At 41.4% G+C, this 144,179-nt stretch overlaps 2 protein-coding genes and 1 non-coding gene across 11 annotated transcripts; 2 read left to right on the plus strand and 1 right to left on the minus strand.

Moving 5' to 3' along the window:
• Positions 1-38,648: 38,648 nt before the first annotated feature.
• DBI (diazepam binding inhibitor, acyl-CoA binding protein) lies at positions 38,649-43,833 on the minus strand. Its single transcript, XM_019714913.2, has 4 exons — positions 43,682-43,833; positions 42,495-42,612; positions 40,401-40,463; positions 38,649-38,942 (listed from the first exon to the last, which is right to left on the minus strand). Exons 1-4 carry the CDS (start codon positions 43,688-43,690, stop codon positions 38,869-38,871), a joined length of 264 nt encoding a protein of 87 aa, XP_019570472.1. The 5' UTR covers positions 43,691-43,833; the 3' UTR covers positions 38,649-38,868.
• A 48-nt stretch (positions 43,834-43,881) lies between these two features.
• C17H2orf76 (chromosome 17 C2orf76 homolog) lies at positions 43,882-111,812 on the plus strand. 9 transcript variants are annotated; one of them, XM_074335321.2, is made up of 9 exons: positions 43,964-44,242; positions 44,798-44,920; positions 57,981-58,132; positions 69,822-69,890; positions 71,155-71,299; positions 94,197-94,247; positions 97,677-97,714; positions 103,341-103,422; positions 111,644-111,812. In XM_074335321.2, the coding sequence occupies exons 5-9, from the start codon at positions 71,167-71,169 to the stop codon at positions 111,718-111,720; spliced, it is 381 nt and encodes a 126-aa protein (XP_074191422.2). In that variant the 5' UTR covers positions 43,964-44,242; positions 44,798-44,920; positions 57,981-58,132; positions 69,822-69,890; positions 71,155-71,166; the 3' UTR covers positions 111,721-111,812. The 9 variants fall into 9 exon arrangements, with proteins under 9 accessions (XP_074191417.2, XP_019570467.3, XP_019570469.3 ...); XM_074335316.2 differs by lacking the exons at positions 43,964-44,242; positions 44,798-44,920 and adding an exon at positions 43,882-43,957; XM_088794604.1 differs by lacking the exon at positions 44,798-44,920 and having other exon boundaries at positions 69,822-70,004.
• LOC141568017 (U6 spliceosomal RNA) lies at positions 47,930-48,037 on the plus strand. The gene has a single exon (XR_012491033.1). It is a non-coding gene; the product is annotated as a U6 spliceosomal RNA (small nuclear RNA).
• Positions 111,813-144,179: the final 32,367 nt, after the last annotated feature.

A 144,179-nucleotide genomic window follows, 5' to 3' on the forward strand; every position in this document is an offset into this window, starting at 1 on the left:
CAATTGATGCAGAAAAAGCATTTGACAAGATACAACATCCATTTATGATTAAAACACTTAATAAAATGGGTATAGAAGGAAAATACCTTAACATAATAAAGGCCATATATGACAAGCCCTCTGCTAACTCATAATTAATGGAGAAAAACTGAAGCCCTTTGCTCTACGTTCAGGAACACGACAGGGATGTCCCCTATCACCTCTGCTTTTCAACATAGTGTTGGAAGTCCTTGCCAGAGCAATCAGGCAAGAGAAAGAAATAAAAGGCATCCAAATTGGGAATGAAGAAGTTAAATTATCACTCTTTGCAGATGACATGATGCTATATATAGAAAACCCTAAAGACTCCACCAAAAAGCTATTAGAAACAATCAACAAATACAGTAAAGTTGCTGGCTACAAAATCAACGCACAAAAGTCCATTGCCTTCCTATATACTAACAATGAAATCTCAGAAAAAGAAATACAAAAAACAATTCCTTTTGCAATTGCAGCAAAAAGAATAAAATACCTAGGAATAAACTTAACCAAGGACGTGAAAGACTTATATGCTGAAAACTATAAGACATTTTTGAAAGAAATTGAAGAAGACACAAAGAAATGGAAAAACATTCCGTGCTCATGGATTGGAAGAATCAACATAGTTAAAATGGCCATATTACCCAAAGCAATATACAGATTCAATGCAATCCCCATCAAAATCCCAATGGCATATTTTAAAGAAATAGAACAAAAAATCATCAGATTTGTTTGGAACCACAAAAAACCCCGAATAGCAAAAGCAATCTTAAGAAAAAAGAACAATAATGGAGGTATCACACTTCCTGACTTTGGCTTGTACTACAGGGCTGCAATAATCAAAACAGCATGGTATTGGCAGAAAAAGAGACACATAGACCAATGGACTAGAATTGAGAACCCAGAAATAAAACCACATAGATATGGACAGATAATTTTTGACAAAGAAGCTAAAAACATACAATGGAGCAAAGACAGCCTCTTCAATAAATGGTGCTGGGAGAATTGGATAGCCATGTGTAAAAGAATGAAACTGGACTGCTGTCTGTCACCATGTACCAAAGTTAATTCAAAATGGATCACAGACTTAAGCATAAGACCTGACACAATAAACTGCATAGAAGAAAACATAGGTACTAAACTTATGGACCTTGGGTTCAAAGAGCATTTTATGAATTTGACTCCAAAGGCAATGGAAGCAAAAGCTAAAATAAACGAATGGGACTATATGAAACTTAAAAGCTTTTGCACAGCAAAAGAAACCATAGACAAAATAAAGAGGCCACCAACTGAATGGGAGAAGATTTTTGCAAACAGTGCATCCAATAAGGGGCTAATATCCAGAATATACAAGGAACTCATGCAACTCAACAACAAAAAAACAAACAACCCAATTGAAAAATGGGCAGAGGACCTGAAGAGACATTTCTCCAAAGGGGACATACAAATGGCAAATAGACATATGAAAAAATGCTCAACATCACTAATCATCAGAGAAATGCAAATCAAAACCACAATGAGATATCACCTCACCCCAGTCAAAATGGCTATCATCAACAAGACAAATAGTAACAAATGTTGGAGAGGCTGTAGAGAAAAAGGAACCCTTGTACACTGTTGGTGGGAATGCAGACTGGTGCAGCCGTTATGGAAGGCAGTGTGGAGGTTCCTCAAAAAATTACGAATAGAATTGCCATATGACCCAGCAATCCCTCTCCTGGGTATCTACCCAAAAAATCTGAAAACATTTAGAGATAAAGACACGTGTGCTCCAATGTTCATTGCAGCTTTGTTTACTGTGGCCAAGACATGGAAACAACCAAAATGTCCTTCGATAGATGAATGGATAAAGAAGTTGTGGTATATATACACAATGGAATACTATTCGGCAGTAAGAAAAGATGATATAGGAACATTTGTGACAACATGGATGGATCTTGAGAGTGTAATGCTGAGCGAAATAAGTCAGACAGAAAAAGCAGAGAACCATGTGATTTCACTGATATGTGGTATATAAAACAAAAAGAACTAAAGAACAAGACAAACAAATGAGAAACAGAAACTCATAGACACAGACAATAGTTTAGTGGTTACCAGAGGGTAAGGGGGGAGGGAGGTAGGAGATGAGGGTAAGGGGGATCAAATATATGGTGATGAAAGGAGAACTGACTCTGGGTGATGAACACACAGTGGGATTTATAGATGATGTGATACAGAATTGTGCACCTGAAATCTATGTAATTTTACTAACAATTGTCACCCCAATAAATTTAATAAAATAACATAAAACAAAAAAAAAGTAACAGCAGACCCTAAACCAGGATTTTGAATCCTAGGTAGAATCACGGGGGAAGCTTTTAAGACCACATCCAAGGCCAGCCCCCACCCCAGACCAACTAACTGGGTGTCTCTCTGTGGGGCAGGGCATGGGCATTTGTGGGTTTTATGGGTTTTTTTTCCCCCTTTCTTCCGCCTCACCCCCTTCTCCCACTCAGGTTCAAGCCGTTGTTTCTCAGTCTAGTTGCATAGGACACAGCTCGCTGGCCCATGCTGGTATTATGAGCCTGGTGCTTCTCCCGGCTGAGGCAGTCAGTCGTCAGTCGTCAGTTGGCTCTTCATGCTGGCCACCGGACACTCACTCTGGCCACCGGCTGCTCATGGTGGTACACAGTAGCCTGCCAGCACTAGTCAGGGCCACAGCAGCCCAACTCCAGGGAGAGCTGTTCACAATCTTAGCTGTAGAGGGCGCAGCTCACTGGCCCATGTGGGAATTGAACCAGAGACCTTGGTGTTAGGAGTACGGAGCTCCAATCACCTGAGCCACTGGGCCTGCCTGGTATGCGTTTTAAAAGCTCCCTAGGAGATTTTAATGTACAGTTGAGGTTGAAAACCTCTGTCCTAAAGGCTTTCTGCTTCCCTTAGTTTCTTGCCCTACCCTCTTCTCCTCTTCCAGGCTCACAGATGCTTTTACCTTGGAGTTTGTTTGTTTGCTTACAATTGCTCGCAGAGAGAGCAATGTGGGTTCAGAAGTGGAGGGTGGGTGTTGCTCCTGTGGGTGAAAAAGGGGTTCTATAGATTGTAACCTCACAGGGTGATCTGATCATAAATCCTTACTGGGCAGGTCATGGTAGGAAGTCCCGCCCCAGGCATATAACTTCTTTAGTAAAAGGCTTATCTTTGCCTTAAGCGAGCACTGTCCTTTGTTTCTGTGCATCTAGGTTGACACACCTTTGAAATACCTCTTTTCAGACCCCTCCGTCTAAAGATTACCAGTCTCCAGAGAGCACACAAGCTCATTAACTCTTCTGTAATCGGATCCCTTGCTTTCTCCCAAATTCACGTAATCTTTCTTAGGTTCCCTCCTTAATTCCAAAGGCATAAAAGAAGCTGTCATTTCTTGGAATCATTTTTCTCAGTCTGTTGATCTTGCTTCCAGGCGTATCCTGTTTGACTCAAGTAAACTGTTCTAAAATTCTCTACAGGTTTGAACGTTTCTTACATTGACACTTGCTTATGCACATGTCATTTACTTGACAATTTCACGAGTCTCAAACACAAATGAGAACCAAAAAATAAGCCTTCCAGAAGTTCAACAGCCAGAGTCCCTAAAGTCATTGAATTAATTTGTTACACTGATGAATGTCCCTTGACCTCATGTCAATAGGAAAAGTTTACTCACACTTGTTTAAGAAAACAGAGAGCCCAAAGGCACTTAAAAAGGTTTCTAACCGTTGCTGATGGAGTGTTCGTGCTTGAAGGGGCCAACAGCAAATATTTATCCAGTCAGATAAACAGGGTATTAATGTGTGGGTTTGTGTTGGGGTGTTAAAGAACAAAATTCAACTGAGTAAATTTGAAGATCTAATTGGCTTTGTTTAGTGATTCTTGAATGGGCAGCATCCTATTTGGCAACTAGAAAGGCACTCGAGGGGTTGTGCAAAATGAAAGGGTTTTATAGCCAGAAAAAGGGTGAGTAAAGAAAGTTAAAAGAATGGATTATTTCAGGCAGGGTCCCCTTCCTTTACGGGAAGTTAGGGATCTTATTAGGCATTTTGCCTCACTAGTGCTGACCAGGGAATTCCAGACTGGTTTAAAATTAAAAACCTGAGAATGGCTGAAACTGCACTTAGGTTCATTATTAGGTTTTGGTTTGGTGACATGGCTCAGCAAAAGTGACTCCATTTTGGCTGCTCTTTCTTTTTTTAATGGGGGGGCATAATAATATAATAATATTTGTTGAGCACGTATTATGTACTAGATACCATGGCAAGCATGCTACATGTGTTTTTTCAATTAGTCCTCATAAGACAGGTTAGCTAGCACGTTGTTAGGTAGACAGGAGGGTCTCTGGTGGAATAAACAAAAGGCAGCCATAGCCTGAAACTCCAGGTTCTGGAATGGCTCCTTCACTCCAGGATAAAGACACAAGAATGTGCCTTGAGGTTAATAAATTATCTCATAAGTCCCTTTGGCCAGATGAAAGAACAGATCTGATAGATAGGAATGGGTTTGTTGATTCCTTTAGGGTGGGCAAACAGGACAAACCTGACAGAGGGATTCCATTAGAAGGTGCCAGCCCCCTTTTCCAAACTGGCAAAGGAAGGTATAAATAAGAGCTTTTGCCTCAGTCACTGGGCAACCTGGTCGGGACCCCGTCTTGTTCTGAGAGCTGCGACTCTTTACTTTTAGTAAACTATCCTCTTTTACAACTCCTCACCTCTCCTTGATCCATGCTTTCATTCTTCGGTTTCATGAGACACAATTCCAGCACAAAGGAAATATTCTACATCATTTGGGGGCTCGCCCAGGATTGAAGGAGAGATAAATACTGTCTGTGCCTTTCTACTTGCCCACTTATGGGCCTTCATCATTTTTTGTCTCTTTCTCCTGTTACACAAATAGTGGGCCTCCATCAGCCACTTAAATGCAAATAGCACGGTTGCCACTCTTTCCCCCCCTTCTCCTGCCTCCCCCCACACTCCGGTTCAAGCCGTTGTTTCTCAGTCTAGTTGTGTAGGACACAGCTCCCTGGCCCATGCTGGTGTTATGAGCCTTGAACCCTCCCCCCCGCCCCCCCATGAGGCAGCCAGTCGCCGGTCATCAGTCGGCTGCTCACAGCAGCTCACGGCAGCTCCAGGCTGCCGGCCACTCACACTGGTCACCAGCTGTTCATGGCAGCACACGGTAGCCCACAGCAGCACACAACAGCCCATGGCAGCTCATGATGGTTGCCGGCCACTCACGCTGGCCACTGGTGGCCACTGGCGGCCACCGTCCACTCATGGCAGCACAAGTAGCTTGTGGCAGCACATAGCAGCCCACGGCAGCACTCAGCATCCCACGACAGCTCACGCCAACCTCCGGCTGCTCACGGCAACCCAGCTCCAGGGAGAACTGTTGTTCACAATCTTAGCTATACAGGGCGCAGCTCACTGGCTTATGTGGGAATCGAACCAGAGACCTCGGCATTAGGAGCACAGCGCTCCAACCACCTGAGCCACCGGGCCGGCCCCGGGGAAATTCTTTGGAAAGACAAATTTATAACCCAGGCTGCCCCAGATATCCGCAGGAAATTACAAAATAGCCAATTACAAAAATTGGCTATTGATCCTGAGATCACCTTGGACAAGTTACTCAAGGTGGCCAACACCATCTTTTACAATCAGGACCAGGAGGAAGCCCAGGATAAAGAAAGGAAAATAAGAAAAAAGGTAGAAGTACTGGTGGCTGCCTTACAGGGTGCTTGGAGAAAGTCTAACTGCCACCGAAGCGGACAGTCTGGTCCCTGGTGAAGGGAATGCCCACGGCAACCGGAGCCAAGTCGGATACCTCCGTGGCCCTGTCCCATCTATGAAGGGGATCCCTGGGAGTCAGACTGTCCCCGGAGGCCTCCACCCTCGAGGCCAGCCTCGTCCACTCAGACTTCCACTCAGGACTGATGGGGCCCAGGCTTCTACCAGTGGCTCCCTTGTCCCATCTAACCATCGGGACCCCCGAGCCCCAGGTAATCCTAGAAGTGGAAGGAAAATCTATTGATTTCCTTCTAGACACAGTAGCCACATTTTCTGTCCTCCTCTCCAATCACCCTCTCCAACCGACATGTTACTGTCCGTGGAGTAACAGGCAAGCCAATTACTAAATATTTCTCCCAGCCCTTAGGCTGCATATGGGGTGACCTAATGTTCTCCCATTCATTCTTAATTATGCCAGAAAGTCCTACTCCACTATTAGGAAGAGACATTATGAAGGCGATGGGAACTGTTGTTCTCCTAGCCCCTGGAAGTCCTCCGAGCTGCCTCCCAGTAGTAGAAACCAACATTAACCATGATGTTTGGGAATCACAAGGGACAACTGGCCGCACCATAATGGGGGCTGCTCCAGTCCACATTCATCTGAAGGACCCCACTCTATTTCCTTTCCGGAAACAATACCCTCTAAAACCTGAGGCACAGAAAGGACTAATCCCTATCATTAAGTCTCAAATGACAAGGGCTCCTTAGAGAATGCGACAGCCCTTGCGATACCACCTTCTTAGGGGTTCCCAAACCAAATGGAGAATGGAGATTGGTTCAAGACCTCCGGGCCATTAATGTGGCAATCATTCCTATACACCCTATAGTTCCAAATCCTTACACGCTCTCAGCCCAAATACCCCAAATAGCCAAATGTTTCACAATGTTAGATCTAAAGGATGTCTTTTTCTGTATACCCGTGCACCCTGACTCACAATATCTCTTTGCCTTTGAGGATGCTGAAGGCCAGATTTCACAGCTCACCTGGACCGTCCTCCCTCAGGGGTTTAGAGATAGCCCATACCTCTTTGGACAGGCCCTCTCTAAGGGCCTGTCAGAGTTTTCCTATAGCAGCTGTACTCTTTTACAATATGTTGGTGATCTTTTATTGTGTGCTCCATCTGAAGACCTCATCAGCCAAGGCACTACTGCCCTTTTAAAATTTCTAGCCTCTAAGGGTTATAAGGTTTCCAAGGCCAAGGCCTAACTCTGTCAGACTTCTGTCAAACACCTTGGGCTAATTATCTCTGAAGGAACTAGGGCCCTAGGGGAGGACAGAATTCGTCCCATCTTCATGTATCCCCTACCTAAGACCCTGAAAAAATTAGGGGCTTCCTAGGTATCACTGGCTACTGCCACCCATGGATCCCAGGATATAGAGAAATGGCCCGTCCCCTCTACCAGTTAATTAAAGATACTCAAAACTGCAAATACTCATCCGTTACTTTGGAGCTCAGAGGCAGAACAAGATTTTAGCCTTTAGAACAAGCACTGTTAAGTGCCCCAGTCTTAAGCCTTCCTACAGGAAAATCCTTTCATTTATATAAAACAGAGAGCAAGGGAATGGCTTTGGTAGCCCTAATGCAACCCAGGGGACCCTCACAACAACCAGCAGGCTATTTAAGTAAAGAACTAGACCTTGTAGCAAGCGGCTGGCCAGCTTGCCTCTGGGCCACAGCTGCGGCTGCCCCCCTGGTTCCTGAAGACACCAAGCTCTCGATGGGACAAGACTTAACCATCTTTGACCTTCATCACATTCAAGGACATTTAAATACTGACAATAGTCACTGGCTCACAGATAGCCACCTCTTGCGGTATCAAGCTCTTTTACTAGAAGGTCCTGGGGCTGTTCCTCTCTCAATCCAGCCACATTCCTCCCCGAGGCGAGAGACGAGCTAATACATGACTGCCAACAAGTTTTATTACAAACTTATGCTGCTGGAGCAAACTTACAAGACACACCTCTAGATAATCCAGATTGGATGCTTTTCACTGATGCTCTTTTGTAGGAAATGGCATACGAAAGACTGGATATGCTGTTGTTATTTTACATAATATCTCAGAGCATGCAAGCATTCCCTCTGGAACCAGCGCACAACTCGCTGAGCTAATAGCTCTCACTGGAGCACTAGTGCTGAGTAAAGGAAAAAGAGCCGTAACTCTGCTAATCAATGTGTTAATTTCACCAGCTGCTCAAACCAGTGCTTTAATCTTTCAGGCGGTTAACAGTTTAAACTACCTCTACCACCTCTATGAGTTATGCTAATACACATGTCAAATTGCCAGCTGGATGGTTTCTCATTTGTGGAAAGATTGCCTATTCTTTTTTTGTTTGTTTGTTTTTTTGTTTGCATTTTATTTTATTTTTTTGACATTCAATATTATTTTACATTAATTACAGGTGTACAGCATGGTGGTTAGAAAATTATATACATTTATAAAGTGATCCCCTCACCCACTTGGCACTATACATAGTTATTACCATATTATTGATTATATTCCCTATAGTTTATATCCCCATGACTATTTTGTAACTACCAGTTTGTATTTCTTAATCCCTTTAACTTTTTCACCATGCCCCCAAGCCCCTCCCATCTATCACCCCGGTAGATCTAGTACCCATCTGACACCATACATAGTTACTACAATATTATTGACTATATTCCTTATGCTGTACCCTACATCCCTGTAACTACTTTGTTTGTTTTTTGTTTTTTGTTTTTTTTTAATTAAATTTATTGGGGTGACAATTGTTAGTAAAATTACATAGATTTCAGGTGTACAATTCTGTATTACATCATCTATAAATCCCATTGTGTGTTCATCACCCAGAGTTAGTTCTTCCATCACCATATATGCGATCCCCCTTACCCTCATCTCCCACCCCCCACCCCCCAGATTGCCTATTCTTATGTCCCAATTTATAACACCGGGGGATCCTGCTCTCTCGGGAGATTAACTGTCTTCTTACCTCCAAAGCCTCATCAGGTTAAACATCACAATAAAGTTACTCTGGACTCCATCTGTAGCAGTGATATACATTTATTCAGCCCGGCTGAATATGTTTCCGTCTCCTTTTGTGGTACCTGCCATGACCATAGCCTTAAATATAGAGATTAGCTACATAACTTGTTCAATGGCAAAGGCCCTGAATGCTACGTCACAGGCTATACATGCTATGGGACAAGAATTAGACAAGTCAGAGAAGCAGTTCTCGAAAACCAAGCTGCGTAAACTACCTACTCCTGAAACACAATCAAAGATGTGAAAAGTTTAAAGAATTATGCTGCTTGAATCTTTCTGATAACTCTCAGTTAATTGAAGATAAAGTCAAATAAATTCATAACATAGTTTCCAATATTAAAAACGGACAGGATTCTTTGGTTTAGATGTATCCTTCCTTACTTACTGGCTGCCCAGTTTAGTGGGACTTAAAGAAACTTTTCTCATTTTTCTTTTATCCATAATTATAGATATTACCTCATGCTATTGCCTACCATACATCTCAGCTTACAGACTACCCACTGGTTGGCTACGATGGCCTACAGGACAACAACATCCTCATCTGAACTTGTTCATCTACTGGGGACCCTTAGACCTCTGGACCAGCCTTAGTTGCCGGTCTCTCTCTACTACGCCCCTCCTCAGCCTGAAGTAGCCAAAGCAGTCATCACCCCTATTCCCTAATGACAGTTAGGGTTACCTCTTCAGAGGGGGGATGAGACAGGTTAGCTAGCATGTTGTTAGGTAGACGGGGGAACCCTGGTGGAATAAACAAAAGGCAGTCATATCCTGAAACTCCAGTTCTGGAATGTCTCCTTCACTCCAGGACAGAGATATGAGAATGCGCCTTGAGGTTAATAAATTATCTCATAAATCCCTTTTGTCCGGACAAAGGGGCAGATCTGATAGATAGGAATGGGTTCGTTAATCCCTTCAGGATGAGCAAACAAGACAGACCTGATAGACGAATTCCATTAGAAGGTGCCAGCCCCCTTCCCCAAGCAGGCAAGGGAAGGCGTAAAAGCAAGAAATTTTGCCTCAGTCACTGGGCAACCCTGTCGGGACCCCCTCTCGTTCCGAAATCTGTGACTCTTTACTTTTAATAAACTATCCTCTTTTACAACTCCTTGCCTCTCGTTGGTCCGTGCTTCCATTCTTCTGTTTCATAAGACACGATTCCAGCACAAAGAAAATATTCTACATCACTCACATCAACCTTTTTAGGCAGGTACTATTATCTCCACTTTAGAGAGAAGAAATCGAAGCACAGAGAGGTCAGGCAATCAACCCAGTCACACACAGTCAATAATGGCAGTTTAGAGGTTCAGATCCAGGCCGCTGTGCAGGGCCGGCACTGTGAACTTCAGCATGGCACCCACACCAAGAACTCAATGCTCTCATCCTGGGTGCTCTGTAAAGGCCTGTGTTTTTGAAGGTGTCTCACAGATCTCCCGTAGTAGATATTTTCTAGAGACTATCCAGAATGCCCAGCTGTTAAGATGGTGAGCAGAGAACCAGGAAATGCCTCTTTCTGGGGAAAAACGTAAGCAGAGATTGGACTGTGCCGGAGGACTGTGGACCTACAGCTCTCAGCCTTCCCTGCCCCACACCCCTGGGCAGGCTGGCCGGGCTGCGTCATGCTTTAGGCAAGGCAGGAAGCGTTCTGTCTCTCTTTACTCCCTTGCCACTCACCCCAGTTCACCACCAACAGAAGTGTCCCAGCTGGAAATGAATTTGGCTTTGCAAGTATTGTCTATGGTCAGGGGAACCCACAAATCCCAGGATATTGTAACGTCTCCCTCTGCTGGCATTTGTCTGGAAGTACAATCACAGTATGATTTACTTCCCCCACCAACGCCCGGCACCCCCACAGCCTCCCCTAAACACACACCCCTGGTAATACTGCTCAGTTCTCTGGGGGGGTGGGGCTGGGGTGCTATAGGCTCTCTCCCACTGCCCATGTCACTCCATCCCAATGGAGCCACAATCTCAGAATCCCATGGCCCCTGGCCATGGCACTGGTCACATGGTCCAGGGTGGCAACACTGATGAGACTGAGGGGAGAGGGCACAACCCAAACAGGGCAGTCCAGGGCATTATATATGTCTCCTTCCTCTGGGGTCTCCCTGGGTGGGGCTGTCAGCTTGGGCTGTCTGTGGCCTGGGCCCTGCTCCCAGCACGAGGAAGCCCACCCACTGCAGGAGGGAAGAGGCCAATGGACAGAGAAACCTGCAGGTGAGAGCAGGGGAACCTCGTGCATTTCTAGATCCAGTCTGAGCCGGCTCACCAGTTTCCTTCTTGAGAGTCGGGTTTGCTGTGGGTGTTGAAATTTAAGTGGAGGAGGAGGCATGGAAGGAGGAAGCAGGGGGCTCCCCAGGGAGTTTACCTTCCGCCTTCCATGTGGATGTGACTGGACAAATGACTGTATGGAACTGGGAGTACCCTCAGTTTGCAGTTCACTTCATTCACTGAGTCTGTGTTTCAGCCATTTCTTAGGTGCTTCTGTCCACTCCGCCTCCACCCGCCACAAACACATACGAAACTCTCTCAACCCTCCTGATGCTTTCATTGTATCCTGGTCCAGCGTTTTCAAGCTAAGCCTCAGTTTACCCAGTCATGTGGTGTCTGGGGGCCCATGGCAGGAACACAGCTCTCCTCTCCCCATGTTCATACAGCTGCTGCCTGGGGTGATGCTGGAACCTACAGAGGCAGATGTCCCACATGTCCCTTAGTGGAGGAACAAAGGGCAATGGTTTGGCTCTCCTTTCCCCTAGATCTGGGAGTCCCAGATGCAGCAAGACCAAGTAAGAATGCAGATTTTCAGGCTTGTGCCATTTCTGCATTCTAGGGATGGTGGCAAAATTCCCTTTGGTGGAAGAATACTTTTCTCTCTCTCTCCTTCTCTCCTCTCTCTTTCCTCCCTCCCTCCTTCCCTTCCTTTCTTCCTTCCTCCCTCCCTCCTTCCCTCCCCTCCCCTCCTCTCTCTCTCTCTCTCTCTGTCTCTCTCTCCTTCCTCCCCACTTCCTCCCCTCTTTCTTTCTTTCTTTCTTTCTTTCTTTCTTTCTTTCTTTCTTTCTTTCTTTCTTTCTTTCTTTCTTTGTTGACATATAATATTATATTAATTTCAGGTGTCTAGATATTTATATTCCTTAGGATGTGATCACAGCAGTAAGTCTACAAGCCATCAGTCACCATACAAAGTTATGATAATATTGACTATTTTTCCTGTGCTGTACATTATATCCCAGTGACTTATTTATTTTATAAGTGGATGTTTGTACCTCTTATTCCCCATCATCTTTTTGACCCATCGCCCCATCCCTTTACCCTCTGGTAATCATCAGTTTGTTCTCTGTTTCTATGAGTCTGTTTCTGTTTTGTTTTATTTGTTTGTTGCAAGGCTCTTCATTCCCACACAAAACTCCTCATGCTGAAGCAGCTCTTAGGAATATCATGGAGGCAAAGGTCCAGCATCCGCTCCTTACAGAGGCAGGCCAGAGTGAAGGGGTAGCCAGTGGTGATATCAGACAGACTGGAATACGATTCCTAGCTGTGGGATCTTGGGCAAGACCCTCAGCCGATCTTGGGCAAGACCCTGTGTCCTCATGGGAACAACGGGGATGACACAGCTGATGTGAGGAGCCGTGGGGCCTGGAAGGGACCGGTCACTCCCGTAAGCCATTCTGTAAGTGCAAGTCCATCTCGCTTGATCTTCCCCTGGGGACAAGCTGCAGCATATAGGTGGATGGCCGCTGGACCCAGAGCATTCACTCGGTGGGTGTCTTGGACTCTCGGGGTTTGGGCTGGGCCGCCTCCACTTGGGCTAGCCATGTCCCTGCACTGTAAGGCCTATTTGCTGGGTCATCTTTCCCATCAACACCTCACATCCCAACTGCACTCAGCAGGCTTCATGGTGTATTTCCTGTAAGCTGATAGATCTGGAGCCTTGATCAGATCGGGGTGAGATTATTTGCAAGGAGACCCAGAAGTGGAACAATCGCTCTATTTGCATCTTTCTCAGGTGACTGAGAAGTCTTGAGAGCAGGGACAAGGCTTATGGATCTATGTATGGCCTCTATAAACCCTTGTGTGCAAAGGTCTGGAATCTCAGCAGCTGCCTTCAGAAGGTGAGAACCTGGCATCCATTTGCATTAGGCTCCTGTATTCCATCTCCTGATGAAAGGGACTCAAATCCTTTCTCCCTGTCAATGTGGGGCTCCGTCTGCGTGCAATGTCTCTTCCGAGCCTGGACCCATCACCACCCCTGGCAAGCTGGTTGAGTCAGCTCCAGGGCAGCTCTTTCCCAGACTCTCTCTGTCACCATTTCTTTCTCTTGATAAAAAGCCCAAGGAGACAATGTAGAGAGGTAGGGTGAAGGCTCACAGGTAGCTCTGCCCCTCACTGGGTATCTCGTGCAACTTACTTAACCTTTCTATGTCTCAGTTTCATAATCTTTCAAGTGGGAATAATAACAGTATCTACTTCCTGGTACATAGCCCCCAAATGCCTCCCAGTATACGGGGTCCTTCTCAGCATCAGCTATTCTACCCAGGTGAATGCTGAGGCCCTCTGGCAGTACAGGTGGGGAAGACTGAGACCCTGGGAAGGTGGCACCGCCCCAGCACAGCTTCCCTGGCTCTCTGACGCCTGAGGATGCACTAGGAGTCTGTCGTCTCTCAGGGGTAAGCATTGCCGGTTCTCCTTTTCTCCTTTTGAAAAGCAAATATTCCTAGGCAGCCTTAAAACTTAAGTATTTCTTGGGAGGGGCTGAAAGGAAAAGAAAAAAAATCCAGAAAATGGAGACCTGCGAAGGGGTGTCTGTAAAGGCCAGTCCTGCTTACATCCTGAGAAGAGCAGCTCACAGGTGAGAGGCTCTGAGCGGATTTAGCTCCTGAAATGAAAGGGGGCTGTTCCAGGGAGTCCCAGAGAATGACCATGTGGGAGGACAGGCCTTCAGAGTCATTTTCAAAGATGTGTGTGTGTGTGTGTGTGTGTGTGTGTGTGTGCGCGCGTGGGCATGCTGTGTGGGGACATGAATATCTGCAGGATAGGATGGTGCCTACATGTTTAGAAAACACATTCAAATATAAGAACTTATGTTTGGAAGAGGGGAAAAAATCCTACTATGTTGCAACACAGTATCCTACAAACGTAAAGCCAGACACAAAACATTGGTGAAGCTGTGATAAGCTTTCAAGGATGGGGAACACACTTCTGAGGCCGTGAAGGGGATCCTTGGTTTCAATGAAGCTAGAAAAATGCGAGGAGGGTTTGGTGCGTCGAGGCCTTGGTGTGTCCTCTGGAGCCCAGGAGCCCAAAGCACAGCCTGAATCACCTTGGAGGCTCCCTGCCTTGCTCCCCTCCCCTCTCTGCCTGGTCACTCCTGGAGCTCGCAACCAACTAGAGGAAGATGTCCAAAATTTATTACGGATATACATGTGGAGGTACCATAAGAATAGGAGACCCAAGGACAGATCAGGCAGTTGAGGCTTATGTGTCATTCTGGTGCTAAGGAGAAGGGAGGAGGGTTGTGTGTTGGGACTTCAAAGGGCAGGAAGGAAATTCACAAGGAGATGGAGAAGCAAATGTTTGGTAATAAGTTTGCTGGGCCATCTTTGAAATGGGACACAGAGAGGACTTTGATCAAAAGGCCCTTGCCAGGCTCCTCCCTGTCTGTCACACACTAGTTTATGTTAAACTCTGGTTATCTGTGATGAAAGCTCCCTTCCTGGAGCAGGTATTCTTTGGGCAGTTAGGGGACAGGTTAAAGGTTTTTCCTGAGTCTTTTGCTTCTTAAAAATAACCAGCTTGGGGCAGCCAGTTGGCTCAGTTGGTTTGAGTGCGGTGCTCATAACACCAAGGTTGCCGGTTCGATCCCTGCAGGGGCCACTGTGAGCTGCACCCTCCACAACTAGATTGAAACAACTACTTGACTTAGAGCTGATGGGTCCTGGAAAAACACACTTAAACAAATAAATAAATAAGCAGCTTAAAATCAGTATCCCAAAAGGCATATTTTTGGGTGGCAAGCTCTGCTTCCCTTTATCTCCAAAAGAAAACTAACTGCCTAGACTTCATTCCTTGAGTTCTGGGAGATGGAATCTCTACTTGTTCTAGTGAATTAAAATGAGTCCTCATAAAGCAGGCATGTTTCCTCCTCTCCCTTCTCGCCTCCCTCCTCTTCCTTCTCCTTTCCTCCCCTCTTCCTTTTTCAGGGTCTTTTTTTACTGTATTTCTAGCAGGTAACAAAAGAAGTCCCATCATAATCCTACAAAGGTAAAAAAGAACAAGTATAAGGGTGGTGATCGTAAGATGAATCCCACGGTGTTGATATTTTTCTGTTGTTGGAATATCTCTTCATTTTATTTTATTATTTAGAAATTTTGGTGCCTATTTTGTGTGTTACATAATATGTTGATAGAACATTTTAGGTATATAATTTACAGAGGTAAATGGAGAGAAAGAATATGTACTCACTGTTTCTTTTTTTTCTTCTCTCGTCATTTCTTCCTTTATTTTTCTTTCTGATCCACATTAGGCCCCTGTATCTTGAAAAGTCCTCCCATGGTGTTGATATTTTAAATCGGGTTTCAATGTAAATATAAAAGTTAGTTTTGTAGTCATTGTATTTGTGGCTATTTTATTTCAGTCCAGGTCTTTTTCTTAAAGGGCCAAATAATAAACACTTTAGGCTCTGCAGGTTATATGGTCTCTGTTGTGACTATTCAGCTCTGCTGTTAGAGCAAAAGCAGCCACAGATAGCCTCTAAATGAAGGGCAGGGCTGTGTGCTAATGAAACCTTATAAAAGCAGATAGTGAGCCATAATTTGCCAATTCCTGGACTAGGGTATCTGAAGTTTCAAATAATCAGTCATGATAAGACTATAATTTTAGTCTAAATTGTTTAGGAAATTTATTGAATTAAGTCTGTACTAGACATAATAAATGTGTATGTAAAATTGTTTTCTAAGTGTGGTTTATTAAAATTGTGTTGTGTTTTCATAAAGGCAGCATTCATTCCCATACAAGTGATGAGAAGTGTTTCTCTCTACTCACAAAAGCCCTTCTGCTATTGAAATCATCTACCGATATAAACCACAAAGCTGAATCTAAATTCCCACATCTTTCAATTGGTAAAAGAATTCCCATTAGGGTGGTGTGGCAGAGACTACACACACAGCTAAACTACATTTCCCAGGCTCCTTTACAGTTAAGTGCCACATGACTGAATTCTGGCCAGTAGAATTATCAGCACAAGTGATGTATGTTGGTTCCAGACCTGGCCCATAAAATCCTCCCCTGTCTTTCCCAGGGCACAGGCTGACTACGGAGGATTCTACAGCTGTAGGGGAGGGCAGAGCCGGCACCTAGAAGGAACCATCCACTAAGTGGGACATCTGTTTTGGACTTTTCATGAGTGAGTGATAAAATTCTATTGAGTTAAGCCACCGAGATGTTTGACTTAACTGTCATAGCAAATAGCACTACCTTAATTATGGTAATGGTAGGTAGCAATGAAAATTTATTAATACAATTTATTTTAAAATATCTTTGAAAGGGTACGGTGAAGAAAGGCAAGAAGAAGATGGAATTTTGAAATCCACCTGTCCATCCATTTAACAAATATTTACTGAGGATTTATGTGGCTAAGCTCTGAGGATACAGAGATAGAGAAGGCACAGTCGCTGTCTTCAGGGTCCTTACCCAGGAGGTACCAGGCAGTTGTGCTAAGAAATAATTCTACTACAGCACTTGGAGTCCTGTGATAGAATTGTATCCATGTGGGTGGGTGGGGTACAGGAGGGAGTTACCAGTTGGGGGGAGAAAGGAACAACTTTTTCAAGGGCATACAAAGATGTCACAGCGTGGGGCCAGCTCAATCTACAGTTGGACAGGGGAAGGTTAGGGTGGGAAGAAGAACCAGGAAGTGGGCCAGAAAAACAGACACACCTCATGCCCCACCGGGCAGATGGCAAGAGGCAGGTGGTGGGGTACAGGATTGAGCTTTACATAAAAAGTGGAGGATTCAGCTGAAATCTATCCTCACAGTGCCTTTTCCAGCCACCACTGTAATGGTGACCCTATATCTTCTGTTTGTGAAATTTAAACCTTTGACGTAATTCCATTTGACGGTGGTTTGGTTTGGGACTTTTTGAAAGTTTTTTTTTCTTTCCTTTCTTTGCTTCCCTCTCCTCCCCCCAAATGTTGACGACTGCTTACTGTGCATTTACTATGCATACCAGTTCCAATGGTTCTGTTTACTTCCGACCAGTGTGCTTACCGGGCCACACCTGGCCCAGTCATTTGGGAGGATTTTTTGCATCTCTATGTGATTCACTCCTGACCCTGGGGCAGAATAGCCTCTAGGAAGCGACTTTGCCTGAAGTTGCCTGGCCAACGTCTTCCTTTGTTCTGTCCCTGCTTGTGTGTCTATAAAACATTTTGGTGGTATTAAGAGAGGGAAGGCAGTCTTTGTGACAGGGAGTCCACTGTCTTTCCTTAATGCAGGCATTTTGGAATAAAACCTGCTTTTGTTTCCACCAACCTTGCCTCTCGAGTTTTGGCTTTTCGTGCGGTGAGCAGCTGGACGTTTTGCAAGGTAACACCACAAGAAGAGGCTGCGTAGTGAGCTGGGCGACGGGCCTGGAGTTAGCTTGTGGGGACCTCTACAGTGATGGTTGACGTCGTCATAGTTCTTCCCTTGGCCTCCAGAGGGAGCCCCAACGTTTCCCATGAAGGTTCATTCTTTCACTACACACTGAACGTCTACCGTGTGCTCGGTACATCTCCAACCCCACTGTCTAGTAGGCAGTGCCGCTGCTGGACACAGAAACAGATCATTTCAATTCCATGCATGTGATTAGTCCACCGCGAGACGTGTATAGGATTGCATAAGAACTCAGAGGAGGTGTGTCTATATTAGGTAGAGAATTCTTGTCCTCCCCTTCTGGAAAATTGCCCCATTTATTGAGCAGATGCTGGGTGCTAAGCACTTAATACTTCTGAATGTAGTTTATTTCATTCAATCCTCCTCACAACTCTTTCCAGATGAGTAAATGGAGTCTCAGAGAGCTTAAGTAGTAAGCGGCAGAGCCAGGATTGAATCCAGGGCTGCTGGCAGAGAAGTGACGCCCATGCCTTAAGCACTTTATCCTATAGGGCTCCCTTGGGTGACTGCACTTTGTTCATCAGGCTCCCAGGCCTTCTTTCCTCCAGACCTGGTCTCTCTCTACCGCAGGAGCAACGACGTCATCTCTCTGCATGTCTCTCTGAGAAGCGGAGCTGGCTCTCTCTGGACTGTCTCCCGTGCTAATCTGCCTTCCTACGCAATAGCAGGTAGATCTGCCTGTCCTCTTCCTGGGGTGCTGGGTGGCCAGGTCTCCTTGTGACAACTCAGCCTTCTACTGCAGAGTTTGCATGGCCACTGTCACCTGCACAGCTTTAGGTTTGGGTTCTCTCCCACCTCCAATGCCTTCTTCTGACTCTCACACAAATTGTACTCAATCTAAGTCTTCCTCAATTCTGCCTTTTCTGGGGTAATAACTTCCTGGCCCACAAAGATCTTTGCCTTTGGATCACTGATTCTCTCCTATACTGGAACAGTAACTAATTGAATTATCATATGTTGTCCCAAGACACCTCTCTTTTATAGTAATTTCTTCTAGTGTAGTTATCACATATCCATATGCCTTTCTTACTTTAGCAAGACTTGGAACTGTATCCAAATTTTAATAGACTTAAAATGTAAGATGCAATGACAGTACAACTTTGTTTTTGTTTCTAATAGTGCTTTTTTGTTACTTTAAAAATATCAACTATTGAAGTATAATTTAATAACAATAAACTATACGCATTTTAAATGTGCATTTGATGAGTTTTGACAAATTTGTATAACCGTGTTAGAATATCACAATGGAGACAGAGGACATTTATATCACTCAAAAGAATTCCCTTGTGTCTCTTCCCAACCAATTCCCCGCCTTCATCCTAGGCAATCACTGATCCTGTTTCTGACACTATAGATTAGATTCCGTTTCCCCGAAAATAAGACCTAGCTGGACAATCAGCTCTAATGCATCTTTTGGAGCAAAAATTAATATAAGACCCGATCTTATTTTACTATAATGTAAGACTGGGTCTTATATAATATAATATAATGTAAGACCGGGGCGTATATTAATTTTTGCTCCAAAAGACGCATTAGAGCTGATTGTCCAGCTAGGTCTTATTTTCGGGGAAACAAAGTTTGTCTTTGTTTCATACAAGGGAAGTATAAGGTGTATACTCTTGTGTCTGACTTCTTTTATTCAGCATAACGTTTTGGATATTCATTTGTGTATCAGTAGTTCCATCTTATTGCTGAATAGTAGTTTTATTGTATTAATATACCACAATTTTCCTTTTCATTCTCCTGTTATGGACATTGGAGTTGTTTTTCTGGCTATTGAGAATAAAGCTGCTATGAACCTTTGTGTCTGAAGTAATCTGTGGACATGTTTTTATTTGTCTTTAGTCAATATTTAAAGAGAGAAATTGCTTGGTCATCTGGTAAATGTTTGTTTAGCTTTATAAGAAACTACCAAATCATTAAGTGGTTGCACCGTTTTACATTTCCATCAGCAATGTATGCAAGTTCCAGTTGCTGCACATCTTTTCAAACATTTAGGAGTGTTAGTCTTTGTAATCTAAGCCATTTTAGTAGATACATAATGATGTCTCATTGTGGTTTTTACTTGCATCTCCCTGATGACTAATGATATTAAGTATCTGTTTTGTTTTTCTTGGCCTTTGTATATCTTCTTTTGTGAAGTGACTTCAAATTTTTTGCCCGTTTTTAGAAATTGGGTTGCTTATTTTCTTTTTATTGAGTTGTAAAAACTCTTTATATATTCTAGATACAAGTTCTTTTTCAGATAAGTGTTTAGCTAATATCTTTTTCCCAATCTAAGTTTGCCCTTTCATTTTCTTAACCATGTCGTTAAAATTAAAGGTTTAATTCTGACGAAGTGAAATTTATCAACTTTTTTCTTTTATGGTCTGTGCTTTTTATATCCTAAGAAATCTTTGCTTACCCCAAAGATTCAAATATTTTCTTTTGTTTTCCTCTAGTAGTTTTATGGTTTTACCTTTTATATTTAAGCCAATGACCTATTTTGAGTTAATTTTTTGCATATGGTGTGAAATAAGGGACATATTTTTTTTTTTTTTCCTGTATGGATTGCAGTTGTTTCAGCTCCATTTGTTAAAGTCTATCCTTTTTCCTGTTGAATTATTTTGGAACCATTGTCAAAAATCAATTGATCAATAAAGCTACAGTAACCAAGACAGTATGGTATTAGGGAAAGCATAGGCAAGTAGAACAATGGAATAGAACAGCGCCCAGAATGCTATAGCAAACTAAAAAGCTTCTATATAGCAAAATAAATTGTCAACAAAACAAAGAGGCAACCAACCAAATGGGAGAAGATATTTGCAAACAACACCTCTGATAAGGGGCTAATATCCAAAGTATGTAAAGAACTCATACAACTCAATGATGAAAAAACAAACAATCCAATTGAAAAAATGGGCAGAGGATCTGAACAGACACTTCTCCCAAGAAGACAAAAACAGCCAACAGATACACGGAAAATGCTCAACTTCACTAGCTATTAGGGAAATGCAAATCAAAACCGCAATGAGATACCACCTCACACTTGTTAGAATTATCAACAAGACAAATAATAATAAGTGTTGGAGAGGCTGTGGAGAAAAAGGAACACTTATACACTGTTGGTGAGAATGTAAATTGGTACAGCTGCTATGGAAAACCGTATGGAGGTTCCCCAAAAAATTAAGAATAGAATTACCATACTACCCAGCAATCCCTCTTCTGGTTATCTACCCAAAACATCTGGAAACATTTATCTGTAAAGACATATGTACCCCAATGTTCATTGCAGCATTATTCATGGTGGTCAAGACATGGAAACAATCAAAGTTGTTTCCTTCGAAAGATGATTGGATTAAGAAGATGTGGTACATATATACAATGGAATATTACTCGGCCATAAGAAAAGGTGAAATACTGCCATTTATGACAACATGGATGGATCTTGAAATTATAATGGTAAGCTAAATAAGTCAGACAGAAAAAGTTGAGAACCATATCATTTCACTCAAATGTGGGATACAAAACTGAAAGCAACCAATTAATAAGACAAACAAAAACTCATAGACATAGTTTAGTGGTTATTAGACGGTTGGTAGAAGAGGGTAAAGGGGGTCAAATATATGGTGATGGAAGGAGAACTGACTGGGTGGTGAACACAATGTGATATACAGATGATGTATTACAGAATTATACACCTGAAACCTATGTAATTTCCCTAACCAATGTCACCCCAATAAATTTAATAAAAATTTTAAAAAAAGAATAGGGCCCACAAATAGAGTCACATAAATACAATTAATTGATCTTTGTCTAATTTGATCTTGAGCAAAGTCAATTCAATGGAGAAAGGGTGATCTTTTTAACCAATGGTGCTGGAACTACTGCACATACACATGCCCCCCCAAATTATTCTAGACACTGACCTTACACCTTTCACAAAAATTCACTCAAAATTCACTCACATTTTACTTAAATGTAAAATGCAAAACTACAAAACTTTTAGAAAATAACATAGGACAAAATCTAGGATATCTTGAATTTGCTAATGACTTCTTAGATACAATACCAAAAGCTAATGACTTCTTAGATACAATACCAAAAGCATGAAAGAAAATTTAAAACTTCTTGTGGAAGACCCTGTAAAGAAAATAAAAAGAGAAGCCACAAATTGGCAGAAAATACTTGCAAAACACATATCTGGTAGAGGGCTTGTATCCAAACTATACAACAATGAGAAAACAAACACGCTGAAGCCAATACCACACACATGATTTTGTTCAGTTAGAAAGTGGACAAGAGATCTGAACAGACACCTCACCAAAGGAGATAAGCAGATGACAAATAAATATATGAAAAGATGCTCAACATCATATGTCACTAGAGAATGCAAGTTAAAACAACAAGATACCTCTATACACCTATTTGAATTGCTAAAATACAAAACACCAACGCCAAATGTTGACAAGAGAGGACAATTGGGCAGTTTCTTACAAAAGCTAAAGATACTCTTATCACATGATCCACAAATTGCTCTCCTTAGTATTTACCCAAATGAGGTGAAAACTTAGGCCCACACAAAAAATCTGCACACGGATGCCAGTCTGGAAAGTCTACATACTGAATGATTCCAACTATATAACGTTCTGGAAAAGAAAACCATAGGGACAGAAAAAGATCAGTGGTTGTCAGGGAGTGGGGCTGGGGAGAGGGATGAATAGCCAGGACACAGGGCATTTTTAGGGCTGTGAAACCATACTGTATGACACAGTGGTTACATGACATTATGCATTTGGCAAGATCCATAGAACCACAGAACCATACAACACCAAGAGTGAAATCTAACACAAACTATGGACTTTAGTAAATAACAATGTATCAATAGTGGGGAAATTGGGGCCAGGTAGGCAGAGGGAAGGGAATATAAGGGAGCTCTGTACTTTCTATGTGATTTTTCTATAAACTGAAAAATGCTCATAGTCTATTAAAAATTGATTGATTGTGTAAGTGTGGGCCAATTTCTATTCTACCCCATTGGTCTATGTGTCTATCCTGATGCTAATGCCACACACACTACCTTGATTTTAGTAGCTTTACAATAAGTCTTGAAGTAAGGTAACACAAGTCCTCTAACTTTTTCCCCTCATGATTTAGATTTCAGTGTGCATTTTAGAATCAGCTGTCAGAGCCTGATGGGATTTTGATTGGGATTATGTTGAGTTTATTGATCAATTTTGGGAGAATTGACAGCTTCACAATATTGAATTTTCTGATTCATTAATATTATATACTTCTTTATGTAGATTTTCTTTAATTTTTCTCAGCAATGTTGTGATGTTTTCATTATTATATGATGTTTCATTGCAAATATTTTGTTAAATTCATCTCTAAATAGTTCATGTTTTTGGATGCTACTGTAAATGTTTTTTAATTTCAATTTTCAGTTGTTCATTGCTACCATGTTTCCCTGAAAGTAAGACTTAGCCAGACCATCAGCTCTAATGCGTCTTTTGGAGGAAAAATTGATATAAGACCCGGTCTTATATTACTATAATATAAGACTGGGTCTAATATAATATAATATAATATAATATAATATAATGTAATGTAATGTAATGTAATATAATATCGGGTCTTATATTAATTTTTGCTCCAAAAGATGCATTAAAGCTGATGGTCCGGTTATGTCTTCTTTTCGGGGAAACACGCACATGGATACCAGTCTAATATATAGAAATATAATCGATTTTTTAATATTGACCTTTAATCCTATGATATTGCTAAATTCAATTATTACTTCTTGTGGCTTTTTTGTGGATTTCTTAGGTTTTTCTTTGATAATCTTATCATCTGTGAATAAATACAGATTTTCTTCTTTCTTTACAATCTAGATGCCTTTATTTGTTTTACTTGTCACATTGCCTTGCTAGAACCTCCAGTACATTGTTGAATAAAAGGGGTAAGAGTGGCCCTCTGTACCTTGTTCCTAATCTTAGAGGGAAAGAATTCAGTCTTTCATCAAGTATGATATTAGCTACAGTTTTGTTGTTCATGCCCTTCATCAAGTTGAAGATGGTTCCTTATAGTCTTAGTTTGTTGAGTTTTTATTATGACTGGGATGACATTTGTTAAATGCCTTTTCTGCATCTATTTAGGTGATCACATTTTGTTTTTTTCATTTGCCAATATGATGGATTACAGCAATAAGTTTCAAAACTTTAGGCTAACCTTGTATTCCTGAAATAAATCTCACTTTATCCTTTTATATATTTCTGGATTTGACTTACTAATATTTTGTTAAGAATTTTTGCAGCTCTGCTATCTTTTGTGTTTTTTTCCTCACTCTAATATTTGTGAGATCCATCCATATTTTTGCATAAGGTTGTAGTTTGTCCATTCATTACTGTATATTATATCACTATGTGAATATTCCGTATTATTTATCTGTTCTCCTGTTCATGGACATTTGGGCTGTTTCTAGTTTTTGGCTATTATGAACATTTATGTACAAGTCTTTTCATAAACATACGTATGCATTTCATTAGGTATATAACAAGGAATTGAATTGCTGGGCCATAGGGTATGCATATGTTTAGCTTTATTAGATAGTACCAAACAGTTGTACAAAATATCTGAGGTGATGAAACATAAGCAGTGTATGAGAGTTTGGGTTGCTCTACATCCTTGCAACTCTTGACATTTTTTTTTAAGTATGCATTTTGGTTTCTGTGCTCTTTTCTTTTTCTTTAAAAAATATTTTTTATTGGGGAATATTGGGGAACAATGTGTTTCTCCAGGCCCCATCAGCTCCAAGTTGTTGTCCCCCAATCTAGCTGCGGAGGGCGCAGCTCAGCTCCAAGTCCAGTTGCCATTTTCAATCTTTAGTTGCAGGGGCGCAGCCCACCATCCCATGCAAGAATTGAACCAGCAACCCAATTGTTGAGAGCTCGCGCTCTAACCAACTCAACTATCCGACCACCCCTCACCCGCCCCCTGAAGCTCAGTGGCAGCTCGTTGTCTTCAATTCAGTCGTGGAGGGCGCAGCTCACCGGCCCATGCCGGAATCGAACTGGCAATCCTGTTTGGAGCTCCAGCTCTAACCAACTGAGCCATCTGGCCACCCTTGACATTTTTTTTTCCTCATTTTTTTCTATTCTGGTGGCTGTGTACTTGTATCATATTTTAGTTTTAAGTTTCAATGATGACTAGTGAGGTTGAGCACCTTTTCATGTGTTTATTGTCCATTGGATAGCCTCTTTTGAGAGATTCAAGTCTTTTGTTCATTTTCCCACTGGGCTATCTGTCTTTTTGTTATTGATTTGTAGGAATACTTTATGTATTCTGGATATGAGAATTTTATAGGATAGATGTAGTATAAGCATATTTTCCCACTCTGTGGCTTGCTGTTGTACTCTCTTAATGGTGTTTCCTACTGTCATTTTAAAATTTTGTTTAATGCAAAAAGTTGTTCTCTTGTGCCTGAATGAAAACTCGTTTCCAGTAGGCCCTATAGTTTGCCAGTTTCCTCCTACATAATAAAATGTCCTTAGATTGAGTGTAAGAAACCTCACACAGAGAATACAAATGTCGGATTTCATCTATATGCAGTTGTAGAACAGGCAAAACCAATCAATGGTGGAAGAAAATGAGAGCAGTATTGGCATCTGGAAATATAATGAGAGATACTGATTTGGAAGGGGCATGAAGGAACATTCTGGATTGATGGTAGTATTCTATATTTTGATAGGGACATGTGTGGGGACAGAGCCCCAGAAAGCAGTTGGAAAGGTGCTGGCTCAGGTAGTAAATGGCCATCAACTGTGATTGGATGGCCATCAGCTGTGGCTAGTTGGCCGTCAGCTGTAACCAGTGAGCCACTGGCCACTAATATAACTGCTGTGGCTACGCTAGCAGAAAATGGGAGCTAGCAAGAAGATGGTGGCTGGGCTGGCAAGCGCGGATTGCAGTTAGGATGGCGGTTTGCGGACAGTGTAGATCCAGCCTCCAGTGAGACTATAGTGCTGCCAGCGAGAATATACTAGTATGACTCCCTTACCTATGACTCCATGGGTGTTCCTTTTTGGCCTCACCATATCCTGCGTTCTTGTGCGGGGAGCTGGAGCAGAGACCCCGCATGACTCCCTGCACGACAATGTGGGTTGCCTGGGTACATGCGTTTGTTAAAACATCAATTGGTACATTTAAGATAGTTGAATTTTATTGGATATAAATTTTACCCCAAAGAAATAATGAAACTAAACAAATTTTGAACTATACTTAATATACGCGCTTAAGTATTTAGGGGGAAGGACACTGATGTCTGGCTTTTACTTTGAAATGCATGAAAAAAAATCATTCAGGTTGCTGGATAGAGGGGTGAATGGATGGATTGGTATATGATAAAGCAACTAGAGTAAAAGGCTGTAGCAAAATCTATGAAGCGGATACATGCGTGTTCACTGTAAAAGTCTTCCCACTTTTCTGTACGTTTGAAAAGTTTCATAACAAAATGGACAGAAATAAATAAATCAGTTGAAAGTCCTTAAAGTCACTAAAGTTCAGTGTGGCTAAAAGCATAGTCTGTTCTGGTCCCGGCCAGCTGCACTCACCCTGCAGTCTCTTGCTTTTCTGCAGGTCCTTGCTCCCCAAGCTGTTCTGTCCTGTCTTTGCTGGAAGGCAGCTTCCTTCATCAGGGCCCAGGACACCATTCCCTCTGCCCACGCAAGAGCTCAGGTTCCTGTGTAGGCATATGAGTCTTGACCATGTGTGTGGTTCTGGAGGGTTGCTTCCTCATACACTGTCTGCACTGAGACCAGAAAAGGCTGGGCACTGGGCTTGCCCTTGTGTGGGTGGCAGCCCCACGCAGCACCTCTGCTGCCGCCAGGGCTTCCTGGTTAACCATTTAACACACACGACCTTGGTTAGTTTAAACATCTGGCCCGCTGCTTCCTGGTAGAGTTAGACTTTGGAGAGCAAAGCTGGAACTGAGAAAGAGAAAAATCTGCAAGAGTTCCAAAGTCTAACAGGAAGGTAAACAAATGATCAGAAATTATGCAAGATTGTGCAAAATGGGAGAGAGAGAGAGAGAGAGAGAGAGAGACTCTGAAGGAGCAGAGAACACTACAGAAGAGCCTGGAGAAGGCAACTCTCAAATTTTCTTCACTTTAAGGGAGCCTGAAAGTTCAGGTACTATTTTTCACATGCCAAATTACATATAAAAACAAAGCAATTTCAATGCTGGCAAGGATGTGATGATGAAAGGGTACTTTTATACACTACCTGTGGGGACAGAGCCAGGAGTGCAGTTTCCAGGCTCTCGGCCTCACGTGGAAAAGTGCTGGCTCAGGTAGTAAATGGCCATCAACTGTGATTGAATGGCCATCAGCTGTGGTTAGTTGGCTGTCAGCTGTAACCAGTGAGCCATTGGCCACTAATAATATAACTGCTGTGGCTACGCTAACGGAAAATGTGGGCTAGCAAGAAGATAGTGGCTGAGCTAGCAAGCACGGATTGCAGAGAGGCGGATGCCGCCAGCGAGAATATAGTGGTATGACTCCCCTACCTATGGCTCCGTGGGTGTTCCTTTTTGGCCTCACCATAGCTGCATTCTTATGTGGGGAGCGGGACTAGAGACCCCGTGTGACTCCCCAGCACGACACTACCAGTAAGAGTTTTTTATGGAAATAATTTAACAATAATGTATAAAAGATCATACATTTTGAATCAATAAGTTATATTCAAGAGTATAGCTATTCTAAGGATGAGAATCAAAATATTTTCAAAGATGTACATATAAAAATGTTCAACAAGTTAAAATAACAGAAAAATATTGGATATTGCCTGCAGGTAACTACTTAAATTAAATTATAGTTCAACAATGTGATGCAAATATTATGTATACATTTTTTATGATATATTTTTAGGGGAGAAAACCAGGTTATAGAATTTTATACACAATGTTGATGTATGAGATTTTTCTGTAAGCGAGTGCTGGGATCGAGTCTCCTGAAACCGAAGAATGGAAACACGGACCAAGGAGAGGCAAGGAGTTGTAAAAGAGGATAGTTTATTGAAAGCAAAGGGTCAGAGCTCCCAAGGGGGAGGGGGTCCCGAATGGGGTGCCCAGCGTGGGGCAAAGGCTGTTGTTCTTACATCTTCTCTTGCCCTTTTGAAGAAGGGAACTGGTGCCTTCTGATGAAATTCATCTACCAGGTTTGTTCTGTTTGCCCATCCTGAAGGAATTAGCAAAGTAACCCATTCTTTAGCTATCAGATCTGCTCCATTTGTCCGGCCAAAAGGAATTTTATGAGATAATCTATTAACCTTAAGGCGATGTTGCATTTTGTCCTGCAGTGAAGGAGTTATTTCAAAATCTGAAGTTTCAGGATATGGCTGTCTTCTGTTTATTTTACTAGGGACCTCCCTGTCCACCTAACAACATGCTAACTACCCTGTCTCAATGTGACTCCTATTATAAATGCTAAAAGATTACAAGAGACTATTTGTTTTCTTTTTCATACTTTCTGGTATTTCCCTTTTTCTGCAAATTATTCACATTGTTTTTCAAATTAGAAAAAATTTTTTAAATGCAGCAATCTGGAACTGGTATGTGGAGATATCTGCCTGGGAATTTGGGATATGATGTATTTAAATAAACTGTACCTTAAAACGGTTGTGCGAGGGTTCAGAACGAGTCACCGTAGGATGTGCCTCTGTGGTATACAGATTTTTTTGAGAGCTAGAGGCAACTAAGACCCTATGGTTTCAAGAGAAACTCTGCTCCCACTTAACTACCTGGAAGAATTTACGTGCCCATAATAAGATATTATCAGAGATAACCTTTTTAAAGCCTATCTATCGGGTGGAACAAACTTCTATTTACTAAACATCTGCTCTTTTTATCATCCTGCAACGACCATTTGAAGCCCCCAAGACACCTTAACTCATCCTTAGCTCAGAATGTCACATGTACCACACTTTCCCTTTTGGTCTTTGAACCTTTTATATATGTGGGGTCTCTGACTATCTCATGTATGTGGGTTCCCATGCGTATGTATGTATTAAATTTGGTTATTTTCTCTTAATCTGTCTCATGTCTGTTTGATTATTAGACCAGCCAGAAGAAGCTTGAGGGTAGAGGAAATTTCTTCCTCCCCCACACTGGTTTAAAAACTCTTAAAAATCAGTTTGAAAAATATTTTCCTTAGAGTATGAAAACAGTGCAACTCCCTGTTTAGGATCTTATTGATAGAAATGTGAAGTCAGTGGGTAAAATGAACAAAGACTAGTGATAAAGAGCAGAGTTCTGTTTGTATTGGACTGGAGCAAATGTGTTACAAAATTCCTGAGAGTATAATTGCAAGCAAGGGGTATGCAATAGCCATAGTGGGAAAGGTTGCTGCTACTGCCATCTTACAACATTGATGGCATTAGCTGCAAATTCCTACCATCCACTAAGAAAGTGAAGGGTCACTGGAAGGGAGGAAACAGGGGAAGGGAACTTTCACTCATGGGGCTCCTACAGTTTGCGTTGTGATGGGAATTTTGCAAGCACTATCAGTCATCTAATCCTTGCAGCAGCCCAGTGAGATGTGCATTATAATGTAGCCAGGGCGTGACAGAAATCCACGTCAAACTAGCTTAAGCAAAAAGGGAAATAATGGTTCGGTTATCCAGAAGGATAGCTTGATGGAGCCTCATGTGATAAGATACGAATATCTGGCAAGTTACATTTCCCCCAAATGGCTACAACAGCGTCTCCTATACCACAGGTCTTTCCTACAATGTGACTTTGATTCCTCCCATCAAGACGGGTCTTTGTTCTCTCTCTTTGAATTTTGTTGGGCTTATGACTAGGGCATAAGTGATACTATGTGACCTGCGTGGCTAGATTACAAAAGGGGATGCAGATTCTGCCTGGGTCTCTTCAGACACTTTGGGAACTCAGCCACCATGCTGTGAGGGGTGCCAAAGTCACATGGAGAGCCATGTGTAGGTGTTCTGGCCGGCAGCCAGCACGAACGACCACACCCCTGAGTAAGGGAGCCTTGAGATGACTCCATCCCCACCGTCACCTGGCTGCAACCCTGTGAGCCATCCTGAACAGAGCCACCAGCTAAGTCTACCTAATCAAGCCCAGAACCAGGAGAATGATAATGAAATTAGTGTTATTTAAAGCTATTAATTTTGGGGGTGACTTGTTACATAGCAAACAGATAACATTTTTCTGCCGGTGTCCAAATAAAATTGCATGTCAGAGCAAGTCTGTTGAGTCACATGCCCACCCTTGGGTAATCACTGTGGCTCAAGGAATGGAGTTCTGTGACTTAGGTTGTCACCTGCCTAATATATTAATACACTCCCATATACTCTCTCCCCTTCTCCTGTTAATGACATCCCAACTTCATTTGAGTTGACAGTGTACCCAGTCTTGTAGCGAGGCATGGATAGGTGATTAAATTCTGGCCAATGAGATGTAAGCAGAGATGTATGTGGTTGTTTAGGGACAGATCCTGTATTTGTTTCCTATAACCCTGCCTCATCTGCTGCTGTTACAAATCACCACAAATTTAGTAGCTTAAAATAACACAAATTTATTGTCTTACCGTTCTAGAGGTCAGAAATCGGACAGAGATCTCATTAGGCTAAAGTCAAGGTGTCAGCAGGGCTGCATTCCTTCTGGAGGTTCCAGGGAAGAATCTGTTTCCCTGCCTTTTCCAGTTTCTAGAGGCTGCCACATGCTTTGGTTCATGGCTCCTTTCATCTTCAAAGCCAGCCACGACCGGTTGAGTCTTTCTTAGATTACGTCACTGTGACATTGACGGTTCTCCTTTCTTCTTCCACATTTAAGGACCTTTGTGATTACATTGGGTCCATCTGGATAATCCAGGATCATCTCCCTATTTTAAGGTCAGATGGCTAACAACCTTAATTACCCATTGCCATGTAACCTAACATATTCACATGCTCTGGGGATCACATTTAAGGACCTTTGTGATTACATTGGGTCCATCTGGATAATCCAGGATCATCTCCCTATTTAAGGTGGACATCTTTGGGATGCCATTAGTTTGTCTACCACAGATCCTTAGAAGGGAAGGAGTGCTCTTTTTCCTTTCCTCCTTCTTCCTACTGCCTCAAATGGACACATGATATGCACACTTCTGGGATGAGGTACTGTGTCGGCAGCCTACCAGAACTACCTTTTGGCAGTTCCTCAAATGAAAAAGAAATTGTTATCAGTAGAACGGGAGAAGGAATGCTGGGCAGGCAAAAACATCAAATATCCACTTATAAATGTCTGTTACAAAAATGTTGTATGACCCAGACTCAGAAGCTTACGTTTATTCATCTATGTCTAGCTCACAAGTCTTCAGTTGACAGTGGTTCTGCTAGGCTTGTCTGGGATTGACTGGTCTTGACTTTAGGCTGTGGATTAGGTTCAGGTGTATTCTACCTGTCTCTCATCCACCTGGGACAGCTGCTTCTCAGGAATGTTTTCCTCATGGCATGTGGCAGAAGTACAAGAGGGCAAACCAAGCCAAGTCAGCAAATCTACAACCTTTGTTTACATCATGTCTCATCACATTTCATTGGTCAAACAAAGTTACATGACCAAACCCAGTGTTAATGGGGTGGAGGTGAACACTCCACCCATTCTACTGGGAGGGTCTTCAAAGGGACACAGCAAAGGGCACGGATATAAAATTCCATTACAGGGAGAGTGTAAAGGCTTGGGAACAACCATCCAATTGCCTGCAGTGGTGTAAATCAAACTACTCCCCTCACCAGTTGGGGAGTTTTGCAGGATTCTTCTCTATGTCCACCTGATCTGGAGGAGTACTAAAGTGATTTTCTTTTCCTCCCACTCTTAAAAAAAATACTTAAACATATAGACAAGTTCAGAGACTAATGTAACACAAACTGAAATATGTATTCACAACCCAAATTTAAGAAAATTTTCTTACTCCAAAGAATTCCCAAATTTGTATTCTATTTTTATATTCCTGGAACATCAAATTTTTGAGGCCCTCAGATAACTATAAATGCAATAGTTTCTGTTCCAGAATCCCGGTTCCTGTATATTAGGATTTTACCATACTTACCTTATATGGACACAGTACTGACTAATCACAGTTCTTGTATCACCTAGGAATTGCATTCGGCTGCAAGTAACAGTGCCCTGAACAAAGGTGCTTTAAACACACAAGGGACTATTCTTTTACAGAAAGTCTTCCGCTAAGCAGCCCATGGATAATTCAATCCTTCGTCAGATTTGCCAGGAATCGGGATCTTTCTATCTTTATGTTTCCATCCTCAGGTTCTCCTCATGTTTCAATATGGCTGCTGGAGTTCCCTCTATCATGTCTGCTTGGGTGTCCTTTACCTCCCTCATCCCTCCATGTATATTCTTCTGAAATTAGAGAATTAGTTGGAGAGGATGACCTTCGTGGACGAAGGAGAATGTCCTTTGGTCAACGGAATGAGTAGTGGAGGTATTTTGTGACCTAGGTCTTCCTAGCTCCCAAGCCTATTCTCTTCTATAGATTATTGTTCTCAATTTCTCTCTTCCTCCCTATAACAGAATTATTTATCCATGTCATTTACCATGAGACTCTGTAGTGCCTCCCACTGGAGTAAGTGGAGTGACATCCTTGTCCTGTTGAACTTGGCCTTGGCCTTGAGGCTTGTTTTGATAAAGAAACATGTGAGCAGACATAACCCAAGCAGAATCTTTGAATGTGTGTGGCATCTTAGTTCGGCCTCTTGAACTTTCTGTAAACTTCCAGGAGAAGGACATGCTCAAGATAGCTGCTAGTTCAGGAATGGAGAGATATGGGGAACAGACCTGAACCCTAACCTCCATTTAGAGTCAAGCTCAGCTAATCTCGTGGAAGTGCATCAGGATCACACCTGAACTGCTGCAGACCCACGAGTGAGAAATAAATGCTTATTTTTATAAGGCAGAGCTTTGGGAATTATTTGTTACAGAACATTATAATAGCAAAAAAACTGACTAATACACCCACCAGGCTGGCCAACTCAGGAGAAAGAGTTAAGGATACTGTTTTATATTCTTTGCATTGAAAATGACAAGAAGTCAACTCATATCAGTATGAAAAAAAATGCAGTGGCTCACATTTATGAAAAGCCCAGGAGTAGATCTGGCATCCTGCGCAGTCGAATCCAGAACCCAGATAATATTGCAGAGCTTTGTGTTTCTTTCTATGTCTTGTCCCTGTTTCTCTTTGAATGTTGACACCACTCTTTGCTACAGCAAGTAGCTCCTCCCATGCTGCTGGGGAAAATGGCAGCAAGTAGTTCTAGCTGATAATGTCCCTACAACTAAAGTCTCTGGAGGATGGGTGAACTTTCCACCGAGGCCTGACAATCAAGGTTCTCCATGCCCTTGGCCATGGGATTGGTTCAAATATGGTCAGGTAACCCAAGCAATCATACTTCCCTAGGATTTTCGTGCTGGAACCCTCAGGAACAATGACTCCTCCTATACGCTGGAGTTCTGATGGGCTAATTCCCCTTAACACAGGCTATTCCTGGGAGGAATTGTTTCTCAAAAGAAGGGAGGCTGGTCTAAGTACACATAAGCACAAAAGATACACAATTTAAGATTGGGGAAAAGTCTGGGCTACCTCAACAGAACCTTTTAAATCTTAAAAAGATTGATTCGTTCTTTATTCAAAATCTTTTGTTGATTAATAATAGCTATCATGTGTTCATTTTTCTTTTGTGTATTAGACATTTATTAAATCCTCACCTAATTGTGCAACCTAGAGATTATCCTTATTTTATAGATAAAATATCTGAGGCTCAGGGAAAATAAGAAACTTGCTCAAAGTCACAAAGACCAAAAGTGGCCATGATGTGATTCAAATTCGAATCTGTCTGCAAAGCCCATGCTCTTTCCAGCCCAACATATGGCTTGATGAATTGGCATCGTCCCGCAGGGCCACACTTGGGCAAAACTGTGTTAAGGGCCCGGGTCATCTGCTCCATCACCCCGTCCCACTTTCCAGTCCCCACTTTCTTTCTTTTGGCACATCTACTGAATGCTAATACCTGGTGTTGGTGGGTGATTGCTCAGTGTGGACACGTTGGTGTCAACCCAAGCTTTATCTTGTTCGTGATTTCCATCAAAATTGTGCTCCAGTTCCTTTAAGACCCCCGATCTCTCACAGAGAGGAACCCAATCACATATTCACAAGAGAGCCCCCAGGTAATTGTGTCACATTTGTACTTGACAAAGGTCTCAGGGTCTTACTTCTAAAGAAGGGCTGCTAGTGGAAGGGACCAGCCCACAGGCAGTTATACAGGGATCAGCAGGAATATTCATTTCCTAGGGCTGCCATAGCAAATCACACAAACTGGGTAACTTAAAACAACAGAGTTTTATTCTCCCTCAATTCTGGGTGCCAGAAGTCCAGATTCAAATTATTGGCAGGGTTGTTTCCTTCTGGGAACTGAGGAGAATCTATTCCATGCCTCCCTCTGCTGTTGCTGGTAGCTCTTAGCCCTCCTTGGCTTATAGCTGCGTAAGTCCAATCTCTGCTTCCATCTTGACTTGGCCTTTTCCTCTGTGTGTCTCTGTGCCTCAAATCTCCCTCTCTTCTCTCTTATAAGGACACCAGTCATTGGATTAGGGTCCACCCTAAATTCAGAATGACCTTATTTTGAGATACTTATATTAATTACATCTGCAAAGATCCTATTTACAAATAAGGTCGCATCCACAGGTATGGTGTGTGGGGTGTTAGGACTTGGATATATCTTTTAGGGGGACACAATTCAACCCACTACAGCAGGGCATTTTGGGGCCCCACAAGTCACACCCTTAGTCTACCTGAGATTACCCTCTTCCCCTAAGTGCAGAGTCCTGAGCTATGCTTGGTATTTCACCAATTTCCCTGCAAAGGCTTTATGGGGCTATCTTTACAACTACAGAAAAAGGAAGATATTTGCAATCTCGACTTATGTTCATTCATTACCTAGCAAGGATACTTAGCAAAAATAATAAAACATAAGGAAAAGCTGTAGGTTGACCGATTCCTGGTCTTTTAAGGGTTGAGTTGTATCCAAGACAGGAGGGTGTTGCAAAGCAGGGAGTAGTGCAGAGAGGGTACCCCAGGACACTTCTGCTGCACTGTGGTTTGTGGTCTGCAGCTCCATCAGGCAAGGACGGCATCTGAGCCATCTATCCTGAAGGGGCTCTGCTTATTCTTTGGTCTGTTCTTAGCTCTCCCAAGTCTGTTCAAAAGAGAGATCATGGGGGTGGCCAGTTAACTCAGTTGGTTGGAGCGTGGTGCCGGTAGCACCAAGGTTGCTGGTTCGATCTCCACATGGGCCACCCCCATGATCTCCGTGGGAGTAGCCAAGGGCAGAGGTGTTATCTTGCCCTGACCCAGGCCCCAAAGGCATAACTCCGCTACTGCTCGCCTCCTCTGGATATTTCTCTTGGCTCACCCTGAACTCCAAATACCTGTAATTTAAATTTAAGGACTTTAAATCACCTGGCTGCTTAAACCACCCCCTCTCAACATCCCAGCCTGACTTCTGTCAAGCCAGCCACCCCCAGGGCCTTCTCTTCCCCCTCCTGTGACTTTCCTTCCTATCTACACTGGACTCATGACCTTCTACTCGGTCCCATCTTATTGATGAAGAAACTGAGGCTTACAGAGGTGACATAACTTGCCCCATGTCTATGTACATTGGGCTTGTAATTAGTGGCCTTTCCATGCCCCATGAGATGTTTGCTCCCTGATTTACAGCATTAGTTCCCAGGCTTTAGGATCTTGGAACTACTTTGCTGTGGGGAGAACATTCTAGGACAACCCACACTTACTTGCATGGTGGACCCCAAAATTATTGGAGCACTGCCAAAGTGGGGAGCAGACCACTCTGTGGCTCCAGGCCAAGACGTGTCCAGATAGTGGGGAGGGAAATACTGAGTGTAAATTACGCACACTAGGAAAGATCTCCAGGTTGCTAGCAAGTTGCTGTTTGCTAACTATTGTGCTTAACACTTTACTCACTTTATCAGCACATTTTTTGGATGAAGGAAATGTGGCTCCAAGAAGATACGTGATTTAGCACTTGAGAGACCAAAGTGGGATTCACAGGTAAGTCTGTCATCAAAGCAGATTGGTGTAAGAAGTACCACGGGGGTACTGTGGGCGCCCCACAGAGGGGAGGGTGAGACTGTGTCCTACCCTGTTCCTCATTGCCTCATGTGTTCCCGAGTAACACCCTGTGAAACATCCCTGGGCTGTCCATGGACGTCTGCAGAGCCATGCGAGCAGGCACAGACCCTGAGGCAACTGGGGACATGTTCTCACAACATCACACCACCATTAGTTTCTGAGAAACCGGTACCACTACTTTCCAGTGACTGACAAGGTCCCCTCCCAAACCTGGCAGAGCCTCAGCATGACCTGAGGTGCTCAAAAAAGTACAGCTCATCAGGGCCCCACTTCAGCCTTGGAGACGTGACCTGTGTTTCCAAGCCCCTCTTCAGGAAGGAGTTGCACAGCAGGCAAGGGATTTCAGAGACTCTTACGCTAGCTTAGTGAGCTGGGGGTCAATCTCATCAGCTGATGGACCGTGGAGATACAGAGCTGAGTGGCAGCCAGCAGTCATGAGAGGGAATGTGACAGAAGGGGATGAGCAGGGCTGTTCTGACCAGAGAGCCCCGGGTTTGGATCCACTTCCTATCACCCGAACCTTAATTTCCTCATTTGAATAATGAGCACAGCAGTGAGTGGTAACGCCCAGCTCAAGGCACCACAGGAATAACTTCGAGAACCACACAAAGAACCTGAGTGGGAGAGGGGCCCTTCAAGTTCTCAGCAAATGACAACCATTAATCAGAGGCCACACCAGTGGTGGGCGGATGGGCCTTGGATCTAAGCTTTTCACTCCCACAGTGGTTCTCTCCCATCCGCCTCTGTGGGAGAACTATCCCGTATCATAAGTCTTAGCAGTGAAACTGTCAAGCCCCCGACGGCACTGCCTTTATCAGGGCTTCCCTAGGCAGAGGCCCATTTTTCTCTGACTCGGGCCAGCAGTGAGGCAGCGATGGTTCCTGAGCACACGCCTACAGGCCCTGGCTGCCTTTCACAAGCTAGAAATAGGGCAGAAGCTTCTCTTATCCACACCCTCTCGGTGTTACCAAAGGAGTGATAATTTGCTCCTGTACTCGGTCCTTGACTCCCATAGATATTGCAAGGGATGTGCCGGGGACAAGCGTTGGTTTGAAAGCTGGTGTGAGAAAAACTGATGAAGTGCCACACACTGGGCACCCACTCTATGCCAGGAGCTTCTCACATAACCTCATTTAATGCTCACTGCCACCCTCTGGGCAAATGTGCTCGGCCTGACCCTGGAGCCAGGTCTGTCTGGACAAAAACCACTCCTTGGACTTCATTTAAGGTTGTTTTTCCTTTGATTTACTCCTGAAACAGCCAGTGTCTAAACGAAGGAGATGATCTAGATATGGGGACACGGGAGTGGCTGTGGCTCCCTTCTGCCTCCTTGGCGCTCACAGATGCCTGAGGTTGGTGACCTTGGCAGTCTGGGTGCAGTGGAGCTAGCTGGGGGGAGAGCAGGACTAGGCTTCCTGCCCCCTGTGTCCTCAGTCACATCAGCACCCGGGAAAGACTAACTCTCACATAAATGACACTGCTGCTCAGGAAGTCACCTCACCTGTGCCGCATGTCTGGGCCTTGACCCCCTTGCTTTGTTGGGACAAACTCCCTGTTTACACCTGAGCTGCTGGGCGAGTTTTCCACGGGCAGGCTGGGCTGGACAGCAGGAATCCCTGTTCTCAGAAGCTGATGACCCTCATCACCTATGGTCACATTCTGTACTTCGCAACTTGGTTACTAAGACTTTCCACGACCCAGGCCCGTTTTACATTGAGGGGATGCCATACTCCAGCCATAGCACAGTTGCCCTCCTTACTGTTCCCGTTTCTCCCACTACAGTGTTGGTCATGCGTGAGAAGCCACCCTGGGGAGTCCAGGCTTCTGAACCAGGGTTAAATGCTCGTTCTGAGTTTATTCACCAGCTGAGTGAGCTTGGGCAAGTCGCTGTAATGCTCAGGCCCCAGTGTTCTTCTGGTGTGAGGCTGAACTATGTTTAAGACCAGGGCACGGGCTTTGGAGGAAAGAACTGGGAACTGACTGGTCTCAGAGAGCTTCTCCTGAATTCCTTTCAGCATTCAGCACCCTCACCTGAAAAATGCGAGAAGTATTATCTCTCTTGCAGGGCTATGGAAATGACTGAAGGGAAACGTCTGACAGCTATCTCATTTTCTTCTTTCTTACTTTTTTTTTTTTTTTAAAGATTTTATTGGGGAAGGGGAACAGGACTTTATTGGGGAACAGTGTGTACTTCCAGGACTTTTTTCCAAGTCAAGTTGTTGTCCTTTCAGTCTTAGTTGTGGAGGGCACAGCTCAGTTCCAGGTCCAGTTGTCGTTGCTAGTTGCAAGGGGGCACAGCCCACCATCCCTTATGGGAATCGAGGAATTGAACTGGCAACCTTGTGGTTGAGAGCCCACTGGCCCATGTGGGAATCGAACCTGCAGCCTTTGGAGTTAGGAGCACGGACCTCTAACCACCTGAGCCACCAGGCCGGCCCTTCTTACTTTTAAGCAACTACATCCTCCAGGGTCAAGCTCCAGGGTCTTCTCTGCAGCCTAACCCCTGGCCTACCCTGGGTCCTGATCTCCCTCCCTCTTGTTTTTGGCGGCCCAGCTGCCTGTGGGCCCTACTGCAGATGCACATTTTGTTCCTGACTGGGGCTTCTGCCCTTGCTCATTTTCTCTGTAACCATGGACTGGTTAGACCTGAGACAAACCTCAAACACTCATCAACCTTGCCTTCCTCAGTGTAGGAGGCCTGCAATGTTTCTGACAGAGGGCTGGAAGTACCTGCAGACTGAAGCCTCAGCCAGCCTGCCTGATGGGTGCAGCTGGAATTGGGAGGGAGAAAGAAATGGGAGGTGAGTGCACTCCAGGCCCGGAACACGTGGGACCACCTGCCTTACACCCCTGCAGAATACAGTGGAGGGTGAGCTCAAACATGTCCAGAGGAAAATCTTTAGAAAAAGGAAGTAAGGAAGTGAGATTGGAACAGAGTAAATTATTTCAAGAAACCAGATTGCCAAAGACTTAAAGTAACAAATGCACTTTTAATTGATCTACAGATAAAAACTAGTCAGCAAGGTCAGTAACCGTTTCAGCCCCTCATCTGTTAGAGCCATACCCTGGACAGAGTTGAGGAAGTGGGTTAACAGGTTATTTGTGTTATTTCACTTCATCCACAGTATTAGAAAAACAAGGCATGGTATCAGTTTAGATGAAATGCGTGGCTGGCAGCCAAATCCAGTCCCTATATTCCGTATTTTTTCTTTAGTTCTTCTACTTTGTCGATGTAAGCTTTCATGGCATCTTCCTTGGAAGTCCCTGTAAAGAATCAACCAGATTGTCGGTCAGAGAAGCAGCATGATAGAAAAGCAGCATCTTTAGATACCCAGACATCCCTGGTTTAACACGCTGAGGCTCAGTTTCTCACCTGTGAAGTGGGGGGTCCTACTTACTGCATCTCAGAGACCTGGCCAGGATTTGACTTGAGGTATTTGAAGAGTCTGGCCAACAGTGAATGCTCCATAGAGCACTGAACCAATGTGTGTAGGGCTGTCCTGAGGCCTGCCACTGGCCTACTGGCCATGTGAGGCCCCCACTGTCATGAGTGAGTGGTTTAACCTGAGCCTCGGGAGAAAGGTTGGGCCCTCTCGACAGGCAGGAAACTCTAACATGGGAGCCAGGTGACTTTACCGGTCCTGCTGCCTCTCAGGGTTGGCTTTGGCCTATCAAGCATTTCTCTGTTGAGCTTTGTCTCCCAGAGTTGATAAGCTGGCAGTGAAAAAGCAAAGCCTGGCACCCTCTTCTCCCCAGAGAGAAGTTATAAGAAAAAATTTGAGAACTCTGAGCAAAAGTAGCTGGCTTTTGGAGGGTAATAAGGCAAATCTTTGCTTTCTTGCTGCTGTACAAGGGACACTGACTATATCCCTGAGAGAGAGCAACATCTATCTTCCTGGATGCCATAGCGACGGAGAGATACCTGCTGGGCATTGGAGCACGTTCTAAAGCACTGGGGAGCATGGGGCCCGAGGATGGTATGGAAATGCTCAATGAAAATGGACAGGCTTTCCCGTTCTAGTTACTTAGTAAATCCTAGGAGTGTTTTTATTGTATTCTGGCCCTTTTTGAATTGAAGGGTTTCTCATTTGCAGGAAGACAGAGGGCTTATTCAGAAACTAGCTAGCAAGAACACAAAAGCTGGCAGGCACTTTGGTGCCAACTTTTGGGTCTTGCTGTCGCAGGTGGCACGTGATATAGTAGGAGCTGAAACACTTCTTGGCTGCTGTAGCTTAGCATATAATAGCTCCATTCACTGAGCCTATGAGGTGCCAGAACCTTGCCATGCATTAGCTCATTCCCTTCTTTTTTTGTGCCTTTCTGGCTGGAAGGGAAGTGGGAGGGCTGCTTGGCTTATGGGGTTACTGCCTGGCATTGTGGGGGAGAGGAAGGTATGGGAAGGAAACCACCCCTTATTCCGAATACATATAGAAAGCCCTTGCCAACTATATCACCTTCTAATCTGTTTTTCAGTGGCCTAGTCCCAGCTCATCCTCTCCAGATGATACCACTGCTCAGACATGGTGCTTTCGGAAAAGGCAGAAATGGCATTAGGAAAAAAAGTAGGTGGCCCAGTTTTTTTCCATTCTGACACCGGTCAACCTGGTTTCCAACATGTGCCTCATCCACTTTGTTTTCTTTCCTCACCCCTTTAATCACCCATAATAAAGAGTATTTCATTACTGGGCTTCACAAACTAAGGAAACTGATTAGAACAATTACCTTTCAGCTCATTCCAGGCATCCCACTTGGCCTTGCCTTTGAGGTCCAACATCCCAGGCCGTTCTTAAATAAGAAAAGGAAAGACATTAGATCTGCTTCGAGTTCTAATGGAGAACGTTATCAACTTTCTTGCCATGAAAGCCATCTTTTATTACATCTACTCCTTCTACATTCTGTCATGGAGGTAAATGGGCCTAGAACAGTATATAGAAATCCAAACTTAAAACCTAGAGGAAATAGGAGGAAAACTATTCTCATTACTAGGGAATCCTGTCTTATAAGTTAAATAACCCCCACATTTCTCCTTTTAAAAAGTGTAATTAGAAAACAAGTACTATATCCATGCATATGGCTTGAAATTCAGATGCTACAAAGGGGACGACTATGAAGTTTCCCTCCCACCCCATTTCTCTCCTTCATGCACTATTGTTATCTGTTACCTGGGTGTTCTTTTCTGTGAATTGTCTGCTCATATCCTTGCCCCATTGTTTTACCAAATTGTTAGTCTATTTCTTGTTGATGTGTGGGAGGTTTTCCCTGACAGCAAGGTTTCTTTAAGTTATACCATGGTTTAATTCTTACAGACCTGTTATCGGCGGCACTTGGGAAACACACTACCTCCCTGCTGACGATTTTACTGCAACACTGAGAACAAAGGCAAGGGGAGCAATCGCGGTGCCCACAGCCTGGACCACCATGTCTGAGGAACACTGAGTCTTCCCAAGTGCTTTCAGGAAAGCATTCTGGGATACCTGGGAGGTGTACCTGCAGCATCATCATCCAAATCCTACAGCAGCACCCCCCAACAGCCCTTTCTGCGATCATGGAAATGTAAGTCGTGCTGTCCAACTCAGGAGCCACCTGTCACTTGTGGCAACTGAGCACCTAGAATGGTGGTTTGTGTAACTGAAGATTGAATTTTTGATTTTTTAAAATTTGAACTATTTTCAGTTTAAATTCAGATAACCACACGTGGCTAGTGGCTACTGTATTGCACCATGCAGTCCGAGGGGGTGCTGATAACGCCCTGATCAGGAAGCGATCTATTCCCGAGCCAGCGTGCTTATCCTCTGTGAAAGCAGGGCAGAGGCCAGACTCTGTGAAAATATTGCTTAGCAGAAGAGCGTCTTGGCTGATCTGATCTCCCCCACCCCAATTCATTTCTCCTTCCCCTCCCTGGGAGGATACAGAGTTTATAAATCCAGTGTAAAACTCACCTTTGCCACAAGACTTTTTTCACCCCAGCCCTTGATATGAACCCAAGTTTGATTTGGCACCTTCTCCTGCTTCCAGCTGGCTGGCAGCCAACACACCTGCTCCACCCTCCACCCCAACTACAGAGGAATTGGGGGCCATGCTCACCCTCTTGAACAAGGGTAGGGGTGACTTCCTTCTGTCCTGCCATGGACTGCACCCTGCTGTTGCCTCAGTACATACACAAGTTTCAGGGACTTTGGAGCAGAATGAAAACCAGCCAGGGCAAGAAAGGCAGTATTGTAGAATACGGTAGTCCAAAACTATGGCCTCAAAATCTGTATCAAGATTTTTTGGCAGAGAATAAATGGTCATCGGGAACTGTTTCAGCACAAACGTTCTAACCTGCCCCAAGAAGCCAGCTGCTTCTCGGCTCCTGATACTGGGCTTGGCCTGGCTGCCAAGTGCTTCAAGACTTTGATCTTGCCCATCTGGGGTGGAAGCAGTATGTTTCAACAAAGATACCTAGTACTGAGCTGAGAGTTTGGAGCAAGTCTCTTCCAAGCTGGGGCCTATGCGTCTTCCCAAGTAGATGGGAAATGCTCTTGATAATCAGTAAAGTCCTTCCAAAACTAGGATTTAAAAAACTAGTTCTGCTAGCTGAGCTACCAAGATACCAAGAAAAGTACAGGGTCTATGAACCCCATCCAGGAACATGATCTTTGGGGAACCTCTCCTAGCATAAACCCCAGGAGCATCATGAAACATCACCATGCCCCACCCAAGAGTAGGACCTTGGGTGGTTTTGAGTGAGATTCCCACTGACTAAGAGTTCCAGCACCAATCAAGGCTGCTGAGCCTGCTGTGAACAGGGGCCCTCCCACACTTATCTCAGCATACCTGTATTTATATCACCCACAGTGGCTTGTTTGTAGCGGCTGTAGATGTACAGCATCTCATCATCTGCTGGCTTGGTCTTGAGGTGCTTAACAGCCTCAGCGGCTTTGTCAAACTCGGCCTAAATGTGAGGGGGAGGAAAGGCCTGATTAGAGCTCAGTAATGGGGAGGTGGGGTTGGAGCGGCAGCACTCCTCCTGCAATGTAGGTGAGGAAAAGCAGCACTCCCCCCACCCCCAAGGGCCCCCCTCTCCTCTCTCAACAGGGCAGCTAGGAAGATTCAGCAAAACAAAGAGGGGAAGCACATTGGTTCACTTATTGATCAACATCTACGTATAGGGAGCTCTCAACTCTCCCAGGTATCAGGCACTGGAAATACAGTGGTGACCGAGGCAGGCAAAGACTGCCTGCAGTGGAAGTACACTCAGCAGGAAAAGCAGCATGGCAAACTGCCCGGCCACACCCGGGTCAGACTGGGGAATGGCTGATGTCCCAGTGAAGCCCTGACCTGTGTAGGGGCGCAAAGGGTGCTTGAAACAGCTGAGAAGGGGACAGGGAATGAGTACATCGGGGTCAGTGGCCCGAATTCGTTAGCGCCCTTTCCTTGGGGCTGGGGCGTCCAGCGCCAACCTCTGTCCCAGTGCCGCACTGGTGAGAGGTGAGAGAAGCCAGAGGTCCGCCTACACAGCGTCTACATTCGAGCGAGGGAAAGGCCTCTGAGTCACTCCTCCCCGGGCGCACTCTCTCCTTCCCGTACGCCGGACACTCGGCCCCAACTTTCACTGACCTCCAAGCTCTCAGCCACTGCTTCCCTGCTCCGCATGGTGCCCCTATTCCTGTCTAGTCCTTCCGGACAGGGGACTCATTCCCGTTGCTCCTTCAATCCACGCAACTCTCTAGCTCCCATCTTTCTACCTGGGACCCTCGCCTCCGACCCCTATCCCTGCTTCTACGCGAAGTCCACCGGATGGGCAACTTCCCAGCAGTTGCGGAGTAGGTGCAGTGTTGGGAGTCCCAAACCGCAAAGTTGCCCTCACAAGGCTCTCTCCAGAGTCAGGGCTGGGCATGGATCCAGGAGAAAAAGCGGAGCCAAGCAGGAAAAGACCTTGCGGAGCCCTGCCTGCAGAATGGTCCCCGCACCGGCCCCCCGCCCCGCTGCACTCCGGCAGCCAGGCTGGGCACGCGTTATACCTGAGACATGCCGGCAGGGTTGGTTGCAAGAATTCCAGTGGGCCAGCGGAAGCGGCGACGAGGAAGAAGCAGTAGCACAAGACTCCACTGGCAGCGCCGTTAGAGGCACAGTCACAAGCCTCCCAAATTTCGCTCGGGCGAGCGAGGGGCAGCCAATCAGAAACCTGCTCTACTCTGGGGGCGTGGCCAGTCGCTGAGCGCTGCCCTGTTAGCCGGATCCCACGTGGGGCCGCTCGCGCTCGCGCAGAGAGGAGCCGAAGGGGACGCCGGGAGCAGGTGGGGACCGCGGAAGTAGGGAGCGCTTAGGGGGAAAGTGCTTTGGGACCAGCGGGCTTCAGTCCCAGGCCGCTGTGGGGAGCGGGCCTTGGAGCAAAGGAGAGGGGGCGGAGGCTGAAGAGTAGAGACTTAAATTTGTGTCGTTAAATCCTGTGCCCGGCGTGAAGAGGCCGGAAGTAGCCCCTCTGGACGAGTAACCTCTCCGTCCCCGTTACCGAGAGGATATCCCTGGAGAACTGCGCGATGGTGGGGAGCTGGGCCGGTCCCCAGAAAGGCGAAGCCGAGGTCTCTCTCTCAATCTGAGCATTTAGCATGTCTGCACGTGGCCTCAGTTTCCAGCCTTGTATTGCACATTTTTGTTTGTGGTTCAGTTCTCCATCTGGGGCGTTCAAGTCAGGGATAGTGGCTCACTTGTCTTGACTTGAACAGTCTTGGCCCGAGCCAGGTGCCCAGCAAACAGTCCTTAAGTGAATGAATCTTAACTTCATTCACAAATATTTACTGAACTTTTGTCAGGTGACTTGCACCGTTCTGGGCCTTGGGGATAACAGCAGTGAAAAAAACAAATCCTTGCGTTCCTTGAACTTACATTGGGGGGGATAGTTAATAAAATAAGTTAAATAGGAAGTTTGTTAGGGTGCTAAGAAGTTGGAAGTTTATAGTTTTACATGGGGAGGTGGGGGTGGAGGGGGAGGTAACATTGGAGAAAGCCTCCAAAGGAGAGGAAGGAACATTTCAGGTAGACAATTAGTGTAAGGATGTGAGCAAGGAGTGAGGGGAAGAGTAGGAGGAGATGAGACTGGCAGGCTGGCCAGATCATGCAGAGCTTGGTCTTTATAGGGACTTTGACATGAATTCTGAGTGAGACTGGAAGTCACAGGCTTTAGAGCAGAGGATGATGTCTGAGGGGTCGGGTCATCGCAAGGCTGATGTTCTCCATTGGAACTGAAAGGAGCGGCACAGGTAGATGGGGGAGTTTGAGAATGGTGCCCAAGAAACTAAGGGGAGAATTTCCTGGTGGTTACGGAGGAGCTGGGTGAAGTGGGGTGCTTGACGGAAAATTCTCTGGAGATCATTAAAAAAGAGATCATTCCTCTCCGATTCATAATTTGTAACAAGAGGACTGAACTACAAATCTCAAACCCCATTCCCTCCCCTCTCCCCCCAATTACAGCTGCAGTGTTTAGAAAGAAAGGCCAGGTGGAAGCTTTCCGACTACAAACTTAATGTAGATCTGGCTTTTATGGGAAGAAGTGGAGATACAGTAGCAAGGAACAAATCTAGAATCTTTAGTCTATGAATAATTTTGTTTGACAAAGCAAACCAAGCAAAATAACAAGTCTTGGAGTTAAACTGGGGGAAATTATATTTGAACTGTAAGAAGTGTAGATTTCTTCCAAAATGACAATTCAGAGCTGCTTTTTTCCTTCTGAGGCCCAGATGAAGCCTGGATTCACTTTTGGTCCATTATTTGGTGCTTATGGGCTTACAGCTTTCTTGACGGAAATTCAGATTGCCTCTGTGGGTCAGATTTGCAGTCAGCGGTATCTCTTAGTCAGTAGGTTTTGACATTAGGTTATTGTGTTTGGCATCTTTGAAAAGATTAGGTACCTCTGATAATATAATTTAAAAAATATTCCTCAAAGATTGGTTGGTGTGATTGAGTTTAGACTGGAATTAAATATTGTAGAAAGCGAGATTAGTGTTTTAAATTAACTTGGCAGTCTCCAGTTTAAGTGGGGTTGATTTGTTGGTTCCTTGTTTGGAATATACTCCACTTTGCTAAAAAACCCATTTTCCACAATATGGTTTTGTGCCACCTGGTCTACAAAAGTTGCCCAAAGCAACTAAGCATGCAACTAGTAAGGATTATAGATCCCAGGGATCAGGGTGCTTGCTAAGTGATCTTGACAAGGTGAAGGAAGAGTGTCTGTCAGGGCCCAGCCTAGGCCTAGTTTTGAAGTAGCTGAAGGCTTACTCTCTAGCCTACTTCCTGCTTCACTTCTCAGTGACCCATTTTTGGTAATCGCCACCTATGGAAATGCTACCTTAAGCCCTCCACTTACTACTTCTACTCCAGGTGATTGGAATGGCATTCTGCTTTTAACATGAGGAGGTGGTAACAAGCCAGGATCTAGGATTTAATTAAAAAAATTTTTTTAGAGTATATTGAGGGTCAATCAATTATGCAGTGTTTTATTCTGGATTTCAACAGTATTGGAAAGGAAATTGCTCTTCGTATCCTGAGAAAGTGCAAGTTCCTCAGCTCTGTTTATATCCTTGTTAACAACTGTCACATTTTGTAATTATTTACAGTCATTTTTATTTGCATTTGTCCTCTCTGAGCCCACTCTACATAAGGCAGGGAGGTAGGGATCACTGTGTATTGGTCGATGCCTATCTCCAAGGGCCTGGCACTTCTTAGGCACTCAGCCAATGGTGGGTGAGCGCATGGCATGCTTTTTCTCTGTAAAATGTATTCCTTCTCAATAGCCATGAACTTGGAAACCAACTAAGTTTATTAGAACTGAATGTGAAACTATGGGCTGGAGTAAAGCAGCTAACCCTCACATTCTTGGGATTCCAATTTTGACTCTCAGAGGCTTTACTTCCTGGGTCTCAGTGTAAAGCCAGACAGGCAAGATATATTGTAACAGCAGGGAAAGCAGCTATTGCCCAATGGGTGTGAATAGTAGTTTAATATTAGGTTGCTTGGTATAAACTAAACCTCTAATTCTAAAAGTAACCTATCATTAAAAAATGGACTACAGTTACAGTAAAGCTTTACTAGAAGGCAAGGGTTAGAATATTAACAATTGGTGAATTATATTTAGTCGGTATTTATTTTCTAATTTCATAGAATGTGACTCCTGAGGCTTGGCTCTAGCAAAACTGGGAGGAGACTAGTGTGTTTTAAAGGGAAGGGGGCCCTTGGGAAATGCTCCTGGGAAAGGAGTGGAGAGAGGTGAGCCGAGTTGGTGGCCTTTGTTTTGTGAAGGCTGAGGTAAGAGCTGAGGACGTGGGATGAGAATACAGCATAGCTTTTCTCTCCTTTCCCCCTTTCTTTTCTCCTCCTGTGTCTCTTTTCCTTTTCTGATAGCGTAACTGTAGTGAGAGGAGCCTGGCAGCTGGAGGTCTTCACCAGTCCCTCCCCTGTGCCTTTCTCTTCTTTCTTTGGGGGTTCAGATTCAGAGGAATTGGGCATGAGAGAAGAGTGAGTGTGTGTGTGTCACACAAGTGTATGATCCTCTCGTTTCCCCTGTCCTCTTTCTGTCCCGCCAACATGGTAGGTGGTGCTTTGGGCAGAGGTGAGGCACGGAGACCAGGGCTTGGGAGCAGGGGGTCCTGGTGGGGACGAGCTCTGTACTGGCTGGTAGTCAGCAAGGGAAGAGCCTTTCTTTACAATTACTTAAACATAAATTGGTCATTCACTGGTCAGGTGCTGTTTAGAAATATTTATGACTATGGGCAGGAATAATGAGCACCTTATGAAGGCATCTTGCGTTCAGTACTGTAGTTCTTGTTCAACTTCATTAGAAGGATAAACTCTCTTCTGAATCTACGTTGTCTTCTTTGTTGTTTCCTTAGCTCCCAGTTACACATGACAGGTGCTTGGTAAATGCTTTGGAATTAGGTTGTTAGAGGTGAATTTGATTTATTTACTTTATTATGAGTTTCAAGTGTACAAAACAGACATTTATATACCTCACAAAGTGATAACCCCAATAAGTATTACCCATCTGATACTGTACTTAGTTATTACGATATTATTGATTATATTCACTGTGCTGTACTTTATACGCCAAGGCTATTTTTTTAAGTAGTAGTTGATATTCAATGTTATATTAGTTTTAGCATAGTGGTTAGACATTTATGTAATTTATGGAGTGATCCCTCTGGTAAGTCTAGTGCCCATCTGACACTATGCATAGTTTTTATAATATTATAACTATATTAAAAAAAAACAGCTACATTCTCGCTTCGGTAGCACATGTACTAAAATTGGAACAATACAGAGAAGATTAGCATGGCCCGTTGTGCGGGGATGACATGCAAACTCGTGAAACGTTCCTTATTTTTTATGTCGAATCTAAACAGAATAAATGAGCAAACAAAACAGAATTAGACTCAGAGATATAGGGGGAAAAAACTTGGTTGTTAGATAGGGGGACGGGATGGGGAGAAGGTGAAGGGATTAGAAAGAGCAAATTAGTAGACAGTATAGTCACTGGGATATGAAATGCAGAATGGGGAATATAATCAATATAATCAACGATGTTGTAAAGATTATGTAGGGTGCCAGATGGGCACTGGCCTTATCAAGGGGATCACTTCATACTATAGATGTGTGACTAGTGCGTTGTACAACTGAAGCTGAAGTAGAATAATACTGTATGTCAACTATAAGAAAGAAATATATATATAGTCACAGGAGGTGGAGTATAGCATAAAGAAGGTAGTCAGTGGTATTGTAACAGCTATGTACGAAGTCAGAGGGGTAGTAGCTTGGGGGAGGAGGGTTATCACTTTGAGAGGGGTATTAATATAAATGTCTATTATGTTGTTTTGTACACTTGAAACTAATTGAAAAAAAAACCAGTTAATTTTTAGTTTGAGATAATTGTAAATTCACATGCAGCTGTTAAATAACAGAGATCTCTTATATCCTTTACCCATTTTCTCCCAATGATAACATCTGGTAAAACCATAACACCTACTGCCATTAGTACACTGACGGTGGTATATTTAAGATACAGAACATTTCCTGTGTCTATGAGTTTTTGTTGCTTTGTTTGTTTGTCTTGTTCCATTGTTGTTTTCAGTTTTATATCCCACATATCAGTGAAATCATACGGTTCTCAACTTTTTCTGTCTGACTTATTTCACTTAGCATAATAATCTCCAGATCCATCCATGTTGTCGCACAGGGCACTATTTCATCTTTTCTTATGGCAGAGTAGTATTCCATTGTATACATGTACCACATCTTCTTTATCCAATCACCTGTCGAAGGACACTTTGGTTGTTTGCATGTCGTGGCCACCGTAAATAAAGCGCCATGAGATACAGAACATTCCCCTCGTTAAGGATCCCTCTTATTACTCTGACGGCCACAAGCACTTCCTTCCTGCCCTTCCCTCTTCCTTAGCCCTTGGCAACCAGGAATTTGTTCTCTATTTCTCTAATTTTGTTGTTTCAAGAATATTATCTAAGTGAAATCATGTCTTTTGCAACCTTTGGGATTGGCTTTTTCACTCAGCTTACTTCTCTGGTGATTCATCCAGGTTGTTGCGTGACCCAATATTTTGTTCCATTTTTATTGCTGAGTTGTAGTCAATCCTATGATGAACCAGTTTGTTTAACCATTTACCCATTGAAGGACAGCTGTGTTGTTTTCAGTTTTTGGCTATTACCAATAAAGCTGCCACCAAATAACTCATGTACAGATTTTTATGTGAACATACGTTTTCATTTTTGGGGGGATAAATGCCCAGGAATGCAATTCTCGGCCATATAACCATTCCATGTTTGGTTTTGTAAGAAACTGCCACTGTGGCTGTATCCTTTTACATTCCTATCAGCAGTGAATGAGAGATCTAGTTTCTCCACATCCTTGCCATCATTTGGTGTTATCACTTTTTTATTTTAAGCATTCTGGTAGATGTGTAGTAGTATCTCATTGCAATTTTAATTTGCATTCCATAATGGCTAATGATGTTGGACATCTTTTCATGTGCTTATCTGCTATCTGTATGTCTCCTCTGTGCGATGTCTCTTTGTGTCTTCTGCAGATGTTTTAACTGGATTTTTTTTTAACGTTGAGTTTTGAGAGTTATTTATGTATTCTAGATACTAGTCCTTTGTTGGATATGTGATTTGCAAATATTTTCTCCCCGTTTTTAGCTTGTCTTTTCATCCTCTTAATAGAGTTTTTCACAGAGCATATTTTTTAATTTTGATGAAATCCAGTTTTTCTTTTTATGGATTGCACTTTGGGTGTCAAAATTAATAACTCTGCCTAGCCCTAAATTTTGAAGATTTTTGTCCTCTCTCTCTCTCTCTCTCTCTCTCTCTCTCTGTCTGGTAAAAGTTTTGTGGTTTACAGTTAACATTATCCTTTTTTTTTTTTAGTTAATTTTTTAATAAGGTGTAAAATTTAGGTTGAGATTCATTTTTTTGTTTTTGTCCTGGTATCTAATTACTCCAGAACCATTTTTTGAAAAGACATCTTTCCTCTATTGAATGGCCTTTGCACCTTTGTCAGTAATCTGCTGGGCATATTTATGTGGTCTTTTTCTGAATTCTCTCTTCTGTTCTGTTGATCTATGCATCTATTCCTCCACCAATACCACACAGTACTGATTACTATAGCTATATAATAGGTCTTGAAATTGGGTAAATTGATTCTTCTTTTTCAAAATTATGTTAGGTGTCCTAGTTATCTTTACATATAAATTTTGGAATAATCTTGTCTATGTCTACAAAAGATCTTGCTTTGATGGTAGGAATGGTGTTAAACTTGTATATTGATTTGGGGAGAATTGATATTTTTACTATGTTGAGTCTTCCAATCTATGTACATAGTATATTTCTCCATTTATTTTGATCTTCTTTGATTTCTTTCATCAGCAGTTTTAGTTTTCAGCATACAAATCCACTGAGCAAACCAGCCGCCCCTAATTTTCTTTTTTATGTGTTTATAACGTGTCTGGTTTGTTATGGAAATACGAGCTTCATAAAATGAATTAGAAAATGTTCCCTCTTCTCCTGTTTTCTGGAAGAGATTGTGTAGAACTGATGTTAATTCTTTAAGTGTTCTGTAGAATTCCCCAATGAAATTTTCTGGGCCTGGAGATATATTTTTTGGGAGTTTTAGCATTATGAATTCAATATTCTTAATAGGTACAGGGTCATTCAAATTTTCTGTTTCATATTGGGTAAGTGGTGGTAGTTTGTGTTTTTCAAGAAATTGTTTCATTTTACCTAAGTTGTGAAATTTGCATATGTAAATTTGTTCATAGTATTCCCTTTTATCCTCATGATGTATGCAGAGTCTGTGATGATATCCTCTGTTTTGTTGCTGATATTGGTCATTTGTATTTTCTTTTTTCTTTTCCAATCCTGTGCAAGATTTGTCAAATTTTAAAAATCTTTCCAAAGAACCAGTTCTTTTTTCATTGATTTTTCTCTCTATTGTCTTTCTGTTTTCAATTTTATTGATTTCTGTTTTTTATTATTTCTTTCCTTCTGCTTGCTTTCGGTTTGTTTTGCTTTTCTGGGTTCTTGAAGTGGGAGCTTAGATTATTGATTTGAGATTTTTTTTTTTTCTTACTTAACGTATGCGTTTAATGCTGTAAGTTTCCCTTAGTCCTGCTTTAACTATGTCCCACAAATTTTATGTTGTACTTTTTATTTTCATTCAATTCAGTGTATTTTTAAATTTCCTTTAATTTCTTTGACCCAGAGATTGTATAGCTGTCACTTGCCTAGTTTCCAAGTGTTGCCATTTTCTTGATATCTTCCTGTTTTTCATTTCTGTTTTGATTCCACTGAGGTAATAAAATACACTCTGTATGATTTCATTTCTTTAAATTTTTTTTTTTAATTTATTGGGGAATATTGGGGAACAATGGGTTTTTCCAGGACCCATCAACTCCATGTCAAATCGTTGTTTTCAATCTAGTTGTGGAGGGCGCAGCTCACTGGCCCATGTGGGAATCCAACCGGCTACCCTGAGATTAGAGCACTGCGCTCTAACCACTGAGCCAACTGGCCGCTGGCCGCTCCACTTCTTTAAATTTGTTATGTGTTTTTCTATGGCCCAGGATATGGTCTTATTGGTATGTATTTTGCAGGCACTTGAAAAGAATATACATTCTGCTGTTGTTAGTGGAATGTTCTATAAATGTCCGTTACATCTTATTGGTTGATGGTATTGTTGAGTTCTATATTCCTGTTGCTTTTTTCTTTAGTTATTCTATCAATTGATGAGAAAGGGTTGTTGAAATCTCCAACTGCAATTGTGGATTTATCTTATTTCTTCTTTCAATTCTGTTAGCTTTTTCTTCAAATATTTAATAGTTTTGTTGTTTTTATACACATTAGGATTGCTGTATCTTGTTGGTGAATTGACCTTGTTGGTCCAAAGTTTCTTCTTTTATTATTTTCTTTCTGTTTAGACATTGTTTATCCATTCTTTTAGGGTAGTTGTGCTGCTAACAAATTCTCTTAGTTTTCCTTCATCTGAGAATGCCTTGTTTTCCTCTTCATTTCTGAAGAATATTTCTATTGGGCATAGGATTCTGGATTGATGATTATTCTCTTTTAGCATTTGAAAAATGTGCCACTTTCTGTGGCTTCCATGATTTATGATGAAAAATCTACTGTCATTTGAATTTGTTTTCTCTGGCTGCTTTCAAGATTTTTTCTTTGTCTTTAGTGTTCAGAACTTTGATTATGATGTGTTTTGGAGGGGATTTCTTTAGGTTTGTCCTGTTTGGGGTTCACTTCTTGAGTCTATAGGGTTTTATCTTTTACCAAATGTGGAAAGTTTTTAGCTATTTCTTTTTTAACCCTACCTTTTACCCTATCTTTTCAGAACTCTAATGACAGGATTATTATAGTCCACAGGTTCTAAGGATCTGTTCATTTATTTATTTTTTAAGTATTTTCTTGCTGTTCAGGTTGGGTAATTTCTGTTGTTTTATCTTCCAGTTCACTGATTCTTTCCCGTGTTTCCTCCATTCTGCTTTTGAGCCCATTCATTGAGTTTTTAAATTTCAGAATTGTATTTTTCAGTTCTAAAATTTCTTTCTTTATAGCTTCCTTTTCTTTTATGAGACTTTTTAAGTTTTCATTTGTTTCAAGCATATTTGTAATTGCTCATTGAAGCATTTTTATGATTAAAAACTTGCGTCATATGATTCTAATATTTCTGTCATCTTGGCGTTGGCATCACTTGATTGCCTGTTTTCATTCAGGTTGAGATCTTCCTGGTTCTTGGGATGCTGAGTGATTTTTCAGTTGAAACCTGGATGTTTTGGGTGTTATGTTCTGAGACGAACTTATTTAAGTATCCTGTTTTAGTGACTTTTTCTGGTACCCCTCTGACAGAGGAAGGGGAACTGCTGACCTATTACTACAGGTGGGGCTTAAAGTTTAGGTTCTTGATTTGGTCCTTGTTGAGCCCTGAGGTCGGGTGGGAGTTCTGATCCCTACTAGGCCTCTGCAGGATACCTCTCTGTTTGGGAGGGGTACAAGTACCTCTTTACTGCTTCCTCCATGTCTTCCACAGACACTGGGGTGCAGGTTAGGGTGGCCTTATTATGGATGGGTGTCTGTGAAAGTCCTGACTCATTGCCAGGCCTCCTCTGACACTATCTGTTATGACTTAGTTAAATTAACATTGGTTAAATGGAGCAAAGGATGCCGGATGCTGAGCTCAACCGAAGATTGCAAGAGAATTTGAAGTAGAGAAGGTTATTATTCACAAGTCCTGAAGGAGGTACATGGTGCTCTTCAGGGGCCACACGTGAGGTCAAGGCAGAGGGCAGAGAGCGTGGCAGGACCCGGGCCACATGCCTGGAATTGGGTCTGTGGGTGGAGTGCTTTGGGGTTTCTAGGCTAAGGCTTGATGGGTCAATTCAAACCAAAAGTGAGGGGCTCTGGTAAGCCCCACGGGGGTCTTATCTAAAGGGTGCCCCAGGGGAAGGCACTGAAAGGCAGCAGGGGAAACTGTTGATCACAAGGGCTGTTGAGGACTCCTATCAGGAACTTCTATCAGCTTGTGACTCTGCAGGCTGCTATCTCGGGTATGTGCTTGCATGAGGGGACTAGTGTCAGTTTAAGGTCCCTGCAGGCCGACGGGCCAAGCAGAATGGGTGGCAAGGTCGCAGTACAATGGAGTAACCCTGCTAAACGCTTAGCACCTGCCCAGGGTGGAGGGGGAGGGGTCTTGCATTACTTTTGGTGGAGGTGGACAGCCGAGCTCCCAGGTGGTCTCCACTGACTCTGGGATTGGGGGTCAGGCTCATTGCTCAGCTCCCTACGCTGCCTTCTCTGACATCAGCCTGTGGGTGGGGTGGGGTGGGGAGGGGGGCTCCTCACTAAAGCCTGCGAAAGTAGAAATCTAGGCTCCAGCTCCACCTTTGCGAGTGTGGGTGGGACCACAGTTTCGTCTGTGATTTCTGGCTGGAGTAGAGTGCTTATTATCTAAAGGTTTTCTGTCCCACTAGGCTGCCTCTTGCCTGGTCCCGTGGCCAGGGAGAGCAGGCTTTTGTGCAGCCTTTTTTCCCCTGCATCTGTTGGAGGGTACAGGTTGCCGACTTCATCAGCTTCATGTCTGACGTATATGAAAACCTAGGGACCTCGCCACGGTGTCGTTCCTCGGGTCTCGAGGTCCCTAGCCAGTCTGCCACCTTTCAGACCTTTTTATGTTGGTTTTGTAATGTCCAGGATTTTTAGTTGTACTTAGCAGAGGGTATAGAGAAAAGTACATCAACTCCATCTTTCCAGATGCGGAAGTATAGGACACTGCCACTTAAAATTTATTGTTATTTTCTCTGAATCACCATGGATTCTGAATTTTTAACTTAGAGTTGTGACTATTGAAGCTGAAAAAAGAGTCATTGTTCCTCATTCTCCTCCAGAGAATATTAGTTCTGTTTTGGCTATTTGAAAACTGTTTCATGTGGCTGAAGGTTACTCCCTACCAAATTTAAAAGCAGGACTTATTTTTTCTTCTTAAGAAGCCAAGTCAGATACTTACTGGTTTGACCATTAAAAATGAGTTTTAGTAAATTGGACTAGTCCTTACTGAAAGTCATTTTGATTCGGAGGACACAGGTAGTCAGGGCCACCGGTGTGACCTTTGGTCAGCCGATTGTCATTAGGGTTTTCACTTGAGCGTGTATCATTGCATTTAGATCTTGTTTTTGGAGGGACTGCCGGAGGTCAGTCAGTTGAATCCTTCTTGTTTGTTTTGCTACCAGCTGAGTGGCATTTGCCCCATGGAATGCCTGTGCTATGGCTGTGGGAATGGGGGGGCTGAGGGGGCATGGAGAAGATACCTGGAGGTGCTGACAGGTGTTGTGCATGAGAGGTACAGGAGCTGGGGTACCTGTTCCTGATAGACTTGTTGGTAATGCTGATCATATTGTAGTCAGAGCCATCTGTTGGGTTGGCAGATTCAGGCGTCAGTTACATTTAAGGTGCTTACACCAGTTTGGGGGACCCTCTCCAGGGTACTTTGCTTCCTGAGGACTGTTCCAGGGGCAGTTGTGAAGAACAGATCATTAACGAGTGATCCCCCCCATACACTGTTCTCCCCATAGATGCCAGGGTTGTTTCTCTTCCTCTACCTCCCCAAATATCTGTGTGTCCCATTCCAGTAGCTGTAATTTCAATTTTTTTCTAATTAACAACTATTCCCTGAAGGGAACTTTTATAAAACTAACAGAAGCCCATTATGTCCCCCATTGGGCCTGCACTGTACTCTAGTGGTCATTCTCCTGTGACCTGGGCCCTTGTCAATCCAACAAGAGAATCCAGGGACGAGGAGTCCCAGATATCCAGGGGCGCCTCCGGGGACAGGCTGCCTCCCTTTGCTAGAGGCTGTAGTTGGCAAAATCATCAGCCACAGAGACTGGTACCCCAAAGGGCTCATTAAGGTTGTGGGGCCCAAAGGGAGAGAACATGCTGCAGCTTGCGGGACAGCTCTCCATGTCGGCAATTGATTTTGTCACCACTCTGGGTGCTACCCTGTGGGGCTGCCAGTATAAAAGACCAAGTAGAAGGTCCAGGTGAGGATTGTAGCATTCAGAGTTCAGCTGAAGAAGCAGGGCCAATAGGGAGAAAACATAAATCACACACATACCATGCAAAGAGTCAGCTTACTCCATCATGGGAGCTGGCCAAACACGTCCGAAGTCCAGAGGCAGGTGGTCAGGAAAGGCCGATGAGGAGCAAGCTGGACCCCCCAGACACCAGCCGAAGCCTGTGGTCCCAGGCAGCAGTTAGGAAGGGGCCCAGGGGAAGGGAGAGCAATTGTAGCCCCCACTGCGGTTTGGAGTCTCTGCTCCGGGAAGGCCTAAGTTCTCCCAAAGGGCTTCTAACTGATGAAGTCAGGCCCACCCAGGAAAATGCCCCTTTTGAGTAATTTACAGTCAGCTGATTATGGATTTTAATTACATTGTAGAATATGTATGCTGCAAAGTGGTCACTGCCCCTTTCTGTTCTCTGACTCTCAGGAAAGAATATCCCTTGTGGTCGTTGAACCAGAAGCATGCTAGAAGAGGCATTCTGGGGACTGGACTGCAGCCTGGCCACACTGACATGTCATAGAGCCACGCTGATGTGTCATAGAGCCACACTGACATGTCATAGAGCCACACTGTCATTGTCACAGGGCCATGTTAATATGTCATAGAGCCATGCTGACAAGGCACAGAGCCACACTGACATGTCATAGAGCCATACTGACATGTCACAGAGCCACACTGACATGTCGTAGAGCCATGCTGACAAGGCGCAGAGCCAAACTGACATGTCACAGAGCCACACTGACATGTCACAGCCATGCACACAGACATGTGACTGACGTGTCACAGAGCCACACTGACGTGTCATAGAGCCACACTGACGTGTCACAGAGCCACACTGACGTGTCACAGAGCCACACCGACGTGTCACAGAGCCACTGACGTGTCACAGAGCCACACTGATGTGTCACAGAGCCACTGACGTGTCACAGAGCCACACTGACGTGTCACAGAGCCACTGACGTGTCACAGAGCCACACTGACATGTCACAGAGCCACACTGACGTGTCATAGAGCCATGCTGACAAGGCACAGAGCCAAACTGCCTCCAGCACCCAGAGCCTAACAAGGTGCTATGCTTCCTTTTGGTGATGGGAGGCTGAAGAGCTAGCTGTTCCTTAGTGGCCAAAGGGATTGGATATTGTGAATCCACTTACACAATCCCAAGGAACTTGACTTGGCAAGTAGAGCCCTGGATTCTGCTGGTGATAATAGCAGTCAGGGAGCGTGAGAGCAAATGAGCTTTCTGACTTGCCTGTGAACAGAACATCTTTTATGTATTGAAAACTATGGACATCGGAGAGTAGGGGCAATTACGTGAACTCCGGACTCATCCACTGGCCCGGATAATAGGGGAGCTTGTCCTTCTAGTACTTCTCTACCTGTAACTCTTCCCAATGGGGAGGGATCTCCCCTGGCACTATGGACAGGGAAGTATAAGTATTAATATATATAACGCATAATTTACGCATTCAGACGTTGAAACAGTACTTGAATTGGCCAGAAGGTCCCCATCCACTAGGTCATGGTAGTGTCTCTTCCCCAGCAGGAATCCTGCCCAGACCCCCATTAGCTGAATCTGACTACCCTCCCCACACTGGGCCAGGTAGCATGGTGACTTGGCTGCCTGTATTTACAGAGCCCTAAAAGTTTGAGTGCCTCCCCTCCCTGAAGTTCCCCAGCATACCTGGGTTCTTACGGCTTTCAGTCTCTCTTGGGGACAGGGGGACCTCGGCCCCCTCCTAATCGTCCTCCTTAAAGCCTCCTAAGCGGTTGAAGGGAGGAATCAGAGGCGCTGTGAGGGGGAGGGCAGCCCCGCGCCAGTAAGCACAGCACACTTACTTTTAGTTTCAAGTGGCCAGTGGCTGTTCATGGCTCCACCTAATGAACTTTTCCGTCACCCAAAGCCCTAGAACCTCCCTGCTGACATTTGCCTCAGCTCTGGGGACCCCTTTCCATAACAGCTGCAGCCACAGTGTCTCCTGTCTGGCGCCAGGGGGCTTGCTGCCTCACTGAGGAGAGTGACAACGACCAAAGCCCCATTGGGCAGCTTGTTTCAGTCCTGCCTTTGCTGCTCATCCTCTGCAGATTAATGAACGCTTATCTCCCCACACCCATACCTTGGACAGAATGTTTGCTGCTACGTCCCAGGGAAACTTCTTATGGCCTTCAAGCCCATGGGACCTTTGTCTTTTCTGTTCCAGAAAGCCATGTCTCTGACAGCATCCCATCCTTGGCAGTAGGAACTGTGGAGAGTCTGAGACTTTATTCTACTTGACAGCTGACAAGTCAGCCTGCCCGTGTGCTGGGTGCTGGCAGAAGACCTGAGGCTCCTGCTTACAGCACTGTCAACAGCGTGAGTTTCAAGTTTGTGTTATTTCCTCTGTAGGACCGAGTTCAGGTCATCCAAGCAAACCTGCCCAACCTTAGCCCTGAGGGAGATATTATTGTTATTATGCTGGACAGTGAATACATCTGCCCTCTAACTCTGGAGAGATATAATAGCTCAGTGTTCCTAGGCTGTTTGCTATACACATATCCTTGAAAAGATAGTTCAGAACTAAGGCAGCCAGCACCTCTGCTCATAAGACGGAGAAGCATGAGAGACCCATAAATTGTCTCTCAATACACTAGACAAAGGCTAACATTCCCACTGACGATTGTGAATCAAGAAAAATCGAATTTATATTCAATATACTTTGTTGAAGAAAGAAAGTGTGTGAAATATGTTTTCCAAATGGTGAAATTGCTAACCCTTTGGAGAACTCAACTGTCCACAATAGTTAGTTCTTTGAGAGTCTTACCTGCCTTGACCAGAGAAAACAAACCATGATTTTGTGTATTTGCCCCAAATTAAAGGTCACAAAAGCAGGTCTCTGGGATTGTAGGTGTTGATTTGTCAGTGAGTGGTATCCTCAGAGTGAACAGCAATCAGTGGTTTATTTATTAGAATTGATTATGACCCTTCTTCAGGAAAGTCCAGTCATTATGCAGTAAAACAGTCACAGCATAGAGAAGCATGTGTGCAGCTATCAGATTTAGCTAATATTTGTTTTATGCCTGTGCTATCTAAATACTTAAGGTAGAAGGCTTTATTTATTTATTTATTTTATTGAGGGAATATTGGGGGACAGTGCGTTTCTCCAGGGCCCATCAGCTCCAAGTCATTGTCCTTCAGTATAGTTTTGGAGGGAGCAGCTCAGCTCCAAGTCCAGTTGCCGTTTTCAATATTAGTTGCAGGGAGCGCAGCCCACCATCCCATGTGGGAATTGAACCGGCAACCCTGTTTTGTTGTTCATAGCTCGCGCTCTAGCCAACTGAGCCATCCGGCTGCCCCTGTTTTTTTAACCTGTCTAAAAAATGGTTGTTAAAGACTTTAAAATCATTCCTAAATTAATCCATTGAAAATGTCTTTCTCAAAAGTGTTATGTCAGTGAAAGATGAATAAACTGAATTTTCTAATATAATAGTGCTTTGATTTGAATCATATAACTGAATACTTGGGGGGGAAAAGGCCAAGAGGTTTTCAGATATTTATTTAATCCTCACATGGACCTTGTTTACAAATATATACCTAGTTTCATATTTTAAAAATTATACTTTTGAAAAAATTTAAAGCAAATTCCTGTTAACTTTTTTCTTTTTATTGTAACGACCAGCTTTTGCTATTTCATTATTACTGAGATCTATTTTTAGAATATTTTTACAATTCCCTCTAAGCATTTTAAAAAATTATTCTTTTGAAGTAGGCCGGAATAGATTAAAATGGAATTAACATTTCATTTTTAGTCATAGTCTTAAAATGTGACTTGCTTATACTTTAATTTAAGGGCCGGCCCGGTGGCTCAGGCGGTTAGAGCTCCGTGCTCCTAACTTCGAAGGCTGCCGGTTCGATTCCCACATGGGCCAGTGGGTTCTCAACCACAAGGTTGCCGGTTCAACTCCTGGAGTCCTGCAAGGGATGGTGGGCTCCGCCCCCTGCAACTAGCAACTGGCAACTGGACCTGGAGCTGACCTGTGCCCTCCACAGCTAAGACTGAAAGACAACAACTTGAAGCTGAACAGCACCCTCCACAACTAAGATTGAAAGGACAACAACTTGACTTGGAAAAAAGTCCTGGAAGAACTCACTGTTCCCCAATAAAGTCCTGTTCCCCTTCCCCAATAAAAAACAACAACAAAAAAAAAGCAACAAAAAACACACACACTTTAATTTAGAAATTTTACATAAAGTTATTTATTTGCCAAGGTTAACGGAACACTGATCGTTCACTTACTTAGCATCATGGTAGGTGCTCAGGTATTTTTAAGAAGAGTAATAAATGGAATGTAGATTTCTTCCCTCCTCCTCCTCTGGCCTTAAACAACTTTTATTTTCTTTTAATTACATATTTGGATGTTTTTTAGTAGTACATAGGATAATTTACTCAAAATCATTCAGGTATAATTTGAGTATCATTTACATATTCAGTGATTTTTTTCATCTCAGCAGTACTCTTTTTTCCTACTTTATTTTATTTTGTTTTTTTCTAAATTTTATTGGGTAACTGTTTTTTTCAGGACCCATCAGTTCCAAGTCAAGTCATTGTCCTTGAATCTAGTTGTGGAGGGTGGAGCTCAGCTCTAAGTCCAGTCGCCGTTTTCAATCTTAGTGGGGGGGGGGGGGCGCAGCCCACCATCACATGTGGGAATTGAACCTGCAACTTTGTTGTTAAGAGCTCACGCTCTAACCAACTGAGCTAACTGGTTGCCCCCTTTTCCTACTTTTATACCTGGTCATTTATGCCAGTTTAGTTTCCTCACATAAAAGAACAATAAACTGTATTTCGTAGCTTCTTTTTATTGATTTGTTTCCAAAGGTAGGTGAATGGACTCTTTGTCCCATAATATTAGTTTCTAAACCTGGAGGAAAATTAGGCATGTAGTGTGAGTAATAAACATACATATTTTTTGTGTGTGGTTAGAACATTACTTTTTTGAAAGCTGTACCTTTTTCACATGGGTAAGACAAGCTTTAAAGCATACTTGATATATGACAATTGTGATGTTGTAATACTTAAATTTAGGGAGCTGATGTAACTTTAGAAAATAGTTAAAATGATTTACTCTACGAGGCTGTTAAAATTCAAGTTATACATACCACTTCCAGAAACCTACCTGCTACAGGAAGGAAGGTCAGCCAGTGCACTTTTCTGCCAGGCAGTTATAAAGTCTTCTACGTGCTAACTGCCGCGTGGTGAGTGCTTTTCTGCACTTCAAGCTTCTAATACTTAGCTCAGTGTGGATTCCATTCTGTACAAAAAGGTCAAGAACATGCTTTCTTCAAATACTGGAAGGCACATGTACATTTGAAACTTCTTTTGGTCAATCCTCATTATTCGCAGACTCTATTTGTGAATTTGCCTACTCACTAAGTTATTTGTAATCCCACAAGCAACATTGACGGCACTTTCTCGGTCATTCCCTGATTTGTGTAGAGCAGTGAAAAATTGGAATGGACAAAGTTCACTTTCCCCGCTGAGGTCAAACAAGGCGACCTGCTGCTTCCTTGTTCCAGCTCTCACACTACACACAAATGCCCAGTTGATGCTGTGTCGTGCCAGGCTTTTTGCCGGTGATTTTGCTGTTTAAAACAACCCCTAGGCATGGTGCTGATGTGCTGTCTTGTGTTTCTAAGCGCGAGAAGGCTCTGTGCCTTATGAAGAAAATATGTGTATTTGATAAGCTTTGTTAGGGCTTGACTTACAATGCTGTTGGCTGTGAGTTTAATGGTAATGAATCACCAGTACATGTTAAATAAGGTGCCTCTAATCAGAAACACGCATAAAACAAGATTACATGTTGATCGGTTGGTGGCAGTGTTGTGACCAGAGACTCAGAGGAACCTAGCCCTGTAATTCCCTAGGAGCAGTGGTTCAGTATTCGTTAATTCAGTGTTTGGAACCATTTTATAGGTTACATTCACTGCGAATAACCAGAATCAGCTGAGTTACCTTCTTTTTGTTGTTTGAGCTGATAGAGATCCATCTGAAGTCAGTAATCAAGCATTTTGTAAGTCTGCATGTTTCGTGCTTATCATATAATGCTGTGCTCCGAGCTGCTGTGTACTGCGCCTAGTATTGCCCTCTGGAGCCCATCCCCGCTGGTTTACCCATTTTCTGCTTGGAACGTGGCTGTGGGGAGAAGAGCCAGTGTGGGAATGAGAGCAGTAGGGCTGCTGGAGAACCTGGCGTGCAGCTTTTCTTGGCTTTCCCTGACCATTCCATGCTGAATTCCTCCCTCCCCTGTTCACACTGCTGGAGCCTGGGCCCTAATAACCAGCCCTGAACTGATTTGCAAGGACCAGGGAATTCTGATCTCGGAGGGGAGGGTGCTGGGCTCTGGGCTCTGACGATGCTGTGGTAACTCAGGGACCTGAGAGCTCCACGTGAGACGCTTCCTGTGAGGGTTTTGTTTGTTTTGTTTCTTTGTTGTTACGTTTTGCTTTGCTTTGGATATGACTTTTCCTGCATTATCCCAAACGAGCTGGGGAAGGTGCCAGGCAGACAGGTTTTTTAGGCAGGGAGATTTAAAGAGTTTTCTAAGCCCTAGGCACTGTTACTTTTTAAATTCCCACCCTAAATCATATAAAAAATACAAGTATTCTGTATTAAATCTAATATATATATATATATATATATATATATATATATATATATATATAAAATTATGAGTAGAGCTGAGTTGCTGTTGAAATGTTATATGTTGTAGGTATTTAATTAAACGTTAATTTTGATTTTTCAAAATTTTCACATTCTAGAGCAATAAGGTCGTCCCCCCCCCGTCCCCAGCCTCAAACATTTCCATGGCCCTGGACAAGCTCGTGGACCCTAGGTACTGTTGCTGTAGACAGGACCATAAGTCAGTGTGTCCTTAGGAAAGGGAGGAATTCCGATTTCCCTCTGCCCTTCGGCTGCGATTCAGTTATCCCAACACTGATGGGGGCTCTGATGTGCCTCGTGCCACATGTGTTGCTGGATCTACAAAAGTAAACCACAGTGTTCTTTGCTCAGGCAGTTTGCAGGCTAGACCCCTTCAACAGAGGGCTTCAGTATAGCTTCATTAGGTGCTGTGGGCAGACGCGGGGGCAGTGGGAGGGCACGATAGCTGAGCAGCGGGCAGACAGACTGCAAAGTGTAGGTATGCTGGAACAGATGGTCCTGGTCGCATTTTGAAGGATGCTTATGTGGTACGAGGAAGGGGTGAAGGGCAGAAGAAGTTTGGGGAAAATCCCACGGTGGAGAGGTGTGTCAGAGGCTTGGAAACAGTGTGGAATGTGTGGGAAATGGGCTGTCATTGCTGCTGGAGTGATATGGGAAGGGTGGATTGTGGTGGTGACAAATGCCATCAGAGGCAGGGAGGGGCTGCATATGGAGGCCTTGTGCCATCTTAGACAAGTTCACGTTCCTTCTGGGCATGGGACCTACTTCCGGTGTCACTGCTGAATACTTTCTGGATTTATTTGGGATCCCTAAATACATATCGGTTGTTTAACACTTTGTAAGCGGGCATTTTCCCGCCAAATCGCGTCGTAACGCGGGGCTTTTTTGACATTTTCTCGCCAAAATTAGACTTCCCGTAAAGTATTCATATCTTTCGATCTATTTGATATTTTTCTATGAAACTTTCAGTGTTTTAGTTTAAAAAGAGGTCTCTATTTATTTACTTTGCAAAATATGTGTTATTCTATTTTTTATGTACACAAAATTACTACATTCTAGGTAAACATAGAAAAAAACACTCACAATCAAAATAATTTTATGTATACAAAATTACAATATTTTTTCGAAATTTTCAACAGATCTTAAAAAAAAACTATAACCTAATAGTGCTTCACTGTGTGGTAGCGTTCGAAACACTTTCCTTTGTGCAGGGGTACATTACAAAACTTGCACATCGGTACACTTTCGCTTTGGCAGGAATAATTAGATAAATTGTCAACAAACAATTCATCGTCACTCTTGTATGTATCTTGATTCATGTCCAGGGATAATAAAATTATCACTTTCAAAAATAATATTTATCAGAAAAGAAACTAGAGGCAGTTCAAAAAAAACTATGATTTTGCACCAATCACAACAGTAGTTAGGTATTTTGTACGAAATTTCAGAAATTTAAAACAAAAAATATTTTATAAAAGCAGAATGAACTCAGAAACACGAAAGTAAGATGTCGAATGAAAGCAGTATAATGGAGTCACTGGAGACATGAACAAAAATGCAAAAACTAAATCCTTTGTTGGAATCATTGTGTCTTTTTTTTGTAAATATTACCGCTATTTATTTTTATGGCTATTGTTTTTGTTCGGTCCCAAATTTATTGTATCTGCAGGTAGACGCATAGGGTACCGCTGACAATAGATAATGCGTAGTCCGTCACCCGTTTGGCGCCCTTGTTTACAAGTTTCCCGCAAAAAATGTGTTAAATTTCGAGCTCTCTGTCCTTTACATTATTTGATAAGTTCTGTATTGTTTGCTTTTGTTCAGTTATCTCTCTTACAAGAAATAGAAATAGCTTAGTTTTAAAAATAACTTTTGTTATTATCAGAAAAGTGCAAATGTAAGTATATTGGGAAATAGCTTAATTTAAAAACACCTGATCATTATTAAAACACCAAGCAATATTAAACATGTAAAACAAGTACAGTACCTTGGATTTCTGCCATTCAGAGATAGTCGCTGTTAACAGTTTGCTGTGTTGCTCTGAACATCTCTCTATGGTTATGAAGAGACTATACACCTGCCATTTTCTGACTTGTTTTTTCATTCACTAATAAGTCATAGTTATCTTTCAGTTAGTGTCCATGGCTCCATACCACTCTTTAATGACTACAGGGGATTTTATTTTGTGGTGTGACAATTTACTTAGCTAGTTTTTCATTGGTGTACGTTTAGATGGATTCTAGTTTTTGTTAACTAGTAGAAGGACTTCAATGAAAGAATCTTCCTCAAATGTACATTTTTGTGCATTTATCTTCTCTTAAAACGTTTTTATTATGGAAAATTTCAAGTATATAAAAAGAGAATAATGTGATGAGATATATATATATATAGTGTGTGAATCTATTCAGGACATCGAGGCAGCCATGACGGTGCAACTAAAGACACTCATGAAAGAGGACTTCCAGAACTGCTTCAGAAGATGGGATAAGTGTGTTCAAAGTGAGGGGGATTATTGTGAGGGGGATTAATGGCAATGTGTCTTTTAGTATAATAAATTTTTAAAAATTTAAACATTCCCATATTTTTTTTAATCTCACCTCGTATTATACATGAATGTGCTATGAACATTTATATACAGGTTTTTGTTTCTCTGGCAAAAATGTTCTAAGAATACAATTGCTGGGTTGTATGATAAGCACATGTTTAGTTTTGTAAGAAGCTGCCATAGTCCCTTCCCAGAGCAGCTATACCTTTTTGCATTCCCACCAGCAATGAATAGAGATCTAGTTTCTCTGCACTCTCACCAACATTTGGTGTTATCATTATTTTTTCATTTTAGCCATTCTGATAGGTACAGAAATTGTGATTTTTAAATTCTGTCATTCTTTCAGTGTTTTTTAGCTATAATTCTTCTATAAAGAAGAACTTTCTTTGTCAGCTATTTGGTAACCTTGAAATACAGTCAATATAAGAAAAGCATAAAACATTTGTTTACTTTTCTCATTTCATTGCCCCCTCCTGTCCTGGTAAACCAATTTTCAGAAAAACAAATACATGCCCTTTAGCTTCCAGAGTGATTAATTGGCTTTTTAAAAAGTATCATTCTGCACTCATGGATTTTTAAAACATTTGATGTCATTTATCTTCTCAGGATAAATCAGTGGAAGAGAAATTGCCGTGTCAAAGGACAGACAAATTTATAATTTTAATACAAATTACCCTACTCCTCTCCAGAAAGACTGTACCATTTTAGGTTCTTAGTAGTAGTACATAAAAATATTTTTCTCCACCTCATTGAAAAACTGGCTTAGCCAGTTTTTATTTTTTAGAATTTTACAAATCTCTTTTTGTTTGTTTTTATAAACTTATTTAGTTATTTTTTTATTCAGTCTAGTTGTGCAGGGTGCAGCTCTCAGTGGCCCATGAGGGTATCGAACCAGCAACCTTGTTATTAAGAGCACCGCGCTCTAACCAACTGAGCCATCCGGCTGTCCCAGAATTTTACAAATCTTATGGCAAAATTGATATCTTACTGTTTCTCTATGCAATTCTTTAGTTGCTAGTAAAGTTGATCATCTTTTCACATTATTAACTTTTTAAAAATTTAGCCAGTTACCTTTACCCACCAATTCTATTAGCATATTGGTCTTTTTTTACATTTTTATGTTGTTATACCTATCAACCTTTTTATTTTATTTTTTTAACAGAACTTTATTGGGGAACAGTATGTATTTCCAGGACTTTTTCCAAGTCAAGTTGTTGTCCTTTCAATCTTAGTTGTGGAGGATGCAGCTCAGCTCCAGGTCCAGCTCAGCTCCAGGTCCAGTTGCCGTTGTTAGTTGCAGGGGGCGGAGCCCACCATCCTTTGTAGGAGTCGAGGAGTTGAACCTACAACCTTGTGGTTGAGAGCCCACTGGCCCATGTGGGAATCAAACCCGCAGCCTTCTGTGTTAGGAACATGGAGCTCCAACAGCCTGAGCCACCGGGCTGGCCCTCAACCGTTTTATTGATGATTACTGATTTTTGTTTGCTTAGAAAGGCCTTTCCTACATTAAGATTATAAAAATATGTACCCATTTTTCTGGTTCCTCTCTATTATTTTATAATTAAATTTAAATATTTGTTCTACATATGGTTTGTATATAAGGAATGAAGTGAAAATCCTGCATTACTTTTTTCCAAATGTCTGACCAATTTTCCCAATGCCATTTATTAAATAAACTGCCTTTTCCCCACTAATGTGAAATGCCACTTTTAAACTAAATTCTCTAATCTTGTGTCTGTTTCTGAGTTTTGTGTTGTGCTCCATGGATTTGTCAGTCTACTCCTACTTCAGAATCACAGCTTAAATTGCTATAGCTTAATGTCCTTTAAAGTTTCTGTTACTGGATTTTGTAAATAGATGAAAACCACACAAGCTCACCCATGTGTTACTAGTATGTCCGACTGTTGTTTTATGTGTGTTAACAACTGGTGCTGCTGGTCCCTCTTCGTCTTTTATGACTTTGCTAAGTTCACAAATTTATTCTTCCAGATGGGTTTTAGGAACATTTGAGACAAGTTCCCCAAATTACCCTTTTACATTTTGATGGAGATTTTATTCAATTCATAGATTAATTCAGGGAGAATTGATTTATTTACAATTTGGAGCCTTCATAAGTTAAGAATGTGGTCTATCATTTCATTTATTCAAATCTGTTTATGTCTTTGGATAGTTTTTATTAATTTACCCCTAAAGTATATTGTTTTTGGTTTCTGTGTCCCTTCATTTGAAGAATGCCTTTTAAACTTGATCAAATTCACTTTTTTAAAAGTAGGTCAAAACTTCTGGGGAAATGTCACATGTTATAATCTGTAGTTTTAGGTTTCTAATCTGTCTCTTCGGTATGTCTGCCTCCCTTAACTAACAAACTGTAGTTCCCACAATCCTGAGGCTAAAATTAGATAATGATTTCTTTCCTTCTGATAGTATCTGTTCTTTTTAGTTACTGAGTATAAGTGAGAACAAATTTCTGATGAAGATGACAATGTATTGTTGACCAAACTTAGATATTAATGCAAATTTGGAATTTTAAATTGAAAACCTTGCGGCCCACCTGGTGGCTCAGGCAGTTGGAGCTCCGTGCTCCTAACACCGAGCCGGTTCAATTCCCGCATGGGTCAGTGGGCTCTCAACCACAAGGTTGCTGGTTTGACTCCTCAACTCCCGCAAGGGATGGTGGGCAGTGCCCCCTGCAACTAAGATTGAACACGGCACCTTGAGCTGAGTTGTCGCTGAGCGCCTGGATGGCTCAGTGGGTTGGAGCGCATCCTCTAAACCATGAGGTTGCCAGTTCAACACTCACAATGGATGGTGGGCTGCGCCCCCTGCAACTAACAACAGCAACTGGACCTGGAGCTGAGCTGCGCCCTCCACAACTAAGATTGAAAGGACAACAACTTGACTTGGAAAAAGTCCTGGAAGTACGCACTGTTCCCCAATAAAGTCCTGTTCCCCTTCCCCAATAAAATCCTAAAAAAAAAAAAAAATTGAAAACCTCAGCTATTTAAGTGTAACATTTGGGCAGCTTTTTATTAAGTGAAAAAAACACACCTGTAAATTGTAAAGCAGTTTCATAAGGCATGCGTGAGTGAGCCTGCCTGGCCTCTGTGGCTAGAAATTTGTGATGTGTTTCATTGTACCTGGGCATCTGGTATTTTTACCTGCTGCCTATATGAGCTGTCTTTATGCCCAAACCTATTTTGTCCTAAGGAGACGATAAAAGCAGCAACTATTTGCTGAGCTCGTACTACATGAGATCCCAGTGTGTGTTGTGGGTAAGAGGTAGAGTTGACATTTAAGTTAGATCTGTCCAGCTCTTACCTCTGTGGGGACTGGCACTGCATTCTGGTCTCCCCAGCCTGTGTGTGTGTGTGTGTTTTGGAGGGCGTCTTTGTTGTTTTGGGGGCTAGGTGAGGAGGAAGAAGTGGTCGTAATTTTAACATAGCTGTTAAAACTGCTTCTGAAATACAGAATTCTTTTATAATACCCCTTTCTCAAGAGATACATTTAAAAAATATTTAAAATTAGTTTCAGGTATACAAACCAACATAGTGATTAGACATTTACACCCCTCACAAAGTGATAACCCCTCAAGTCTACTACCCATCTGACACTACATAGCTATTCCAATACCATTGACTATATTCCCTATGCTATACTTTACATCCCGTGACTATATATTTTTTAATTACAGGTGACATTCAGTATTATTTTAGTTTCAGGTGTACAGTGTAGTGGTTAGGCATTAGATAATTATGAAGTGATCCCCCTATAAGTCTAGTGCCCATCGAACACTGTACGTAGCTTTTACAATATTATTGACTGTATTCCCCATCCTGTATGTCACGTCCCCATGACTGTTTTGTGATGACCAATTTGTACTTCTATTCGCTTCATCATTCTCACCCATCCTGCCAATTTCCATCCCTTCTAGCAACCAAAGAGATATTCTTTATCAAGTGCTTCAGTCTGTTTTAATTGTAATTTTGTAGATGTCTGCTGAACTGCTACTATGTTGTAGATTCTAGGATCAAAATTTGGGGGGAACCTCGTAAACCAGATTTAATAACAAATAGCGTAGTAGCTAATGTTGGGATTATCAAAAGATACGTTAATTTAAGCTCATTAACCACCAAACAAGATTATAAAGTAAATCCTTACCTTATTAGAGAGCAAATATTCAGTTCCTTAGGCACCACTCATTTAATTATAAACAGTATACTAATTATAATTACAAATTATTTTATGTATTAAAACAATTTGAACCTTTGATTTCCATACATAATGTGCTGTATATTCTCTCAAACCTAGTAAAATATTTGTTTAAGCATTCTATGATTTGGAGAGAATTTCTAGGCCAAATTAATGTGGCTTGTTGGTATCTGTTATGAAATATTCCAGACACACTAAAAAGCATAAAATATTATATCCTATCTATATATCTAACATCCTGCCTAAGAATAAAATACTACCAGTATAATCAAGCACTTGTGTTCTTCTCCCTACTTGCATAATTCTTCCTTTGCCTCAGAGATAACTAATTATCTCCTTTTAAACATAACATAACAAGGACTATGGTTCTGAACTTTGTATAAATGGTAGTGTACTCGGATTCTTCAGTTAGCTTTTTTTTCCATTCACCATAATATTTTTAAGATACATCTGTGTTGATGTGTATAGTTCCAGTCCATTCATTTTTATTGTTTGTACTATCCACAGTTATCTCTTCTCCTTTGATGACATTTAGTTGTTTCCAGTTTTTGCAATTAACAAATAATGTCACTATGAATGTTCTTTTACAGTTCTCCTGTGCACATAGGAGAGAGATTCCGTGGGGTACCTACTTATGAGTGAAACTGCTAGATCGAAAGGTGTGTATATCTTCAGCTTCACTAACTATTGCCAGTCATCTCCAAAGTACTACCATGTGGATGCCCACCTTCACTGATTGAATTCTCATTGTTCTACACTCTCGCCAGGACTAGGTATTGTCAGACTTTTTGTCATTTTGATAAGTGATATATCTCATTGTTATTTTGAATTCCTCTGATAATAGTGAGGTTGGACATCATGTTTATTAGTATTACAGGTATTGTTTTCTTAGTACTCATAGTTTTTTATGGCTGAAAGTTGTATGTAAGCTGAAAGTAGCATGAAGTAGTTACTGCTAGTTAGTAATATACCATAATTGTATCTTTAAAGCATTGGCAACTTTGCAGATTTTTTTTTTGGAGGAAATAGCTTGGGGTGATTTTCTGATAGTATATTAGAAAGAGCATGGACTTTGGAATTAAATTGATGCTTGAATCCTGTCTTCATGTGTATCAGCTTTATGACCTTGGGCAATTTGTGCAATCTCTCTAAGTCTGTTTCCTCATCCTTAAAATGACTATAACTCATGGTTTGGTGATAGAATTAAATGAGATAACATTAACACCTGGTATATAGCACATAGTTTAGGGATGAAATAAACATACATTAAACAATAGTGTGAAAGATGTTTAATACGATGGTATATACTGTGTGTCCCCAAAAATAAGACCTAGCCGGACAATCAACTCTAATGCGTCTTTTGGAGCAAAAATTAATATAAGACCCGGTCTTATAGTAAAATAAGACCGGGTCTTATACTAATTTTTGCTCCAAAAGACGCATTAGAGCTGATTATCTGGCTACGTTTTATTTTCGGGGAAACATGGTAATTAACACTGAAATCTGCCAGCATTCGTGAAATTAAAATGTGAACTGTTGATAGTTGACTCTGCTATAAACATACTTCCTCCCAGGGCCCAGTGAGGAGACCACTGGCATAGCAGTGCAAAGCGGATGTGTATATGCCCTGTATCTGTGTTTGGCAACCCCCACTTGTCCTCAAACATCCCCCCCAACATGTCACTGGTGTTCATCTTCTGTGTCCTTCTGTCAGTTTTCCGCCAGAACATCAGAACAGCAGTGACAGAACTGTCCATGTCATAGTGGAAGTAACCGTGGGCCCCCTGTGGGTACCCCGGAACCTGGCCTTGGTGTGGGGACTCTGTCAGACAGTGTGGGAGAGATGGCTGATGGCGGAAATGCAGGCTTGTGGAGAACTGTGAGTTGATGCTATTTACCCTGTTCTTGTGTCCCTTGCCGCAGGAGTTTCTTTCCATGGCTTCCGAAGAAGTGACCATCACAGTTCGCCTCATTCGTTCATTTGAGCATCGCAATTTCAAACCTGTGGTATATCACGGAGTTAATTTGGACCAAACTGTAAAGGAATTTATAGTATTTCTAAAGCAAGGTATGAGACACCTTGGTCATGTTGTCTTATTAATAGTTTGAAAAATCGGTTGGTGATTACACTGATCGTCATCTTTTAAAAATACTTTGAAAGGTATTAATCAAGGTTGTAAGCCACGTGCTAGGCTGGCCTTGGCATCAGCAGAGATGTCTCCCCAGGGCTCTCTTAGCCATGTGTACCCTCATGAGGGACGTTACACCACGTCTGCCTTCTCTCTCTCTCTCTCTCTCTCTCTCTCTCTCTCTCTCTCTTTAATTAAAACATTTAAGGTCTAGGTTTACTGGTAACAGGCTTATGCATTTGGAGGTTGATTAATAAGGGAGTGTAGTGTAGATAAGTGTGTTACCTGGCTGAGCACACCCAGGACCTCATGGGGAGTGTGGGAGGAAGGTGGCGGGCCTCTGTCTGTACAGCCAGGAAATGGTGAGAGCGGTCGGTCCCTGTGGTCACAGAAACGGCGACCAGCCTGGCTGGTGCCAGTGTATCCTTGTGAGCTTGAAAACAGTAGGCATGAAGTTAACTTCATTTTGATAGGTCCTTGGTGGGTTTCTAACCTCTGTTTTTAATTGTTGAAGTGTTCTAATCATCAACATTTGATAAAACATCTAGAATAAGCATTCATTATATTCACTGAAGTGTAATTTATACACAATGTAATGTACAAATCTTAGTGGACTGTTCCATGAGTTTTGACAAATGTGTCACTTTATATCCAACTTATTATTATTTTTTACTTTGACATAATTTCAGACACAGAAATGTTGCGAAAAGAGGACAAAGAATTCCTGGATGGTTTTTCCACAGATTCCCAAATGTCAACATTTTGTTATATTTGTTTTATCCCCCACCCCCACCTTTTTCTCTTCCTTTTGTCTCTTACTCACCTTTCCCATTTTTTTTTTTTCCTTTCCAAACCACTTAGAAGTATGTTGCTGATGTGATTCCCCTTTACCTCTAAGTATGTCAGTGTGTACTTCCTAAACACAAGGCATGCTCCTACATAATTACAGCACAGTGATGAAAACCAGGAACTTAACATTGAAACAATGCTATTATCTAATGTGCAGATTTTATTGCAATTTTAATTGTCCCAATAAGTTCTTTTTTTTTTTTTTTTTTTTAATATTTCATTGGGGAAGGGGAACAGGACTTTTTTGGGGAACAGTGTGTACTTCCAGGACTTTTTCCAAGTCAAGTTGTTGTCCTTTCAATCTTAGTTGTGGAGGGTGCAGCTCAGCTCCAGGTCCAGTTGCCGTTGCTAGTTGCAGGGGGCACAGCCCACCATCCCTTGCGGGAGTCGAACCAGCAACCTTGTGGTTGAGAGGATGCGCTCCAACCAACTGAGCCATCCGGGAGCTCAAGCCCACTGGCCCATGTGGGAATCGAACTGGCAGCTTCGTAGTAGGAGCACGGAGCTCTAACTGCCTGAGCCACCAGGCCGGCCCCCAGTAAGGTCTTTTTGTAACAAAAGAAAACAAGGTCATATGTTCAGTCCCTTTAATCTGAAATTAATTTCTTCAGTCTGGAGTTTTTTATTGTATTTCATCACATTGGCAATTTTGAATGGTACAGGCCAGTTATTCTGTAGAGTGCGGCTCAGGTGGGTTTTTCTGATGTCTTCTCACTATTGGATTTAGGTTATGCCTTTTGGCAGAGAAATCATAGAAGTGATGCTGACTTCTCAGTGCATATACCAAGAAGCGCTGCTGTCCACTAGCCCCATTACTGGCTGTGGGAATTTTGGTTGGTTAAGGTGGTGTCTGCCAGGTTTCTCCTATGTAAGTTTCAATTTAATTGAAAAGTAGCTTGTATGGGTATATTCTGAGACTATGTATGTGAATATCCTGTTATTCTTAAACTTTTATCTACTAATTTAGCAATCTTTGATGATTCTTGCCTGAATCAATTATGATTGGCAAATGGTGATTTTTCTTATTCCATCATTCTTTTATGAGTTACTTGTTTTTCTACAGTAAGGGAGAGCTTTCTGCCCCACCCCAATCCATTTATTTAAACACTTGTTTATATCACTGTGGACTTATGGATGCTTACTTTATTGAAAGGATTATAATTCTCTATGATCATTATTTATTTTGATGCTCTAATTGTTCTTGTTTTGGCCTGAGGTAACCCCCTTAAATCTGACCTCATCATTCTTTGAGCACCTCCTTACTTTTTGGTACAACCAGGTGTTCCAGATGTGTCCTGTTCTTTCCCTGCTCCAGTCCTGGGATCAGCCATTCGCTCTGATCCAGTTACTGGAGAATGGTATTGGGAAACCAAGATCCTGGTTGATATATGTGCAGCGTAAGTGTGTATAGCTAACTTCTAAAACTGTGAATCCTTGACGTTTTACTTCTTGACGGACTTTGTAAATTTCTAAACTCTTCTCCCTCACCTTTTCTTTCTTTCTTTCTTTTTTTGTTTTAATTTTGGGTCGTTTTACTGATGTGTGTTACCTGAGGAGGGAGTGAGTGAGTTACATAGACCCGTAGAGAAGACAGATTAGCCAAGTTTACTTGGTAGTGACTATAAAGGATTTCATTAGAAGAACATAATTATTTCTTAAAGTAACTACAGGCTTACATGAGAGTATATATTTTTATTACTGTGTTCTTAATTGTTAGGGGGAGATTGAGAGTTGGTGCTAAGGTATTATAATACCAATTACAGAGTGTCCCACTTTTGAAAGGATATCATATTTGCATTTTGAAATAACAAATCCCTACATTTTTTTCTTTTCAAATCTTTATGTGCGTTATGCATTAGGGTGTTTTCATGTCAATACTGTAAGTGCTGTGACGTTCTTGGTACAGTGCAGAATAAGTGGTTCTTGAAGTCCTTGAGAATGCAATGTAATCTCCACGCTGTTGCAGTGGCAGGGAACGATGTGTTCTTCCCAGGGTCACTGTGTTCTTCTCTTCCCAGGAGCCATAGAAGGCCTGCCCCTTAGCGCAGCGGTTCAGAGCGCACCTGTTAGGCTGGTGCAAAAGTGATTGCGGCTTTGGCAATTATTTTTAACCTGTTAGACCGCAATTACTTTTGCACCAACCTTATAGCTGCTCAGTCCTGCCTGCTCTCGTCTTTCACCTGTGTTAGTAATAATTTAACCGCTACTTGTTTCAATTGTTACATGTGGGAAATGTGTTCCAAAGACTGAAAAGTAAACTTTTGGGGTACAGACTTTTTTGAGTTGTGGGATCTGTGCCCAAACCTATCGTTGTCATCTGATTTGAGGTATGGCGGGGCTCTGAATGATTGATGGACCACACGTTTACCTTTCATGAACCGAGGACATAACAGAGACCAAACAGTTTCATACTGTGGAATTTTTGAAGTAAATACCATAGTGAAATCACTATGTGTCATGTGCTGTGCTAAGAACATTAACTAGATTATCTCATCTCACCCTCACAGCATCCCTCTAAATTATTAACTGTTATTCAGTTTACAGGTAAAAAAAACAACTAAGGAACAGAGAGGTTAAGACACTTGCCTGAGATTACATGGCTGATGAAAGGCAAAGCGGCCTTTCAATCCGGGCAGTACAGGATGGACTCTTAAACGCTACATAACTTGCCTCTTTATTTTTCTCTACTTTCTCACATGCTTAAGTGTGACCTCTGAAGTAAATGGATTCATTGTGTCAAAAGAGTCCTTGAGTTTTGTTCATCTTGCTCTAGTGTTTTGAACATTGAAAGCTAGAAGGATGATTTGACATTGTGGCATAGTGAATTTTTCACACAGCTATAAATGGTCATTGTGATGAACGATCTTTTGGGGTTATTTTAAATGCCTTCTTGCCTTTCTAATTATTCTTTTCTTATAGTCACTTTTTGCTATCTATAGCTTAACCTAGTTACCTGACACAATTGTATGTATTTCTCCCTCAGCCAAGAAACTTTGTTTAAATCTGATGCATTCTCCAGTGAGAATCACTGTACCACAATATCATGCCATTAAAACCTAAAATTGTATAAATGTAAGATTGTACTTATATATGAATATATAAGTATAATAAATAAAAAATAAATAAGTAAATAAATAAAATAAAACCTATTGTTGACACATGGAGAATGGATGTTAATCAGATATTCTTATCACAGACGAACCATATATTCTTGTTTATAGGGGATGAAAGTCCCTTTTCGAGGATCCCAAGCAGGGTTCTTCCCCTTACGCCCCCCTCCCCCCACCCCACCCCCACCCCCGTGCTGTCACAAAGTGACATTACAAGACTGCAAGTGAGTGTTAACAGGGCAAGCATTTATTCTATAGTCAGAGAATGGAGACGCTAGAGCCCAGCTCTCAGATCAACTTCTTACCCCTTAGCAGTGGAAAGGAAGGATAGTAGAAATGAAGGGGAGATTTAGGTAAATAGGGAGGAGGAATATTCATGGGTTTTCTGGGGAAAAGGGCAGCGGATCTCTCTTGGAATCAAGATTCCACCGTGTTTTTGTTTGTTTATGGTTTCTTCCGCTGTTGTCGTGCAGTTGTCAACAGTCATGCCACTGGTAGGTGTGTTATTTAGCATGAGGATTATATTATAATGAGCTTTAAAATCTTTTGGAGATCATTTAGACCGTCATTTTTGTTTTGGTTGGTTTCAGCTAGTCTTGATAAGTTCTCAACTGTTTAGTGTTCTCAGAGATAGACTTAGAGCTGGGGAGAGGTTCAGTCAGGCCTCTTAGACCTTCAGGCAGGCCCTGCAGGCCTGTCACTGGGTAACAGTACCTTATATAGACGCCTACTTCTCTAGATTCAGAATACTATACGAACCAATTAGCTATAAGACATTTCAATGTTTCTTTGATTTGGAGGCATTTGAATACTTCGTAATACTTCAGATCTTGCTTCTAAATATCAAATCACCTCACCTGTGAAAAAGGGGGAAGCTGTGAGATTTTTGTCAAACCTTCCAATTCAAAGTTACTCCTGGTGATAAGTTACTTTGTAAAGCAGGCTATTTTATTGGGTGAATACTAGAATACTTAGAAATATTTTCTTTATAGCTTTTTATTTTATATATTTCTTTATGTCTAATGCTCCCCACCACAGTTTTCCCTTTACCATCTTATATTCATTTGTTGCAATTAATGAACCAGTATTGATGCATTATTAACGAAAGTCCATAGTTTGTTCAGGTTTCCTTAGTTTTTACCTAATGTCTTTTCTTCTATTTTAGGATCACATACTTCTAGGATACTATAAATTCTTGGCTCCTATGTTATATATTAATTATCCATATATGTATGGGCTTATTTCTGGGCTCTCAGTTCTGTTACATTGGTCTGTGTGCATGTTTTTGTTTCAATACCATACTGTTTTGATTACTATAGCTTTGTAGTATAGTTTGAAATCAGGGCGCATGACACTTCCAATTTTATTCTTCTTTCTCAAGATTGCTTTGTCTATGTAGGATCTTTTGTGATTCTATATAAATTCTAGACTTATTCTAGTTCTGTGAGGTATGCCCTTGGAATTTTGATAGGGATTGCATTGAATCTGTAGATTGCTTTGGGTAGTTGAATTTTAGATGTTGAATTTTATCAAATGCTTTTTAAAAAAACATTTTATTGGGGTATTTTGGGGAACAGTGTGCTTCTTCAGGGCCCATCAGCTCCAAGTCATTGTTCTTCAGTCTAGTTGTGGAGGGCGCAGCTCAGCTCCAAGTCCAGTCACAGTTTGCAATCTTAGTTGCAGGGGGCGCAGCCCACCATCCTATGCGGGAATTGAACAGGCAATCTTGTTAAGAGCTCGTGCTGCAACCAACTGAGCCATCAGACAACCCCTCTGGCAGCTCAGTGGCAGCTCTTTATCTTCAAACTAGTTGTGGAGGGTGCAACTCACTGGCCCATGTGGGAATCGAACCGGCAACCCTGTTGTTCAGAACTCACTCTCTAACCAACTGAGCCACCTGGCTGCCCCCTCAAATGCTTTTTTTGCTTCTATTGAGATGATCATATGATTTTTCTTTCATTTTATTAATGTGTATCACATTGATTGATTTGCAGATATTGGAACATCCTTGCATCCACCAAATCCACTTGATTGTGGTTGTACGATCCTTTTAATATATTGCTGAATTCATTTTGGCAGTATTTTGTTGAGGACTTTTGCATCTATGTTAATCGAGAATATTGGTCTGTAATTTTCTTTTTTGTGATGTCCTCGTTTGGTTTTGCTGTCAGGGTAATGCTGACTTGGTGAAATGTCATTTTTCTGTGGAGCATTTTTTCTGTGGAGGAGAGACTGTTCCATGACACAACCACGGTCTGTCCCGTAAGCTGGACGCAGGCCAGAATGGAGGTTGCTTGCTGCAACCCCTCCCTTTGAAACTGTCTCATCGTAATTGTTGTTCATTCTGATATAAATGAGCCCCCTCCCTTGTCTCCTACTATGTGTTATTCCTGGAACAGGTTGTTGTCTTGACCTGGTCAAGCATGTAAAGTCATTTCCCATACCTGGTAGTATTCATATACTAGTACCAATGACTATTTTCCCTCTTTACCAGTTAATTCTTTGGCACCTGCCAAGTGGAGTGAGGATCCATTCCATTTTGCAGCCGCCCAAGACATATGTCATATGTAAGTTTCCCATAATAAACTCTTAATTACCAGGCGAGAGTGGCCAGCATATTTCTTCAGTCTTTTCCTGCCCTCTGCTTACAGAAGTAGATTTTGTCTTAGGGCCATTCCTTGGATCTGCACGTACTGGTACCTTCATCTTCAATTTTTTTTTTTTTTTTTTTTTTTGAAGAGTTGGAGATGGATAGGTGTTAATTCTTCTTTAAATGTTTGGAAGAATTCACCAGTGAAGCTGTCTGGTCCTGGACTTTTGTTTCTTGGGAGGTTTTTGATTACTAATTCAATCTCCTTATTAGTAATCTATCTATTCAGGGTTTCTATTTCTTCATGCTTTAGTCCTAGAAGATTGTATGTTTCTAGGAATTTATCTGTTTCTTCTAGGTTGTCTAATTTGTTGGCATAAAATTGTTCATAAGAGTCTCTTATGATCCTTTGCAGTTTTGTGGTATTAGTTGTAACTTCTCTTTCATTTCTGATTGTATTTATTTGAGCCCCCTCCCTTATTTATCTTGGTTAGTCTAAGTAAGGTTTGTCAATTTTGTCTTTGGCGGTACCAGCTTTTAGTTTCATTGATCTTTTCTATTGTCTTTTTAGTCTCTGTTTTATTTATTTCTACTCTGATCTTTATTATTTCTTTCTGCTAACTTTGGGCTTTGTGCTTCTTTTTTTAGTCCCTTTAGGTGCAAGGGTAGATTGTTTATTTGAGATTTTTCTTGTTTCTTGAGGTAGGCCTATATTGCTGTGAACTTCCCTCTTATACTGTATCCCAGAGATTTTTGCATGCCATATTTCTGTTTTTATTATATTTGTCTCTAGGTGTGTTTTGATTTCCATCTTGGTTTCTTCTGTGACCCATTGGTTCAGCAGCATGTCGTTTAATCTCCACGTTTTTGTGGTTTTTAAAGTTTTCTTCTTGTAACTGATTTTCGGTTTCATGCCATAGTGGTTAGAAAAGATGCTTTATTTGATGTCAGTCTTCTTTAATTTATTGAGACTTGTTTTGTGGTCTGACATTTTTCTATCCTGGAGAATGTTCCATGTGCATTTGAGAAGAGTGTGTGTACTGATGCTTTTGGATGTAATGTTCTGTATAAATCTATTAAGTCCATCTGGTATAGGTGTTGTGTTTATTTTTATTGGGGATTTTTTTTTTTTTTAATTGGGGAATATTTGGGAACAGTGTGTTTTTCCAGGACCCATCAGCTCCAAGTCAAGTTGTTTTTTCCAATCTAGTTGTGGAGGGCGCAGCTCACTGGCCCATGTGGGAATCAAACCGGCAACCTAGGAGTTATGAGCACTGTGCTCTAACCACCTGAGCCAACCGGCTGCCCCTAAAGTGTTTTTTAAGGTTGACGTTTCCTTACTGATTTTCTGTTTGGATGATCTATGCATTGCTATGAGTGGGGTGTTCAAGTCCCCTGCTGTTACTGTATTGCTTTCAGTTTCTTCCTTTAGGTTTGTTAATGCTTGCTTTATATATTTATGTGCTCCTATGTTGGGTGTGATTATTTACAAAGGTGAGGTTGTAAATATTTCTTGGATTGGCCTTTTTATCATTATATGATGCCCTCCCTTGTCCACTTGACGTTGTCCCAGAGGTCCCTTAAGATACCCTCACTTTTTAAAATTCTTTTTCTATTTTTGCAGTTCTGTCTGGATGTGCCATTGTTTTGCCTCACTGATTCATATTTCAACTTCATCCAGTCTGCTGTTGAACCCCTCTAGTGTATTTTTTTTTTTTTTTAGTGTAGTTATAATTTCTGTTTTTTTTTTTTTTTGTATTTTCTGTCTCTTTGTTGAAGTTCCCACAGTGTTCATCCATTCTTCTCCCAACTTTGGTGCGCATCTTTATGACCATTACTTTGAACTCTTTATCAGGTAGGTTGCTTATCTTCATTTCACAAAGGTCTTTTTCCGGGGATTTATTTTGTTCTTTGGTTTGGAACATATTCCTTTGTCTCCTCATTTTGCCTGACTCTGTGTGTTCATCTGTATGTATTACTGCTTCTCCCAGTCCTGAGGGAGTGGTCTTGTGTAGGAGATGATCCAGGGGTCCCAGAAGCTCCATCTCTTCTGGGCACCAGGGCCAGGCGCTCAAGGGAGCCCCTAGTGTGAGCTGTGTGCATCCACTGTCTGTGCTGGGGCTGTGGCTGTGGTGCAGATGGGCTGGGTGCGGAGTGCTCGCATCGCCAATGGTGGCATGGCTGCCGTGTGGTGTGGGAAGGTTTGGGGCACTTGCCTCTTTCAGTTGTGGTGTGACTGGCCTGCAGGTAGGGCAGAGCACAGGGTGCTCACCTGGCTTCGTTACAGTATGGCTGCTGCAATACGTGGGTGGAGCGCAGGGCACTCGCCTGATCCGGTTTTGGTGTAGATGCTATGCCAAGTGGGTGGGGCTTGAGCTACTGACTAGCTCAGTTGTGGCGTGAGGGGGGCAGAGCACACCCACTGGTGCTAGCAGGCTAGTGGGAGGGCACCAAAATGGTGCCTGTCAGCTCCGTTACCAGCAAATTAGAATGAGGTTGCAACAATGCTATTGCCAGTGTTTTCATCTCCAGAGAAAGACCCAGTAGGTTCCTGCCTCTCCAGTAGCTGCTCTAAGTTTAGTAAGTGGGTCTCTCTCACTTACGGTCTAGGCACTTTTCAAACTGTTGCTTTTGTGCTGGGTCTCAGGGCAAGTGGGCCCTTTAAGAGCAGTTTCTCTTTCCCTGCAGTTCTGTGATTCTCCTGGACTTAATCCCTATGGATTTTCAAAACCAGACATTTTGGGGGCACATCTGACTGTGGCCGGATCCAAGGTTTGGGTGCCTGGTGTGAGGCACAATCTCTTTACTCCTCAAGGGAGAGTTCCATAATTTTTGTATTCCTCCTGGGCACAGGACACCACGCCTGGGGTGAGGTCCCTGGTGAGACCATGTCTCTGCCTCTCCTACCTTCTTGAGATGTCTCCTTTATCTTTTGTTCTGGAAGCATTGTTTGCCTGTCTCTCAGGTACTTTTCAGAGGAAATTTATTACATATGTAGCTGTGAATTTGTTGTCTTCATGGGAGGAGGTGAGTTTAGGGTCTTCTTATGCCACTATCTTGAACTGAAACCTGTACCCGACCATTTGGAAGGAAGTCACTCTGCACTGTCCACAGTTGAGGAGCAGGGAGGGAGGAGTGGAATATTTATGTAATTTACTTGGAGAGCTCCTGCATGGGAGATTTCATTTATTTTGTTGCTCAAATTGTTTTCTGTTTGGCCATTGGAAACTCTTTCCATTGGCTTCTGTGCCCCTTTGACATGTGTGTGTGATGTGTGTATGTATGTATGTGTGTGTGTCTTTTTAGTTCCTTTTTACTTTCTGGTACTATAAGATGCTCCGAGTTCATCTTCTGTATTTCCTGTCCCAGTCCTAGAATCAGTCATTTTCTCCCAGGAGCCCTGGTTCCTTTTATTGGAAAGTGGCTTTAGAAACCAACATCTGGGTGCCAGCTGTGCTCATTACTACTGGGCTGACATTGCTTTTTGGCCCTCTCAGCTGACAGAACAAGGAAATACATCAACCAGTGTATCTAGACATACGAATAAATATTTTCATGTTACTACCTATATCTGTATGTTAGACATGACTTCTTACTGATGTTTCCAACTCTAATCCATCATCGCTTGGATCATTCTGGCTTCGTCCTCTTGCTTAACTGTACATTCCCATGCGAACAATGAGAAAGCTGGCTCCCATCATCTTCCATCCATTTACTTAATTGTTAATTCCATATATATGTGTAGCAGTATCAGAGTTGTTCATTTGTACCCTGTGGGAAGAAACTTGATATTAACTAGAGTACTTTTGTGCACTTCCTTTTTCCTTAATCTTACAAAAATCTGTTTATTGCCAAAGTTTTTTATATCAACACCTTTTTGTCCACCCTCTCTAGTAAGGTTGTTTCATACATTTGTAATACAGCTAGAATCCTTTGTCACCATCTGCATTCTTTCCTGGATCCCCTGACCTACTAAAGGGTTTTTCTTTTTTTACTTTGCGTATGTTAAGGTTCACTCTGTGCTGTAAAGTTCTATGTGTTTTGACAAAGGAATGTCATGTAGCCACTATTACAATGTCATACAGAATAGTTTCACTGCCCTAAAAATCTCTTGTACTTCACCTACTCACCATCCCCCACCAAGCTGCTGACAAACACTGATCTTTTTACTGTCTCTATCAGTTTGCTTTTTCCAGAATACGATATAATTGGAATCATATTAGGTTGGTGCAAAAGTAATTGCGGTTTTTGCAATTTAATCTTTTAAAGTACAGTTACTTTTGCACCAACCTAATACAATATGAATTCTTCACACACTGACTTCTTTCACTTAGAAACATGCATTTAAGTTTCCCCTCTGTCTTTTTATGTCATGTGTTTTTAGTCTCTTTTAATCTGGAATAGTCCCCTACCTTCTTTTGTCTTTAATTGTATTGATTTTTTTTTTTTTAAGGAAAATTTAGGATAGAGTTTTATAGAATATCCCACAATTTGGGTTTGTCTGATTTTTTTCTTATGATTAGATTCAGGTTAAACATTTTTGGCAAGATTACCTTGTAGGTTGCAGGTTGACAAAGTACAACCTGTGGGCCAATCTGACCTGCCTCTGTTTTCATAAAGTTTACTGGAGTTCAGCCACACCCATATGTTTACACATCATGTGTGCTACATGTAGTTGTAACAGAGACTATGGCTCACAAAATCTAAATTATTTACTAGCTGGCCTTTACAGAAATAGTTTGCTAACCCCTGATATAGGTGGTTTCTCCTCAGGAGGCATTTGATGTCACTTTGTCGCATTATTGATATAGATTTAAATCATTTGGTTAAGAAGCTGTCCACCAGATTTCTCTGTTGTAAAGTATCTTTCTAATTGATAAGTAGTGTATGGAGTGATAAACATTCAGACTATTTGCGTATCTTGTTTCTAATGGTTTTAGCATCTATGAATGATCTATACCTCAGTCATTGGTGTTGTAAAATCATGATTTTTTCTTACTCTATGATTCCCTCTATATTTATTATCTGGAATTCTTCTGTAAGGAAGCACTTCCCTGAGGCCTTTCTTGTTTAGAAAGGAATACCTCTCAGGAGCAAAGTCACAGCACATTATCACCTTATCACAAAGGGACTGTTCCTGCAACAGTGCTAAGGTAATGCTCTCTTGTTTGTACTACAAAATGTACTGTAGATTCTTTAGTTTAAATACTTAACTCTATAAATTTAAAACACCAAATAATTCTCTATTCTCTGTGGCTACGACTTACGGAATAAGAGTATAACAATGAAGAGAGTGTACTAACTTAAGTTAGGAATTACCTGCAGAAAGGGAGGGTGATGGGATTAGGGAAGGACAGAAAGGAGGTTTCAACTGCATTCATATTGTTTTATTTAATAAAAAAGGATCTGAAGCAGTTAGGATAGTATGTTAACATTTGTTAAATTTGGTTGGTGGGTTAAATGAATTTTTGCTCCATATTTTTTAATGTTTAGATTATTTCACAGTTAAAGTAAAAAGCGTCCTGATATAGTTTAACATTAAAATCTTACTATAACATCTGGTAGAACCCCTTCTCAGGTTAGAATGTTGGCACCTGTTCTGAGGTTCGGTCTTTGGTGTTCTTGCCCATACTAGTTAGTCCCTGAGTGAGTAAATTTTTTCCTTAGGTGTTTGTGCTTTCCTAAAAGCCTTCAAATGTAGATCCAGCATCTCATAATAAGTTACAACCTGTACCGCTTCTATTTTTAGAGCTTTTACTGTGAAGTGAGGAACTATTTTACAACCCATTGATATTTTAATAATTTTCAGACTTGATTGATTTTTATATTCAAATGTGTGTTTCAACATTTCAAACTCCTTTGTGGCATCCTAATGCCAGCAGTATATTTATTAAGTTGTCTTATTTTTCTAATAATTAATTTCTTGATAGATGCTTTCTTTGGAGACCTAAATGAACGAGTAAAGTTAGTGGTTACCTTCTTGTGAACGTTCCAATAATGAAATATTAAATTGTTTTTTTGCAGAATTCTGACATCCTGAATTCTTCGGTAAAAGTGCATTAGATTCCAAAGTTAAGTTCAAAGGGGTGGGAGGTAGGGGGAACATAAAATGAAAGAAAAACTCAGTGCAAAGTGGGAAATAATTTCCAGACTATAATAGATATGCCAAAGATTTTTGCTTTCAGGCAAAGTGGAGTAACAGGGACTGGGCTTAGTCTTCTACTTGAAACAACTAAAAAACTCTGCAAAATATATGAAGCAATGGTTTTCAAGTATTGGACATCAAGTAGCACGAGACAGTGGTCCCCAGAATAGGAGAAACAAACAGGTGACCCGTATGATTGTGCTACAGAGAGTGTGTAGCCCACAGAGCAGGGTGGGGAATCCAGACAGTTGCCTGGCAAGTTCCTTGAGTTTCTGAGTCAGAGCTGGCAGTCTGGAGTGGAGCCTGGAGAGTTCACAGGGCAGAGTGCTGGGATGGAGAGAGCTGTATAAAGAGTGAGGTCTGAAATTTGCAGAGCATCTTGGATGATTTGGAGAGCATGAGTCATCAGTTGAATATGATCAGCATAAGTGTGTAAGGAAACTACCAGAAGCCAGGTAGAGAACCTCCTGAAGGTAGCAGACAGCAAAATGCTCAGTGATCATAAAGGGCTGGGAATAGTTTCTGTGCACACCAGTCAGAGTGGAGAACCTTGCAATTCACAGGCTATTGGGTAGAGTATCTAGACGGGTATTTCTGCAATAGTAGGGCAAAATGAACACAACTAAATTCTGCTCTGCTGTCACCTGACAAAGCTCAAAAGCAAGACTCAAAAGGATCTGTTTCCAAGTAATTTAACTATTCCAGAATAAAGCTCAGGGTGTTTATAGGAACATAAAAATGTCCAGCACTCAACAAGATAAAATTCACAACATTGTGCATCAAATCAGAATTTACCAGTCATGCAAAGAAGCAAGAAAATATTAACCATAATTAGGAGAGAAATCAGTCAACTGCAGCCAACCCAGAAATGCTGCAGATGACAGAACTACTAGACAAAGACAACTAAAACAGTTTTTTGTAACTACTTTGCAAATGGTCAGGAAGGTAGAGGAAAGATTGGGCCCCATATGATCTACATATTAAAGATGGAAGATACAAAGGAAAAAAAAAACAGATTGAACTAGAGATGAAAAAAATGCAATCTCTGAGGTGGATAGAATTAGCATGTAGATCACATGGGGCAGAAGAAAAGATAGTAAACTTGAAAACATGGCCAGCCTGGTGGCTAAGGTGGTTGGAGCACCGTTCTCCTAAAGCCGAGGTCTCCAGTTTGATTCCCACATGGGCCAGTGAGCTGTGCCCTCTACAGCTAAGATTGTGAGATGGGCTGCCATGAGCAGCTGAAGGTTGGCATGAGCTGCCGCGGGCTACTGTGAGCTGCCATGAGCGGCTGGTGGCCAGCGTGAGTGGCTGGCAGCCATTGTGAGACTGACGACTGGTGACCGACTGCCTCAGCGGGGTGTGGGGGGTGCGTGCAAGACTCATAACACCAGCATGTGCCAGGGAGCTGTGTCCTACACAACTAGAGTGAGAAACAACGGCTTGAACCGGAGTGGGGGTAGGCGGAAGAAAGGGGGGTAAAAAAACCATAGCAGCAAGAACTATATGAAGTAAAGCACAGAGAGAAAAAAAATTGAAATAAAAATAAATAGAGCAGTAAGGAGGTATGAAGCAAATTCCAGGAGCCAAATATACATGTAATTGGAAGCCATGACAGGAGGAACTGGGGCAGACCTGTTTGAAGAAATAATGGTGGAAAATTGCACAAATGTGGTGAAAACTATAAACCCACATATCCAAGCAATTTAACAAATCCCTAGAGAAAGAAACTTGAAGAAAACTACACCAAGGCATTGCATGAAATTGCTTAAAACTGGTAATCAGGAGAAAATCTTAAAAACAGCCAGAGGAAAAAAGACACATTACATAAAGAGGAATAAAGATGGAAATGACAGTAGACTTCTCATCAGAATCAGTGTATGACAGAGATAGTGGAGCCACATCTTTAAAGTACTGGAAAAAAAAGTCAACCTAGGATTCTTTTCCCATCTTTCAGAAATGAAGGCATAACAAAGACTTTTCAGACATACAAAAGTGGGAAGAGTCTATCACCAGAGACAAGAGACCTGAACTGTAAGAAAGGCTAAAGGTCCTTTTTCCAACAGAATGGTAGTGATACCAGATGGAAATCTGAATGCACACAAAGAAATTAAAGAGTACTAAAAATGGCAAACATAAAGTACATTTTTTCTTTTAAAAATGTTTTTAAATGCTATTTGACCATTTAAAGAAAAACAACAGTGTGTTGTGGGGTTTATGGAAAATACATGACAGCAATAGTGCAAAGACTGGGAGGAAGGAAATGGAAACAAACTGTAGTAAGATTTTTTTTACTATATATGAAGTGTTATAATACTGTTTCCCCCAAAATAAGACCTTGCCGGACAATCAGCTCTAATGCGTCTTTTGGAGCAAAAATTAATATAAGGCCTGGTCTTGTATTATGTTATATAAGGCCCAGTCTTATATTAATTTTTGCTCCAAAAGACGCATTAGAGTTGATTGTCCCGCTAGGTCTTGTTTTTGGGGAAACACGGTATCACTTGCAGGTAGACTGGTGAGTTAAAGGTGTTCACACAAACTTTAAAGCAGACACACACACACACACACACACACACACACACACACACCCTAAGAGTTTTAGCTAATAGGCCAACAAAACTGTCCAATGCTCAATCCAGAAAAAGATAGAAGAGGAAATAAAGAACAAATGGACAAATGAAAAATAGCAAAGTGGTAGAATTAAACCCAACCATATCAATAATCACGTTAAGTGTAAATGGTTATACTCCCCGTTAAAAGGCAGATATAACAGGAAGTCCTATTTATATGTTGCCTACAAGAAATGGACTTTTTAAGTATAAAGGTAAAAAATAAGTTAAAGCTAACAGGATGAAAAGGTTATATACCATGCTAATACTAATCTAAAGAAAATGAGTGGCTATGTTAATATAAAGTAGATTTCAGAGTAATGAATATTACTAGGGATAAAAGCTATCATTTTATAGTGATAAAGCATTTATTAGTCACGAGGACATAATGATCCTAAATACGTATGCACCTAACAGCAGAGCTTCAAAATAAGAGCATGTGAGAGAGAAGACACAAGTTTTCAGTATCAGGAATGAGAGTTGTTACATCACTGCAGGTTTTCTACAGATACTGAAAGAACAATAGTAGAATATTTTGAATAATTTTATGCCATAAATATGTTAGCCTAGGTAAGTGGACAAATTCATTGAAAGACCCAAGCTACTGAAGCTCCCTAAAGAAGAAACAGACAACCCGAGTCATTCTGTAGTATTTTAAAATGAACAGTAGTTGAAATACATTTCCACAAAGAAAACCAGTCCCAGATGGCTTCACTGGTAAATTCTACCATACATTTAAGGAAGACATAATCCCAATTCTGTAGAAACTCTTCCAGAAAATTAAAGAAGAGGGAATACTTCTCAGCTCGTTCTCTGAGATCTCATTCTCTGATGCCAAAACCAGAGGAAGTAATTAGAAAGGGGGGAAAAAAGTACTGACCAATAACTTTCATGCAGTGTAAGAATTCTTAACCAGATTTTAGCAAAACAACTACAACAGTATTTAAGAAGGTACATCATGACCATGTGGGGTTTATCTTAGGAATGCAAGGATGCTTTACCATTCAAAGGTCAATTGATATCATTCATCATATTAATAGATTAAGAAAGGAAACCCATATGATCATTTCAGTAGATGAAGACAAAATCCAGCATCCATTCCTGTTAGAAACTCTCAGCAAAGTAGGAATAGAAAGGAACTTTCTCTACCTCATTAAGGATATTTATGAAAAACTGACACCCAATATCATGCTTAATGGTGAAAGACTAAGTACTTTCCTCCTAATATTAGGAACCAGGTAGGGGTGTCAGCTAACGATCACTTCTAGTCAACATTGCACTGGAGGTTCTAGTCAGTTCATTAAGGCAAGAAAAAGAAATAAAAGGCATCCATATTAGAAAGGAAGAAGAAAAATTGTCATTATTTACTGGTGACATGATTATCTATATAGAAAATCCTGTGGAATCTATAAAAACACTACTAGAACTAATAAGGTGAGCTTAGCAAGGTTGTAGGATACAAGATCAATATGCAAAGATCAATTGTGTTACTAGCAATATACAGTTGGAAACTGAAAAAAATTTATAATAGCATCAAAAAAATATGAAATACTTAGGATACATTTGCTAGAGGTGTAAAACTTTTGCAGTGAAAGCTCTAAGACATAACTGAGAGGAAGTTGAAAAGACCTAAATAAGTGGTGAGATGTACTGTGTTCATTGATCAAAAAACTCAATATAGTTAAGATGCCATGTCTCCTCAAATGACGTATAATTCCAATCCCAATCAAAATGTCAGCAGGCTTGGAGCGACTGGATGGCTCAGTTGGTTAGAACATGAGCTCTGAACAACAGGGTTGCCGGTTCGATTCCCACATGGGCCAGTGAGCTGCGCCTTCCACAACTAGATTGAAGACAATGAGCTGTCGCTGAGCTTCTGGAGGGGCAGCCGGATGGCTCAGTTGCTTAGAGCACGAGCTCTTAACAAGGTTGCCAGTTCAACACCATGGGATAGTGGGCTGCGCCCCCTGGAACTAAAGATTGAAAACGGCGACTGGATTTGGAGCTGAGCTGCGCCCTCTACAACTAGGTTGAAGGACAAGTACTTGGAGCTCATGGGCCCTGGAGAAACTCACTGTCCCCCAATATTCCCCACTAAAATAAATAGATAGACAGACAGACAGATAGATAGATAGATAGATAGATAGATAGATAGATAGATAGATAGATAGAAAATTTAAAAAGTCAGCAGGCTTTTTTTCTCCCTTTAGATAATGTCAAACATATTCTAAAGTCTAGAAATAAGTTATTCTAACTTATTAAAAAATTTATAAGGAAAATAGGACCTATAGCAAAATCATAAAAAGAAGAAAAAAGTTGGAGAAATTACACCATATCTGATTTCATGACTTCCTATTTATTATAAAGCTATATCAGTTAAGATAGTGCATGTAGTATTGATACATAGATGACATTTATATCATTGAAAAATAGTCCGTATACGTTCAATTGATTTTTTTTTTAAAAGATTTTATTGGGGAAGGGGAACAGGACTTTATTGGGGAACAGTGTGTACTTCCAGGACTTTTTTCCAAGTCAAGTTGTCCTTTCAGTCTTAGTTGTGGAGGATGCCATTCAGCTTCAAGTTGTTGTCCTTTCAGTCTTAGTTGTGGAGGGCACAGCTCAGCTCCAGGTCCAGTTGCCGTTTTCTAGTTGTAGGGGGCACAGTCCACCATCCCTTATGGGAGTTGAACTGGCAACCTTGTGGTTGAGAGGATGCACTCCAACCAACTGAGCCATCTGGGAGCTCAGCGGGAGCTCAGCTCAAGGTGCCGTGTTCAATTTTAGTTGCAGGGGGTGCTGCCCACCATCCCTTGCGGGACTCAAGGAGTTGAACCGGCAACCTTGTGGTTGAGAGCCCACTGGCCCATGCGGGAATCGAACTGGCAGCCCTCAGAGTTAGGAGCATGGAGCTCTAACCGGCAGCCTTCAGAGTTAGGAGCATGGAGCTCTAACCGCCTGAGCCACTGGGCTGGCCCCTGTTCAACTGATTTTTGACCAAGGCATTTTGGGGAGAAGAGGTGATCTTTCCAAAAAGGGTGCTGGAACAATTGGATATCCATATGCTGTTAAATGTACCCCAACTCTTATCTCTTGTTGTACTCAAAAAGCAACTTGGAATTGCTCAAGACTTAAATGTAAAAGTTGGGACTATAAAACTTATGAAAGAAAACAGGAAAAAACCTTAAAGTCTTTGATTTTGGTAAAAATTTCTCAAATACAGCATAATGATCACAAACTATAAAAGAATCAGTTGGGCTTCATCGAAATTTAAAATTTATGCTTTTCAAAATACACTTAAGAAAATGAAAAGGCAAACCACAGACTTGGAGAAAATATTTGTGAAGCATATATCCAACAAGGGACTTGAATCTAGAATAGTAATAATAATTAAAAAAATAAAAACCCAAACTCTTACAACTTGATAATAAGACATTTAACCCCAATAAGACATTCACGCCCAATTAAAAAGTGGGCAAAACACTCACCAAAAAAGATAATATGGATGGCAAATAAGCACATTCAATGATACTCATCATTACTCTTTAGTGAAATACAACTAAAACAACAATGAAAGCATAACACACCCATTAAAATGGCCAAAATTAAAACATTTTATGAATTAAAAATAAAGTTTTTGGCTAGATTGCAGAACTGGCATTCGTGTGCTGATAATGGGAATGTTAAAAAGGTACACTTTGGAATTTGATTTGGCAATTTCTTAAAGAGTTAAACATACACCTCCCATACAAACTAGCCTTCCAGCTTCTAGGTGAAATGAAAGTACTTGTGTATGTCCCCGTATGAATACCATTGCCCTTATTTGTGTAGTGCAAAGTGGGAAATTGCTTTTTCCATAAGGAAGTGTTTGTCCTTTTTCTCTTCAAGCATTTTTACATGTATCTCCACTAAAGCTCTTATCTCACCATAATGTGTGTAACATTTTATCTTTTCTTCTGCCACTGCAGAAGGTGACTGCTTTCAGGATGGCTGGATGATTGCCCTAGCTCTTGACACTATGGGCTGACCAATTGCCTTCTTGGGGCCTCCGTGGTCTTAACTGCTGATTGAAGGGATTAAATTACCTGTATTCCTTCATGAATATTTTTGAGCACCTGTCATGTACCAGGCACTCTTTTAGGTATTGGCAACACAATGAAGAAAGTAGATTGTGGTCCCTGTGCCCTCATAGAACCAGTATTTATTAATGCATTACATGCCAGACACTGTCGTAGGTTTGGGGAAGATAGGCCATAGTGTCTTAATCTCAAGGAATATATGAGTTAATAGGGAATAAAGACCAAAATAGGTAAGCAGACAAAACTATAATTGTAAAACCGTTATGAGGGAAACAGTAAGAGGAGATGACCCCTCTTCTAGCGGGTTTGCCAGTGAGGCCTCTTGGTGGAAGTGACACTTGAGCTGAGATCCAAAGGAAGAAGGAGAAAAGGGGCTCTGTGTTCTCCCCTCTCCTCTCAGAAGTCTAAATTGAACGTAACACAATGATTTGATTTCTTTGATTATAGACATTTCTAAATGACAGTGGTTTCGTGGACCATCTATTCTTTACTTCACCCCTTTCATCAGGGGCTTTCATTATCTAGTTCAGGAAATATAAATGGCAATAAATTAAACAGATTTCAGTCTCCTTTCTGACGTTTAATTGATAATTCTTTGGCCCGTAATTCATAAGTGAATGGAAAATAAGAATAAAATGAAGTGTCTATGCTCTGATAGGCCAAATGAGGGTTGGGCAAAAGAATCTGGACTTGAGAGGTTTCCTTTGGCCTATAGTGTTTTACAAGTCAGAAAATTTCACCTAAACCCCCAGACTTGTAGCATTTCCATTTAAGTCTTTAGGCAGCCAATTAGAACTGAATGGCAGCAGCCCCCTTTAATGGGGTGTGTGAACCAATAGTCATTGGCACCAATTCAACATCAACAAGAATCCCCAATTTGGGGTACAGTGAAGAAGAAAACTTTATTCAGTGCAAACAGCTCAACTGAGAACAGCACTATTGTGGAACAGCTCCCTCGCATTATAGCTCAATTATGAAGCAGCTTGGTTGTGGAACAGCACAGCTGTGACGTGGCCCTGGGGCCAGATGGCCTTGGGGACCTATCAGCCCTGCTCTGCTCCAGTCTGCTCCAGCTCCTCCGGTCCATTTTGCTCTGACCTGCTATGCGCCGTGCCAGCCTGCTCTGCTCTGCTGTGCTCTGATCCTGAGAGATGTCTTCAGTGTTTCAGCCCCAGCCAGGAAACAGTCTTCAGTCTTTGGTGGAAAGGGCAAGTGCACTCCCCAAGATAGAGGGGAGCTGACTTACAGAGCAAAAGCCCTTGCCCCTGGCCCCTGATTGGTCTGACCTCAAGCATTTAAGAACTCCAAATCCCCTCAGTTTGACTGGTCCAAAAGGCACTGTCCTGATTGGTCAGAATGGAGCTGCTCTGATTGGTCAGTGAAGATGCTGATGGGGGGGCGGGGGGTGGTATACCCATGCGGCTCTGATTGGATGGGGGAAAGCCTCAGTCCTATTGGTTGAAATACAATTCCAGAACTGCTTTATAAGGGCTGCCTCAGATGGCAGGGACACAGTGCAGACAAGTTTCTCCCTAAAGCGTGGTTTGTGTGAGAGGCCCCTGTTTAGAAATGACTGCTAGGCTCTGCTTTTAAATTTGAGCCATTAGCCACTAGGAGCCCATCTTGGTGGGTGTCTTCTTTCTTGGGGTCTACAGGAGTATGCTCTTAGGTATCACAGCCCCCTCCTGTTTGACCCACCTCACTCGCTTATGTCATGTGGCTGGCCCCGTGTAAATTTGAATCATCTCAGGAGGTTTCTGTTCCATATTTAAACATTCTTATTGATGCTGTCCCTGAAATATCTGGTAGTAGCTACTTTAAATGCTGGTAACATAAATGAATAAATTATGTTTTAATTTTGGTATGTGTTTGACCTCTAAAAGGCAAATGTACTTTAAAAAACACATTTCTTAATTCAGATTGTGGATTTTTTTTAAAAAATTTTCTTTGGTAGATAAACATTCATGTAGTTTTAAGATCAAAATGTAAAAGGGAGTACAGTGAAAAGTCTCCTTCCGTGTCTTGCTCTATCTGACCTGTGCAGCATGCTTTCTCCCATCAAAGTGTAAGCAACTGCAAGCATATATTCTTATTTTTCCTCCTTGTTACTCAAAAGGTGGCTTACTAAAAATAATGTTCTGCCTTATGCCTTCTTTACTCTCGACATATCTTGAAGATCTTAACATACTAGTAGAGACGTCTCCTCCTTTTTTGGGTTCTTTTACATTTGAAAAATGTTTCATTATTTCAGCATGTTGTAATTTATTTAACCAGTACGCCCACTTAAGGACATTTGAATTTTCCTAAGCATTTGCTATTTTGAACAATGCTAAAGTTAGTACATTTGTATGTATGTCATTTCACACACACATATGAGTGTGCAAAGTATATATGATAAATTCTCCAAGTGGAATTGCTAGGTCAAAGCTATATGCATATGTTATTTTGATGTATGTTTCAAATTGCCCTCTGTAGGGATTGTAGCATCAGATGTTATTAATTAAAACTAATACTGGTATATGGAACACCATTTTAAACAGAATGTTTACTCTGTTTTTGCTTTCTTTGCTGAGTTAGTTATATTGTAGGTTATCTGAGTTTTGGTAAGCGTAATAAGGTTGTTCTAGATCATTAGTTTCCACTACTGGCCAAAGACCCTCAAAGGGTTCTCAGATTTATATGATAAACGAACATCAACTAGATAGAAAATAATGTCTCACACATGTACTATATGTATTTTTTTTAAAGATTTTTTTTATTGGGGAAGGGGACCAGGACTTTATTGGGGAACAGTGTATATTTCCAGGACTTTTTCTAAGTCAAGTTGTTGTCCTTTCAGTCTTAGTTGTGGAGGGCGCAGTTCAGCTCTAGGTCCAGTTACAAGGTGCGCACTCCCCTTGCAGGAGTCGAACCGGCAACCTTGTGGTTGAGAGGATGCCCTCCAACCAACTGAGCCTTCCAGGAGTTCAGCGGCAGCTCAGTTCAAGGTGCCGTGTTCAACCTTAGTTTCAGGGGGCGGAGCCCACCATCCCTTGCGGGACTCGAGGAATTGAACTGGCAACCTTGTGGTTGAGAGCCCACTGGCCCATGTGGGAATCGAACTGGCAGCCTTCGGAGTTAGGAGCATGGAGCTCCAACCACCTGAGCCACCGGGCCGGCCCTGTGCTATGTATTTTAAATGTATGTAGATGCAATTATGTTTAATAAAATGCCAGTTCATTTAATAGTGTCACTGAATTCTTAGTTCAGCTAATAACAGCTCAACATCTTATCAGTCATTCTATTGTTTTAGATGACCCTTGGATTTTGCCGGCATGTTAGCTTCATTTTGTGTCCTGTCAGTTTTTTCAAAGTAACTTTGGAGATATAGGAGAATAGAACCAAAAGACAATGCATATACTATACGTGTCTATATGAATATTTTATTAATAAAAATAATCTTTTCTTATAGATGTTCCTTTAAGGACCAGCCTGCCACCACCATTCAGAAATTATAAATATGGTAACCATTTTTTCTTATTCTTTTAAAACATGTTAGTGTAACTTCACATTAGTTTTGTGTTAGTATGAATTTAAATTTGGTTTTCAAAAATGAATTTACTATCTGTAAATAAAAACCAATATGGAAGTTTATTTAGAAATACAGGAATTCTAGTAGTATGTTGTTAATGTAAGTTGTAACAGTGTACAGAAGTGGCCCTATTTGTAAGGAATAACATGTTTGGCAAACTGTGTCTGAAATGAATTTGTTTGCCAGGTAATCGGAAAAGGAGAAATGATTAAAGACTAGGAATTAAAAGAAGAGATTTAACATTTTAAATATCAGTAACTTGAGCATGTTATATAGAAATTTTTTATGTTGCGGTTGTTGATTTTAACATGCAGTATAAGGCAAGAAGCTGTGTTTCCCTCTTCATTATAAAGATGTTACAGTTATTAAACCTTCAGCATAGTGAGACTCACCAAACGTTGAATTTGAGACTTCTCTTGAGAATTATGGCGCACCTAATAAATATTTCTGTTAATTGGTACAGACAGTTTAAAGTATAAATATTTTATTAGCTTAGATCATTTTTTGGAATGGCTTTTAGTTCTGTTCCCATTTGGTAGAGCAACTTATGACCTAAAATTCTTTGAAATGACAAGCTTCACCGTGTGTATGCATTTTAATATCCAGAGACTAATTGGGAGGTTATAAGGAGTAGTCAAGCAGAAGTTGATGGCTCTGAGTGGAAAGTACTTTGACTTATTGGACTTAAAGAATTTACATACTACATATTGAGTAAGAGAAAAGAATAAAAAGCATTGGTAAGTAAATATGAAACTTCTCAGTTCTGGCTTTCATGCCTTGAAATATAACCCTAAACTTGAATCAACCTACAAGTGCCATTTCACATTAGAATGATTTCCCTTTTTGTACTTTTTGTGTGTATATTCAAACTTGTGTTCCATGTAAGTTGAAAGGTAAATTTTAGGTAATGAAAGCATCAGAATATCTGACTGCTAATCATCATGGTAGATAATGTACCTTTTATATTATTTCACCTTATTATCACCCCTTCGTCTTAGTATTTCTAGAGGAATTGGCAGAAAAATAATGAGTCTATTTATCTGTGAAGAAATTAGAGAAGCACTAGGGTTTTGCCAGACTTCAAGTGACTCAGGCCTGAGTTTGGCTCGTTAATAATCTGCTTTGTGTTCACTAAGAAAGGCCCAAGTGTTACTTTCTCACCTGTCATCGTCCTCCTGTACTGCTACATGCCCTGTGGGAGTGGTACATTGGGTGTTGGGGAGTGGAAAGGGCACAGAGTCAAATTTTAGTTTTGTTAGTTGCCGTCTCCTGTGCTCTTGGACAAAGAGCTGGCTCTCTCAGCCAGGCCACTGAGAGTCTGAGATTTTTCAGAGCCCTTCATTCATTTATAAATGTATTTCTCCCATTTAATTGGCATCTGCATCTATTATTGATTTACCTTGAGCAGACTATATTCCTACAGCACAGGATGTTGTCTTATTTTTAAATCCTGTTGCCTAGACATTGTGTGCGTGTATAATAAATGTTGGTTGTTGTGCAGTGCAGGGCTGCTACTTCTATTGTTTCCTAAGGCTGTGTGATATTAATCAATGCACATGCGAGCGCATTAAATACTCCACAAATATAAGATATTATTTTTAATTTTATGAGGTCACTTTTCTTGGGGAATTTGCATTAAAGAAACAATACACACAGATGTTGTTTCTAATAATAATGGAGATTTTATTAAAGAATAAAAACAAATGAAATATTATTTAACAAAGAAAGGAACATTAATACAACACCTTTTACAAGCTTGTCATTTATCCTTTCTTACGCTTTTCCTATGTATTACCAGTTTCTATTGGAGAGACAAATCTGGTGAAAATTTCTGTTCAAAGCATTTATTTTCTGCTAAAAAAATGTAGCCTTCTTATTGTGGGGTTGCAGAACTTGCTAGAGCAAAGATATTTCTAATTTAAAGGCTCATTAGCAAAATATATAGAACATGATGACTATTTGGTAAGATCAAATCAAACTCCAGTTTTGCAGGTTGATTGTAACAGACGTTGAGCAAGGTCCTTTTATTTAAAAACAACAACAAAAACTACTGTTGGCTTCTCTAACTTGTTTCCAGTAATAAACCAATATCTATCTATAGTGGGAAAAGGAGTGTAATAGGTCATTCAGAATAATAGATAATTCAAAAGCCACATTATTTTATTGTCTACATTATAAGTTTATTTTTAGCAGTTGTGGCATATTTACATTTCTAATGTGCATAGTTTACTTAGATGAGATTTATTTTTATTTCTTAACAATACATAGAGTCCTAGGAGTAGGCTGACTCTGCATTAAGAATTGCAATAAATAATTGAAAGTTGATTATTTAAAATAATGGGTAATTCAGAATGCTAGTTCTTAACTGGATAGGTACCCTGTTCTTCTGTATTATTAGCATATAGTTAAATCAAGGTCTGTTTTTTAAATAGATCCTTTCATTTCATTTCCCTGTTGTAATTCCTTATTGAATCAAACAGCATGATTAATAGAAATGAATTTTAGTTTAAGGTTAAGAGTTCACATTATAATAATACATACATGTAAACATAATTAATTAAATGGTTAAATAAAACTGAGTGAAGAATTGGAAATTTTCTGAATTTAAACCTGTGAAATGCTATGTCTCTTACATAGTTAAGAGCTGGCTGTTGGCAGAGTTAGAATTGTACCCAATGTGGGGAAATTACTTATTGAAGCACAGTGTAGCGTGACTTCAAGATGAACAGATTAGTAGGAGTGAAAGAGGGATTGAATACAGCAGGTTAGATGGTGTAAGCCTGTGTGGCGTTTGCAATCCTGGAGGCACATATTGGTCCGCTTTGTGCATTAGCAGTTTATTCAGATTACCAGTCGTCTGCGATCCTGTTTGAATTCTGAAAGTGGTAACAATTTTCCCAGTGTGGTCATTTGACTTCCTGTCACTGTATTTATTCTGAGAGAGTAGTAGATATTTTGGAACTGTTTCTGTTAATGTCGGTCTTAATTTAAGACAATTTAAAAAATGTTATTTGCTAATCCTAGCAGTTAGTGACTCCAAAACACAGGATAGAGTAAGATGGTTCACTTGTCTTCTGTTCTAAGGGAAATGTGCTGGGCTGACCTCAGGTGATGGCATGCGTACAGTTTGTGTCAAAGACCAAGGCTTCAAAGTCTCTTCCTACAGTCATCTTTAATTTTAATGATATGCAAAAGTAATTTTTCTTTTACTGTATACTAGACTTTTAAGAGAACCTGGTCATAAGGTGGGGACTTAAATTTCTCAATTTCATAATCACCTCCCCCTCATCTCACTTTAATAATTTGAAATGAAGTTTTAGACTAATCTTTGTAAAAAGACAACTTGTTTTTTTCTTTCAGATAAATTAAAGATTATTCATCAAGCACATAAATCAAAGGTATGTTTCATATTTATGGTATCTGGCACATAGCAAGTACTCAGTGTTGGAGGACTTAGTGAATAAATGAATGAAGACGTACTTCTAAAATATTTTCCATCATAATAGCATGTTTTATTCTACCAGTACTCTTTTTACAGCTTTACTTTTCCATTAAAGAAAAAACAAAAAACTGTTAAGTCATATCCCTGTTAGTAGTAGATCCTTTAAAAAAGTGTTAATTTTTTTTGAGAACTGCGTGTTATATATCAAGCAAATATTTAACATATAATAAGCATAAAACTTGGTAAATTCATGATACATATAAAGGAAGTCACTTATTAGGTGTCGGTTCGGTATATTTAGATTTCTTAATTCTGTACCAGAAGAAAGAAGCCAAAAGCAAATAAAAATAGCCTGCTTTTTCTGGCTTGACTCTCTGTGTATGTAAGAGAAGGCCCAGGGCTGTGGCTCTAGGGAACAAACCTAGTTCCACAGAGTGCATGGCCTGCCATCCTAACGATGTTTTACCTGCCCCAAAGAGAACTGTTTATTGGGTGTTTGCATATCTGCTTTGTTACTTTTTTTAGAGTAATTTTTTTATGAAGCCTCAGTAAAAGGTTCACTTCTTATACAGACAGACAAGAGTGATCCTTTTTCTTGAATCTCAATAAACTTTTATTGACTCCTCATTATAGCAGCAATCTTATTCTATTATATGAGGTGTGATCAAAATATACAGTGAATGTTTAAATTAAAAAAAAAATGATTACAGTAAAAGACACAATTGCCATTAATCACCCTCAAAATACTCCCCCTCACTTCAAACACACTTATTCCGTTGCTCTTGCTCTTCTGAAGCAGTTCTGGAAGTCCTCTTTTCCTGAGTATCTTTAATTGTGCTGTTGTGGCTTCCTCGATCTCCTGAATCAATTAAAAACATTTACCTTTCATAGTCATTTTGACCTGGGGGAAGAGCCAGAAGTTTCACGGCACCAGATCCAGTGAATAAGGTGAGTGAGGACACACTGTAATGTTGTTATCTGACAGAAATTGCCATACCAGAAGCATAGTGTGACACGGAGCCTTTCCGTTGTAATCACAACATACGGTGAATGTTGCTGCCGAGTACCATCCAGTGGACAGGCAGGGATCTTCAATAAAGGAAACAGCGCGTCAAACCTTAGTAACAGTGTGTGCCAAGTTTCAACTTGTTCAGTGCAGTCAGTTGGGTGTGAGCTACGGTTGAGAGAAGTTGTGTTTTAAGTGTGCCTTAAATCATCCTCCATTATGACAATGCTTCGTGTCACACATCACTTCTGGTATATGGCAATTTTCTGTCAAATAAAAACATTACGGTGTCCTCATCCACCTTATTCACTGGATCTGGCATCGTGTGACTTCTGGTTCTTCCCCAATATCAAAACGATTCAGGACATTGAGGCAGCCACGACAGCACAAATAAGACACAAAAGAAGACTTCCAGAACTGCTTCAGAAATTTGCAAGAATGATGAAATAGGTGTGTTTGAAGCGAGGAGGAGTATTTTGAGGGGGATTAATGGCAATTGTGTCTTTTATTATAATAATTATTTTTAAATTAAAAATTCACCATATTGTTTGATCACACCTCGTACAAACTACTCAAGGACAAGGGAGCGTATCTTATTCTTCATATCTCCAATACCTTGCACAGTGCCTCATTCATAAGAGTGTTTCCATAACAGTTTTTGAATGAAGTATTTATTTGTGAATTTGTTTAATTTCACTCTCTTCTCTAGTCATAGATGTCCTCCATAAACTTAATCAGCTTCCAAATAAATGTATACCAGAGGTTACAAAGAAAACAACATGAGGCTATGTCTGTTGACTATGAATTAGTAACTTAAAAAAATTTTTTTTTCCTGTAGCTTAAAACAAAACACATTTATTCTCTTCTTGTTTTGGAGGAGAGAATCCTCAAATCCGTTGCACTGGGCTAAAATCAAGGTGTTGGAAGGGCTGGTTCTTTCCAGTAATTTAATTTTTTTCTATACTCAAGATTGTATATACGAATTTAACAGTATTCACTGTCAGATGCTTTAAAAGTTAGTGTTCACTGTGCTTTGGGCTGTGGTGTGGAATTTGCTTTTTGTATGGATTCTAGAAAGTCTCTCCATTGTATGTGGCCTCAGACTCCATCATTTTCTCTTCTCCGGGCCAGGAGTGTTTACAACCTTGTCCCTATGATGTGGAGAATAGGAAACTTAGTCTTATTGTAGAGGGGAATATATATGTAAATATAAAATAAAGTTAAAATTAAGCAGTATGCTCTTTGAAAAGGTTGTAGAGTGTGTCGTGTCATTCTCCATTCAGTGTTGCACTTTTAATTTGTTGGGCTTGTTCATATGCTCATGTTCCCTAAAAGGAATAATTAGCAAATTATTCTTTTATCCTCATGAAGACCTAATTCATAATGTTCAAATAATCAATATCTGACATTATTTTTAAATCCGGAAAATTTCCTCCTATAGTGGGAAATAGAATTGTTTCTTATTTTTAAAACACATGTTCCATCCTGGCATGTTGGAGTAGTATAATTAGAGCTTATTTTTCCAGTTGAACAATGTATTTATTTAAAGAAGTCTTCCCCAAACATTAAATTACTTAGACTGTTTCTGGAATCTGGCTTTTTAAACTTCCATCTAAACCATAGCACTTCTAGTTAAGTGCAGATCTGGGGATAATTCTTCAAGTTTCCTCTTCAACTTCTATAAAGAAAGGGGTCAATATATTTTTAAAGAAACAGTTTTAAATCTCAGAAAGACTTCTCCCTCATTCCCTCATTTGTGCCTTATCCAACTCCCAGACCTTTTTCTCATTGTCCATCTTCTGTTCCCCATCTGCAGGGCCTCAGCCAAAGACAGAGTCTTAAAATAACCCTGTATCTTCATGAGTATGTTAACAAAAGTCATTTTCCCCATTTCCCCAATTTTCTAGGTTTAGAGACTTTCTTAATTACAATTACCAGGTATCTACAGAAATTTCTTCCCATCGCCATAATAATAAAAAGGCTGTCTGGATACCTTAAAGAAGCTGATTATAAAACTAATGAGCAAAAAACAAATAATGAGGAATATTCAGGAAAAAGAGAGAAATGAGAGTGACTTGCCCTAACATATATTAGATATAATATAAAACTATGGTAATTAAAACAGTGTGGCACTGTCACATGAATTGTTAGTTCAGTGGCATAGAATTAAAAGTCCAAAAATAGACCTAAATATATATGGGAATTTAGTTTACAGTAAATATGGCATTTCAAATCTATGGAGGATTTAATAAGTGTTATTGAGACAACTGGGTAGACATCTAGAAAACAGTTAAGTTGAATCCATATCCTTTTCTTTATGCCAAAATAAATACCCATTGGATTAATGACTTAAATGTGAAAATGAAACCCATACATGGGGATAGAGATGAAACAGATTGAATGTGAGTGGATGATTTGTTCAAGCCAGGTTATGGATACATGGAGCGTTCATTGTACTATTCTGTATACATTGCGTGTTTGAAATTTTTCATAATTTAAAGTTTAAAAAGTGAAATTAATAAAATACTTGATGAAAACATGGAATTTTAATAGTAATCTTAGAGTGAAGGTCTTTCTAAGTATGATAGAAAACCCAGATACCATAAAAGATTGATACATGTTATTGCATTTACTAATTAATTTATTTACCAAACATTTAGCACCTTCTCTTTAAAACAACACTATAAGAAAAATCAAGGAACAAATGAAAACGGGGAAAATTTTCTAACTTACAGGAAAGGCCTAATTTTCTCAGTAGATAATGATAGTCTATAATTCTATTTAAAATATTATGCTCTTAGTTCATTAACAAACAGAAAATATTCACAACTTTACTCATAATAAAATAAATACAGATTAAGACTACACTTAATCTGTGTCTGTTAGGTTGGCAAAGATCAGAAGGTTTTGATAATGGAACGTATCAGAAAGAGTATTGGAAACAGGTACGCTCAGTGATTGGTAGTGTTAATGTAAATTAGTACCACTTCTCTGGAGAGTCATTTGTCAATATCTGTCAAAATAAAAATTGCAAGTACTCTCTGACCCAACAATTCTACTTCTAGGAATTTATCTTACAGATAAAATTTGTACATGTGCAAAATGATATAAGGATATTCATTGCAGGGTTGTTAATGGTAGCAAGAGGTTGGAAATGACCTAACTGCCCATCAGTAGGGTGTGTGTGTGTGCGTGTGTGTGTGTATCTGTTCTTTCAATGGAATATGCTGCAGCCTTGATAAATTACAAGGCAGCTCTGAGACTGATTTTGAAAGATTTTAAGCTATATTTTAAGAGAAAAAAGTAAGGTGTTAGAACACAGCACAGAACGTGCTACTATTTCACATCTCTGCCTGCATGAGCGTGCACGGAGACAGTCTGCAGAAGGGTACACAGGAATTAGTACAGGTTCTCTGGGGGAGAATCGGGTAGCTGGTGGACAGAGGTGGAAGGAGACTTATTTTCACTCTCCAGCCACATGTGCTTAGAGAATTTTGTATCATGCGTATGTATTACCGATACTAAAATGATTTTTTCAATAAAATTTCTTTCCCTTTCAAACTGTGGGCTGTGGAGATCAAGGCCCTGTGCTCCCTGGTGAGTGAAGTAGGGCACCGTGGAGCGTGGCTTCTGGGCCTTCTGTTTGGGCTGCCGAGGCCTTTCAGCCATATTCTAGAAATAGAATACGTTGCTACGCCGCTGCGTTCTGGTTGACAAGTGGTACTGAGTGCCTAGCTGGTGGTCCCCTCTGTGTGCTATTCAGAGGCAGATCGCAACTCAGAATTTTCTCCTGTATTTATAATGTGTACCTGGATTTGTAAATATCATTGCAGAGCAAACTCATCCACCCCTGCCCAAAATCACACAGAGAAATGTTACCGTTCATGTGACATGGCATCAAGTGTTTATTTGCTAGGGCAAGGTGTTTACATATGTGGACTTCCGGCCGTCAAGGTAAACTTGTTTCCCTTGGAGGTCAGACTGGTCAGAGCTCCGACCTCAGTTCCATGACTTACCAGCTATGAACTCTGGGCCTTACCTTAACCTTTCTGGTTCCTCCTGGAATATCGTGAGGATGCGATGATGACAACAACGGCGGTGGTGGTGGTGGTGGTGGTGGTGGTGGTGGCAACAACAGAACAGTAACAACTAGCAGAGTGCTCACTATGCGCCTGCCACTGCTGAGTGAGGGTTTCACATGCTCCACCTCGTTTCATCCTCACCACAAGGCAGTAGAGAAGACGTGTTCTTTTCCCCTTTTTTACAGATGAGGAAACTGAGTCTTAGAGAGGCTATAGTTTGCAGGGCACACACAGCTAGACATTGGTGGAGACTGAATTTTAACCCCCTTCTAGCTCCAAAGTTCTGTGCTATCACACTGTCTGCCCTCTGCTCTGGCTACTGTGCACACTTAGTAGGTACTCACTCTGTTCCCTTCTTTCCTTACAATACGGGAGTGGAACATGGTGTAGGTTATTGCTACAACCTAGAGTAACTGTTCTGTGTCTTTGAGAAATCTTACCAAATATGAAACACATCTAAGTACTAATAAAATGCAGGGTTTTTTTCTTTCTAGACAAATGAACTTGTGTTGAGCTTGGAAGAGGATGACAGACTCCTGATGAAAGAAGATAGCACTCTGAAGGCAGCTGGAATCGGTGAGAAAGAGTGCGGTGCGGTGCTGGAGGGGCACCGGCTGTCCTGGCCTGCGTGGTGATGTCTGGCTGATGACACTGGGATAACTCACCTCAAAGTAAATGCCAGCCTTGGTGCTCTTTGCACTACCTAATAATTATTCAGAGGAAGAGGGCAAGAATGATAGACATTCTGATCATTTGACAGAGGGCAGTGGATACCTGCTCACCAAATGTGCCAAATGCAAATAGTGCTTTTCAGAAGATATGCTCAGAATTCTGCTGAGGGTTATTTTAAGTGATTGACAGGTTAGTACTCCTTTAATAAGCTACTTGCTCTTATCAGCATCATTTGAACTGATGGTTTGCGAGCGATGGACCTGGTAGAACTGACGTGAAATAATGACGTGAGATGTGGTTTGCAGAACATGCAGCGTGGTTCTGATAGTTGTCCACATCCTCAGGGCCGGCTAAGTCCTGGTGTTTCAAGTAGGAGCCGAGTGTGTGCCGTTGAAAAATGACCTGAGTTAGCCTCTCCTCCTGGCACAAGCATGCAGTTCTAGCTTAAAGAAATGCTATGTGACATATTGTGTGACCATTAGATGTCACTCTAATTCTACCTACATGTGCACCTAAAGATTATCTGGGAGTAGGAGTGGAGATTTTAAGAGAGGTGTGAGCAGTTGAAGGCATTATGCTCCTGACATGCCTTTGTGGTCAGTGACGCTAATGAAACAGCACGAGTCACGCTTTATAATCCTTTATGTGCACTGGTTAAGGAGTACTTGTTAGGAAGCCTTACATTTTTGACAGGTGCTCTGTGGAGTTATTTTAATCACGTATGTTAGGAATTTACTTTTGAGTGATACATGTGGCTAAATGAGTTCCTGACATGTCTTCCAATTTAAATAGGATTTTAAATAACATGGTAAGAAATCTTAGACTTGTTTTCTGTGTTTTTCTATATTATTTGCTAGAGTTAGTGTCTTTCCACATAATGAATACATGATTGACTATTCTCTGAATACATAAGATGGATTGCTGTTATTTGAAAAAACAATTTTTATTTTGGCATTTATTTCTTTGAATGCTATTGTGTTATTATAGCAGGTGGCTCCCGTGTTACTGAGGCACATAGCCCTGGAGTTAGCCCTGCTTGTTGTTAAAGCATAAAGCTATAATTAATATAACAGAGTGGTATTCATGTAGGAATTGACAGATCCATGGAAAAGACTGGAAAATCCAGAAACAAACTAAAAAAAAGTAAGATTTCACAATATGATAAAGTTTTGACATCTCAAATAAGTGGGAAAAGAATATATTACCCAGAAAATGATGTCGGGCCCTTTGCCAAAGCATTTGGGAAAATAAAGTTTAAATCCTTATCTCAGTCTTTATTCCAAAATAACTTCTAGGTGGATTAAACGTTATAGCATAAAATTTTAAAAAATGTAGCTCAATAGCTTTATAATGTTGGGGAGGTGAAGGGCTCTCTAAGCAAGACTTTGAAGATAGAGCCATAAAGTAGGGAAAAGTGATAGATTTGACCACAAAAAGTAAAAAAAAAAAAAAAGTAAATAGAATTAAAGGAGAAGCAATAAACCATGAAAAACATATTTGCAGCATATATGACAAAAAGCTATTAGTCTGACTTTATAAAGAGCTCTTATAATTAGTATGAAAAAGATAAACAAGAAATTCTGATAGAAGAAATAACTAACATATGAAAAATAATTCAACCTTATTAGTCATAAGAGAAATGCACATGAAAATAGATATTGTTGTATGTGGTATACTAGTCTAATGGTTAAGAATTAGAGCCTGGCACCAGAGTGCTTGGGTTCACAACCTGATTCTGCCACTTGCTGTCTGAGTGACCTTGGACCAGCAATAATTATAAGACTAGCACACATGAGGAAAGGTGGTAGCATTGGGAAATGGATGCTCCCCCGTACTCCTATTGGGAATGTGTATTACCTCTAACTTTCTGCCGGTCAATTCAACCAATAAGGTATTCTCAAGCTTAACGTGCTGTCATATCTGTTACCAAGCCAACAGGTGCATGCTTCCTCAAGCTCTGTGACTATTGTGAGGTTGTGACAATGCCTTCAGAAGGGTGGCGGTGTTCTCCCTCACCTTTCCTGTTTGTGAATCACTGATGTAGGGCTTTATTTATTGACTGGAAATGGAATATATTGTGTGATACCATTATTGTTCAAAAATGTATATATTTACATGTCTCTACACATATAGGGAGAAAGGATCAGTTGCCAAAATTATAGAAATGGTTTCTTTGGGAGGTGGCATTGCCCGAAATTGGTTTTTTTTTTTCTTCTCCATATTATCTAATTGTTCTTATAATTTAAATTTTTCCCTACAATTTACATATACTACTTGTAAATTAAGGAATCAGTTTAAAAAAATGAAGTCCTAAAGTTGGAGAGAATTGATTTGAACAAAGGCTCTGCATTTTTACTTGCTTTGTGACAATATCTAAGTCATTTAGCCTCTTTCAACTTCTATAAAAAACAAAATGGGAATAATTAAACCCATTTCAGAAGGTTGTCATAAGGGTTGAGTAAAAGAATGTATATGAAAGCATCTGGAAGAATGCTTGCAGAGGTCCTCAAAAATCCTTATTTTATTTGGAAACCATTTTGGAGAGGCAATTGGCAAATGTTTTGAATTTATTAAAATACTGAGTTGTTGGTGTAATTGTCATTCATTTCAGATTCATATAATGAACCGCTTATCAAGGTGAGAATCAAATCCCCCCTTTTATCTTTCTTGTTTCAGGCCATAGACCTTTGATAGAAATGAGATACTGTTCACAAGTTCTCCAGTAGTTTCTGGGTGGTCCAAGAACTTCCACTGCCCTCTCGCCTGGCAAGCCTGCAGCCCTGGCCAGGGGCAGCTTCACTCCCTGCCAGGAACGATTTCCTCCTCTGCCCGTTCCACTCCTGCCTAGAGCAGTGTTGGTGGGCTCTGGAGAACAAGCCTGTTCCACAGGGGAAGGAGGTGTCATGGTCCCTGGAGAGCGACAAATAATTCTGAGTGGGAGCAGGGCTGTAAAAATCATCCTTCAAGTCTGTGATTTTTCTAGGGAATTTTCCCTTCTTTGGTGCCGTGTCTGGTTAGGTTTTTAAGAGGTTTAAGAGAAAAATTCCAAGTCATCACTCTCTCCCTTTTTACCACTTGATCTTGCTGTGGAGCTGTCACTCTGCTATCACAGCCAGTTGCCATGGGAATAATGCCAATGTAACAAATTTATCATTATGACTTTTCTGCAAGATTCATGAAAGGAAAAGAAAGACTGTGAGGGGAGAAATTAGGGGAACAAACTTGTTTGAAGATTTTTCTCACAGAGAAATTCTTCAGTCCCTGTTCTGGCCTTTTATCTGCATTGCAGACCCCAATTGTGTATTCTGCCTAGCAAGTGGGAAGTTTTTGTTGTGGACTTAGTGCTAACATACTTAAGTGAAAAGATTTGCTTTGTGGAAGGAAGAAGGCTTTACCTAGAAGTCTTACTTATAATTTAAAGATTATTACCTTGTTTTTAACCATTGTAATTTTATGGACTAATTCCCTTAAGTAATAAATTTGCATGTAAGTTTCTTTTTTGGGTGTGTGTGTGATATTTTGTCTTTCATTTTTCTACGTTGTACATCTCTGTACACCTTTTGAATCCTCTCTGGTTTAGGAAAGAGACTGTGGCAGGATAACTCTTCTAAAGCCAGTTGTGTTTTATTGAAAAAAAATGTAAAACAAGATACAGTGGGCCAAACCCTAAGTGTTAGTCTGAGGGAAGAGTTCATGTCAAGCCAGATCCTATAATAATCCCAAACTCCGCCGTGGTTTGGTTTCATTTTGCGTTCCACTCCTGTCATCTGCCCGCAGCCAGAAACCCCCATTGTTGTACCTGGCACCTTTTGGTTATCTCATATGTACAGCTAATATTGTAGGATACCTTGCCTCCCATTTCTTTATTAGGATCGTGTTTGATTTGTGTTTCCTCAAGGTTTCCGTCCCTAGCCTATTCTTTTTGGAGTAATACCATGTTTCCCCGAAAGTAAGACCGGGTCTAGTATTAATTTTTGCTCCAAAAGACGCATTAGTGCTTCTGTTCAGGGGATGTCATCCTGAAAAATCATGCTAGGGCTTATTTTCCGGTTAGGTCTTATTTTTGGGGAAACACGGTAGTATCTTGGGGTGTTCATGCTTTCCTCCTTTGACAGCGTTTTAACGTTAACTATCCTTCATGTTCACATGATAAAAGAGAGTCTGGGACTCGGTAAAGGAGGTGGTAAAGGGCCTGGGGAATTTGGGATTCCAGAGCTAGGGGTCAGAATGAACCTCCTATAAATTGCTTTTCCCTTTTTTTTTTTTAAGATTTTATTGGGGAAGGGGAACAGGACTTTATTGGGGAACAGTGTGTACTTCCAGGACTTTTTTTTTTTCTCCAAGCCAAGTTGTTGTCCTTTCAGTCTTAGTTGTGGAGGGCGCGGCTCAGCTCCAGTCCAGTTGCCGTTGATAATTGCAGGGGGCGCAGCCCACCATCCCTTGTGGGAGTCAAACCGGCAACCTTGTGGTTGAGAGGATGCGCTCCAACCAACTGAGCCATCCGGGAGGTCAGCGGCAGCTCAGCGGCAGCTCAGCGGCAGCTCAGCGGCAGCTCAGCGGCAGCTCAGCGGCAGCTCAGCGGCAGCTCAGCGGCAGCTCAGCTCAAGGTGCCGTGTTCAATTTTAGTTGCAGGGGGCGCTGCCCACCATCCCTTGCGGGACTGGAGGAGTTGAACTGGCAACCTTGTGGTTGAGAGCCCACTGGCCCATGTGGGAATCGAACTGGCAGCCTTTGGAGTTAGGAGCATGGAGCTGTAACCACCTGAGCCAACGCCCCGGCCCTGTTTTTCCCTTTTTATCCTCCCCTTGCCGTCATGAAAATCACAGGCCTGTGTCCTGTCTATCGAAGGTCACATTTATTTTACTGTTTGTTTTCTTCAAACTGTGGTTTGAAATCTTCTTTGCCAGCTGATCTAAAACCAAGACTTGGAGCAAATACGAAATAAAAAGCACCAGTAATTGGGGACTCTTCTCTGAATTGTTGACCTCCTTTGGTGAAAACTTAGAAAGGCAACTGAGCGGTGAGCACAGTTTTGAATAATTTGTAGGTTAGGATTTTGTGAAACTAAAATCCTAAGGACAGGATAGGATTTTAGGAAGGATAGGATATATTCCTGGGGCAGGAGAAGAGAGAGAGGGTGAAACTGTTCTTTTGGTCTCAAATTGCTGTGACTGCCCCCGTATTTGTTATTGTTTTTGCCAGTAATCTGTGATTATTCTCACATGACAGCCTGTCCTGGTCATTATCTGTACCACAAAGCCTCAGTGTATGTGTCGGGCTCTTTTATCAGACAGAACTTACTCTGCCTTCTACTCTGGTGTGGACTAGTCTGAGACTGGAGACAGAATCTATGCATTCCACCCTCAGCAATAGGCGAGTTTATTGAGACACGTTAGTTGAGGAGTTTAAGTACATTGCATTTAATTTTTCTCGAGATTTTATGTTTATAATTGGTTTTTCTTATATTCTTTTAAAGTCATTTTTATTATTTTCTTGTTAAAAGTGTGTGTGTATATCTGACCTGTTTGGAAACACTATAAAATGATTCCTTTCGTATCCAAAGTTTGAATGTCCTGGCTTGTGTTCATTTCATTAAACTTGAAAGTCAGTATTAAAATAATCCACAGATGTATTTGGAGGGTTCTTACTTGATTTCGTTTGATAGTAAGACGAAGGGGGATGAACTGGCAATGTATTTATTGGATTTTAGATTGCACATTCATTTCAGACTCACAAGCCGGGGACTGTGCACCTGAGTGCACTCCGCCTGCAGCGCATTTAATTTAAAATCAGGTGCCCTAGGGGACCCACGCGGTCGACTTCCTGAGGGTGCATCCGGAGCCATTTTAAATAGAATTTGGGAAGCAAGAATTTAAGGGATAATGGGGGAAAGGGTGATTATGTAGAGGTCTTGGAAATCTTTCGTAATTCATTTTCATTTTAATTGGCAAGTAGATTGCAATGTAAGTACATGAAATCATTCTCTCAAACATTTTCAGCTAAGGTTTACAGATTTAAAAAAAACAAACATGTTTTATTTCTGTTTGACGACCACGTTACTACAGTTTAAAATCCATTTTATGTCTTACTTTTGAATGGTCAGAGTAACTTAACTTTTGTGTTGTTTTCCAATCTGTTAAGGGTGAAAATTTTTATCAACCTGAAGTATTTGAGTTTAACTCATTTGTCAATCTAGTTTTCCTGAAAAAAATGCCTTCATCTGAAAGTAAAATCTTTATCTTAGATGATCTCATTTTGAGCCAGTATCATAAGAGATGGCATAAATACTTTATGTAACTAATGGATTGATCTATAAGTTAATTAGACCCAGGAGAACCTCCATGTCAAAACAAAAATGCTTTGTCAGTCCTTTCTTTACGTCAGCTTATTCCAAACCTGTTATTACTGTACTGAAGAGCTGAATGGTCAAAAGGGGTGCAGATAAATGTCAGCTGCCATTAAGTGAAAATTGTAATTACGGTTAGTGTGTGTGGAGCGAACTGCTGTGTGGGCAAACCGCTGTGTAAAGTTCTGTATGTAAATAGCACGTCGTAGAGAAATCCTTGCGTTGTGATTATTAACAGGCTGCTTTTGCTCATTCTCCATTACAAAGATGAATACAATCACTTGCAAATTATGTAAGTACCTTTGGTTTTGCTTCCCTTCAAGAAAGGAATCCCCAGGAGCTTTTATATAAAGTTTAGATCTCAAAATATCTTATCTTTGAATATTGGATTTTTTGCAGCCTCTTATTCAATATTTCCCTGATTCCTCTTACCCATTCTTTTAAATGCTTTTCTTTGATGCGGTTTAACTGTACATTCACTGAATGTACCCCTCCTCACTGATTACCAGTCTCTCTCTGCTGTATGCTCCCCAACGCCCCTCAAGACTCATTATGATGAGAGTTTGCAATCTGCTTTTCATCAAGATTAATCTTCACTGAATCTTGAAGGTGCAATATTTTCTATAATGAGCATGGGTAACTTACGATTGAGAAGCATTAAATTTAATATTCTTAAAACCAGCAAAAACGTTTTTAATGAAATGTCATGCTACGTCTTTCATTTTCTTTTGTGACAAACTCTAATGATGAGATGAGAGTTGTAAATGAAGTGGTAATCCTTGGTGTCCTTCCTTATTATCCTATTTATTTGGCTTGAAGAGTTTTACTTGTCTGTTTTTAGAGGATATGTTAATTGAGTGATCAGTATTCATTACAAATAATCTTGTCTGTTTTCTTGTCGAGATTCTGAAGGCCCTTTTGCTCTTTCTGTAAAAGCTAAGCAGACTGTATTAACTTCTGGTTTAATTTAAAAAACAAATGTGGAACTTGTTGGCGCAACACCTTAAAGAATTGCATGTTTAATAATTGGAAGGCTTTCCATCAGATTTGTCTCCAGTCTGAATTAATAATGTTGCTGACTTATTGTTTTATAAGACAGAGTCCTTGACCTGCTAGGTTGAAAGAATTGTGACTGCTCTGAACCTTTGTGGGTCCTTTAGCTGTGCCATATCCCCTGTGAATAATTAGAGGTATTTGAAGGTATTGCGGTAGATGCCAATTTGTGTCTTTCACTTTGCATATTGTTGAAGCCTCATGAATTAATCATAAGCAGGCAAAAAATTAACTTCTTCAGACACATATTTTGATGGGTCATGAGGGAGAATGTAAAGTGATCTGTAAAATATTCTACTGATCCTCTGAGTATTAAATTATTATACCTACAGGCTAATTTCAGAGGAAAAAATAGTTTTTCTTCCTTCAGTAATTGAGTAGCAAATTTGAAAAAAATAAAGGTTTGTTATTTTCTAGGACCATTAAGGGGACTATAAATGAGCAATTTTATCATTTCCTGAAAACCAGATTCTTGTGTTAATTCTTGTTTTTAATTTTTTTGGTTTCTTTTTTTCTTTTTACTTGTAAATTATTTGAATTCTAGATTCTTATAACTACAACTTATACTTTTTGTTGATTTGGTAAAATGTGAAACCAAACAAATAATTCATCTTTCTCACTTTAGGCACCTAAAGAACTGAATCAAAGTAATATGGGTTTCCATACTTGTTTAAAATCCAATTTTACGTTAACATTTTTTTCTGTTTTCTGTTTCTTTTTTTTCAGCTAATGAAACTGAAATTGCATTTTTCTGTGAAGAAGATTATAAGAACTACAAAGCTAATCCCATTTCATCCTGGTGACAAGTCAAAGGGGCTTCCTTTTTGTGTACCTATATTAAGCTCTTTATTCCACTAGTAAGTTTTGAAATTGACAAATAAACTTTAAAAATTAATCCCAGCCTCTGCTGTTTGAATTAAAATCTGTGGTATTTTCTCTCTTTGCAGGTCTCATTTTTCTTTCTTTCCTGTTGTAAAATATTTATTTATGAGAAAATGTTGTATTTTTTTTTTTAAGTGAAGAAACAGTTATTCAGAAATCATCATGGAATATTGGTTCTTCAGCCATAGTTTGTTTCCCTGAAATTAGGGGATATTTTGACGATTTGCATGTTGGATTCTTTAAAAAGATTATTAAGATTGAGGTGATTCTGTTTGTTTTGTATTTTTTCCATCGTTGCTAATTAGAGCCACTGTTACCATCTTTGGCTAGAAGAGATTGTGAATCTCTATGACTATCAGTGCCATTTTTTCTCTCTCACAGTGATATTCACCACCATACATGAAATTGAACTGTGTATATTTTAAAGAGGTTATCTGATATAAGAGAGTTTCTTCTTTTCTTTTCAGTATTTCAGCCTACACAATAACATTGCCGGAATATTTTTTTTCTGAGTTGTGTTTCCTGACTTAATGAGCAAACTATAATAGAACCAAACTCATTTATTTGGAGAGGGAAGGTAACAGGATGTTTGCACTTCTGGAAGAAAATTGTTCATTGAGAACAAGTGTAAATCATGGGAGACATTCTCTCAAAATAATACTTTCAGTTCCTAATAATGGCTGACTACCAGCACTTGAAGAGTCGTAGTTTAAAGGAGCCTGTCAGTCAGCATGTCCTGAATCAGAACTCCTAGAGAAGTTAGTTGGCTCTAAAATTACTCCACGAATCCTTCAAATTGCCAATAGGGTGAATTGGTTTCATTGTGTTAGAGGCTAACATAAGAAAACCCATTCTTTTTAAAAACTCGTTTTGAAAGTCTGGTTAACATAATCAAAAGATGTTTTGCTTTGTTGAAAGGTTTAATAGAGGCTTATTTTAAAAATAAATCTTATTTATGTATTCATTGTTTTATTCATTAAACAGTGCTGAATGCACACACGATCTAGGCTTCTGAGGAGTTAATAAAGAATAAAATAAGATACAGTTTTTGCCCAATGAGTGGGGAAAGACAGATAAGCAAGTAACTTTAATAACAGTGAAAACTGCTATGGAACCATTGATGATGGGGTAATATGTGTGGGATTAATTTTTATTTTAAAAGATGTACCAGTTGAGCTTTGTCTTAAAAGATTTAATAGGAATTTTTGCTTAGGGGAAAATAAGGGAAAGGCTTTCAGAAAGAGGGAACAGCCTATGTAGAGTCACGGCACTGTGAAAGAGCTTGGGGTGTTCAATAGAAAGTGCAGAGTTCACTACACTGGAGAGTGAAGCACTTGGAATAGAGTGGAGGAAGATAGAACTGGAGAGTGGTAGAGCTAGGCCTCGTAAGTCATGCTAAGGAGAGGCAGCTTGATCTAGGGGCCAGTGGAAAGATTGAAACAGGTAAATTACATGATTAGGTTTGTATTTTAGAAAGTGAGCTTTGGTGGCAGTGCCCAGATGGCAGACAGGCTAGAAGACAGCTGTCATAGACCAGGTGAAGATTGGAAGGCCTGGACTAGGGCACAGCAGAGGAGGACAGACCCTCTTGAGATGGTGTTAACATTTGGTCGTGCATTAGATGGCAGCATCGTGTTAGGTACTTTATATATATTTTCTCATTTAATTTTTACCCCAACTCTTCGGTCTTGATAGTACTGTTGCCGGAAAACGGGTTCTTGGTGTTTGTTGCAGGAAAGAATTCAAGGGTGCATCTAATAAGTCAGTAGATTTAAAAAGGATAGTACACCCTCAAGATGGCAAAACTGGGCAGGCTTGGAGAAGAGCAGCTGCCCCGACAAAAAGTGGGGTCTGGAAATTTATTACACTTAAAAATGAAGATGCAAATGGTGGGTGGCCGGTTAGCTCAGTTGGTTAGAGCGCGGTGCTCATAACACTAGGGTTGCCGGTTTGGTCCCCGCATGCGTCCTCCACAACTAGATTGAAACAACTACTTGACTTGGAGCTGATGAGTCCTGTCCTGGGAAAACACTTAAATAAAAGGTAAAAAAAAAATTTTAAAAAAATGAAGGCGCAAAACATTCAAGACGGGTGGTGTTATAGGCATTCCTAGGGTGTCCTCGCTGACCTCTCCTTCTCGTGGGGAGGTGGGGTTTTTGTCCTTATTTGGTTGGCTCTGTCGGAACTGTCCTGACGACATGGGTGGAGATTTTCCTAAATCGCAATGCTAATAATATTGTAATCCATTATAATTAGCTAAAGTTCATCCAAAGTGGCAAGATGGTGTCCTAGAACTGCTCTCGGATGCTGAAACCTAGTTCTGGCTGGTGTGATAGCTGCATTTTTTAAGGATGATCTTACCTCCTCCCTCCTTTGTTTCCCCTCCCCTCCTCCTTCCCTTCCTTCCCCTCTCTCCCTGCAGCCCTATTCTTTCTGCCTACAGTAACAGTATCATGCCTATTTATAGATGAGGAAATTGGGGCCCAGAGAGGTAATTTACCCAAGACAGTGCAGTAATATGCATTGGGATTGGAGCCAGGTCTGTCTTAAAATCCCGACCTTGACCATATCCCAGTAGAGAGATGCAGCAGGATGATGGGTAGAATCTTTGGGACTTGATGAATGTCTGGGTGTGGAAGGCATAGGAGAAGGAGGTGTGGAGACTTCATTCTTGCTGGAGTAAGTGACCGGTTGACAGTGACAGCAGTAGCCTAAATAGGGATTTTAGTAAGTAGAAGAACAGGTCAAAGTATATTCCATTTGTTCATTTTGTAAACATTCAATTCACACACAACGTTTTTTAAGAAAAATTAGGCATATCTTTACCTGTATATTTTCTTTGTAATGAATAATGCAAGAACATGGACATAATTTTTGTTTTGGTGTGTAGTTACTTTTCTTATTAGAAAGTTACATATAGGCTGTTTTTACTTATAAACCTAGGTGTAGAAATCAAAAATAGAAATAGATTGACTATAAAGGGCTTTATGTGGAATAGACATTGGTCCAAATTATAGAAAACCTGTCAATGTAATTCACAAAATCTACTGGTTAAAGAAGAAAGAAATTATGTTTATTTCAACAGATGCCAAAAAAGCAATTGATGATATGCAGCGCCATGCATGAGTAAAAACGGAGACAGAAGACCCTTAACCTGATGAAGCTTACCCAGAAAACTACTTATTGGAGAAGTGTTTAAGCAAACCTATTGGATATGAGAGGACCTCATAACCACTCTCACCAGCACTACTCAGAATTGTTCTGCAGGTCTTATTGCAGTGGATACAGTAAGAAAAGTAGGAAGAACCACAGATATGGGAAAGGAGGAGACAAAACGTTTATGCTGACAGTATGATTGCAGGAGAATCAACTGACAGGTTATGAAAACTGATAAGAAACGTCAGGGGTTCTGACAATGAACCTAAAATGAAGCGTGCACAAAAGCTATAAAAAATATGTTATTAGAACATTTAAAAGACCTAAATAAAGAGAAGGACATTACATGGTTACTACTTTGGTGTAGTAAAGATGTAGATTTTTACCTAATCTGTAATTTAGTGCAAGCCTCAATCAAAATCCCAAAGGATTTATATTGGAATTTGAAAAACTGATTTTTAGATTCATTTGATAAAGGGGATCAAATATATGGTGAAGGAAAGAGAACTGACTCTGAGTGGCGAACACACAATGTGATACATAGATGATGTGATGTAGATTGTACACCTGAAATCTGTAACTTTAACAACTGGCACCCCAATAAATTTAATTTAAAAAAAAAGATGCATTTTGGGGAAAAAAAAAGAAATAGAAGAAAACCAAGGGAAAAAAAAGATTCATTTGGAAAAGTAAATGTGCAAGAATAGCCAAGATAAATTTGGAAAAACAGAAAACGGGGAGGATTGCCCACCAGTTGTCAAAATATATTTTAAAGTAATTAAAACAGCTTGGTGATGCAGAAATAGACTAAAAAAATCAATAGAATAGAGTATAGAAATGGACCAATGTATATGGAAACTTAGTATATAATAAAGGTAGTATATGTTATCAGTGGAGAAAAGGATATTTAGCACCTGGCTAGGCATTTAAAAATGATTAAGGGTTGGGCTGGCCCGGTGGCTCAGGCGGTTAGAGCTCCATGCTCCTAACTCCGAAGGCTGCCGGTTCGATTCCCACATGGGCCAGTGGGCTCTCAACCACAAGGTTGCCAGTTCAATTCCTCGAGTCCCGCAAGGGATGGTGGGCTCTGTTCCCTGCAACTAAGGTTGAACACGGCACCTTGAGCTGAGCTGCCGCTGAGCTCCCAGATGGCTCAGTTGGTTGGAGCTTGTCCTCTCAACCACAAGGTTGCCGGTTCGACTCCCGCAAGGGATGGTGGGCTGTGCCCCCTGCAACTAGCAACGGCAACTGGACCTGGAGCTGAGCTGTGCCCTCCACAACTAAGACTGAAAGGACAACAACTTGAAGCTGAACAGCAGCACCCTCCACAACTGAGATTGAAAGGACAACAACTTGACTTGGAAAAAAAAGGCCTGGAAGTACACACTGTTCCCCAATAAAGTCATGTTCCCCTTCCCCAATAAAATCTTTTAAAAAAAAAAAAAGGAAAAAATATGATTAAGGGTCCTACTTCCCACCGTTCACTAAAATTTCAGATGGTTTAAATAACTAAATGTGAAAAATAAGATAATGAGTTTATTGGAAAAAAATGCAATTATATGTATGACCTTAGGGTAGAGAGGGCTTTCTTAAAACACAAAATGCAAATACCACAAAATGCTAAATTTGATCTATCTATATGAAAAACTAGATTTAAAAAAAAACCCACAATGATTGAGAGACAAACTACTTGCACTTATAAAGTAGACAAAAAATTAGTTTCCAGAATATATGAAGAACTATTTATAAGTCAATGAGAAAAGGACAACATGCAATGGAAAAATAGATACATTTTATTTAAAAATTCATTAAAAAATATATGGCTTATCAACATGTAAAAAGATGCACGTCCTGTTATTCATGGAAATTCAAATTAAAACAACAATGGGGTACATTTTTATTCATCAAGTTGACAAAAAGTAAAGGGTTTTGGTAATAAGTATTGGCAATGATGTGTGCCTACACTGCCAATGGAAGTATAAATTCGTGTACAGTCACTTAGGCAAGCAATTTGGTGTGGTATCTATTAAAATAACAAATGAGCATATTCTACAGACCCAGCAGTTTCACTTTTTAGAATCTGCCCCAAAGAAACCCTCTCATGCCTGCAAAAGGAGGCATTTATAAGGGAATTCACTGCAGTGTTACTTATAATAGAAAAACACTATAAACAACCTAAATGATGTCAGCAGGCGAATAGCTAAATAAACTATGGTATCTCTATATTCTGGATTACTGCTTAACTTAAAACAATGAGGGTCATCCATATTATTTACTGACATGGGACGATCTTTGAGCCATCTTGATGGATGAAATTGTAGAGGGATTCATAAATATTATTTGTTTTAAAAAGCACAAAATGATAATATATGATGTGTATATAGTTGTATATATGTATGTGTGTATGAATATAAACATATACACATATATACATCTACACCAAAGTATATACACCAATCGATAACATTGATTACCTCTGGGGAAGAATCTGGGGACTAGAATTCGGAGGTATAGGTGGTCAAAATGCCTTATGTGTAATGTTTAACTTTACAAGGAAAATGTATTTGCATTAAGAATTAGTAAAAACAAATACATGTATAGAAATTAAAAGAAGCAGGGGGAAAAACCCATCAGGCAATTGCCATTAACATTTTGGCATATTTCATCTAGGATATTTTTTCTATGTATGTTTTTCAATGTTTCTTATCTATTTGGTGAGTTTTAAGTTATACAAGTAATATTTACTTGTTAAAAACAGCCAACTCATGTGAAAAAGTAAAAATCCCCTTCTTCAAAGTTCACTCCTTTGTATAACTCGGTGTTTATGCTTTCAGAGTTTTTTTTTTTCTGTGCACATATTATTTAAACATATATTTTATTTATTTCATTTTACTTATGTTTTAAACATACATTTTTAAAACATTATCATTTGATGTATTTGAAAACATCTCATTCTCTTAAATAATGATTGCGAAGTCTCATTGTGGTTTTGAATCCCCACTGTGTGCCAGACACTGCATGTGTTTTATAAATGCTCCCATTTAAGTCGTCAACTTGGATAGAGCTACGAGTAGCATCCTCTATGAAGGGGAGAAGATAATGCCCACCTCACTGGGTTTGGGGGATCAAGTGAGACGTAGCCTACAGGACACGTCGTCGACAGTGCCTAGCATGAAGCGAGTGCTCATTAACTGTCTTACGATGCCTACTATGAGCAGTGCAGCAGGATCCACTTCATTTTGGAGTCAAGAACCCTGATGTTCTTGAGCCACTTGCCCAAGATCTAAAATCTGGTAAGTCAAAGAGCAGGTTTCCTCTGGCTTCAAATCCCACATTCTGCCAGTCTTTGAAAATGAGGGGTGTCGGGTGCTTGGAGAAACATGGTAGGAAGGCTGTCAACCACAGGTCAAGAGACAGCGTCCCATTTTTGCTGGTTGGCTCTCCTTCGACATGCTTTTTTGCCATTCTCACTTGAGAATTTACTTTCTCTTTTTGTGACAAAGAGACATACAGGCCCAAAACGCACTAAGTAGCAAAGCCTAATTTTATGTGAGTTTGAGGAGTTTTTTGCCACAGCAGAGATGGTTAATTTCCCTTCTATTTCCTCTTCCAAATGCATGCAGGAGAGGTGAGATGCTCTCCTGCCTACACGTATATGGGATGCCCCAGAGAGGTGGCCTGGCCTGAGCCCCCTGGAAAACTGCTGCTGATTCCTGAGAAGAGAGGAGGGAAGAGTGAGGCTTTCCAGTTTCCTGCATGGGTGAGGAGAAGCGGCGGGTCTGAGATTGCTGAACCACATCTCTGGTGCGCAGAGAAATCCAAGTATGACAGTGTCTGAGGATCTGGACACTTATCACCCCTTCTTTTCTCATTGTGTTCGCGTGCATGTGTTTTGGGGAAGGGCTCTAATTATTGGTTACTGGCAGTTTCACTCTTAACGAAAAACTCTCATGATTAATCAGATTAGCAAAGGTAATTGAAGTAAGGGGAATAGTTACTTAATGGGTTTGAGGTTAATATTTTGAACTCTACTATCAAAATGGTGGGTCTTGGGTCTCTGCGGGTTGGGAGAGTACCCACCTCACACGTTCATCCCACAGCATAAAACTCATCACCACTCTTGACCTTTCACTGGGCACTCCTGGCATTTATGGGAGGTGAGGACGTGGCGGAGGAGACTGCACCTTTTGTCATTTCCTTCCTTGAAAGGAGTTACAGTTGTTCAATGAATCAGATGTGAGACCACGTCCCCTATCCCCAGTGTGCATTTTGGGTTATAATACTAACATTGACTTTGGATAATGGCCTTTGGAGACTCATTTTTTGATCATTAGTCAGTGAGATGATCATATGATGTGTAATGATTTAAAAGAAACATCCACGGTATGTGCCGTGCTGCTCTGCAATATGGGTTTTTAGAGAGCGGTGACCCCACTCTGTTCTGTGCTTCTGGCACTTCACCTATTCAGTAAATAATGTCATTCAAAGGCAGTGAGATTTAAGATGGAGAAAATCCATTTCAGGTCCCAGATGATGTCATATCTTGAAATAAGTGAAGGCAGACCATGTTGGGAATGCTGCCTTGGAGACGCAAGCTTTTGATTTTAGCCTCATTCCTGTTAGTTCAAGACAGGAAAAACGCTGCCACCAATAGAGATATTCTTGTGTCAATCAAAGCAGTGCCAGAGTACTCGGGAAGCTCTGAGTCTATCTGGACTGAGGCAGGTGATAAGGGCAAAGATCCTGAGGGCTTCTGACCCCCACTTCTCACTTGGTGGGAAACGAGAGCCAGAAGGATCAAAAGCTGTCATTTTCAATCCTTTCAGTGTTAAATTCTATTGAGCGTAACCCAAAACCTCATTTAACTCCCCGGTCATGGCCCCTTCCTCCTGCCATCACACTATACATCACCCACATCCCCATCCCCTTGTTGCAAACACCTGCAGGCTCCATGCCACTCCCCCTTGCTCCTGGCTCACTTTGCTCTCTCCCACACTCTGTCCTAGTTCAGTATAGACAAGCCTTCCAGAACCATGGGGCCTGTCAGGTCAGCCCAACTGCAATGTTCTTACCATGTACTCTGTCTCAGCCACTTAGCCCACAGTCACACCTTAGCCATAGCTGTCATCGGTAACCACACCCGGGTCCACAACACAATCTGTCGGGCCTCCATTCTTCAACCACTACCTCCTGTGTTTCCATCGCTCCCTCTGCTGCCCTTTCCAGCAGTTCTTCAACCTCGCCAGACCTACAGCTCATTCACTCTTCCATCTACTCAGTGTCCCTTTCTTTTTTCTTCTTTTTTTAAAGATTTTATTGGGGAAGGGGAACAGGACTTTATTGGGGCACAGTGTGTACTTCCAGGACTTTTTTTTCCAAGTCAAGTTGTTGTCCTTTCAATCGTAGTTGTGGAGGGGGTGCCATTCAGCTTCAAGTTGTTGTCCTTTCAGTCTTAGTTGTGGAGGGTGCCATTCAGCTTCAAGTTGTTGTCCTTTCAGTCTTAGTTGTGGAGGGTGCAGCTCAGCTCCAGGTCCAGTTGCCATTTTCTAGTTGCAGGGGGCACAGCCCACCATCCCTTGCGGGAGTCGAACTGGCAACCTTGTGGTTGAGAGGACGCACTCCAACCAACTGAGCCATCAGGGAGTTCATTGGCAGCTCAGCTCAAGGTGCCGTGTTCAATTTTAGTTGCAGGGGCGCTGCCCACCATCCCTTGCGGGAGTTGAACCGGCAACCTTGTGGTTGAGAGCCTGCGCTCCAACCAACTGAGCCATTCGGGAGGCAGCTCAGCTCAAGATGCCGTGTTCAATCTTAGTTGCAGGGGGTGGAGCCCACCATCCCTTGCAGGACTTGAGGAGTTGAACCGGCAACCTTGTGGTTGAGAGCGCACTGGCCCATGTGGGAATTGAACCGGCAGCCTTCCGAGTTAGGAGCATGGAGCTCTAACCGCCTGAGCCACCGGGCCGGCCCCAGTGTCCCTTTCTTTAACCTAATTGAGATTCTCTGGTCCTCCATCATCGTTCCTGTGTACAGACCTTCACTTCCTTTACCACCTCCACACCCCCAGGTTTAATTCCACTCTCTGTCTTCTCCACACCTGGCCTGGAATAGCACTTGACTGGGTAGAAACATACTGACTGGCAAAGCTTTAGTTCATGACTACTAAACTCACTTAAGTTCCTAACACTGCCTTATGGTTCCATATTTCCCTAGTTTCTTCTCTTTTCCAGGTTCCCCTGGGCCCTCAATCCTAACTCCTCCTCTGCTCCTCACTCTGGGCTGCCATCCTTGTTTCCCACTTCACTGAGAAAATAGAAGCCATCACAAAATAGCTTGCTCATGCTCTACCATTGTGTCCCCCTCCTTGTGACAGGGGTGAGCTAGCAGGGCTCCTTTCTAAGTCTATACTTGTGCATCCACCCCACTGCCTCTTCAGTACTCATGAGCATCCCTGCAGCACGTTTTCTCTCTCCTCCATCATCACATCGCCCCTCGTGACCGCCAGATCATTCCCACCAGCATATAAACGTGCTGCACTGTCTTCCATCTTGACCCTCCCACAACATTGTCCCATTTTCCCTTTACAGCAAAATTCCTTACCCACACCCTATTTCCCCCACTTTCTCTCCTCTCATTTTCTCTTGAACTCTCCAGTTGGTCTTCTGTCCCCACCTCTCTACTGAAACAGCTCTGGACAGAGTTACCAGTGGTCCCCCTGTTGCCAAAGGAATGTAATTTTCTGTCTTCAAATCACTTAACCTATCACAAACATTTAACACAGAGAACCAATTGATACCCTCCTTCTTGCAAACATTTTCTGTCTTTGGCTTCCTTGTGCTTCTCTGGCCACTTGTCCTCATTTCCTTTGCTGGTTCTTCCTCATCTCCTTAACCTTTCAACATTGGACCACCCAGAGCTCAGTCCTCTGCCTTCTCTAATTATATCTACTCCTTTGATAACCTCATGCATCTCACAACTTTAAATGGCAACTAGATGCTGCGGACTCCCAATTTTATACCCAGCCCAGATCTCTCCCATGAGTCACACACTTGTTCATCTAACCAGCTACTCTACATCTCCACTAAGGTGGCTGATAGGATGTCTCAGACTTTCACATGTCAGAAACTGAATTTTTGAGGTTTCTCCCCAAACCTAGTTCCTCCTCAGTCTTCTCCACCAAAGGAAAAAACTCTAATTGTCTATTTGTTCAGGCAAAAAAACTTTGGATCATTTCTCTTCCTCCTATACCCAATATCAGCCAGTTCTGTCTGTTCCATCTTCAAAGTATATCCAGCGTCCAGCCTCATTTACGGTTTTCACTGTTACCACGTGGTCCAAGGCACCGCCGTCCCTCACATGGATTATTGCAGTAGGCTTCTCGTGGGCTCCCTGCTCCCATTCCTACCTAACTGCAGTTCTCTACCAGCAGCAACAGTAGTGCTTCGAGAACACAAGTCAGATCCTGTCATGCCTTAGGTTAAAACCTTCACTCAGAGAAAAAACCAGTGTCCTGCTGAGGCTTGTTTACCGGGTCCTATGTGATCAGCCCCTACCTCTGTGACCTCATCTAGCGTCTCCTCTCACTATCCAATATCCACCTTGGCCTTGGTTCTCTTCGTGGTGCATTCCAAGCATACTCACACCCCCGGGCCTTTGCACTTGTTCTTCCCTCTGCTTGAATGCCTTTCCCCCCAGTTATTTTTGTGGGTTGTCCCCTAATTTTCCTCAAGTGTCTGCTCAAACACCATTAAAGAAGACTTCCCTGCTCATCCTATATAAAAGAGCAAGTGTCTGCCCCTGCAGCACTCCCTGTCCTTCTAACTCTACTTTGAAAAAAAATCCTTTTCTGGTCTGTCTCCTGCTATTAGAACGTCTCCAGTATGTAGAACTGTGCCTGGCACTTAATAGACCAGCATAAATATTTTTTTTTTTAAAGATTTTATTGGGGAAGGGGAACAGGACTTTATTGGGGAACAGTGTGTACTTCCAGGACTTTTTTCCAAGTCAAGTTGTTGTCCTTTCAATCTTAGTTGTGGAGGGTGTCGTTCAGCTTCAAGTTGTTGTCCTTTCAGTCTTAACTGTGGAGGGCGCAGCTCAGCTCCAGGTCCAGTTGCCGTTGCTAATTGCAGGGTACACAGCCCACCATCCCTTGCGGGGATCGAAACCTACAACCTTGAGGTTGAGAGGACGCGCTGCAACCAACTGAACCATCCGGGAGCTTAGTAGCAGCTCAGCTCAAAGTACTGTGTTCAATCTTAGTTGCAGGGGGCGCTGCCCACCATCCCTTGCAGGACTCGAGGAATTGAACTGGCAGCCTTGTGGTTGAGAGCTCACTGGCCCATGTGGGAATCGAACCTGCAGACTTCAGAGTTAAGAGCACGGAGCTCCAACCACCTGAGCCACCGGGCCGGCCCCGCATAAATATTTCTTGAATGACTGACTTGAAGATTGTATTTGAATTTTAAAGCAACACCTTACAGATTCTTGAAGCTCCTCTCATGGAAAAGTAGACCCATGTAGAGTACATAAATTTCAGAAACTTCTTTATTTAAAATCATCACCCAGATGTATACACTAATGTAGATAGACTCTGGAGTAATTGGTCAGCAAGCCTGACTGCACTTGTTTCAAATGGAATCGAGGAAATGATGTTAACCATTAGTTTAACATTTAAAAGTTGTGAAGTGTTACTTTGTTTCTATTGGTCTGAGTCTGGTTGCTGCCACACCTGCACGTCTGTGCAGGTGACAGATCTTTTCTGCCGTGCAATTCCTGTGTATGCCTGCGGGCCATCCTGTGCCTCCTGAGATGGCTTTTTTACCTGCCAGGAAAAGTGCTGTGGTGGTTATTCACAATAGGCAAGAGAATATCCTAGATTGTCATTCGTTCTGTTTGAACCGTCCCTGGAAAGCTGAATAGAAAACTGAACTGTGGATTCTACGACTGTACAAATTACAGCAGGATTTCCCCCCCCCCCCCCCACTTGCCTTAAAGCAAAGTTACTTCTTTGAAAAGTGACCTAGAAGTGAACTTGTGGTGACATTTAAAATTACACAAATTGAAAAAGGCAAATGGTACACTTTTGCATATATTGGAATTATTTATCTTTCAGTGTTTGCTTTAGGCAAGCGTGATGAGGACGAAAGAGCATTGGCTTTGAAGTCAGACAGCCTTGCGCAAGCTGCTCAGTCTCTCTGGGTCTCAGTTTCTTCTGTTAAATGGGAATGATAATGCTGACCTCACAGAATTGCTCTGAGGCTTTGGTAAGATGTCTGAGCTCAGTGCTTGGCACATGCATACTCTGTTTTGGGGAGAACTGTCGTGTTGCTGTTTCATGTAGAAAACTATTCATCCTATTACACAGAAGGACAAGTATTCATCCTATTATACTGAGTGGGACTTCCCTGAACTAGCGAGCATTCTGTGATCTTAGGTCTCCCATATTTGATAGAAATGTGTTGGGATCTGTTGTGCAGCCTATTGCAGAATGAGGGGTTATCCCACAGCAAACACAGGCAGCGGAACCAGGCCTTTTGCTGCAAGGCAGGCATTTCTCACTGCTTGCCAGTTCTCTCTCCTTGACCTGTCAGCTCCAACAACACACCAGCAATGTTCTTGGGACCCAGGGAAGGACTCATTTTTCACTTTCCAAGAATCCTTCCTTCCCATTCCCTTTCCTGAGTGGCTTTGCCCTCAGATGCAACTATCCCTTAGCGTATTATCTGTCAGGTGTTTCTTACGCATGTCCCCCCTCTTCTGGTTGGAATTGTTCCCTAATTAGGACTGAGTTAATTAACCACAGAAGAACAATTTAAATTTCCTTTTTTTGTAAGAATAAGGCCATCCCTTTTTCTATTCTCTGGGAATAGTTTGCTTAAAACAGGCGTGGGGTAGGGGCACTGGCCCGGTGGCTCAGGTGGTTGGAACTCCGTGATCCTGATGCTGAAGGCTGCCGGTTCAATTCCCACATGGGCCAGTGGGCTCTCAACCAGAAGGTTGCCGGTTTGACTCCTCAAATCCTGCAAGGGATGGTGGGCTGTGCCCCCTGCAACTAACAACGGCAACTGGACTTAGAGCTGAGCTGCGCCCTCCACAACTAAGACTGAAAGGACAACAACTTGACTTGGAAAAAGACGTGGAAGTACACACTGTTCCCCCAGTAAAGTCCTGTTCCCCTTCTCCAATAAAAATCTTTAAAAAAACAAAACAACAAAACAGGTCGGGGTGGGGATGGTAGAATGAGTGGATACAGAGGTGGTACAGAGGTTGTTGGAACAATACAATCTTTGGGATGAAAAATCTTGCAAAGGCAAGTTTTGTAGTTTGACTTTTCTAGCTGCCTGCCCAGGCTTCTTCACTGGTGCTGACTAATGCCTGGCCATTAATCTATCGCGAAGAGCAGCTCTTCCTCCAGTATAACACCTCTCCTGCTGTTTTAGCCAACATTCATTACACAGACCAGAAGTCCAGGTAGATGATTAGGTCAAGGTTAATCTGCTCTGAACTTGGTCCTGGCTGCCTGCTGTCTGCCACCAGGTGTCAGCAGAGGCTGCCTGGGCCTCAGAGAGGTGGGGGCCCGAGAGGGCTGAGAGCGGAGAGAGCTGAGCCTTTTGTCAGTGCTTGGAGAGAAGGTCCGTCCACCTGTCAGCTCGGCCCTGCAGTCCTTTAGCTGAATGTCAAAACCTCCAGCCTGTAAATAGTATGGAATGTTATCCTCGGGTTTAAAAGTAATCATGTGATTGCTACTGCCTAAAATTTTGATTTCCTTCAAAAGTCAATGCCTAATTATTTCAAAGCCAATATCTAACTGTAGCTACTTAAACCTCTACAAGCTTACTTATTTTTAGAACAAATACCAAATAATGTGTTAATGCTGCAGACAATGCTCCTGCTTATTTGTCGCAGGTTATTTTTTTTAAAGCTAAGGATTGAAAGGTGGCAAGCAAGTTTTAGTAGATCCTCTGTTAAAAGCTTCCAAGTACACTGCATCATGGGTGACTTCCTTTGTTTGGCGGCGGGGAGATGCTTAAACAAATTCCTTTCCAACCAATGGTATTAGATAGTACTTTCTGTTGGGTGGAAGGGCTTGGGAGCTATCCTTTTTCGTGTGTGAAGGGGAGCTTTAAAGCAGTGCCCAGAGCCGTGGAGCAGACTGACTCCCCCCTCAGGGATGCGGGAATTACTTTACACGAGCTGGTGTCTCTCTTCTCTTCTGATGGCTGGATGTTCTCATACGTGATTAAACAATGCCATTAACTCTTTGAATAGTTTGCAGAAAACCCTGTGTTTGTTTCTAGGTTATTTTAAAAATTGCAAAGCATCACTTTATGGTAGTGAACAGAAACAAAAACTGGTGTGCCATGTGCAGCTGCCTCTGTGGGTTCTCTTCATGGTTCAGCTCAAGTGTGGCTGGCAGAAGAAAACTGTTTGGGCCAAGGGCTGAGTTGGTGCTAGGAGCAGTGCCTGAGAGTGGGTTTCTTTATAGCTTTGGGGACTCTTGGTATCTAATTTCAGTCCCCAGTGCTGTCAGTGCCACTCAGCTTTTTAATGCATATACCATAATTTGTAGACACTTCCAGATTGAGATGCTGAGGAGAGACTGGGTCAAGTTGAAGATGAAATCTGGAAGCTGGAAAGAGAAGGGGAGACCCCCTAAGACGGCCTATTTGAGGTAGGAGCTAGTCCAACCCCTCGCAGCTCTCCCTTTTCTAAATTCTTACAGTCCTGAGCGAAGTGGGACTTCCCTGAACTAGTGAGCATTCTGTGGTCTTAGGTCTCCCATATTTGATAGAAATGTGTTGGGGTCTGTTGTGCAAAGGTCCTGGTAACTGGCCTTCTTTCGGCTCTCCAGGTCAAAGGGACAGAGTAGTTCACTGAGACAGGAATTTGTATGTGGCTCTCTGTATTCTTCTCTCTTATTCCAATATAGGCGGGCTCTTTGGTGTCCTAGCCCAGGGATGCTTGAAAGGTTGAAAGCAGAAGCAGCTTGAAGACAAATTCTTTCAGTCTTTACTGAAAGCCTTAGCTGGTCAGGCAGATTTTGCTAGATGGCTTGAGGTAGAGGAGAAAGTGTGGAGGGCTGGGGGCTGGAGTGATTCTCCAAGGCGGGAGTGGATGGAGGCCTGTGGGTTCTACCACTGCAGGTATCTGTGTTCCAGGGAGGTGGCCTGACCTCAGAGGGAAATAGCTACCCCTAAGCATTCCCACTCCACTCAAGACCCCGGCCCCCACTCTGTGTGGGAACCACCAGGTTGCTCAGCTTCTTGGGAACATATGGATTGAGACCACAGCCATCTCTGGAGAGGCCAGTGTGAACTGAAGACTAAAAAACTTTCCTGGAATATTTTGCCCCAGGACCTTTGCATAACCTTGAGGTAGAGGATGGGAGGCTCAGTAATGACTGAGATTGAATTTCAAGACAGATGGGGTTTGGAATCAGATTTAAGAAAATTAAGAAATATGAAATTTCTTTCATACATGTGTTTATAATCGCAAATTCATACACATCATACCAGGTTGGCCCAACCTAGTATTTAAGGAAGAACAATGTATGTAGCCTCTTGGTTTCAGTTACCAACCAAAAGGATAATTTAATAAAAGTGGAGAACAGAATGAATTTCTCCCAAATTATCAAAAGATCATTTTTTTTGAGAATTAAAAAAATATATGTATTTCATTTTTCCCAAATTGAAAAAGAATCCAATGGTACCAAAAGACTTCTACTATAGTTTCTTAGCCTAACTCCTTTCCTTAGTCTCAGGCCCCCAAAACAACTATTTTAAACTCTTAGCAATTTCCTCTGCTATCTATCTCACTCTATATTTCATCTATTATGCTCCTGTTGCTCTCGTAGTTGTGTCCATTTCAGAAAGAATCTATTGACTTCCTATTATGGTAGGTGAGGATTTAGCTCTTTCACAGTACTTTCACTGTTCTGCCCTTGTTTTCACACTGCTTTGACAGTTTTTAGTTTAGTCAACATTTAGTGTTTACATTGTTAATGATTGTGCCTTTTTTCTTAGGCGCTTAAAAATTATGTTTTTCCCATTCACTTGTATGGTTGTCTGCATACTTAAACATATTTGTACAGTTGTATATATACCTAAGCATACTTTTTCCCATCAGATTGGTCATAGCCTTTTGTTAGTTTCCCCGCTCCCCCAACTGTAGAAGCATATCAGACAGCCTCTGACCTCCCCCTCTCCCCTCCTACTTCCTAAGACCTCACCCCTGCTCCAGTAGGGATGGGTTGCTTCTTAGATACGCTGTAAAAGTACTATAGTGCGGCTTCCTTTTCTTGCTTTCCTATATTCTTAGTTTCTTGAATCCTTTATCTTTTTCTTTCTTGTTTCACTCACTTGTGCTGTGGCCTAGACTCTAGAAATTTCCTAAGAATGGGTGCATAGAAGGTACATGTTTTGAAATGTTTCAAAATGTCTATTCTCTAAGACACTGTTGATGGGCATTCAACTCTATGTGGAAAACACCTTTGCTCAGAATTTTGAAGGCGTTGTCCCATTGCTTTTAGCTTACAGGAAACTGTTGAGAAGGCGAGTCCCATTCTAATTTTTGTTTTTTTGTGTGTGTAGACGGTTTTTCTTCCTCTAAAAGCTTTTAGGATATTCTCTTTATCCCAGATGTGCTAAAGTCTCACAATTATGTGCTTTGGTGAGAGTGTATTTTAAGTCTTTGGTCTGGGTATCTGATCTGGGTATCTGGGTAATCTGGAAACTCATGTCTAATTTGGGGAGTTTTTCTTGTATAGGTTCTTCGATGATTTCTTTCTTCTCTGTTCTCTCTGGCATTCCTGCTCTCCAGATATTGGACTTCCTGCATTGTTCCTTTGATTTCTTATCTTCTGGTTTTACAAAACAATGTAATAATTAGACATTTTCCCCCTCACAAGGTGATATCCCCCCTCCCCCAATCTGCTACCCCTCTGACATCGTATACAGCTGTTACAATTCCATTGACTATTCCCTATGCTGACACTCAGCGTTATTCAGCTTCAGCCTCAGGTGTACAGCGCAGTGGTCAGGCATCTACGCCGTCCCTGAGGTGCTGTCGCATTTTCAATTTTTGATTTTTAGCTCTCTATTTCTTTTTCTTATGGGTGTAATGTGTTCTCTTTTCTCTCTGAAAACATTAGCTGTAGTTTTGTTTAAATATGTTATGCTGCTCCTCGCCTTGTCTCTGTTTCCTCTGGGTTCCTTTTCCTGTTGTTCCTTTGGTTTCTTTCTTACATGGGAGAGGCATTCCCCACATAAGTGTGTCTGTCCACTTATGTTTAAGCTGAGGAACCCCAAATCTCCTTACAAGCACTCTGCTTGGGTGGGACCTGCCCTTCCACGGTGCTCATGGTCCCAGAGTCCAGAGCATAAGTCTTCAATCCCTGCCTGGGAATGGCCTGAGGCTCCCAGGATTCAGGATGAATGAGACAGCCCCTGGCAGATGTCACTTTCTGTCAGCACTTCAGTTGGAGCGTGCTCAGCTCGACTTTGGCAATTCCTGTTCTATCCACTTTCCATCTTTAAAAATGGGATGGACTCTCTTGTCCCTGATGTCCTCTCTCCTGGTCTCTTCGTCTTCATGAGTTTATACCTAATACATCCCTCTTATTTTAGTGGGATTTCCAGCAGAGATGATAAAATGAAGATGGCTGAGTCTCTTACGTTTAACTGGAAATCCTCCCTCCCTTCCTTCGAAACAGTTAAAGTACAATGTACATACAGTAAAATGCAAAGAGCTTAAGTGTATAGTTCCATGAGTTTTGACAAATAAATACGTTATATCCGGTACATTATATCTGTATCTTTACAGAACCTGCCCATAACCCCAGAAATTTCCTTCATCCTCCTTTTCATTTCCCTCCCTGCCTCTCCATCATCCACAGCCACTGGTGTGATTTCTGTCACTGTAGGTGAGTTTGGGGCCCTCACTTTTGAATGTTTGAAGGAAATGCATATATGGCCCAAATCACTCTTACAACTGAAGAACAACTCTGTTATTGTAAGAAATTGGAATTTAAATGAGAGAAATGCCACTTTATTAAAACAAATCAAAACAAGCACAGTATTTTGTCTAAATCTAACTCTCTCTTCAGGAGTGAAGAGAGGTTTATTGCTTTCCAGAAAGGATTTTGAGGAAATCAGTTTCCTCCATAACCAACAGAACTTCATATCACATGTTTATTTAAAAACTCAAGTAATCAAAAAATGATCCCTAATGTCTCTGAACAGACATTATGTCCCCTATACGGATCTTCAAGGTCATACTCCCCTTTGGTTTTCTGAACGAAAACGGAGATTCTCTTTGTTTTCAAATGTATCTGACCTCTTATTTAAAAAAAAAAAAAAAAAAAGATCAGTGAGGGCTGTAAATGTCTAATCATGTCGTGTTGTAGCTGAAACTAATTTAAAAAAATATTATATATATATATATATATATATATATATATATATATATATAGAGAGAGAGAGAGAGAGAGAGAGAGAGAGAGACAGAGAGACAGAGAGACAGAGAGACAGAGAGACAGAGAGAGACAGAGAGAGAACAGGGTGCCAAAAAAATGTACACACATTTTAAGAAAGGAAAAAACTATTAAAATTGTAATAATATACACGGATAACAAAAGATGAATACAAGTCACGTTTGACTTCTGCAATTACAAGAGGTGCTCAAAGTGATTACCATTAGCGTCCAGATACTTCTGATTATGGTGAACCACTGTTAAGCAACGTTGACCAAAGTGTCCACTGGTAGGCATTTTTTTGGCATGCCAGTGTGTATATATATATATATATATATATATATATATATATATATATCCATCTTTCCAAATACAGTCTGAAGTGTGTGTACTTGTGGGCACAAGGCCCTCACAGCAGGGGTGGTGATGAGGCTGGTATGCAGAGGGGACCTGGGATACTGCCATGTTCAGAATCGGGGTGTGCTCGTTGCCTGGCTTCTGGCTGGTGATTGCTCCTTTCATGTAGACCTTCCCCAAAAGGCAAAAGGCATAAGTTAAAAATGCCAAGTCTGAGTATCTTTACCACTATAGGGTTCAGCAACCTCTGTGGGACAAGCTAGGCCATCAGAAGAGAGACCAAGCGAGGTATAATAACACCTAGCATTTGGTGAGTGCGTACTAGGTTTGTTCACTTAGTTACCCGCCAGTAAGTGATGGAGCAGGGGTTTCGATCCTGCTCATAACCAGCTGTCACTCTACCACACAGGAGGGACTCAGCGGGTAAAATGGGGGTTCCTTGTGCTCATGTGGTGTACTAGGAAGAACTTTCCTAAATGTAGTTGAACTGAGTGATCCTTTTTTGCCTTTCACTACTTCCTGATACCTCTCAGATAAGGCAGCTCAGAATTCCTAGAGTTAATGTCTCACAGGAACGTCCTCACCTTCTCTTCCCACAGTTATTGCCCTGGTTTGGGCCCTCGTTTTTCATCTTGACCATTGAGATTCTTTCTCATCTGGTATCCTTACACATGACAGTCTTGCAGACTGTCTGTCTGTCATGCTTGCTGCCGGAATGATCTTTTAAAAATGCAAGTCTGACCATGTGCCTCCCTGTTTAAAACCATTTGGTGGATCCCCTTTCCTTCAGGATGAGGTGCACACTCCAGAATGGCGGGTGGTGGGGGGCGCTTCTTCTTGGTTTAACCTCGAGGCACATCTGTCTCCAAACTCTCCCCTGGCTGTGTGATCTGGCACCCCCTCCACCTTCTCTGTCCCACTTCTGTCCCCACCTCCTCTTCTCTCTTCATGCGCCATGGTGCCACACACCTCAGGTTTCTCATGCTGTTCTCTGCAATGCTCCACCTCCCTCTCCACCAGACTAGCATTCACCTGGGAAGACACTGCCAAGGATCGCCTTGTCTCCAAGATCTTTTTTGACCCACCCCTACTACCACCTCAGAGCCAATAGACTCGACTATGCTCTCCCTTGCGTCCTCCCCAAGCCCTGGCCAGTCCATTAGCCTATCATACCCATGGCCTTGATGTTTTTAATACAGTGATCTTTCCCATAAGATGGGGATCAAGTCTTATTCACTGTTGTTGCTCCACTGCCTGGCACATATCAAGGCTTAATAAATATAGATCTATGTATTTACATGTGAATGAATGGATTCTCTTTCCCTATTGTATCATATACTCTTCTAAAAGTTACTAGGCTTTCTGGAACTTAGAGTCACATACCAGCAATAATATTCAAATAACTCAGCTGTGCCAAAATTGCCTAACGAGATTATCCGTGCCTCATAGATAGAACCACAATTTCTACTTTTTTTTTTTTTTAATTTTTATTGGGGAATATTGGGGAACAGTGTGTTTCTCCAGGGCCCATCAGCTCCAAGTTGTCCTTCAATCTAGTTGTGGAGGGCGCAGCTCAGCTCCAAGTCCAGTCGCCGTTTTCAATCTTTAGTTGCAGGGAGTGCAGCCCACCATCCCATGAGGGAATTGAACCAGCAACCCTATTGTTAAGAGCTCACACTCTAGCCAACTGAGCCATCTGGCTGCCCCAATTTCTGCTTCTTTTATATTCTCTTTATGCCCCGACATGGTGGTGGATAAGCACCACCAAATGTATTTGTTGATTTGAGTTGACTGGGTGTTGGGGGTGGAATACAGAGAAAATGTGGTCCCCACTCTTGAGGACCTGACACAAAAATGGGGAGACAGGACAGATCCTGTGCAGAAAGAGCCCCATTAAAACCAATTACTGAGACGTTCCTCGAAAATCCCCAAAGATGCCTGCACATATCCCCAAAGAAGCCCTTCTGAGTTGTGTGACCCTGATGAAGGTCTTCCTTTGCCATATGATTTGTTGCAGTAAAAGTAAGGAAGGAATTTCAAAGCAGTTAAGGTCACTTTGTACTGAGACTGTGGCACTTTATCATGTTAAGGAAAATGTCGGTTGATAGTTATTCTGTCATTCTTTTCAAATGATTTTATGCACAGTAGATAATTTTATCATATATGTTGTTTATATAGATGACATGGATTTGGTTAAATGTTTTATTTTTAAGAACTTAGTAAGAACATGCAAACAAATGTGTATACCTTATTTAAGGAAACTGGAGAAGGAAATAACAAGAGTGCTGATGTTTAAAGAGGACTGTGGTGGGCTTTTGTATATTGATTCTCTTATCTGACCTCCACACCCCTGGCGGTGGATAGTATGCCCCCTCCTTACAGATGAGAAAACCAAAGCTCAGACATGTGCATTTGCCTGAGGTCTCTGCAGCCAGTATTGCAGAACGTAGGCTTGGAATTTTAGAGGTTTTCACAGCCTACAGATACTCAAATCTAAATTCATTTGCATGAAATTCTGGGTTCAATCTTTTAGAAAATTGTCAGCTATAAGACTTTGTGGGCAAACACCTGTGGTATGTTTATTTCTTTTTGTTTTTTTAATCTATGTACATGCATTTAAGTTTTAAATATGAAAAACAGTTGTTAGATTGCAAAAACAAAAAAACGATGCATAGTATACGAAATGAACACAAGCTGATGTACATCAGTATTTCCATGTAGGAACAGCATGAGGAAACCTGGAACAGTATTTTAGGGTGCAGGTAATTTGACGATAATACCTAAATAAAAATTACACCAATGCCAATGAGCCACTGAAGTCTCTTCAGGGATTCTATGGGCACATGACACAGTAGTTAAGAGCAGAAGCTCTGGGGCCCATATGGACTCTAGGCAATTAACTTTGAGCCCCACTTTCCTCATCTATAAAATTAGGCTAATGGTGTCTAATGCATGGTGTGCAGTCAGGATTGAATTTCAGGATGTCTGTTCAGTGCTTACTACAGTGCTGTCCATAGTGTGACTCAGCAAGGGGTAGGTACCCTGTTTCCCTGAAAATAAGACCCAGCTGGACAATCAGCTCTAATGCGTCTTTTGGAGCAAAAATTAACATAAGACCCGGTATTAAATTATATTATTATATTATATTATATTATATTATATTATATTATATTATTATATTATACTGGGTCTTATAGTAAAATGAGACCGGGTCATATATTAATTTTTGCTCCAAAAGATGCATTAGGGCTGATGGTCCAGCTAGGTCTTATTTTCGGGGAAAAACGGTAGCTCTTGTTATCCACTGGACGTGATGCTCCCTCACGTTGGTGAGTGGGGTGCACTTTCCTGAGTTCTGAGTGACAGGACGTGGAGAAACCCAACCCGGGTGCTGGTTAATCATGGACAGCTTCTAGGAACCCAGTATTTGGAGGGAGAAAAGGACGTGGCTTAGAGGAGGAGTGAGCGTGACCTTTGAAGCCATTTTCCTACCCTGGGTGAGGAAAGCCTGTTGTACCAGGACGCCCGCCCTAAATGTCTGGGCTGTGCTCCTGCAAGTCCGAGGCCTTGTCCTCGTGTGGTCACACAGGGTTTGTCTTCTGGACTGGCGGCGAAGTCTCAGTTTCCAAGGTTCAGTCCGATTGCCAAAGCCCAATTTCTGATTTTTGGATTTGCTAATATGGCACCTAGACGTGGGAAAAGCCTCCAGTTTCAGTCTTCAACGTTGTCAAATAGAAATGGAACACAGAGGAGAGACAGGAGAGAGAGAGGAGCAGGCGTCAAGTGAGCCAGAAGGACGGAGGGAGGAGAAGTCAGACCAGTGTGAACCAGGGCTGCCCGCCCAGGAATATGGGTGAGAAGGTCGCTGCATTGGGGTCCAGCAAGCTCATTTTACATAAACCAAAGAATGGGTGGGATGCCAGCAGAGGCTGCTGAGTGCTAAACCCCGTGTACCCCCTTGCCTTCCCCTTGCCCATGCCACTCCTTGGTGCCACCACTGGCATCCAGCCTAAAGACTTGAGGGAGATGGTCCCCAGCATCTCTCAGGGGCCCTGAGCCTCCCACCAAGGACTCTGGGGAGAGACTTCCTGGTTTGGAGGGGACCCAGCAGGGTCGTGCTCAACTGCAAATGCCCCAGTCAGATATTCCTGACACTCACCTAAGGTGGCCGGCTTTCATGGTTTCTCCTGTGCTCGTCCACGAAGACAGAACCTCATAAGTGGACACTCTTTTGGAGACACTTAGCTGAGTTGTCCCAAGGGCAAGAATGTGGTTTCCCACTTCAGCCTTGAGGTTTTAAAGGAGCGAAATGAGTGTTTTGTGATTCTGGGCTTCATGCTTTCACCCGATTCCCCATTTCATCACACACCTCTCAGCACGATGAAATGGGATTATTTTTTAATCTTCCCTTCCCTCGTGTGTTGTTCTGGTATTGAAGTGATTATGCAGAACTGTGTGTTGATGTCTGTGTGGCACCTGCCCTCCGGGGATGGCGCTCTGCCTTCTCAACGGCATCCTTACTGCTCTCATGGAGGGGGCTGGACCAGGGTGCACCCGGTCGCTCATCAGGGTCCTCTGAGGGCACACGTCAGAGGCAACTGTAACCCTGGATGCACAGAACAGGAGGTTTGGATGCACCAAGATCCCAAATCCATTGCCCACCCCTCTAGCCATCCATCTCAGGTGACTCTGGTGGTTAAAAGAATAAATGCATGAAAATTAAGCCAGCAAAGCCTGTGAAATAGAGTAGAAGGCAAGTGGGCTGTAGGCTGTCCCCTGGAGTCACCCACTGGGAGGTGCTGAGTCACCCTGAGACGAAGGACAGAGAGGAGGCTTTGGTGAGTGACAGTCTCTCCAGCAGCGCTTTGTACAATGAAGCTTCAATTCAAAGTGCAAACAGATTCTCTGCATTGGCGCCAACCTACCAGTGTAGGATATTTCACTCTCAACTCAGGGATGTCTGTGATAAATAGATCACACGGGGATGCCTGGTTTAATTTTTCATTTAGATGTGCCCTTAGGGACACCTCTCACTTTCCTAGCTGTATACAACTTCGTGGCCTTTCTGGAACTTTCCAGAGCATGTAAAGCTGATTGCTAGTGAGCTTGGGGATGATTTCAGTGGTCGCACAGTGAGAAAGTTCCTCTTGTTCCACTTTTCTCCCAGGTCTTCTGGCTGAGTGAAGGAGGAGGCCTCTGTTTGGTGTTGGTATGTCCTTAAGATTTTCTTAGCCTCAGGCCCTCCTCTCTGTGTACCATTTTTAAAGGGAGACCAGGGCCACTCTAAATAAGCATTTTAGCAGGTAAATATCTAGCTGGAATTCAATGACGCCATTTTGTTTTTATCTATTTTAAGGTTTTATTTGTTTTAAGATTTTATGGCAAGTAATTCTGGTTTTCCTTTTACCTTACTGGTGATGCTTAGCAAACACTTGTGTAGCACTTCCTCTGTGCAAGGACTGTTTCAAACACTTTACACAGAGAAACTCCTCTGATTCTTATAACCGAGTTGTAAGCTTCTGTGATAAAAACTGTAATCACTCTCCCTTATGGATGAGAAAACTAGGGCATGAAGGGGTTAAACCGGGTTAAGAAGTGGGGGAATCAATATTGAAACCCTGGTAGTTTCGCTCTGGACTTTGTGTTTTTAATCTGTGTGTCATGCGGCCTCTCCACAAGGAGCACTTTAAAAATTAATAAATTCAAGGAAAACAGTGAGTTGATTTGAAAACAAAACAAAACATTGATATAAAGAAAATAAGTTTCATGTACTATTTGGAAATGGCAGAAATTGTGAAGGTGAACTAAAATGAGTGTGTGTAGCGGCTACCCTAGCCTACAGAATGAAAAGTGACTTGCTGACGAAGCACTTGACCTTGAACACAGAATTCTCCACCCAAAGGATGTCTGGAGCTTCAGATAAAACTTGCATGTGGATTCTATAATTGAGACACCTTCCAAGAGCAAATGTATTTATAATCATGTGTCCATGCATCTACAGTACACAGACACACAGACACACACACACACACAGACACACACACACAGACACACACACACACACACACACACACACACACACACACACACACACTGCGGCTTTGACCCGGTAGGTACCAGGAATTGAGCCACACAGCATTATCATTACCATGCATTATCTTCTTTAACATGTATTATCTCTTTTAATTGTCACAACTTATTTACCGTGTAGATGAGTCCATACTTATTTACATAGTAACAAAATCCCCACTCCTGGATGCAGAAGCTGAGCCCAGGATAAGCTGTGGAATTGTCCGGGGCAGGGCTGTGCTGGGAGATGAGCCTAGGCTGCTCCTGAGCCCAAGCAAGTTTTTGACCACTGCATCACATGGTCGGTGATGTGTCATTGTTGTTATTGGGGTGGCATTCGTTAATGTTACTGGGATGGCCTTCATTAATAAGATCATATGTTTCAAGTGTACAATTCTATATACATCATCTGTATATTGCATTGTGTGCTCACCACCCAAAGTCTAGTCTCCATATATTTGACCCCCTTTTCCCTCCTCCCTGCACCCCCTTCCCCTCTGGTAACCACCATACTCTTCTCTGTATCTGTGAGTTTTTATTTGTTTGTTGCTTTGTTTTATATCCCGCATATGAGTGAAATCATTTGGTTCTTGTTCTTTTCCATCTGACTTCTTTTGCTTAGCGTGATACTCTCAAGATTCATCCATGTTGTGTCAAATGGCAGTATTTCATCCTTTTGTATGGCTGAGTAGTATTCCATTGTATATATGTTCCACATCTTCTTTATCCAATCATCTATTGAAGGACACTTAGGTTGTTTCCATGTCTTAGCTATCATGAATAATGCTGTAATGAACATAGGAGTACATATATCTTTATGAATAAATGTTTTTAAATTTTCGCATTCCTTTATCCTAACAATGAAATTTCAGAAAAAGAAATGAAGAAAAAAAAATTCCATTTGTGATTGCAATAAAAAGAATAAAGTACCTAGGATTAAACTTAAAGGATGTAAAAGACTTATACACTGAAGAGTACGAGACATTATTGAAAGAAATTGAAAACACAAAGAAATAGAAAGATATTCTGTGTTCATGGATTAAAAGAATCAACATAGTTAAAATGGCCATATTACCTAAAGCAATATACAGATTTAATGCAATCCCCATCAAAATCTCAATGGCATTTTTAAAAGAAATAGAACAAAAAATTATCAAAAATGGTATCATACAGCTTATTGTTTTTCAGCTATTCACTCTTCTCACTCCACATTATGTTTCTAAGTTTCACTGAAGCAATAGGTTTATCTTCATTGCTGAATGATAAATAGGCCATCATTTGAATAGTACAATTTATTCATGCATTCCCTTGTCAGTGGGATTTGGGTTGCTTCCAGTTTGGGCAATTATGTACAATACTGCTAAGAACCTTCTTTTAAAAAATGTAGTTGGTAATTACACACACACACACGTATATATAGCATAAAACAAAATGAAAAGTTACATAATTAGAAAGTGAACACCTTTAAACACCCTCAGTAGAAGAAGACTGACTGACCCTGTTGCCATGCCCGACTTTTGTGTTAATCACCTCTTTACTTATCTTTGCTGTAATGTTACCCATTCCTAAATACTACAATCAGCTTTGCCGGTTTCTTCTTTTCTTTTTTTTAAATGTCTTTCAGATCTCTTTTAATCTGTAACTCCTATTCCATCTCCCCACCTTCCTCTTGCCAACTGGAAATATTAGGCAATGGTTTTCATCTGTGTGTTTCTCTGGCATGCATTGTTGTCTGCAGGGGTGTTATTCTACTCCTTATTTTTCTTTGAATAACGGTAAGGGTTTGACTTCAATCCTTTTCTGTTACTTATGTTTACATAATAATAAATTTCCCAAACTTTCAGAAAGGAGGTATAATGTCAGAGTTGTTCTCATTTCACAACTTTGGAACGCCCTCTCCTGTTGTTTTTATTAACTCTTCAGTTGGGATCTGTCCTTGATGGGAGCTTGGCCTGTCAGTTCAGAGTTTCTTCGCTGGGTCTATGCTGACCCCTGTAGACGTCGCCCCTGTCCTCGCCCTCTAAGGGGGTAGTAGTCAGCTCCCTCCTTGCATCACGTGCCCTTCTCCCATTGGCCCGCTGGCTTTACTCTGACTGCTTGTTGGCTCTTTAAGGTTCCTAGGTCTGTCAGGTAACCTTTGTTTCCTTCTGCTTCCCTGGACACAGCTGCTGTGTCTCCACCCACTCATGTTTTAAGGTTTGTGAGATCCGCATCATCTAGTTTGTCATAGTTGTTGCCCATGGGTTTTAGTTTTGCAATCCTGGCTGCTCTTTGTGTATGGGAGATTTAGAGAAATTAAACAGTTGTGCTACCTCCCAAAGTCTCTATGAATATTTTGATATACATTCACTGTTGCACTCCTACAAGAATTTTTCTAATATACCTAGGGAAGAAATCAACAGGCTCTTAGGACAAATGTTGGACATTACAAGATAGTACTCCATTGTTTTCTAAAGTGGTCACATCAATTTATGCTATAGTTGGCAGAATATGAAAGTCCATTGATCCAATACTTGCCAATACTTGGTATTGTCAGACTTTTTTTTTCCAACTACAGTTTCCATACAATATTATATTAGTTTCTAGGTGTACACCATAGTAATTAGACATTTATATAACTTACAAGGTGATGACCCCAGTAAGTCGAGTACTGATCTGACATCATACACAGCTGTTACAATATTATTGACTATTTCCTTGTGCTATACTTTGTATCCCCATGACTATGTTGTAACTACAAATCGGTACTTCTTCATCTCTTCCACTTTTCACCCATCCCCGCAAAACCCCTGCCATCCAGCAACCCTCAGAATGTTCTCTGTATTTGTGAGTTTCCTTCTGTTTTGTTTATTTATCTTGTTCTTTAGATCCCGCATATAGGTGAAATTATATGGCATCTATCTTTCTCTGTCTGACTTACTCTGCTCAGCATAATACCCTCTAGGTTCATCCATGTTATTGCAGATGGCAAGATATAATTTTTTTATGACTGAGTAATACTCCATTGTATATATGCACCACCTCTTTATCCATTCATCCATCGATGGGCACGCAGGCTGCCTCCACATCTTGGCCATTGTGAACAATGCTGCAATAAACATATGGGTGCACATGTCCCCTCAAAGTAGTGTTTTCGGTTTCTTCAGATAAATACCCAGAAGTGGGATTACTGGGTCCTTCTTTGTCTCTTGTAGCCTTTGTTTTAAAGCCTGTGATATCTGGTATAAGTATTGCTACCCCAGCTTTTCATTTATTTGTTTCCATTTTCATGAAATACCTCTTCCCATCCCTTTACTTTCAGCCTGTGTGTGTCTTTCGATGTGAAGTGAATATCTTGTAGGCAGCATATGTAGATCTTCTTTTTTTATCCACTCAGTCTTTTGATTGGAGCATTTAATCCACTAAAATTTAAAGTAATTGTTAACAGGTAATGTAGTTATTGCCATTTTATTATTAATGTGTTTGATTTTCTTCTTAAAGAAGTCCCTTTAATATTTCTTGTAATAATGATTTGGTGGTGATGAACTTCTTTAGGTTTTTCTTGTCTGGGAAACTCTTTATCTGTCCTTCAATTATAAATGATAGTTTTGCTGGGTAGAGTAATCTTGGTTGTAGGTCCTTGCTTTTCATTACTTTGAATATTTTGTGCCAATTCCTTCTGGCCTGCAAAGTTTCTGTTGAGAAATCAGCTTACATTTTTATGGGAGTGCCCTTGTAGGTAACTAACTGCTTTCTCTTTCTGCTTTTAAGATTCTTTGTTTTTAACCTTTGACATTTTAAATATTATGTGTCTTGGTCTGGGTCTATTCGAGTTCATTTTGTATGGGACTCTCTCTGCTTCCTGGGCTTGTATGTCTATTTCTTTTACCAGGTTAGGGAAGTTTTCCATCATTATTTTTTTTAAAATGCGTTTTCAGTTCCTTGTTCTCTCTCTTCTTCTGGTACCACTATGATGTGAATATTAGTATGCTTGATGTTGTCCCAGAAGCCCCTTAAACTATCCTCAATTTTGGGGGGGAAATTCTTTTTTGTTTTGACTATTTTGATTGGGTGTTTTCTGCTATCTTATCTTCTAAATCGCTGATTTGACCTGCTTCATTTAATCTGCTGTTGATTCCCTCTAATGTATTCTTCATTTCAGTCATTTCTGACCTGCTCTTTTTTATGCTTTCTATCTCCATTATTATGTTTCCTACCTCTTTGTTGAAATTCTCACTGAAATCATTAAGGATCCTTATAACCAGTGTTTTGAACTCTACTTCTGATAGCTTGCACATCTTTATTTTGTTTAGTTCTCTTTCTGGAGCTTTGTTCTGTTTTTTCATTTGAGACATGTTTCTTTGTCTTTCCATTTTGGCTGCCTCCTTGTGTTTTCTTCTATGTATTACATAGAGCAGTTGTGTCTCTAGAAGAGTGGCCTTCTTTAATAGGTATGCTCTGGGGCTCAGTGGCTCAGTCTCCCTGATCACCTCACCCAGGTGCTCCAGGTGTGTCCCTTGTGTGGGTTGTGTGTACCCTCCTGTTGTAGTTGAGCCTTGGTTGCTATTTGCACATCAGTGGGAGGGAATGACCCTCAAACTAATTGGTTGTGAGGACTGGCTGTAACTACAGTGGAGGAACTGTTGAGCGGGAGCTGACCCTATGGAGCAGGATTCGCTTTAGCAGGGCTCTGGTTCTTCCCCAGTCTGCCCTTTGGGTGTGTTGTTTTGGAGGCAGCTGGTGGCACTCCAGGTAAGTCCAAGCCAGCTACACAGTGTGTGGGTCCTGGAATTTCCTGGGAAGGACCCCACTGCAGGCCAAGTTCAGCCACAGCCTGCTCTCTACCTGGGGCCACGTAGAATGAGCCACAAAGCAATCTGCAGATGGTTGTCACCTGCACTGGGTTTGGAGGTGCCTGGGAGAAGCTAAGCTGTGGACTGAGGCTGGCCGGTGCTAGTGCCAGGGTTGGAACTGCTTAGTAAGAGGTACGGGGCATGCTGAGGCCAGATGCTGCTTCTTTGGCATTTGTGACTCTTTGAGAGATTTTTAGGAAAGTCCATAGCATGAGCCAACACAGGCCATTTGTGTGAAAAGGTCACTGGAAGTGGCTTGGGTATGCCCAAAATTTGGGTGGGGTGGGGTCTCAGGGAATCACCAGGGAAGGGGGAAATGTGTTAACCAGGTTGATAGAGACTCAGATATGGCACTCATCTAAGTCTGCACACTGGGATGGGGGAAGGCTCAACAAAAGAACAATGACTTCTGCCAGCACTTCTGTCTGGGAGAAAGCTGCCCCTCCAGCCCTGACTCTGAAGCCAGGCATGTCCTTTCCTCCCCGTATGTCCCTAGCACCTTTAGAGCTGCTGTCCCAGTGATGGAGCTCAGAGTGAGTCCATCAGTGAGTAAGTCTGTGCATGGGCCCTTTAAGAGGAGCACCTGGGACTACAGCCACCCTCGTCTCACTCAGCCACAATCTCTGGTGGTTTTCACAGCCAGAAGTTATGGGGACTTTTCTCTTTGGCACTGGAACCCTGGGCTGGGGAGCCTGGTGTGCGACTGGGACCCCTTGCTCCTTCGGGGGGCCCTCTGCAGCCAAGATACTCTCCCAATTTTTTTTCTTTTCATTGGGGAAGGGGAAGGACTTTATTGGGGAACAGTGTGTACTTCCAGGACTGTTTCCAAGTCAAGTTGTTGTCCTTTCAATCTTAGTTGTGGAGGGTGCAGCTCAGCTCCAGGTCCAGTTGCCATTGTTAGTTGCAGGGGGCGCAGCCCACCATCCCTTGCGGGAGTCAAACCGGCAACCTTATGGTTGAGAGCCCACTGGCCTATGTGGGAATCGAACCGGCAGCCTTCGGTGTTAGGAGCATGGAGCTCCAACCACCTGAGCCACCGGGACGGCTCTCCTCCCGATTTTTAACTGCCACACGTAGGTGTGGGACCAGCCCATTTCCTGTCTTTGCGTCTTCTACCAGTCTCAAAGTGGCTTCGTCTGTATTTTCTTAGTTATAGGACTTATGTTCAAGTAGATTTCAGGAGATTCTCAATGATGGTTGTTCTGTAATTTGGTTGTAATTTTGTGGTCATGAGAGGAGGTGAGCACAACATGTACTTATTACTCTTCCGTCTTGACTGGAAATCAGACATCTTAATTTTCTGTATCTGATAGATGGAAATGGTTATCTCTTTGTTGTCTTCATGTGCATTTTTCTGAATACTAATGAAATCAAACACCTTTTTATATGTTTATTTTCCCCCATATATCTATCCTGTGCATTGCCCATTCATATCTTTTGTACAGTTTTCTTTTGGGTTGTCGTTTTTTTAAAAGTTATTTTTAATTCTTGCAAAGTGTATTTTCTCTGTTTCACATTACTTATGGTGCCTTTTGATAAACAAGAGATCTTAATATTCTTACTGAGGTAAAATTCATATAACTTAAAAGTTAGCATTTTGACATTTATAATTCAATGGCTTTAAAACTTTTAATATAATTGAATATATCATTTCCTATGATGCTTAGTACCTTTTGTGTCTTGTTAAAGAATCTCTCTGTCCCTTTGTCATAAAGATGTTTTATACTTGTAAGTGTTAACATTTTGCCTTTAAAATTTGAGCCTTTATCTGGAGTTGTTTTTAGTAAATGGTGTGGGTGGGATTCAATTTTCCCCATATGTGTAATCAGTTATCCAAGCATCATTTATTGACTATTAACTCCTTTCCCTAGTGATCTGCAATGCCACTTCCGTCATACATATGTCATTGACTTTAAGAAGTCATCTATGTAAGATGTTACACTGTTTTGGTGCAGCTGAACAGGAAAAATTGCTGTCCATTAATAGATAACATGATGCTTTCTCATCACTTGGCATGTTTATTTTATATTTATTTGAACAGCATTTTTGTCATTCCAGTTTTATGAATTCACATATATGTGAATTAAATTGGTTAAGTTATTCCTAAAGTTTCTTCATATTTACTTCTGAATCACTTTTTATTTTGAGATATAATTTGCATACTATAAAATTTGCCTCTTACACATTACAAGGTCTTTAGCACATTACGAGGTTGTGTGACCATCACTAATATCCAATTTCAGTACATTTTCATCACCCCAAAATAAACTTCATACATATTAGCAGTTATTTCCCATTCCCATTCCCCTTAGCCCATGACAACCACTTCCATGCTTTTTGTCTATGGATGTGCCTATTCTGGACATTTAACATAAAAGGAATCATACAATATGCAGCCTTTTGTGTCTGGCTTCTTTCATTCAGCATACTATTTTTAAGGTTCTTCTATGCTATATCATGCTATCAGTACTTCATTCCTTTTAATGGCTGAATAATGTTG

Source organism: Rhinolophus sinicus, chromosome 17 (assembly GCF_057876585.1).
Source record: "Rhinolophus sinicus isolate RSI-liver-muscle chromosome 17, RSI-T2T, whole genome shotgun sequence".
Classification (NCBI taxonomy): Eukaryota; Metazoa; Chordata; class Mammalia; order Chiroptera; family Rhinolophidae; genus Rhinolophus; species Rhinolophus sinicus.

Excerpts from the sequence above, each read along its gene's own strand:
- C17H2orf76 (XM_074335316.2), top strand. The coding sequence starts at position 71,167 with ATGGCTTCCGAAGAAGTGACCATCACAGTTCGCCTCATTCGTTCATTT. Across the intron at positions 71,300-94,196 it reads TATAGTATTTCTAAAGCAAG|ATGTTCCTTTAAGGACCAGC; the intron begins GTATGAGACACC and ends CTTTTCTTATAG. Across the intron at positions 103,423-111,643 it reads TCTGAAGGCAGCTGGAATCG|CTAATGAAACTGAAATTGCA; the intron begins GTGAGAAAGAGT and ends CTTTTTTTTCAG.
- DBI (XM_019714913.2), bottom strand. Across the intron at positions 40,464-42,494 it reads TGTGGGTGATATAAATACAG|AACGGCCTGGGATGTTGGAC; the intron begins GTATGCTGAGAT and ends TTCTTATTTAAG. Across the intron at positions 38,943-40,400 it reads TGCCTGGAATGAGCTGAAAG|GGACTTCCAAGGAAGATGCC; the intron begins GTAATTGTTCTA and ends GATTCTTTACAG.